We start from the raw sequence: 106,605 nt of genomic DNA, 5'->3' as shown, positions 1-106,605 counted from the left end.
AGAACTTTTTCCTTCACAAGGCATTACATCTCGTATACCCCACATCTGTAGGTTCAGCACCTTGTGCTCAGAGCCCATCCATACCTCCATAAATCCATGCCCTCCCATACATGGGACACTTTGCTGTCTGCACAGCCCTGCACCCAGCAGCAACTCTAACAGCCCTCGAGTCCAGCCACGGGCACCCCTCCTCACCCCAGAGCAGAGCCCAGGCTGCAGCACATGGCCTGTGCCAGCCATGCAGGGTCACTCACAGCTGCAGACAGCACCCAGCTCTGTGCTGCAACCCAGCAGTTTGTATGTGGCTGCCAAAGAGATTGAGGGGCTTCTTTGTCCCAGGCAGTGCCCTCTGGCTCTGCTTTCCCGTGGGGCCGTCACCAGGTTTGACAGCAGCACACACAGGGCTTACCCAGACAGTGGGCAGCACTTCTGAAGAGTTATTGAAGAGGTTTAGAGGTGTCCCAAAAAAGGATGCTAGTGGGAATCAGCATTAATTGTGGCTGCAAGAACCACAGAATCCCGGAATGGTTTGGGTTGGAAGGGACCTTAAAGCTCCTCTAGCTCCAACCCCCTGCCATGGGCAAGAGACACCTTTCACTATCCCAGGTTGCTCCAAGCCCCATCCAACCTGGCCTTGAACACTTCCAGGGATGGGGCAGCCACAGCTTCTCTGGGCAACAGGGAATAGAATAAATGACCTGTAGTCATCAGACAAGAAGCTGTTCCTTTGGGAGCAACTTGACCCTTCATCACAAGCGATAAATGTGGCACATTTTCCATTTGCATCTGGTTCAGCTCAGAGATCTGAACAAGGCAGATGCAGGCAAGACCATTACAAACCTGGACAACAACCAAAGCTGGTGGTAGCAGCAGAATTTGTCCAGGCTGTGGTCCATCAGCACCTGCAGCATCCAAGCCATCTAGAACCAAGAATTGCTCCTCTCTTCCCACCCAGCCCTGATCCAAGAGAGCTACTCTTATGGAAACCTTCTTCACAAGAAGGATGTGATAGCAGGCTCTTCTTCACGTCAAGGGGCTTTTTGGTTTCAGTTCAGTCAGGTCCAGGATGCTTTGCTCCAATAGCTGTTCTCATGCCTATGAGGGAGTCATTACTGCAAGGTGTCCAGGTGGCTTTGTCCCACTCATGACTATTTGTTACAGATGCCTGCAATCTGCCCATCACCTTGTACACACGGTCCACTGCCAGCTCTTGTGTCCCACCAGCGCTACATTCATCTATTATTCACTCAGTTTCATGGGGCAATTTATTAATAAAACATTAGGCGGTTTCCAGCAGAGATTCTACTTAAATCGTACATGTTTACTCTGCTCTTTCTAATTTAAGCAGTTTTGAACAGAGAAGAGCCCAAGAGGCAGAATCTGAAAGCTAACCAAGATTCACCAGAAACTTACAGAGTTGTGTATCCAGCTGAGGTCTGATTCTGCTCAACAACAGCATTTTTGAACCTGGATCACTCATCTCTTGCATCTTGGGATTTTGATCATAGGTTCCTTCATACTTTCTTCCAAAGCATAGATGACAGGAGGGCTTGGAGTAAGGGATCAGTCCCAGCCTGATGGTTTGCTGGCAGTGAACCCGCATAGGACTAAGTTAAAAAAAGACTGTAACAGGGCACAGAAGGGGCTGTGCTTTACCCCTGGCCGTGGCTGCCAGAGCAGCTGAAGTGTACAGGGCAGGACTTATCCCCCAACCACCTTAATCACAGTCATAAAAATTTCTACAGCTCAGAGACAACAGCGATTTGTTGTAGGGACAGACAAGGCAGCAGTGCCATCGCTCAGATTCCCTGGAGCATCAGGGGTTGGAGCGGGCTTTCGGAGCTGTTTTTCAGGCAGGCTGGTCACGGTGGGAGAGGGAGTCTGGGGAGGGGCAGGGGAACGCCGCTCCCGAGCAGAGGCAGCCCGAGGGCACAGGCTCGGGATTTCCCGAAGACTGTGATCCCCCCAAAACGGGGCCGGGCCCTCGAGGCCGCGAGATGGCGATATAGCCCAGCGATCCAGGGGTGGGAAAGGTGAGGGAGGGGAAGGGAAAGGTGGGAAAGGTAATGGAAGGGAAGGAAAGGTCATAATGGAAGGGGAGGAAAGGCAAGGGAGGGGAGGGAAAGGCAAGGGAGAGAAGGAAAGGAAGGGAGGGAGGGAGGGGAAGGGAAAGGTAGGAAGGCAAGGGAAAGGCAGGAAAGGCAAAAAAGGCAAGGGAGGGAAGGAAAGGCAAGGGAGGGAAGGAAAGGCAAGAGAGGGTAGGAAAGGCAAGGGAGGACAAGGCAAGGCAAGGTAAGGAAGGGGTAGGAAAGACAAGCCAAGAGAGTGGTAGGCAAGGGAAGACAAGACAAGGGAGGGGCAGGCAAGGCAAAACAAGGGGAGTGTAGGGAAGGCAAAGCAAGGCATGGCAAGGGAGGGATAGGCAAGGCAATGTAAGCGAGGCAGGATATGGCCCTTGGGGGCACTGGGACTTAAAGTAATTTTAAAAAAGGCAATAAAGCTGTTTGTTTGTTTTATTATTTTTATTTTATTCTACTTTTGTTTTATACTATTGCTTTATTTATTGTATTATTCTTATGTTATTCTAGTGTTGTTCTCACTTCGTTGTATTAATATATTTTTATACTATCGCATTATCTTCTTTTTGTTCTATTTTTTATTCTATTTATTTGATATATGATGTTTATTAAATAAAGGTTGTAGGGCGGAGGCTGAAACACCAGCTGTGGGGCAGGAGTCAACATAAAGCCCCTGGAACTGGAGCCAGATGCAAATCCTGGTGGAGCTGCAATAAATCCCATGGGGAAGGGGATAGAGCTGCAGCTTGGGGACTGCAGGAGCTGCTTGAGGAGGTTTCAGCTCACCCAATGGTACCAAGCACAAGGTGGGATTGGAGGTCTCAGGGCTGTTCCTGGGGCTCAGGACCAGCCCAAGGGCACCTTTTGGGATGGGGAGCCAGGGGCTGAGTGGCCATTCCCAGCCCCTGATGCCAACTGGGAGGGGGGACGATGTGGGAAAGTGGGGAAGTGAGACCCAGGAGGGGAGGGGGTGTGTGTTGGAGTCAGGTCCTGTTATCCCCCAAGGTGGGGACCCCATTTGGAAGGGTGTGACAGCTCCTAGAGATATTCAAGTGATGACAGTGATCGTTTCATGGCTTCATCAACAGCCCCAGGGGTGCAGTGAGAACCAGGAGCAGCTTTTAGCCAGAAGCAGTAGGAAGCTGGGAAACTGGAGTTGAGGCAACAGAGCTGGTAGAGACATAAAGATGGTAGGGGTGGGGGTGAAACCCCTGTGAGGCTTGGATAGTGACTTTAGGGTTGGAGCTGGAATTACTGTGGGGCTGGAGCTGAAACCTCTTAGAGCTGGAGCCACAACCAAGCTCCTGCTGTGAGAACCAGGAACAGCTTCACCCAGTGGTGTCAGGAAGATGCAGAGCTGGAGCTGAAACAGCAGAGCTGGCAGTGAAATCCAGCTTGTGGGGCTGGAGCTGGAATCAGTGCAGGGCTGGGATATTGACTGTGGGGCTGGGGTAGGTAGGCAGAGCCAGGCAAGGCAAGAGAGGTGTAGGACAGGCCTGGCAAGGCCCTGGGCACAGCCTGATGCCATCTGTGCTGGTGAGCACCCGGCATCCTTGGGGCACTGCCAGGCTCTGGCACTGAGCCCGAGGATTCGCCTCTCCCTAATGGGGGTTCCTTGGGCACTCTCATTGCCTGCCTTGTGAGTGGCTGGGGGAACCCCCACTGTGGGGCCCTTGAGTTCCTTCAGCCTGGGACTGGGCATGTTGTTCACACAGTGTTTGGAGGGGAGGAGGGCGCAGTGCTGGGGAAAGGGTCGAGGAAGGAGCTGGCTCCTCTCCCTTGCCCACCTATGGGCTTCCCTGGCTTCCCATCCTGCTTCCCTGGCTTCCCATGGCTGAGGCCAGTTGTTCCTCAGCTTCTATCTGCTTCTCTGGCAGCAAGGGCCCTGTGTAGTGGCAGCAGGATGGGTGTTTTTGGGGCACACGGGACACCGTCTGTGTGGGCAGATGTCAATCATGCTGAAAAACACACATAAAAAAAAATCTCCCCAAGGAGCCCACAGAGACAGGAGTTCCCTTCTCTTTGAATTTCCATTTGTATTCCAAGTGTTGTGTAAACATTAATATTTAAAACATTGCCTGTAGCGCTCTTGTTTCTCTGTGGGATTTGGATAAAGCCATTCCTGTCTCAGGGTCATGAGAAAAGCACTTGGGCTTAACAGTTCTGCCTTCTCCATCTGAGCAGCCAAGGCCTCCAGGAGTGCTGCCCCCCTTACACAGCCTTAAATCAAAGCCTTGTTTAATGTTAGGAGGAGTTGAACGGGGCTTGGGTCACATTTGCCCTGTCATTCATGGTCTGTGGGATGCTGCTGTTGCAGGAACATTGTCCAAGCCTCTCCCAAGCATAGGAGCAGCACTGCACTCCCCACTGCACCAAGCTTTAGTTTTCCCAGTTAGGATGTGTGCCCTAGCAATGCTCACTGCAGTCCATGTCTGCTTTGGAGCCCAGGAGGTTTCACCTTGGACACTTGATCATATAACGACATTTTTTCATTTAATGAAGATCTGTCTTCTTGCAGTTTCAGGTCCCAGCCCTGCTCTCACACTGCTGGTGATTTCTCACGCATGTAACTCTTAGCAGCTGTTCCAGTTTCCCAGGTGAAACTCTTTACATGGAGTCTGAAGTAGTGATTATTCATCCTGCTGCCACCTGGAATCCAAAGAAATTCTAAGCCCACTTTGGGCACTTGCCCAAAGATAAAACCTGTGTTTTGTCTGTGGCCTGAGGTGACTCCCCAGGTGACACAGAAACCTGTGGCTGCATCAAGAGTTGAAAGTCTCCTGAGTTGTACCCTACTGCTCTAAATACTCTTTTCCTAGTGCTGGTGGCTGACATTTAAAATGTCACAGCTGATCTACTTTTCTGACCACCAGCAGAGTATTTTGAGTCATTTAGATTTAAAGATTTAAGGATATGAAGGGCAGGCTTATTTTTATGTACCTAAATCTGTGTCAAGGGGACAGAAAGGTGTTTTTTAGTTTCTGTTTTAATGGGATAAGCCACGAGGGGAAGCTGCACTGGCCCGTGTGTGCCTGGGAGCCTGTTCTTCGGGACTTTTTCATGAGACACTAGGATAAGGAAATTGTCCTTTAGGGGGAGCTGTGAGCAGGGCACGGGAGGACACATTTGCCCTTGTCCTCAAGTTCTCCAGCACGTAACTGCGTTTCCCTCCCCCCCTTTCCGGTCCCCTCCCCACCCAAAGCACAACCTATTCATTCGCAGCCTACAAAAGCTTGTCCTCATCCCTCTGTGCTTGGCTCATCTCCCCACTGCGTGTGCACAGCAGTGCATGGGTGGGCGACCTCATTTGAGAGCTGATTTCATTATAGATCAACTGTGTTCCTCCCCTCATGTATCTCATAGTTATCTTCCTCCCTGATGAGGACTTCTTAATTAAAGCATGGACAATTTGTGACAGAACAGCATCATCCTGAGGTTTTCTTTCCTGGTTGCACAAATGCATCATTCTCCAGAGGCCAGGCTGGTCATCTGTTGATTTAAAATGAAGGGTTTATTGCTGCATCCTGCTGTAGGTGCTGGTCACCTTTCTAGGCTGTACAGGAAGAATTGTCACTGATGCTAAATCAAGCTGATGGCAGATTTGGCTGTGTGTGCATCTTCAGTGGGAACTCTTCTGGTTATTACAGCCAGGATGCTGCATTGTGCTAACTCAAGCTTAGGTTGGCTTTGCTGCCTTATTTTTCAGCAAAAGTGGGGCCATACATGTCAGAGGATGGCATCTTGGTCCACTCCTGTCCCTTAAAAGAGCAATTGAGTTCCGCAGTTCTGCCGACCATTGAAGACCTGAGCAGATCACAGCACCTGTAGGAGGAAGCTCTTTCTGGTTGCTCTACTGATCACTTCCAAGAGCTGTGGCAGTCTCACAGTGTTCCTGTCCTGTGTCCCAAAGGCACAGTAGACCTACTTGAGAGGCCACATCAGTGAGCGAGGGAGCTGTGCTGCTTTCAGGACCCCCGCTAGTGCTGTTGTGCTGCACAGCTCAGATCCCTGTGCTGGGTCACACTGTGTGATGTTTGCAGGTGGCCTGGCTTAACCCCAGCTGGCAACTCAGCCCCACTCACTCACTGCCTTCCCACTGGCATGGGGAGAGAGTCAGGAGGGAGAAAGGGAGAAAACTCATGGGTTGAGATAATGGGGCTGAAATGGAAGAAAATAATTATTATGATAATAATTATGATAGTAATATTTTCTAAAAGTACTACAGCGTACAAAACAAGTGCAATTGTGCCCAGCCAGTGCCCAAGACACAGTCCCTGCACAGCTTTTCCCCAGTTTATATGCTAAGCATGACTCCATATGGTCTGGAATATCCCTTCAGTCACTTGGGGTCATCTGCCCAGTGTCCCCTCCCTGCTCCTTGTGCTGGCAGGGTATGAGAAGCTGAAAAGACTGAGTAAAAATACTACTTAGCAATGACTGAAAACATTAGTGTATTACCAACATTATTCTCATACTGAATCCAAACCACAGCACCAGTAGCTGGTGCTACCAGGAAGAAAATTAACTCTGTCCCAGCGGAAACCAGGACAGTGGGCTCTTAGTTACATCTCCTAGAATATTAAAAGCTTATGAATAAGCTTTTAAGACAGGTAAAGATGCAGTTCAGCCTAATGGGACTGATAAGGCACTGATACAATTTAAGTGGTGCCACTGGGGTGTTTCTCCCATTAACACGTTTTTGTAGCTCGCCAGAGAAACTCCCCATGGTTGTGAATTCTTGCATCATTTGGATATCTCTCCTTTAGAAGGTGGACAAACACTGCCTGGGGTGTTGTCTAGAGAGCAGCACACAGCCAGCCTGTGGTGACAAGCTCTGAGAGAAGCTTTTTAAATCACAAGGTTTAATGGCAGACAGTGAAAGGGAGCAGCTGAGAGAGTGGCCAAGCTCCTGATTTGTTGCCTTGGGCTCAAGGAGCCCAAGATCTGAACACAGAAGGCTGAACATCATTTCCAGTGGTCTAAAACCCTCCTGTGTGTTGGCTCCACATCCCAGTTAAAGCAGTAAAGCTGCTGTGAAACCTCAGTGTGGTAAGTGGCAGCCTAGGCCACTGAACTGATGTGTTGCCAGGGACCTTCAGAAATCACCTTTCTCTCCTCAGCTCCAGTTGCTGTCCCGGCTGTCACTCCCTGACTGTCACTCTCTCACAGTGACTAGCAGAACAGAGGTTTAACCAGCTCAATGGCACTTCCTGTGCCTGTACATGGGTGCTGAAAGCACACTCTGAACACTTAAATTAGATGATGACACATGCACACATCATGGCAGGAGCACACTTACCAGAAGGAACAACTCAAATCCAGCACTTGTTTGGGTGCACCAACTGTGGGAAGACCTGCACCTAAAATAAATGAGTTCCCAGCACAAGGAAGCAGTGGATTTGTCTTATTTATCATCCTTTCCTGATCTCACATTTACTGTTACCTTGCACCACACTAATGACCTGGCTGGTGGACTCTGACCTAGGTGAAGCAGGAGAGAGAGAAGGTGCTTGTCTGTCCTTGGGAGAAGGGGTTTCTTCACTGCAGTGACACCCAGCTGGAGCTGGTGGCCCAGACACTGGAGTTTGGACAGGAGAAGGGAGGGGATGCCACTGCCAGGCCAGCACTGTGTCTCCACAAAGATGTGCTTCCCTGAAGGTTTTGCAGGCTCCTATTGTCCCGCTGGTTTCAGGCTCGCCTCACGGTGACTGTGTTCCTGTTCACTGCTTATACAATCCAAAGATAAACATATTTTTCAAGATCTTTCCTGCTCTTCACTCCCAGATACATCAGTGGAGTTTGGGGCACTCAGTGCCTCATTACCCTCCGGGTAACCCCAGAGAAGTAACATAAATGGAAACAAAATCTTTGCATCCTTTAATACATGGAGGTCAGGGAGCGGCAGACTCACAGTCGTCGGGAACTGGAATGTTTCTGGGATCTCAGGGTCAACTGATTTATGTCAAACAATAATGGGAACTTTTAAATTCAGTAGACCTACTTGAGAGTAAAGAATGCAGATTGTAATTTTCAGTAGCAAAGGTGTGTTTACGGTAATTGAAGTCATAATCCATAAAACATTACTCCTGCTCCCTCACACACAAACAGTTGATAATCTTATAAAGACTTAACACAAGGAGTCCAGTTGTTTGATGCATCATACAGAGCCCAAGTCAGCATAACTCATAATAACCAGATTGCAAATACAGGGCTGAGTACCTACAATTGCAAGTCATTGTTCTCACATACTCTGTGGGCTGTAAAATTAAACCCTTCTGATTTGATTCTTTAAAAAACCCAAACCAGTAGCTCTACTGTGGATCTTTTCCAGTGAACATCCGGAGAGTCACATCTGTTTGCAGGTGTGTAAGGCCTGCCTTATGGTAAAGGTGATACTTGCATGGAGAACTGTACCTCTGAAGCAATGGTGTGTTTGAGAGAGGTTGAGGTGAGGGAGCAGGTGGAGAACAAGGTGCGGAGCTCAGACTGCAGAAGAAACCTCGTAAATTATCTGATTTGTTGACTTTTAAAGTTGTTCTATTTACAGAAAATACCAGATTAAGCATAATTGCGTAAACCTTGAGTTGAAGCTACAACCCTGTTCGGTGTTTCATGGAGCTGAGCTGAGAGAGCCCAGTCAATGTCTTGTTCCATGTGGGTCTGGCTACCATATTTTGAGCTGCAATTCCAGCCAGCAGCCACAAAACACTTGGATCATTTGCAGCCGACAAGCCCGACAGGCACAAAGCGTATTTTCTTTGCCTGGAACCCCGTTGGACAGCGAGCAATGGCTGAGCACAAGAAATGGCCCTTAGGTCAAGGGACCAGCCAAGGGGTTTCCAACCAGGCCAGAACTTCCATTTCAGCCCGAGCAACTGGCACCACACGGGGCCGACACACTGGAACTGGGAGGAAACACTGTTTTGCTGCTCTGATGAAACGACGTATCCCAGGACACTGTGTGTACATTTCTGTCCAGATCCAGGCTGATGCAGCAGGAAGGCTGGGCTGTGGGAACGGAATTTTTGCTGTCATTGACATGACAGCAAATCGAGTGATTTCGTATGTGTCAGTGTGATTCCTGCTAAGACAGCAGCATCATTTCCACTGCTTTGCAGTGCTGGTTGCAGTTGCCACACTACCACCATCTAGGTTTCCTCTGAACCCTCTCTGGAGTCCCTGGAATTGCTACAATAGCTGCACACAGCAGGCTGAGGGATTTAAATCTGACACTTTCAGAACATTTTGCACGGGCAGGAGCACTGCCTCCTAAGTTTTTTATTGACCTCATCTAACACATAGCCCCTAGAAAAGACACCAGTTGCTTTGTTGGCTCTTGGGGTGCATAAAGGCACAAGCAGAGTGTTTTCCAAAGCGCTCATTCTGCTTTTCTGATAACATTTGCTTCAGTTTCAGTCCGTGCACATTTGGATAAAGGCTGTTCTGAGACTGTTTTCTTTCTACTGGTTTTATTCTGGGAACTGGAATTTTTTTCAGTGTGGTCTTTCACTGCAAACAGAACTCTACTGTCTATGCTGCTCTGGCCTGGCCAAGCATGGCGTGACCATCTCAAGTGGGTGCCAGCACTTGGCCGAGTGGGCCGATGTGTTGGTAGCCCTGATGCTGCTTGCCAGTTGGCACAACATCTCCTCTGGACCAGGGGGCAAAGAGGACAGTGCTCTCTGGGCTGACATGTGATGGCCACAGGGGAAAAAGGAGAAAGGAATCCATCCAAGCGTGAAAAAAACATCAGGAAGGATCCGAGCTCTTTCACAGCAGCCCAGTGTACAGCAGGGATGGCCAGAGCTGACTCACCACACTCACTTCTAATTCTGCAGATGTGAGGCAGAAACAAACAGCAAAGTGGCTTGTACTGTATAATTAAATGAGGAGATCTAAGCCTTATTATCGTTTTTCAGGGATTTCGGGCTTTTGTCTTCATTATGGTTCTGACAGGGTAGCTGCGAAAGGAGAACTGGGACCCTTTTCAGGCCAGTGTGGGGAAGGCAGGACAAACACAGTGCAGCTCTCAAGACTAACCAAACTTCCCAAAGCCCATGTGAGACTGCACAGGCCTTGCCCAGGCCCTGGATGCCAGGACAGAGTTCAGACTGGGGCCAGATTTGCTGCTTTGAATACACCATTTTAACTGCAGTGCTCATTTAGGGAAAGAGCTGCCCCTACTTGCCCCCTATATCTCAGAGTGGGACCGACAGGGAGCTCATCCCTTTGGGCAAAAGGATGGGTCTAATACAGGTTGGGTTGTTTCAGTTAGGCAGATGTGGGTCTTAATTAATTCAGGGCCATCGATTTTCCTCTGCAGTCACTTTCTTTTCTGCATTTATACAAGTGGGAATGATTTGGGAACGCTGATGGATCAAAATGAACAAGTACTGCTATCATTCATAAATCATAGCCAACATACACTTGCCAAAGAAAAGCATCAGAAAGGTTTTTATCGGCCTAAATATTGAAACCAAATTTTATTTTTTGAAAATGACATTACACACATCTTGCAAATGTACATTTAGATGAGAAAACAATGAGTAACAAATACTGAGAGCAAAGCTATAAAGTGGACAGGTTCTCTGCTGCATGGCATTGCATTACAAGAATACTCAGACCTGGGATGGTTATTACAAGTAGTAAAAACAGTTCACAACACCTCACAAAAATGGAATTTTTTCCTAGAAAGTCAAATCTTCTAACAAAAGGAAATTCTGTTAAGGGAGAAGAGGCATGGGGGAATAGAGGCATGTGTGGATCTAGGTACACTTGGTGGTTTTGTGGCAGGGCTTTGTGGGGGTTTTTTAAGTCCATTTCTTACAAAATCCGTCTTTGTGAGTGACCCCATCTTTTCCAAGAATTTGACAGTTTTCTGTCCTCCGTTGCCAACAGAACCACAGCTAATAAACAAGAAGCCCTGTGTACTCAACTCAGAGCTTGGGAGCATGGAGAAGGAGTTGTCTACAGAGCCCCTAACAATATAACCCCTGTATTCCACCCCCCATCCCCTCGCGCTGCGTGTCCAGGAAAATCAAAAAGTGTTTGTGCAAACTCCGCAAATCAGGGGCCGTGGGACGAGTCCCAGGCACAGCCACAACCAGGTGAGGAGGCCACGGCCGATGCACCACGTGCCTCTTGCCTCAGCTGCAAAGGATCAGCCAGACCTCGTCAGAGCCACAAACTTCCAAAGGTTTAACTTGTTCCCCAGTTCAAGCAGAGGCAACGGATGGCTGATCTCCTCCTGCTTTACCTTGAAAGTTAAGAGTTTAATCAACGTGCCAAGGCAAGGCGCTGTGAGAAATACGTTCCCCGAGAGAACCTGTTGAGAACTGCTTTTCAAACCTCGTCGTGTATCGTTTTATTTCTGCCCAAATCTGTACTTTACAACCACGAGAGAGACAAAGACAGAGTAAGAGAGAGGGAGAATCTCTCCAGGAGGAAAGGAAGAGCTAATTAAGAAAAGAGAGGTACAGGACCATGCATTTACTCTCAAGAGCTTGTTCACGAGCAAGCTAACATTTCTAACACTACAACCACTCATCTACATCTGTTTGCTAAGTAACTGAGTTCTACCTACAACTAGGGAGCAGAAGGGGTCTTTTTATTTTCTTCCCCCTCCCTTTAAAACGTCAATAAAAATGTTTTCTGTACAAGTTGAATGGCACAAAAGGTGGTTAAAATGCTGAATAACTCACCACAAATGGAGAATGCAAAATTAGTTCAAAACATGCATGGACTGTGTACAGGTAAGCAAGGAATCATTGGCATAAAGCTGCAATATATTACAAGATGATACAGTTGAGATCTTTTGGAATAACCTCTGCTTGTTCTGTCCCTTTGAGAGACCTTCACATAAAAATTCAGCATAAAGGGAATTCAAGGTATATATCCAAGCAGAAAGTTAACTATGGGCAACATTATCTGTCTGAAGAGAAAAGCATTTCCCCTCCCCTTCCACGCACTCTCCCAAGGTACAAAAGTCAACATGATCAGCTTTGCTGCAGGCTTGCCAAAAAGAAAGGTTAATAGATCTGGTTTAGGAGAACAAAAACACCATTTAAATTAATAGCTCTTTGTACAATGTCATTAATTAAATACCTTATTATTTAAACAAAAACATACTGAAGTTTACCAGTCCCAACCAAAATAACAACCAAATCCTCACCACCCCCGTGCCCTCCAAGGTTGTGTACACAGAGTTTAAAGTATACCAGCTAAACTTTAAACCCAGCTGCCCCTCCAACCCCCACCCACTGAACGACAATAGAAAATACACCGGGGCCTCTCAGTTATATTATATTGCAGCTTTGTTGTTAATGATGAAATCACACAGACTCGATGAATGACCTAAGACACTAATCTATGATCGGGTTCTGGTTCAGCTGCATTTCTCCCTCCCTCAACCCAACCTGTTGGCAGGTGTGCAGCCCCAAGAGCTGCAGGGCCATGAGCGAAGGCAGTTCCTGCTTCTCAGAGAAGAGTAGCATGAGTAACTCAGGCTGATGTGATGGGAGCTGCTCACCCTAGTTTGGGACAGGATTTGTGTTTGAGAAAATAGGCAAAGGCTAGGAACAGCAAAGTCAGCAGGCTGATAGTTCTTTCCTGTGTTTCCAGGCTAGGCAGTGTCACAAAATCCAGACTATCATGGGGGGGAATGTGTCATCATGTCAGAGAATACAAGAGATTTGGCTAGACAGGTTTCCTCTTTCCAAAAGACCCTGGGTGTCTTCTAACTGATAATCGCAGCTGTACACAGTGATAAAGCTGCTTGGATCACCCATCATTTAAATAAGAAGCAAACTAACAACAATTTCACATGTCAGAATTCAGCATGTAATTATAACTCACAGGCTTTCTTGTTCTTACATTCAACACTTGCTTCACAATATCTATAAACACCAGTTAGCAGTGCAATTAATTTCCTAGACATTCTTCTTTTTAAGCAGATGCATCATTAGACATCACACTAAATCTGGAAAAAGCTCTTCTGTCGTAAAGAGGGGGAGAAAAAGGAAAAAAAGATCTGTGTACTGCAGCCCCTCAATGACTGTATGGTGAGTGTGAGAGGAAGACAGAATATCACTAGATTTCAACTGCCTCCTGCTAAGGGAAATGAATTATGAGCCCATCCATCCCTGCTCTGCAATGGTTGGAAACAGATGGAGAAAAGCAGCTATGCTGGAATTTAAAAAAGAACAAAGGACTCCCCAAACATAACCCCAAAACCCAAAGAACAACAAAAATAAACCCCACTAAATGTTCCACAGGGATTCTCTGAAGGTAAAATTCATCGTTTCAAGAACTGGGCCCGGACCCCAGCTCAGGGTCTATTGGTCCATTGCAGATATTTCCCAAGTTTGACCCTGTGCATGGGTTTTCCAGAACTTGGGGTTTCAGAACCAGGGTTTGGTTCAGGTCCACCCTAAACCAAGTGCCACCAACGTGTTCCATTCTGCATGTGCCAGATGAATCGCTGTGCTCTGCAACAACCCCACTATTCAAATGTGACTCAAATTTATCTTGATTTCCTATATATAACTGTTGCAAATAGAGATGGAAGAACCAGCTTGGATAAAAATCAAAAGCAGCCTTGAGTTTAAACGAGTCACTTAAAATGACCTGAACCTTCCTTTTCATTTCAACACATTTGCTAATACTTTTCTCTAAAAACCAGGTCAACCATCCATCTCTATTTTGCTTGGTGCTAGCTGGGATTAGAGTAAAATAGAAAAATACTGGTAGAAATAGAAATGCTGTTTCTAGTTCCATAACCCTGCTGGGCTCAGGGCATTTCTATTGGTAGACTGAAGTGAGACTGAGATAAAGCCAACACTCTTTAGAACCAGAAAATATGGAGGAGACCCTGATTTGCTGAGGTTCCTTGTTTAATTTTCAATTCTAAAACTTTTAAGATATTGTAAGATACTCTTTCAGCTTTATCATTAACTATAATACTATACAAAATATCTCCCATCTATAACTTGCTATTCGAGATTCATACAAGAGATCACTTTATAGCTGGGGTCAGTGAGGTTTTCTCTGCAAAGGCTGCAGCTGTCACCCAGGAAACAATCTGCACTCAAGTAATCAATCACACAAGAATTATTGACAGTAATCAATCTCTGGAAAAGGAGACCAACCTTGGACCAAATGGATTCAGCTCCCTTAATTAAAGAGGAGGTTCTGTCTGCTTAAAGAAGCAGAGAATTAGGTGTGTTGGGTTTCACTTGTGTTATAGTGAGCATCGGAGAATCTACAGAAACAAAGAGATGCAATCTTTATGCAATGAAAAAAAATCTGAGAACATACAGAAAAAAAAAGTGTTCAGATATATCAGTTATTTTGTGGTTTAGGATTAAATTAACTGAACTCAAATGAATATAGAAAAAAAGATCTTATGAGGAAACCAGTGTTAAACACAGACCCTCTTGTCCAGCACAGACTTCCCATTGCTGAATTGCCTGCTGCAGCTTTCACACACAGCTGGTCATTTCCTGGACAAGATGATCATCAGCCCCTCTGCCCACACAGCAAATCAAGAAAACCTCCTCCAGTAGCTTTTGGCTTTTCACCCTGGTGCAAGTGGGTTACTACTTTTCCCAGAGTTTGTTGAGCTCCATGGGAAGGGATAGGAGGCCCAGAGGTGCCCTCATTATTCTCTTGCACACGCCCTGCAATTCCCTGGTGTGCCAGGCCTGATCTCTCCAAGCCAGGGCATGTTGATCATGCAATGATCTGATACAGAAGAACATAAATAAAACCAAATCGCAGGTTGGTGCTGTTGTTCACCAGAGGGCTGGATCTTCCTTCTCCATTTTAGGGATGACACGTCCTGGCAGGAGAGTTAAACAGGAGCAGGGGAAGAACTTCAAGCCAAGCTCTCCTGCCTGCAGCCAAGAGTGACCTTATTTCTGCCTTTGGGAGTGGGACACACTGCTGTGGCAGATTATCCTGAACCCTGGCTTAGGTACCTGCAGGGGCAAGGCCTTTCTCCACAAGTAGCCAGGAGCTCCTTCTGTCCAAACCAAGCTGTAGATCCTCAGTCAGCCTCAGCCCCCTCCCCCCCCTTTTGTTTGTCCTTAGAATTTCTTGGCTTTTTTCTTTCATATTCCCACACATCAATGGCACTGATTTGCCAGTGCTCCATCTCATGCTTTCCCTGCCATTTGATTTTCCTTTCAGTTCAAGCTCCTTCCATCACTCAGTAACTACCTCCTAAAAAATGTCCCCCACCATTCCCCTAAGAAACAAGCCCTTTCCCTTTGTTTCCCCTGACAATGGCCATCACAGCATCTTTCCCTAATGATGGCAACTTTCTTTTTTCAGCTGACAGACTAATTACTGCAAAGATTTGTTAATTCCCTTTCAGCATACTCCTCCTTCTTCGGTTGTTTGAGTGATAAACTGTCTGACCAAGGGAAAATCTGAACTGGCTCTAGAGTCCTGAGTTACAGTTCATTGAGATAAAGAGCAAGAGCCAGAACAGGTGAGTTCAAGTAAGTGCACTAAACAAGGCAACTGAAAGGCAGCTCTCCCGTGTAGCCATCTAGCCATGAATACTTTCTAAACTAGAAGGGTTTCAACAACGGTCCCACTGTTTTCTTGATAGAAAGCCACTGAAATAATTAGACTTATTCACTGTTTACAAGCACAAAGCCCATACTTTGAACAGTAATGTGAATTGCTCCAGAGACTTACATGTACATGTAATATAAAGAGGGGTAGCAGGGTCTGTATGCAGGCCAGAGGTGGCAACTCCAGATGAGAGAAAGGGTCTGCTGGATGTGGATATGGCCTTGCTGCCAGGGATGTTGCTGGCTCGTCCATGGGTTTTTGGGGGGAACTAAAAATGAGGTGTTTGTCTTTCACCATTACTAAAATAATGAAGCATTTTTACAGCAGTTTTCAGAGAAACAGAGTTCCTAAAGAGGTTTTCCAAAGGCAATGGACCATAGTTTGCTCCTATAAGGTGCTCAGACTTCTCTAAGTAATGAATAAATATTAAAAGCAAGCTCTTTTTATCACCTTATCTCAAAGCACCTTACAAATAGCAGTGTTATAATCAGCCCTTCATGCACTGGTACACCATGGCACAAGGAAAAGTGATTTGTCCAGAGTTATGCCAAAGACTAACAGCTCTGACATCCCAGTGGCTCTGAAATCCCACTGCTGAATCCACTAGGTTTGATTTTTCTTTGCTCAGGAGCTCATCTATTGGCCAAAAGTAAGTGTCAGTGTTTTTAACCTTCTCTAAACGGTGTCCTGAGGGATCTATAGGGTCTGTGACCCCAAAGCTCCACAGTCCCTGCTCTACAGCTGGGATTCTGTCAGAGTGCTGTGCAATGGCATTGCTGGAAAAAGCCTTTCTACCCACCTACTTATATTCTCTGTGCACCTCCCCTCTCCCTATTAAAACACGGTTTTTAGTCAGCTTGGTCTCAGATCCGCAGACTGAAATGACTGAAGATCTGTTCCAGAGGAAACAAAACAAAATGAGGGGTCCACACACTTTACTGGCCCCAGCCTTTCACTGGGAGGCACCCAGAATGAGACACCAACTCTCAAGCCAGGAGGAAAGAAGGAGGGTAAAGAATATCTGAATGGCAGAATCAATAACCAGTGTAGCAGAACCCAGCCCAGTTCACTCCACAGTGAGGAGCAGCTGCTCTGTGAGACACCAGACTCAGCTTTAACATTTCCTGAGATACTGTGGAGAGGCCTGCTCAGATTCATACAGATGGGACAGAGGCATCAGGCAGAAGAAATCTGTAATTCTGCACACAACAATTTCCCAGAGCTGGTTGAATAAATGCAAGATGGGCTAAATACCTCAAGAATCAAAGTCTGCCCTGTCCCCTTTTGTCAAGGCCATTGTGACCAAGGCCTTGCTGGGCACATGTACAGTTCTGCTTCTGAAGCCCAAAGCATGTTAGAAGGCACTTCTTAACCTTCTTGGTCTCGTTACACCAAGGTGGTGTTTCAGCTGCATCTCTTCTAGGAATCTTGTGTAAAGCACTTCTCCTGTTGCATGGACTGACATGACTCTTTAGATACACAGAAAAAGAGCTTCATCTTGTGCCCTCCATTTGCTTCTACGAAGAACTTCACCAGTCCCAAATGCTGTCCCAGCCTGCTTCCATCAGCAACCAGAAAAATAACTTGGAGCCTAAGTCACCACGTGAAAAAAGGTGTTTTGTTGTGGTCGTGATCAGCACCTTGTGTGGGGCAAACACACCTTTATATAGCTTTTCTCTGGTTGTGGATTGTCTTAGCTTGAGGAGACACTTTCTAGACTAATTTTATATCTGATTTACTTGGCTATATTTTATTCCTCTTTCTAAAAATCATTCTGCCTCTACTACAGTAAGAGAACTCTCTGATACCTTGGCATGGCTGTGGGGTACCACTGAGGTCAATGACAAAATCACTCATGGGCTCTCAGTGCTCTAGGGAGGGCTGACACTGCAAAGTCCACACTGTGCCCCTGCAGAGAGGATGCCACTTCCAGGGATGGCTGACTCTGGAACAGTGTCTGTGTAGGGATTCAGTGTGGCATTCCACAGCACCTCCACAAGGTGTTCCGGGGAGCCACAAGAAGAGCAATGCCGGCCTCAAAGGCGTGAAAAAGCAAAGACAAGGCATCCTAGAAAATGCCAGCAGTATCCATATGGATAAGGAGAAACTAACACTTTAATGCCATTATTTCCCATTGGAAATGCCTGGGTGTAACATTGTTTTGCTGTTGGCTACAATTTTTGGTCCTGCCTCCTCTTTTTTTTCCCTTTGAAAGTACTGAAGAAGCAAATGAGAGGAAAAATAGCAGCTGGACTGAGCGTGTGATTTTTTTTGCATGCGTATGTGTGTGTTAGCTTAGGATGAAAGAGATGTGGAAGTTGTTTTCTAAGCAGAATTCTTTTTCTATTGCCTATGAAAGTAACACAATTAGTGTTTCTAGCTCCTGAGAAGATTGTAAATAATGTGCAGATATAGGAAACACAGACAATGGTAGGCAAAAGCTACTTCCAGCTCCCACCACAGGGCAAACCAAGGTAAAATCCCATTACCAAACTCTTGTAAAATTACTTCAAGGTATAGGGTCTTGGCTGACTGTTTAGCTGGTGGAACTGAACTAGCTCCAAATCTTATAACAGATGAGGCTTTAACTCAGAAGCTTCAGGATTATAAATGCTTTACAAGTGATAAAAATCCCAAGGCTGAAGATTTTGTTGCCTTGCCCTGATCTTCTACAGTCAAGATCATCACCTGAATGTATGAATTCTGAACACATCAGTCAAGGCTTGGAGGATTGCTCCAATTCCTTCCTAATGACTGTGTATCTGAAACAGGTATCTTTAGTGTGTATGCAAATTTGCTAAAATATACTGAATAAAGGCAGATTTCAAAGAAATGAAGCCCTACTACTTTAAGAGCCTCTCCAATTTGTTTTTAAATACCGTATTGTTTTAAAACAATATAGTTTTAGTGATTCAATTAGTCTCTGAAAACACTAAAGGCAGCCTCACGAGGCAAATTAGACAGGGTTTTTATAGCAGAATTAATATGGAAAATCCTCATATCCTGTGGAGTTTTATGTGCTTGTAAAAGTAGAAAAAATTACAAAAGGTAAACTCTGGAGTATATAGTGGAATTACTATAATCTGCTCCAGAATCTCACAGGGTCTGGAATTGCTATAGTATATTGAAAGTACTTACTAATTCACTGCAGTTCAGGAAAGCTTTCTGACCAAACCCAAGCTTAATCTCATGAAAAATCGACAAGAGTAAAGCACGTGCTAAAATTTCAGCACATCTTTAAGTTCTTTCCTGAATCAGGGCTGTCCTTATATTTAAATAACTAAGGTCTGATGCCTGTGCACTGTTTCTCTTTGTATTCAAATCTATGTTAGGGATCCTACAAAGCCAAAGATAACTAGTTTTGAATGTATGTAACATTCCACATGCATTTCTGTACAAGAACTCATGCAATATTGGCATTAATACAGACTTAACTCTATGCTACAGCTGAAATGCTCACTGACTTCTACTGCCCAGGCATTTCTACCTAGAAAATTGCTTATTAAAACTTGGGAGTTTGACCTCATACCCTGTTTTCTTTGTGGTTTCTGCTGGTTTGAATGGCTATTTTTCCCACTGAACAATTATATTTTTTATTCTTTTAGGCCTTTTCAAGGTCCCCCTAATTCCCTGAAGGAATTTTTAGACTCAGCCCCATCACAGGATGATCCTCATGCACAAAAAAACCTCCACTCCCAAGGGAGAACTTGCAGGATCAGGCTTTAGAGGTATCACTAGGTGCAGCTCAGGAAGAAGGCCTCAGTGATTCCTTAGCATGCTCCACCAGGAAAAACATCCTCAAATAACCAAACACTACTCGTGGCAGGAAGGAAAGGAACCACTTCTCAACAGCTGCTTCAACAACCATCCATCCATCCAGAAGATCATTCATGCCTCAGGATCCTGCTTTATCTTACACAAACTGCCCTCATGGATACTGGATGAAAGCACATCTCAGACTCCCTTCCTACTCCTCACCACCAGCTCCAGCAGTTCAGGCTGCTAAAAGCAGTTCAGGATAGCAAAGATTTAGGTTTCCTGGTGGATCTACAGTGAGTGTCCTGTACTGAACATCAAGAGGACCTAGATGTGATTTTTTTTCATGGCTGGTCTCTTGGTTTAGCTGAGGAAAGGTGGCAGGACATGCTCAGGAATGGTCTGTGTCACTGTGTGTGAACAGCACCTTTGACTGGAGTCCAATCCATGGCTACTAATCAGAGTCCCTGGAAAGGCAGACTCAGGGAGGGACTCTGAGATTTCCACCAACAGAACAGAGGAGAGGGCAAAACCATATCAAATTATCTGTCCCCCTAAAGCTTTTCCTAACACAAAAGCTCTGATGAATAATACTGTTAGTGTAACCACGGCCTTTGACATCCTAATGCTTAATAAGTCCTATTTGCTCATGTCCAGTGTCTACAGTAGCACTCACAGGATTAAACAGCCAAAAATTAGCACCCATAACCAAATCTGCACCCAGAATACTTCAGCACCTTCTATTAGAGGATCTAAAAGCATTGTACAAATGTTAACCAACATTTGGCCTCACAACCCCCAGTGAGGTAGAACAGTGCTATCCCTGCAGGGACAGACAGACAGATTGAGGCACAGGGTTACCAAGAGACCTGCTCCCATTCAGACACTAAATTTAGCAATGCCAAGAGCTGAAAGGTGTCCTGACTACTGCACCTATGCTTTGTCCAGACTACCATCCTTCTACACGAGCCCTTAGCCTTTGAACTAACCCCAGGATTCTATTTACAATAGGTAAAATGATCATTTAGCAGTTGTGCAGTCAGAGAGTTATTAAATTAAATGAAGTTATTAGTAAGAACAAACGATTTCTGGTGCAAAACTCTAGGTGTAAATGATCATGCACTAAGACTACTGGGTGCAAATTTGGTGCATGATAACTCTGACCCCTTGATAATTCCCAGTCCTGACCTCTCTCTGATAAATCTCTTTTTTAAGTTGCATTCTATGTAAGATCACATGAACCTCTAAAGATGCAGCCTGCACAGATTGTTTCATACCTGCAATGCAAGCAAACAAAATGTGGAGTGGCTTTGGGAACAACCCAGCATCCATGTAGCATCAAACATCACAACAGTATAATTCATTCCAATCACAAGGGGTTGCAAGGCAATAGGAACAGGTGTCTATGTGGGAAAAAAAAAAGGCAAATAGAGCAACAAAGAAAGATTTGATTGCACAGATTTCATTTAGGTAAATTTCTGTAATAATCAGTTCCATCAAAGCTTATTCCATGAGGAAGGGAGGCAATGCCAGCTGGCCTATGACAAAGCTTCAGTGTAGTAAAAACCACCAGCCCTGTGTGAAGAGATGAACTTTGCATTCTGTAGGAGTCACTACTGATTAATAAAAGCAAAAGGTTTCTCTAAATACAGCAAGTTTGTTTTTATCAGATAGAAGAGTTTCTTAAAATATGGGGGGTTTTAACACCACAAAATTCAATTTTTTATATAAGTAGAGAATCTGGCCATAGTTAGGAATACTGAAGTGTAAAAAAAACAAATATGTAGTCTTAAACATTACAAAAACTATCAAAACATTCAATATTTTGAATTGACCTTTTGTTTTCCCCTACATGTGTCTGTTTTGGCAGTGATGACAGGATTTCTAAACTGAGTTGCTGTTATTATTGTTCTGCAGTTGTGGTTGGTTTTTTTGTACTTTTTTTTTTTCTGAGCGTGTTTTTTAAACAAATGAAAATTACCAGCTTTTATAAAAAAGAAGGAGCTTGAATCCTTACTCCCAAAACACAGATACAAGGTTTTCCTTTATAAAAAGTGTATTGATTTTTTGCTATAAAAAGTGATCTATAGGGTGTCAAACCTGAAAACAAATTCTCACAGTGTTTTCAGTGTTGGCTGTTCACAAGGCATTACTGTTACAAACAGAGATAGAGAGATACCATAGGGGAGGTATAAATATTTCTTACCAGCTAGCAGTACCCTTGGGTTGTTTGTGGAAGGTGTTCCACTCCAGAGAACTGATTTATGGTTTTTTGCTTAATTTTTTTTTTGAAAAATCCCAATATTTGAATAATTTGAATTATTGTACTAACCTTACTTAGCATCTTACACAACCATTCCTAATCTCAGCCAAGCTTCTGCTGGCATATTAAGCATCAAACTAGTAAGTCATTTCCCTTCCTGCCCTCCAAAAATAAAACCAATACTAGTTAGTATGCAGGTGCTAAATTTGGGCTGTAAATGAGGAACATGTGAGCTGGCAAATGCTGGCAGTTTGGGCAGGTGGAGAACATCATTTGCTCTACTTGAGCTTGCAAACTGGTCAGCAAGGGATCCATTTGCACACTTCCAGGGGAGCTACTTTACTATCACTAGGAAAATTACATAGCTGCAGCAGAAGAAGAAATAATAGAAGAAAGTGGGAAATGCACAGAAATGCCCCAAATTTTTCACAATGTCCATTTTGCATCCCTGTAACTTAGACGAATGGTATCCCTCTATCTCTATAGACTGGCAGGTGTTGATTTGTGGCACAGAGGATAAATCACAGGAAAAAAAAAAAAAAAGACATATAACTGTGTGTCCTTTGATTTGAAAGCACCAGTCACCTATCTGCTTATTTTGGCAGAAGTGCTTTGCTGTATCTCAGACAATGCTTGCAATATGGACATTTAGCTCCGTGTCGCTCTACATGGAGTCTCCAAGGGAATCAGAGTCATCCAAAGACAGAGGCAGATACAAGTCCTGTAGGGAGAAAGAAGAAAATGTTAACTCTCACAATGAGTTTCCACCTTTGGCCATGCATAAGGAAGCAGCTGAGTGGCCCAGCTCTGTGCAGTTCATAGGGACAGGGTGGAAGACTCGTGCACTGGTTACTGGACTGGGCTGACCAGGCTAAAATCAAGACATGATACTCACACAGTGGAACAAGAGCATCTTGGTGCCAGAAGAAAGATGTCTGTTCAGGGATAAGTTTGAGAACTGATTTATTTTTTTGTTTGTTTCTGGATCAGTGTGTCCATTTTAACACATGCATGGAAGAGCAGGACCTTGCCTTAAACAGGTATCTTTGAACCTATGTCCACAAAAAACAGCCTTACCTTAATTTGAAAGTTACCTTCAGGAAAAATCTCTAGGAAAATCACATTCCATGATTTATTCCTTATTTTAAATAATTTCTGATCAATGAGAAAGGTTAAGAAAACAATCCCAAGGTTATTATTTGGATCAGATGCTGAATGTAAAGCTTTTCCAGGGTCCCTTTCTTGGATAACCATCTTATTCTGCTTCCTCAAAGTTCTGCATGGAATTAGGAACACAAACCAGCTCAAGGGCTAACGCTCTCCTGGGACCTGTTTGGACTCTGACCCAAACACAGGTAATAACTGTGAGCAAAATGAAATAAACCCCAAATACTCAGGAAGGAAATTCACAGAAATCTTGATGTAAGAAGAGATGAAATAGGAATTTGTGGTGTACTCAACTTAAGCATTTACCATTTGAGCTTTAAGGGGAAAAAAAATAAGTGATTTCATCATAAGCAGGAAATTGCTCCTGGGAGAAAGACAATGATGCGTGAATATTCTGGTAACCTAAAATGCTGCATTCGTGTTTGTTGATTGGCTTAAACTTAGTGGAGAAAATCATACTGGATTGGCTTTGCCCTCAGCAGTCACCCTCTATCACAAATGTTCTCGGGGCTTCATTGGAAAAGGTCATAAACCAGCCAGCTGAAAGCACACATAATACATTAAAAAGGTGAGTTTTACTGGTCTTTGCCAGGAAGCAAATCCTCATCTCCACAGTTCTAAATGGGATAATGTTTGGAAAGCGTTTTAAGTCCTTGCTGCTGAAGCAGAGGATGCAGTTTACAGCATGGGCCAGATTCTGTTCTCAGTTGTAAATTAATAATGAATCTGGACACATTTTGTGTAAAATTGGTTTATTTCCTCAAACCTGGACTGAGCAGCTGAGATCAGAGTGAAGTCCTGAGGAAAACAGACTTCATTTGAATTCAGCTACCCCTTTGTTAACCAAAATGAGCCCAGCCCGTGCAATTTAGCCCACAGTAGATTCCATGTGGCTGCTGACTGCAAAACCTCAGCACCACCAGAATTTTTAAATTACTCTTCCAGAATTTCAAGTCAATATTTTCAAAATCACTCTCAGGATGAGAGGTGCATTCTGATTACTAAAGAGAAATCTCCTTGACCTCCTCTCACACCTACATTTATGTCCAAGCTCCTATCAAGTGAAGGCTGGTGGAAGCAGCACTATGGCTATTCCAGGAATGCAAAGGTCTATGGAAATGAAAGTCTGAACTCAGCACAGAATGACACTGAACAACAGGAACTGAAAAAGCTGTGACAGTTGCTGTACCTTTTAAATAAATCAATTACATGAATTATCTATGAGCCAGCACAGGTTTACAGATCTTTACTAGGATGCTGTGCTACCTGTTAGACATGCTGTTTGTGACCAGGAAAACCAGCTACTGTTCCAGATCACAATTACCACATCAGCTGTAAAAAAATCATCTGGTTCCTGTAAAACAGAGCATGCTCTTAAATAATTAAAAAAAAATAAATTCTTGAGGAGCATCATTAAAGTGATGTCTTAGAGCTTCAGTAACATTTGCATTGCTTCTGCTGTTTAATCGTCTGGATTTGCCAACAATTTAGGCTTTCCAAGAGAGGAGGATTTATATGAAACCATATCCATCAATAACTTTTTTGAATAGTGATACAAGCTCAGGGTTAAGTTCTCTCTTCTGATCCATCTGGATGCTCTCCAGCACACATTAATAACTCTAGTAGAGGAAACAGGCCAATGATTTGTTGCTCACTATCCTGCAGAGTCTGAAGTGACAACCCTTTCAGGTAAAGGGCCAAACTCCACTGTCTCAACATAAGGAGCTGTGCTTCAGAGAATATGGCCATGGCTTAAGTGTCACAAAAGTCTGAGTGAACTAAGGCAGAAACAGATGTAGTAAGGTATAAGAAACGTAATACCTTGTGCTTACGGAGGCTCCCTGGGCTGGTGGGTGTGGAGATCGGGGACTGCTTGGATTTGGGTGTGGACAGCTGACTGCTTGAGGTCCCGTTTGCTGACAGAAAACAAGACAGAAGCTAGAAATCACACAAGCAAGGGGAAGATCTTTCTCCTTTGGGGAGATGGAAGGTCTCCAAACATTTAACACAGAAACACTATAGTTTATTCATGTTAGGCAGGAGAAAAAACCCAAACAAATACCATGGCTATTAACCTAACTCAAGGCTTTCAGCTACTTGGGGTAATTGACTGCAAAATACAGTGGAATAGAAAATAAATAGAAGGAGCAGTATTTTACACAGCAAACATCCACCAAATTGATCCAAGATACACATCATCACAAAAACAGAAAGACAATGTCTATGTTCTCAAACAGTTTAAGGGCGTGTGGAAACCAGAGGCTGAAGATATCCTGAGTCCTAGACAAGAAATGTTAGATGATTACAAATTGGACAAACAGCAGCTTGAAATGCCTTGGATGTAGTAGCTGTGGGTGGGATTATGTGATCAAAGAGCCCCTCTGAAGCCTTGGTGGAAGCACAGGGTGACATGACACATCTCTGCTCTTCCTCTGCTGCCTGCACCAGAGAAGTGGACATGGTCTATCAGGGGAGGAACAGGAGAATTACATCAAGAAACAATCCTTTGCAAAGATCTTTTCAAAGATCAAAATCTAGTCTTTTGGGTTGATTTGTTTGTTCATGTTGCTTTGAAAAAAAACCATAGTTATTCTCAATTAAAAAAAAAAATGTTATTCATTTAAACCAAATGGCTTTTGGAATGACTGTTCCAGGCTTTCACAGGCCTGGGTTTTACTCAAAAGTGAAGGGCATGGGTCTATGTCAAGGCAAGCTGTTATGCATTTATTGGATTAAAAAGGAATCAAAGTAAATAGCATATTATGCAGAAAAAATGAAGGCAAACCAAATGGAATAAAGATAAATCAATTTTTTTCCTACCACTGATGTTCACTGGGGTAAGCTAATGTCTTTGATAATTGCTAGGTGTCACAATACCTTTTTCCTAAGGACATGCTTACACATAGTGAATTTGGTCATTCACAGGTCAGGTATCAGCTCCAGGGATACAGATTCTCTTGTTACCAGGGGTTTAAACACAAAGCTCCATCAGCACAAGTAGCCTTACTCGAGGGAATTCAGACTCATGCTGGCTGTGTCCAAGGGTATTGTCCTTTCTGGCCTTTTCTTTTTTGCAATCCATGCAGCTGGAGGTCTTATTAGCATCAAACTACATATCCCAATCAAGTCTATAGAAAGTGGCATTTCCAAAACCTACTCCAGATGTTTATGTATTCAGCACAAGCCACAAAACCAAACCTCAGATATTTTGATTGTCATTTCCTTAAATGGCTGTAGTGTTGCCGGCCCTCCAGACAAATACACAAATCCCTGCCCTTAAGGAAGGAATTTTGAGTTGTGTTGATGTTTCACACAGAAAGTGAGCATGTAATACTCCAGGCTGGCTGTCCTGCTCTCAAAGTGCCCAGTATCTCTCTATATCATTTCTCTAACTGTAAAGGCATGCACAGAGGAGGGTGGATGATTTCAGCACACGGCACTTATGTTTTCAATTGTAATAGCTGAATCTGCAAATGGGGTACTTAAAAATAAGCAAGTACAGCAAGTACTTGAGTGTCTGGAGGAGACTGAAGAAGTGTATAAAGTATCATACTGTAAGATTATATATGGGTGTCGTACTTTAAAGAGCAAAACCAGCACAACTCTTGCTTTAATGCCTACGACAGCCTCATTCCTCTTCTCTGTGTTACCCTCTTGTGAGAAAGAGGAGGGGGTAGCTCAGGTTTGTAGTATCACTGACCCAAATGCAGAGGTCATACAAGTGAGTTCAAATAAGTGTAGAGAAACATGTAAGCCTCAGGACAAAGGAGGAGCTACCAGCACAGGAGAGCAGCTCAGACTTGATTCATGGTGATGTGGGTCCTCTGTCTTCATCTCTATGCATTCCCTCCTCTATTGGGAAGTGGAGGCTATTCATCACAGACAGCTTTTTTTCCCGTTGCAAATGCACCTCACTGAGGAAATTTCTTGATTTCTTGAAAGGTGGTAGAAATAATGGTTTATAGATAATTAGGGAAGAGAGTGAGCCTTTACCTCCCCATTCCACTCAGACCATTCTCTATTGGTAGGGGGAAAAAACTAGTTATGGAAACCCAGAGACTGTTACACGCCGGTCCCTGCACTGTGCTGTGACACTTCACTGTGCTCCAGTTCTGCAAAGTGAGCTGCCCTCGAGGCTGCTGAGGAAAAAAAGTAGAGTTCTCTAACTATAAGCCATATAATGAAGGCAATTCAGTAAAAAAGAACTCGGATCTCTTTTATGTTTTATTTCACCAAGTGACTTTGTGTTTCCTATTAAAGAAAACGTGGGATAGAATAGTTACTAATATAATCTGTATTAGCAGGAATCCTTCTCCAATGCCTAAAAAGCTTCTTTATTTATTTTCAATTGTCACTGATCATCCTAAGATGAAAAATGCCACCTAACAACTCTACAAAGAACCAAAATTTCCCTTCCCCAAAGAGGAAGACTGGAAGAACAGCAAACAGTCAGCGTGCAGCAAATGGATGTAATTGCTGCAGAGAAGGATAGAAATTCCCTAATACAATGAGACTTTTAAGTGCTACAGCAGGGATATTAATATTTTATGAGCATCAACAAAAAAACAGATATGACATCCAAATCAGAAATAGAATGAGATGGATGGATATCATTACAAATACAGTACAATTTTGCAGCAGGAGCAACAATTAAGAAGCCCAGTTTAATTTTCTCTATGTCTGCTCATGAAGAATAGTGTTCATAAGCAAACTTGCCTGCATTTCTTTTGAACTGAAATGCAAAAAAATATCAAGAGGCAAAGAGCAGATCCCAGGTGGTGTATAATGCTGCTGCTCCACTAAAATCTGTTGATGACTTAGGATAGCTCAGGATCTCACCTACAGTCAGCTAATGGGAACTATTCTTTATAATGAGTTTTTATTAGAATTCTTTTGGGGTTTTTTCCCACCATGTTTTTTTTGTGTGTCTTATGTCTTATTTATGTCATTGTATTTGCTTTGCAAGCCCAATCTACCTTAAAGGCCCTTTGTGCATATAACACATCCTTTAATTGCATGCACATGTGCACTACATTGTTTTCATAGGCTCCTTATCTCCTCCAGTGCACAAGGCAATTTGTACTTGAGAGAAATCAGGCTTGTCCAACACATGAGAGGGATGAGGGAGAATAATCATGTCATGTTTGAGATGGCTATGAAAGATCCAGATAAGATGAATTCTCTGTCTCCTTCTCCCACAGATGTTTTAGGATCACAGAGTCACAGAATCTCATCCCACCCCCTGCCATGGCAGGGACACCTTCCACTATCCAGGGTTGCTCCAAGCCCCATCCAACCTGGCCTTGGACACTTCTAGGGATGGGGCAGCCACAGCTTCTCTGGGCAACCTGTGCCAGGACCTCACCACCCTAATTTCTTCCTAATATCTAAAACTACCCTCCTTCAGCTCAAAGCCATTTCTCCTTGTCCTATCACTCCATGGTCTTGTCAAAGTCCCTCTTCAGCCTTCTTGTAGGACTCCTTTTAGCCAAAAATCCCATATGCAATTGTTCTGTGACTGTTGCTCAGGCTTGCCTGGATGACTGGGACTCTAGACCTGAACTTCCAGCAATGATGAGCACCAAGACCTGTAAATGAAGTTAGTGAGGTCCATCTTTTGAACTCCCCTTTCTATCAGCATACAGAACTGGAAAAAGCAGGGCCCGGGGATCACAGTGAGTGCTCAAAAGGCATGGAGATATCTATTTCCAGCAATTTGTAAAATAAGGTTAATGCTCCTTGCTTGACTGGGGTTCCCAGGATTCAGCAGATGAGTTCCTAGTTCAAGAAGCACATGTTCATACACCATAAGACTGAGAGAAAGAACCACAAAATACATAGATAGGTTTGTCCCCAGGTCAGGGTTTGAAGTGTCATCAAGAAATTAAAGAGAGGGAACAAGCAGAACAAGGACAGCATAAAGCAAATGTAGAAATAGCAGCTTGTTTAGTGAGCACGAGCCTTCCTGCACTCCAGGACAGAGGAGCCATGGGAAAAATAAAGGCTCCATTGTACTGTTTGTTTAGGAGTGGAAGAATTCAGATTGCACAGGCATCCCTCGCTCAGGCACCTCCAAACTTCCAGCCCCTCAGCTCTGCAGGGCTGGTATCCTCTTCTTACCAGGTTTTGTGAGGGGATCTCTCTCTGGATGTGCAGTGTGGACTGTCAGTGAGCAGAACATACACAGCACAAGCGAGAGAACAAGCTGCTGTCTCTCATGTGCAATCCCAAAGACATCTGCTGCCTTTTTAACACATTCATATATAATGACCCCGGGGAGCCAGCTCTGCAGTCAGGACAGACTGACATTCTGTGTCTGTTTTGCTAATTGCTGCTGCCTAGTGAATATGCTTTTGTCCCTCTATCCAAACCTTCCCATTAGAGGACCGAGAAATTAAGGTCCTGCAGCAGTGCCTCAGAGTCCTGTTCATATTCTCCTTGAGCCAAATCAAGGCAAAACTGGGCAAAGACATTTTCACATTTCAGTTCAGGTACCTGTGGCTCTCTCCTGCAAAGGATTGGTTTTAAAAATCATTAACTCTCCTATCACGACGCATGTTATAAAATTGAAATATAAAATTTGTTATAAAACAAATACCTTGTTTGGTATGTGAGTTATTGTAAGATACGTTTTTATAACAAAGAAGTAATGGCAAATGACATCATTATTTTCTCCCCTGTATTTCTCCCCAGAGCTTCAGCTCTGTCTTTTCCTTGGTTTGACTCCTTATTGGAGCAGTCTGTTAAAGAAATTTTGCCAAACCTCATGCTGATCCTATTCCATTTAAATCTCATGGACCATAGCAGCAGCACAGTGACTTCCCTCCTTATGCACAGTTTTTCTCTGTCATCTTAGGAGAGGGATGGATTTCACTGCTCTAAGCTATGCCTTTTAGCAAAGCTGACTCCATAGAAAGAAAAATCGAGGCTAGAAATACCATAGAAGCTTTGTAACTCCAATTTTGTGCTCTAAATTGGGATCAAATATATTTGGGCCATCCCTGGCAGAGATCTTACTTTTTAACTGCACAAAGTCTGACTGGGACTCACAGGCTCCCTGAGAGACCTAATGCAGTAATTAAGTTACTTATAATTGAAAAGTATTCCTAATATCTGATCTGTATATCTCCTATTAAAGATTAAACCAATGTCCTGTCCTATCCCTCACTGGAACACAGGAAAGTTGATCCTGATCCTCTTTTCAGTACTTCAAATGAATTTGGAGAGTGTTACATTGTCCCTTCTCAATTTTCCTTTTCTCTAACCTGGATTAATCCATTTCCTTCAACTTTTGCTCCCAAAACAGTTTCTAGAGAAAACTTCTTCTGGGTTTTCTCTAGTTTGCCTGTGTCTTTCTTGCATGTTCACACAACAACCCAAGCTCACCTAAGGCCGGACAGAGACACCAATCCCATCCAAATCTCAGTTCACACCTGATATATGAGAAACTAGTTTCAGCTTTCTTAGGCAACATTTGGGAAAAAGAGAAAGGCACTTGGATACATTGTTGAAGGGAGAGAAGTAAAATCCTGATGTATTTTGCTAAGTGCACTTCGCTGGAAGCAACATGATGGGTGGAAGATGTAGATGAAAGGCTATGTCACAGCTCCAGTACCAAAGAGGTTGGAAAGTAGAGGATATATTGGAAGCCCAGTGGAACTGCTGACAAAGCAGCCAGGGCTTTCCAGTTAAACTGAACCAAGAGGTGAAAACAGTCCCCTGACGGAACGATTAACATAGAGTCTGGAGGAATAGCTGGGTCTAACCAGAAAAGGTATATATATATATATATATATGTATATTTGGGGGTTAATGAGAGAAGGAAGAAAGGATTCCCTTTGGGAATATACAAGGGGTCTGTTGGCATCTGCTTAAAGCAAGACATTTCTTCGTTCTTCATTCATTCATTCAATTCTCATTCGTTCGTTCCTTCAAATGACTGTACAGTAAATAAAGGGGAAGAAAACAGCGTTTAACAAGTTCCTGTGGATTAGCTGCCTCACTTTTTGAATATCCTTGGAGCTGAAGAGCTCTGGCTGCCTAGGGGAAACTGAGCTTTTCACAGTGAGGCCATGACACATCGAGGCAGGAGGCAAATTCCCTCTGGCAGAAGGGACTGATTCAGTCAGTGAACTCAGACCACTGCAACTGGGAGCTGGCACTCTCTGTGCTGTTGTACTTCTGTGCACGGCCTTTTGTCCTGATGCTTTTTTACAAAATATTTTGTTTGTGTGTTCTCTGTTACTCTAAAGTAATCCATGTTATTTTGGAATGGGACCTGACCACTTACATAGTTTGCTGCCAGGACTGCTGCAACAAGACAGCCAAAGAATTTATCACAGTTCATATAAACCTGAATTAAGCCTCAGCTGCCTCTGTAGGCAATGCATGCAACCACTGTCCACATGGAACTCCACTGCATTCTCATTTTTGCTGCTGATAAATAATGTACCATTTTCCATATGCTTTAGTGGGGGAATAGAATAATGAGGATGAGAAATGGAAGAAAGTAACATCCTTTTCTTTAACTGCAGTGTGTTTGTAATGAGGAGGGTTCATAATTCTTTCACTGAAGCAGCATGGAGATTTACCTCTGAATCTGCACTGATATCAGTGCCCAGATATGTCACAATGGCCTTAGAGACTTAGAGGGTGCAGAAACCTGCTTAGAGAAGAACTGCAGAGAACAGAAACTAACAACACAAAACCAAGGAAACTAAAGGTTCTAATATGACAATATATCTGATATCACCATAGCAGAGTGAAAGACAGCAAAGATAGAAAGTATGAATGGGTAGGAGAGCAAACACATAGCAAAAAAAAATATATATTTGAAGTAAAACTATTTTTAAACAGTTTCACAAATTAAATGGGTGAGAATTCTGTGGGGAAAAAAAAAGTCAGATAATCTTTTATTAATCAGGCTTCAGTAAGCATTCCTTGCCTTTTTAATGTGATAACTTCAAAATCCACCTAAATGTAAATATTGATTATTAAATGATGTGTAAATCCTCTTAAATTATTACAAATTCAAGACAACAATACAAAACTGTATTCTTTTTTCTCTCTGTCCTGAGTAAACAAATCTTCCATCTTCCAATGCTGAAGGAGTTCAGTCTTTTTCATTGTTATTAAACAGGACGGGCTGCCATTTCTTCCTGTATTGAAATTACAGGAAAGTACAAAAGACCCTTGTCTGGATGGATTAAAGAAACCTGATTTGTCCTTCATTACTGGCCTTAACTCCAGGAACTGGCTATTGTTCAGCATTCCTGGTTATTTTAATCTCCCTCTTAAAAGCTCTGCTGACTGTGTTCATTAAACCTCATCAGATGAGTCACCATTCTGTTCCTGTAAGTCACTCCATCAGTTAAAATCAGGAACACAATAGTTGCCATTTCACATTAGACTATATGCTCATGCAATAAAGTCTTGTTCTGGTGGTAATTAATACCTGGTGCTTATGGAGAAGGTTTAAATGCTGTCACAACTCGTGCATGAGCTGACGGCCAGATCAATGAATGTTACTTTGGGATTTTTTAAATCAACAACATAATTTCCACCATGCCTTCAATGTACCCACACAACTTTACCAGGCATTTGGGATTATAAAAGCTTTTTGGATTATAGCAAGCCTGAGTTTAAGAACAACCTACACTGGCATACTGAAGAAAAACTTTATGAATGTAAAATCCCCTTACAGAGAAATACCTTTTTTTTAAAATTACAGTGTCTTGGCATGTGCCAACCAATTTCACACTGTCCTTTTAAGTAGCTAAAGAACCAACCAAGAGACCCTAAAAAATCAAACTGCTTCCTGGGGAAAATCCTTCTGATTACTGTCAAGAGAATTTTATATCCAATAATCCAGTGTCTACTGATGGTCAGCTGTTGTGTGGTGTTCCCATGGAATATGTTGTATGTTAGCATGAGGGGGAAAATTAATTTCTCTTTTATATCACCTGTGTTAATGCTGTGGGTCACTTGAATTCAAGATATGAAGCTCTCCTGGAATCCTGGCGTCCTTATTTTTGTGCTTTGGCCATTTTAGTGAAAGGCCATATCTGGTTCTCTTTTGGAACAGAACAGGCAAGCAGATGACATACTAGATACTCGTCGTGACTCTAGGAACTTTCCATGACTCTAAAAACTATCAGTCACTATAATTACTACAATGTGCAGCCCAACCTTCAATCACCAGGCTCTGCAGCTCTCCAGGTGAGCCACACCACCAGTCCAGGGGCTACTGAAGGAGGAGGGAGGCTTTTCAAGTGGTGCAAGCTGCGGCAGCAAATTCCCATTTTTCCTTCTCTTTTATTAGTTAGTGACTGTCTCAGGATCACATCAATAAACCCATCACCAGTTCTCCAGTTGCAAGATCACTGGTCTTCTTTTAATAACTATTAGAAGAAGCCACTTCTGACCTGTACAATAATTACCACTAGCTTTGCACAGAAGGTTATTTTAAATCAGTCTGTATCTATAGGGGACATTTGGGAGCACTGTGGGCCTTGATTTCCTGCCTGCCTGGTGGAAACTTCTTCTAAAATATTGTTGGGGAAGGAGGCTGTGAGATTGTGTGTGGTACAACCTCAAGCCACAACTGCACTTAACCAACCAGAGAATTCCTTTCCAACACTTATTAAGTGCCCCCTGTAGCACCAGATTCTTGTTTTCAAAAGAATACCAGGGTTTCCTATGCAAACACACACAGTATGTGCCTTTCCCTCGAGCACAGTCAATATTCAGACACCAAGAAACAATCACTCACCATCTTGATGGTTACCTGAATCGGCTGGAGACTTGCTGCGGCGCATGGGCGCTGGGCTCTTCGCCGAGCTCTTCTGAGGGGTGGGAGAGGACTTACTGCCCGTGGCAGCTGCAGGGCTCCCCTTCATCACCCGGCACTCTGGTGGAACACACAGCAACCGTGGTTATGTCCCTGTGCCCATGGACAGAGGGTATGAAACACCCCTGGGCAGCTCAGTGCTTTGTCTCCGAAAAGCAAATACCGAGGGCAAGGGGAAAAGCTGACATCAGCAGATTTTCTCTAGAGCAGAAAGGAGACCTTTCAAGGGGAGGGAAAAGAGGACAGCTCAGCTCCTCTAGAGGAGGTGCTGAGACAGCGTAGGTGCCAGGCTGGGTCTAGCAGGGCCTGTCTCCAAACCTATGTCCTAGCAAACATTTTCTGCCCTTCCCCTTGCCATGGTTCTCACTGACTAGTGAGCACAATGAGTCAACACTGAGTGATGAATCAGGCCAAAAAATCCAGTTAATTTGTTGCAACCCTTCCGTGAAGATTTAGTAGGAGGAGTGATGACTGCAATTTATGCAGGTGCAGAAAGCCAGGAAACAGCTCATGGCATGGTGTAAAGTCTCCAAGTGGCAGACTGGACATCTGCCCCAGGAGACTTTCACCCAGCCTGAATCAGCCTCTTCTGTCTCAACAAGTTGGAGCTTTTCAGATGCAGAAAGGAAAGAAGACAAAATGGTTCTACAAAATACATCCTCTGTCCTGGCCAGTCATCCCTTTCAGAAAGGTTTGTATAAACAAGCCCAGCAGATTTATGCACTTGAAGACATGAGCAGATGAGAACCCCGACTGTGTTTTCTTGAAAAATAAATACGCCAGGAAGAGGGATAAATGTAAACATGATCTACAGGGTCCTGCAGAAAGGAACTGAAATGCTAACAAACCCCTGTGTGTCCCAGGATTTCAGGCATGCCAGATCTTCAAAAGCAGGGTTTATTTACATTGAAAGCTAACAGAAAAAGAACTTTCCACCCCTCAAGTTATTAACTTAACCCAGTTAAGAAGAAGACAATAAAAAGGGAATTTCCTTTTTGTCAAATGCTAACGGGTCTCACCTCATCTCCTACAACAGCTTGTCCTCACCAAGATGTAAAAAGTGCATTTTTTACAGATGTGAATTACATGTTCCTCATACAGACAGTTTCTAATAGAAAAGTTCAGCTCAGCTCTGCACTGAGGACCCTCTTGACTGGATTCTCCAGTGGGAATCAACTAAGGCAGCACATACCAGATAAATAACTGGTCAACTGAAAACAAGCTGTCTGACCTAAATGTATGTGTTATTTAATTATATATCATTACATCTATGAAATGTAGTTGCCTTAAATTTTTCCCCAGGCTTTCCTCATTCTCAGACACTCGAGAGTCCGTCTCTTCTCCTTCCGGATGGTTTGCAAGAGATTTTGCTCTCGGGTCATGCAGTACAAGAATATGAGGAGAGGATGCCTTGTGCTCCAGGGATACTGCATGGCAATAATTAAACCTACAATGAGTTTATTTTCTCCCCTGATAAATGATTTTGGAAATTGTAAACCGGGGATGGAAAAATTTGTGTGCGTGTGTTGTTTTGTTTTTTTCCCAAAGGTACTTGACTTCTCACATATGATGTCATAGAAAGGCTTGTAGAGGTCCAGCACTAATATAGCCCAAATTTTTTATACATGAAGAGCAGTACTGATGCTGGGGGATGGGGAGATGCATGGAAGGTAGACTATCTCTCCTTGATCCTAAAGAATACAGTGTTTCATGAGACAATCTGAAACAGCCAGCCACTGTGTTAACCAGCTGAGACAAAACAGGAGGAAAAATCCTCTTCAGTCACTGCAGAAGTTATATTTTTCAAGGCTCTTGGATACTGACAAAAAACATTGCACCATTTGCATCTTGGAGCACAACTCACTTGCCTGGCCATAGGCACCAAATCTGTCAAACCTATATCACATGGGTATCCCAGAAACCAAGGGGGACTCAAAAGATGTCAGGTAGCTGTGTTCAGTCACCTGAATTACTCACTAAAAAAATATACATAAAAAGTAAAAATGCTTCATATTACGTCCTTCTGAGAGATTCCATTTTTTTTTTTTTCCCAGGGGAGTAATTCCTTGAAAAGAAAACCAGCTTTGCATTTTCTAGCACAAAAAGGCTGACTCTGAGGAATTCCTCCAGCTCAGCCCTTGGCAAGTGTCAGTACACCAAAAGCAACCACAGAGCATTTGCACATCTGGAAAAAAGGCTCTGAAGGTGGAGACCTGACTGTGCTGAAGTTGCTGTAAACAGGCCTCCAAACATCACCAGGGTGTGACATTTCCATGGGCTGGTCTTGAAACCAGTGGGTACAAATTGGACAGAGCAATGTCATCTGGAGGGTGCTCAGCAGCAGGGATTAGAGGGTGGAATCTGTGGTGGGCAGTCAAGAGGAAAAAGATGACATAATCCTCTCTTATGCTATTTCTCATTTTGTTTCCTGATGTCCTGCCAGAGCGGACATAATAACCAGCGACCCTGGTGCGTGTCATCCAAACAGGCAAGAAAAAGTTCCCCATGACAGAGGAGATTTTAGTAAGTGACAGTCATCTGCAAAACCTCAGGATTTGCAGTTCTCCTTGCAGCATCTGACTCGTAACAAGGAAGGATGATGGATGCATAATGGGAAAAAACTGCTGGCTAACAGTTCCTCATCTGCTTCCTGGGAGGTGCAGGGCACCTCTGCTCCCCTCAGAATTCCTCTGGGAGCTGCAGGTACTTGGTGCCTTCCCAACAGCAGGCCTAGCTTATTTATGTGAGAGAAATCCAAGATGGAAAAGTGAGTAGTAACCAGGAGTGTAGGCAGAGAGCTGGGCTTCCCATCAAGTCATTCTGCTAGGATTGCATCCAAACTGTTTTACAGCGTGGAACTCCCACTGGAGCTGACTCAACTGCTGAGTGTTAAAAAAAATATGAAGCTCAGGTTACAGATTGCTTCCCCAGCCTGACACAGGCTTTATTCTCTGCCTACAAAGTCTCAGCTGAACCTTGGAAAACTTTCTCTTAATTACCCAAGACCATCAAAATGGGTTCATCTGGAGTACACAGGTCAGAAGCACCAGCGTTAAACAAAATCAGGCTTGCAAAGGAATCATAAAAAAGTAATGTTTGAAGATTAGAGGCTGCTTGACTTTCTGGCATACAGCTAAAGTTCTCTTTGGTCCTCAATACCAAGTCAGATTGTAGCAGATTGGACAGCATGGGACTCGTGCTCCTTATACAGGATACCTAGAGCTCTGGGAAACGAACCTAAATGCTTGGAGGACACATTTTAGAGTTTAGATGGCCAAAATAACATTAATTTCCTCTTACTGCACTCACTAGCACCTGCAGGTAGCATGTGCTCTTGGTGGATAGAGTTGCCAGGTGGGGTGGGTGGTAAGTCCTACAGGCAAGCTCTGTATATTCTGTGAAATTAAAGATTTCATGGCTTAATTGATCATAGAGACTCACATTATTACACACCTCTGCTTGCACTCGTAACAGGGACAAATAATGGTGCTGTCACAGTTGTGTCCCCCTCCAAAAGGGAATTACTGCCCTGCTTTTTGAATCGTCAGAAGAAAGCAGTGGAAGTGTGATTATTTTTTTTAACTGTTGCTTTTTTAATTAATTTTTTTAATATTTACTTGTCTACATAAGGAGGTTTAGTTCTCAGGAAAAATATATCTCTCTGACTGTAACTGGAGAAAATCAAAAGGATACACTTGCAGTAAATGTCAAATGGAGCAGGAGTTAATTTATTCTGACTTGGGCTACCTCAGCCAGTATTTGCCTGATTATAATATCTGCTGACTGGATAAGTATCACAAAAGGATGTTAAATTCCATGTACTGGGTCTTAAAAATCAGAATAGAAGCATGCAGCATTATTATCTGATACAAGCAACTGAATGGAAATCAAATAAAACCACAGCGTGCATTTGATGTTACCGCTTTCATCCAGAGAAAAGTCATCCTGTGCATAGCGGAATTTTTCTGGACCACAGGCGATAAACACATCATCATCCCCAAAGAAATCATGGAGACAGGTCACCTACAGAGAGAGCAAAGTCATTCATTTTATTTTTAATTGGCAACATTCTGACGTGGCTCAGTTTTAATTTAAACAGAACGGCGCTGCCTCTCTGCTCTTCCCCCCGCCCCATGCTGATTTGGTCCTACTCTCCATAAGGCTGGTGCCCAGCTGGGCAAGTCAAGTGTAACAGTGTAATTAAAAAAAAAAGAGAGAAAAAAACTCCAACAACTATCTTGCACATTCTATGGGGAGTGGCATTTCCCATCCATTCAGGAGCTGACAGAATACACTGATCACCCTAATGAATGACACAGCTACTTCTAAAATAAGAAGCAAGAGGTTCCCTCCCTGCCACATCCACAGGCAAGGCTATGACACCACTGCCCATGCTGGTATCTTAGTACCAACAGACCCTGAAAACTCAAAGAACCACTAAGAAGGCAAAAAGCTACTGGGCACAGCACAGGTGCACAGATGTGACTCCTCTTAAGCCATCCTGATGATAAATTTTAAAGTCAAAAGGTTTATCTGTGCTATTGATGGAGAGACCCATAGTTTGACTAGACATCTTTCCCACACAACCACAATATAAATGCATGGATTTACTCCAGATGTTGTGCCATCTTCTCCCTGCTTTGGCCACCCAGACATAGGATGCTAAAGCACATCCCTGACTGCAGAGCTGCTCATCCCACAGAAGGCCGAGGTGTAGGGAAGGTGGTTATTGGGTGGGAAAGGCACAAGGAACCAGGGAGGGGAGGCTGCAGCAGCTCCAAGTGTGGGAGCTTTGCCCTTGAACAGCTCAGTGGGAAAAGGAAAAGCAGTAGCTTTCAGCCACCTAAAACTACAACTCCTCTCTGGGGACACCACAGGAGCAGGATGTAGAAAACTCTTTGAGGTAAACAGAAGACACAGTCACACCAGCCAGGGGCTCTGAATGCCTTGCTCTCTTTTTTTGCCATCCTAAATACAAGGAAATTATATCTTGCAGTACCTGAAGCTCCAGACTGTGGCTTGCCTTGCAGCATCAAATAGAAGCAAAGCACGAGATGTGGGAGCTTCAGATCCACTGATTTAATCAGAGAGCTCATATCTGGGAGTTCAGGAATCTGAAAATGCAGGCAGGTTGTGGGAAGCATTCCAGCAGGAGAAAAGTGCAAGATGCCATCATGCTGGGAGCTAATCCCCACATTCAGCTGGCAGAGATCTGCAGTTCTCTCTACTGCTCTACAGGTGATGGACTCGTTTTAGCAATATTTAATGATATCCTGACATCCCAGCCATACACTGACCAAGTATCGTGTCAGGAGGAGCAAAAATGTTCATCTGCAAACACACCAGAGTGGAACATCTCCAGCATCAGCCAGCCTGGTACAACACCCCAGCCACACATCTGAACACCTGGCAGAGCCTAAGGTGTTTTTCTTTAAGTGCCATTTCTTCAGGAAATCATTTCAAAGGACCACAAGATTGGCACTGACATTTATAATGGAGGTATGAGGGTGAGAGCTGATGCTGATGTCCAGTGTTTTGCCATGTCTGGGGGCTCTACGGGGGTGGATGCACTGCAAGGGACTGGAGAGAGCACTGGAGATAACTGGGGAAACTTACTGCAGGCAGAGCTCAATTTCCATATCTACTGATCTCTTCGAGCTGGACTGTGAAAAGTTAATTTCAAGCTCTAATAAATCAACTATAAAGAAAGCTTTTGGCTATCTTAATAAGGCTCAGTATTTCACACTGGTTAATGTAATGTATAATTAAAGCACTGCCTACGAGTGCCAGCACTGGTTACAATGCCAAATATTAGTGAAAAGCTTGCTTTTCACATCGCCATGATTTTCAAAATGGAGCAAGCTGAAATCTGCTATGGCTTTGATCAAAGTCAGAATTTTCTTTGCTAACTTCAGTGAATTCCTATTTCTGTTTGCCTCAAATTAGATTGGAAATAGTTAATAATAAATCTATAGAGAATTCTCCCAAAGAAAAGATGACATTTTAAACCAGCACTTGGTGTTACAGTCCTCCCTCCGAGGATGCACTAATTCATTTGCAAATAATTGGGTTTGGCTCAATACACAAGTTCCCATCAGAATGCTAAGCACTGTAGTTACGCCACAGAAAAGACTCGTGGGTTCCTAAGCTCACCCTTCATCCAGGAACCACTGCTCAGTTAAACAGAGAGCAAAACTGAATCACAACACAAGGATTCAAAAATTTTCCAACCTTTTACATGAAATCAGAAAGTACCCACAGGTACTTTGCTTTTTTTTTGTGTCCAGGTTATAAGTTGAAGTGTGTATTTTGTCTTTGCCTCCCCACAACCACCACAAGCAATAAGAAAGTCCAGGCCATCACAAAAACCTTCAGATCAAGGCTCCAGACATAATGGAAAACTCCCAACATGCACAAGGACAGAAAACTGATTGCATATCAAGCAGGGATACTTGCAATTAATTTTGCTGCTGTTCTTTCAGGTGTGTTTTATAGTCACCAACAGCTGGTTAGATGAGCACTGGAGGCTGGTAATGAGTTAGATAATCTCCTTGTTGAGCTCCTAATACTCAGGAAACAATAACTTCTGTATTTACTTTATTTGTTCCCCTTTTCTTCCCTGCTGTAACTTCCACTATTAAGAACTCACCACAACATAGTAGAAAAGACAGCCAAAACCCAACTCCACTTTCCTTAAATAGTGCAAAACATTGCAAAATTCAGAAATAACTGCACGTATCGTGCTGTGTTGCATATGTTCACCACGTGTGTGGTATTTTCTTTTTACCTTTTGTTTACTAAATCCCAATCCTTGATCATTGTTGTATGCCCCTGAAACACATCCCATGTGGATTGGTGTCCATAGGAAGTTGCTGGAGTAAACTTTCTTTGTGAAAACATGTGACTTAACTGCTGGATCTGACAGCAGCAGAGCCAGACCCTCTAAGGGATGCACAGGAAACGAAAACCACCAGGAGAAGGGCCTAGATGAGTTCAGTCCCTGAAGGTCATAGAGTCAAGAACTGGGACCATGGGCTGCTCTGCTGGGATAACAGGTTTGAGACCTTATTAGCCAGTATGGAATATTTAAGGGTTGTTCCTGTCGAGCAAGGCCAAATCTCTACCTGCATTGATTTTTGTAGAGGTTTTAAGTGACTCCTGAATGACATTATAGGTCTTCTCTCCATTCATCAGAAGTCTTTTTTCTCATGTTTTCTGTTTATTATTCATAAATAAATAAAAATAGTACAAGTCTCCCCCCAGGCAGTGTGGACTTTTTGAAAGTCTATATTCTGCTTTAGCTTACTCTAATCTACTATTCTAATTATATCAAATAATTCACCTGGAACACCATGAAAACCCTGAAAGAAAGTTCACATCAATAACAGATTTACCCCAGATGATGACCTGAAAATCATTGTTTTAAAGTGCTGCATTTTACTTTTAGCTATAAATTTATTAAAGCACAAGACAAAACCTGATAGTAGCCAGCTAGTGCAAGGACCAGTTCTATTACCTGAAAATGATGAATTTTCTGGTGACTGTTATCATGCACCCTTAGCAACAACACCAGAAATCAGCAAAATAGGAAGATTTTTTTCTTTTTCCATTTTCAAGTCCACAGGCTTTTTTTTTTATTTATAACAAAAAATAAACTTGTGTATAACACTACAGTGGACAAAATAAATAGCATTGATTTTCGAGCAGGCCTTTGTTTAAAGGAGGGTAATATTTAATTTGAAACTCAGGATTCAAAGGACAATATTGATTTAGAAAGGATCATCCTACATGAAATGTTTGCACTCCAATTCCTGTAGCTTAAGCAATACCGATGAAGGAAATTATTTCTTCACATTCCAGTTGATGAGGCACAAATTTATTTCTTACTAAGTCATTATTTCTAATAGAGTTGATGATAACATTTTTCTTTGTGTGAAGGTTTGATCTTTTTACTAAACTTTATAATATATATCACAGAATAAATAGAAGTTGGTAGAGATTAACAGAGATTTGAGGGAGTACAAAACTCTTTGCAATTCCTTAGGTTTTCATTAAGCGTGGTTTCTTTCCTTGTTAAATGAAATCCTTCTTTGCTTATATTAAAAAAACCTTCCCTGAGAGGACAATATAGCTCAGATTTCCAAGAGGGGATTTCTGCAGTGACAGTCCATTAGTGTCTGCTGCAACAATTTTAATTGCAGAAAGGAAAGTACAGCCTTGTGAGAGCTGCTGAGCCGCCTTCTTCATTTTAATACAGCACTTGTAGAACTAAGCATTTTTCAGGATTTTGACAAAATGGAGTTCGCCTCACACATGTCTCTGGATGTCAGCTCACAGTGTGCTGAAGTATCTGTGATATTCTGAGTTCACCTGGAAGAGGAGCAGTAACACACAGGATCTACACCAGCACAGCTTTGAGTAACTGGCTGTTTCTACCATCCTCCAGGAGGCAGCAGCCCCATTTAAAAACTGTAATTTGTTAATAAATAAAATGATTTAAAATAATTACAAATAAAAAACCTGAAGACTTAAGCCTCAGTCTAAATCACCCACCAGTGCAGAACCTCCTGTGCTTTGAATGTGTGTTTGGATTACCAGCTCCTTTTGTTCCCTTTCACCACCTGCAGAAGGGCATCCCCAGGAGGGTGAAGAGAACTGCCTTCTTCACCTTTCAGACAAATGTCTTTATCAGTTCAGAAAATATATCCTGCTTTTAGCTCTCTCCCTTAGTCCTAATGACTTTGGGAACTGTTCTCTCTGCAATATCTCCCCTCTTTAAAGAATTTAGACAGCACAACTGGAAGTGATACCGACAGCATTATAGTCCCTAAGTTTCAGCAAATGTAATGGTTATGGTCAAAGAAAACAGATATCCATTTCCATCATACAGATATCCTTTAAATCATCATACTTCTTCAGCTTGTAGGCTTTTAGAGGTCAGAACAGCAGAAAAACTCTCTTCAGAGGTAGCTTTGAAAAAGACCACAGAAGACAGTTTATATGCCATACACATATAAAGCCTGCAGGAACAGGAGTGAATTAAGACATACTCTTATTTTTTTTCTAAGTTGCTTTGATAAATACTTTAAAATTGAACACATCTGTTAGCTAAAGACAATTAATGTATCTTAGATGCCTGCTCCTGTCCTTTCTCTCTCAGCACAAGGTGCCAGATGAAGTTGAGGAAGTCAGGCCAGCAGCTGGATGGATACCAAGGGTTAAAAGAGCTGAGAATGTATCTAAAATCTGTTTAAACTCTGTTTTAACTCAAACCAGAAATCTGATGGACTTATTTATACTCCAACACCTGTACTCCAAGCCACATTGGCAGTGGTATGTTTATTTCAGGTCTGAGGAGCCAAAATCCTAAAGCACAAAGGCAACTGTGCTTTATGATGTATCAGCTGGGTGTTTGCAATCAATAGAGCACTGTACAGAAACAAAACACACACAGACCTGTCCATGGGAAGATTCAGCAAGGTCACACATCAGAGTGAATATGGGAATTAATGAACATGGGGACTAAGCTCTTCACCGCACATCCGGAAAGAAAAATATTTCAGAAGACAGAAGGGTTGAGGGGATATGATGAAAAATAAATATGTTGATATTGGAATGCACAGCACTTAATACATTTTTCTTTTTAACAGTCTGAAGACTGCAAGCCCAAAGCAGAGACTGAATTGATTTACATTATATTAGATTCTGGTTTCCTGGACTTAAAAATAAGAGATGTTTGGATTCAATTATTTCTTTAAAGTATGCACACAACCACTCAATAGATTCCACATTCGCATTCACAGAAAGAGAATTACTTATCCGCCCTCACGAAAAAATACTGCTTAAAGTTGATAAGTAATAGGAAGATGAGCACGAAAAGCCCAGATGTCAACATTCCAAAATGGATCCGGAGCATTCCTGCATGCCCAGCCTGTGCCACACAGGGATGTGCAACTGCACTTTGGGAGCCCTTCTCTGAGCTACCCAGCAATAAGGGTGTTCTGTCACCTGCTCTTCCATCTCTGCTCCTCTGGCTCACCAGACACCCAAGTGGGAAACCTGGCCAGACCATGGTTGTGCTGTCCTCTCACTTCTGTGTCTGCAGGGAACCATAGGGAAAGGTGGGAAAACCATTTGGGTTTCAGGGCCCATAATCTCACCTCTCAGTAAAAATATGCAGAGAGATTTCCATTCCTCACAACATTATTCAGAGACCTCAACTTTTTTTTGTGTTCACAGAGAACGTTAAAGCCTACTATTGAACATTTAAGGGAACATTTAGAGAACATTTAAGCCTACCTACACAGTTTGATTGAAACAATCAACCTCCACTATCCTGTTGAGATTTTTTTCTTCCTTCTTCACCTTCAGAAGAGCAAGTCAGGATGATCAAGAGTTTTCTTAAATGCAAGAGAGTATTTTTACACCTTTTTGTTGATGAAAAATGCAGATCCTCTTAATTAGGCTGAAAACCAAAGCAGGTTGATCATAAGTGTTTTATGCCAATTTGGACTATTTTTGGTTATAATGTTACTCAATCTGAGTAGGGACACCAGCTCCTGAACAATATGCATTATTTCTAGAATAAGCATTTCTGATACTTATTTAAGTGGAACAAGAAATATTTATGTCTGTGTGTTCCCAGCAGCTTGTAAGGCTTCATGCACAAAGAAATGCTGCTCTCAAGGGACAGCAGCACAATGGTGCCTGTTTATTTAAGTATTGGAAACAGGTAAGTTTGAAACAGAAGAGAACAAAAAGCAAGAGGGAGGAAGGTCAATAGCCAAGCTACCCAGTAGGAATGTTAAAGCTGAATTTTAATATATCTGATGAATTAGTGGTGCTTCCAAACTGTGTGAAATGCAATTAGCCTCTGGAAGAAAGGTTAGTTTGTTATCCCCATTCCCTATACATATGGAGGGAGTATGAAACAGATATTCAGGCTGCTGATTCTTTTTGTCCAGAAGAAAGGCTCGCTCTTGCATTCATGAGGGTATTAGGCTGAGGATAAATGTGCTGTGCAGTTTGGAGGCATAAATCGCCCCAGAACAGGTAGCACTTAACTGAATCCTAATCATCCCTCCTCGTCACTCTTGAGAGGAAACAGTAGTTCTGGACTACCAAAGAGCATCAGAGACTTTGGAAGTAGCATGACTACTATATGGCCAAGGTCAAGCAACACTACTTGAAACAGGAGTCGTGAAAGTAAAGACACAGGGAGCCTGTCAACCTACTCAAGGTGAGGCTGAAGAGTCAATGGGCTGGAATTTCCAGTTAATGGGATTTCCAGCAACAAGTTTCTAAGACCTGTAGCTGTTGCTGATCCTGTTGTGCATATCTTCATGAAAGAGAAAGGCTGTTGTTCAGCTTTGTGAGATTCTACTCTTAACAAAGGACTGACAGTACACCCTGATTAAAACATAAACACAACACATTGCACCAGGACTGAGTGGTTTGGTGTGTGCCCGCAAGCAACATTCTCTGTCTTCAGGGAGCACAGAAAGAACATCACCATTACCTGGCCAACAAGTACAGGAGGCTGAAAAGTTACACCAAGCACATGATGCTTGTAAGTGAGCTCTGAGGGGCTGGAGGAGGCCAATAGCCACATCCTGACTTTGTCTCACAGCTGGTCCCTGCTTCCCCCAAAGGAAACCTTATCTCTGCACCCTACACCATGGCATCTACCCAGTGCATCAGTAGGTCAGAGCCAGTGGCCCCTCAGCCACTCCTCTGCCTGCTGACTTTCAGCTGGAAAAGATAGTAGGGAAGGGAGGAAGCAAAACTGTGATAACTGTTCCCATCCCCACACTCAATGTATATTGTCTTCTTGAAACTCTAAGACAACATCTCTGCTTTCCTTACCCGCTAGAACAGTGCCCTGGGAGAGATTTTCCCTTCTCAGCATCTTGTAAGTGTTCCTGGCTCCAGCTCCTTCTTTTATCAGCCAGCATTACATAAAAATACTTCCTCCAGTTAATTATTTCATGGTCCAATGCATCAAGAACTTAATTCTCAGCCCAAGTATTTCAGAGGACACTACACTGGCCAGCTACCAGAGAAGGATCCCTTTGCACTTTCACCCACCTGGATACAGTTATGGACTTCAACCGAGTACAGCGGTGGCCAAAGATGAACCCTCACTCAGGGACAAAACTGAGTTACTCCTGCATTTCCATTTTCCAGGGATAAGTTCACTGTCTTGCAACCCACCTATTCTGCCTTACTCCTGCCCAGCGTGTAGTCCTGGAAGCAGAGGGCAAAATGACTGCACGGTGCTTTCCAGCAGAACAAAGTTCTGGCAAAATGAAGATTACACAGTTGTATGAAACAGCAGGATTTGCTCCTACAGCCTCTGTGATGTGGTGTAAAGAGACACAAGAGAGGAAATTCTGTCTTCGATAGTGACCCAGAATGACAAGGGAAATTACATAAAATATGAACAGGTTTAGTTTCCCTGTGACACGTGGATGTGTTTTACTCACTGAGGCAGCCTCCCTCTAAGAAATGTCCTGGATGTCCTGCTGACATCAGTAACATCCTTCCAAAATAAGTGCTAGGGAAAAATCTGTGTCAGACTTATTATTAGTGCATCAGGAGTGCTTGAGGACACTTCAGTTCAACTCAGACGTCACCACTGGCTTTGAAGGCAGCATGTTTTGAACTGACTTTGTCTCTCCCAGCATGGCAGCACACTGACACATTTCATTGTGGATAACCTTGTCTTCCTTGGTGTTTGTAGTACACAGCATATGTTAATTAGGACTAAGACACAAAACAAATTTAAATCTCACTTCAAAAGCCACAGTGGCCTGCCCTTGTTTGTCCTACATAATCTTCTTTCCAAGAGTGGGAAATGAAAAATCAAAAAAGCAAGAAGCCAAAACACAATAAACCAAGAAAGTAACAGCAAAAATGCTTTCCCTCTCCCTTATTTGATAATTAGCAACTGTGTTTAAACTAAACTCCTCTGTCCCATCCTGGTCTCCCCAGGCCAGGAAAGACACTGGGGTGTGGGCTGCAGACCCTGATCCTTCAGGTGAGGGGCTGGGGCACACGAGGGCAGGTTGAGGGAAATCCCACTGGTCATAAGGGTGGGGAGGCCCTGGCACAGGTTGCCCAGAGAAGCCGTGGCTGCCCCATCCCTGGAAGTGTCCAAGGCCAGGTTGGACAGGGCTTGGAGCAGCCTGGGCTAGTGGAAGGTGTCCCTGCCCATGGCAGGGGATGGAACTGGATGGGCTTTAAGGTCCCTCCAACCCAAACATTTCTGGGATTCTATGGCAATTCATTAGCAGAGTTTTTTTCCTGGGGAAGATACACTCTAACTCTGTTGTAATGAAAAACCTTTTCTGACCAGACAAGACTATTCTGACAACTCAGCTTATGCTTATTTGTATCTCAGCCTGCACTGGTTTTATTCAGTGTCAAGGTCTCCAACTACACAGCCTTTCAAACATCTCTGCTACTTTCATCATGTCTAAGGATACTTCTCGGATGTGTCAGTGAGCTCATATTTCGTACAGGTGCCCCTCTCGTTTGCACAACATCTGCAAAATCCTACACGCTTCCTCACTGAAGGAGATGTTGAAGAGTTGACATTTTTACTTCGTGCTATCAACCTTAATGGAAAAAAGACACAAGCATAAAGTATTCAACCTCCAAGTAATCCTTCCTAATACACATCTCCAAACCTGGAGAGGGACAAACTGTCCTGTCCTCTGACAGTGTAACCTCACACGCAGCCTATGGATCCAAGTCAGCCTCACTCTTGAATTACACGAGAAGGTGCAACCAGTTCTGTATCTAATTAACACTGGATTTGCATTTCATCTTGCTCACAGCATCAGTGCTGTTGCTCAATTCCTTAAATATTCTGTAAAGGCTCCTAGAGGCATTTTGACTCGTTAAATTTCAGTCTTTGCCAGGATCTTTATTACACTGTTCATTCTGGATATTAATGGGAATTAAAAATGGTGGCCTTTAAAAATTAAATTGTAACAGAAGCTACATTAAATCTAAAGGAAAGTAACAATTGCCATCAAGCTGTTCTTTCAGGGACCTAAAATTTCTTCCTTAATTATAATTCTGAACCTGTTCTTTGTGCTTTGTGAGATTTCCTGAATTTACAGCAAATGCACATCCTCTCCCTATCAAAAGAGTTTTGTTTTCACCCTAATTTCTGTTAATCTTTGAATAAACCTATTTTTTTTTCCTAATTAGCAGGTCTTTTCAATTCAGCTGACAGCAAACAGAGTAATGACAAATTCAGCATTATGTCCTGAGTTAAACCACATTAGGGTAGAAATTAACAATGTTAAGCAGGCTGGGAGATAAAAATACTTTGTACAGCACATGCAGAAAGGCTGGTGAAATGGATGTCCCAAAGCCTTCCACGTGAAAATGCCTTTTTTTTTTTTTTCCTTTTTTTTGAAATGTATTTCATCCTTTCCATGTCTACAGGACCAATGACAGGTTCTGGCTTAGTATGCAGTAATGTTAATGGAATAACTGATGCAGGAATAGTAAAACAGATGATGTGTAAAATGGCAGGCAGCATAATTGTCTAGAGTGAGTTCAAGTATTTTTGCAGTGAAAAATTGTCCTGTTTTATAATCCTATCACGTCTCCTTGCTGCTGTGTAGCAAGTAAATTTCATTTAGAGATGATCCCAAGATGCAGTTGATTTACTAGTGGGATTCCGAAAGGCAGGAGGTTAAAACCTTCTTACCCCAACTAAACAGCACCTGGGAGAGGCATTATAGGGTTCACACTGGTTTGGGGAGTAACCATTCAAATTGCATCATTACAATAAACATGGAGCACATCAGGGGGAATCTGTGCCGCTGAGCAGTGGCAGAAGAATACCTGATTAGAGGAAAAAAATATTACTTTTTAATATTTTACCTTTCTTTTTGAAATACAAAATGTCACGTGAAGGAAGAAGGGGGAATGCAAAGAAGCCGAGTTTTAAAAATTAGGATGCAATTAATTTCTGCTTCTGTGAAACATGCAAGAACCGTTACATTTGCATGGCATTTCTCGTCAAATCAGTTGTAGACTACTGAAGCAATTAGAAACTAATTGCTGTGAGATTGCCCCAGGAGATATATGATAGAAACAGGAGGTGGCCAGAGGCTTACAAGTAGAGCTCTATCTGTTTCTTTCCCAATCTCTAAGAAACAGCAAATGCCACTCCCGGAATGGTGGAGATGTGACTGTGTGAGCTCACAGATCAGCCTGCTGCAGATGGTTGCACACACTGACATTCCCTTTGTGCAGTCTCCAGGATAATTGGGTACTGCTTTGCTTATTTGAACCACAGAAATAATGCATCTGGATCTTTTCCTCTTTTCTCTCTTTCTGCATGAATTCATCAACTCTTCACCTATCCCTTACTCTCTATCTCTTTCCCAGCCCTCAGCCCTAGAGACTGACTGTCATTTCCATGATAAATGGATCCTTTCTGCTGGTGTGAAGGACACAAGTCTGGCATCTCCCATGCAGGGCTTCTCTTTGCTGCCACGGACATGGACAGGAACTGGGCTTAGCTGTTCATTCTCAGTGGCACTGTGGTGTGAGGCAATAATAAGCACAGGCAGCACCTTGCAGTGGTCTTCACCTTTCCAGGGGTAGATATTGTAGATTCTTTCCTCCCCTGACCCTTCCTGCTCATCCTCACCTCTGTAGAAAAAGAAGTATTTCTTATTCCTTGCAGATTTTGAGTCAACTTCCGATCTCACTTATGCACAACCCTGGGTCAAAGCATTCTGAGTACTCTTTGTGACTGCGGAGCTCAGTAACTTTGCAACTACAGCTAAAACAAAAGGATGTTAAATAACCCCTGTTTGGTTCAAAAAAGCTGATACCATAATATCCATTAAAAAATGTAGGTGTTTTATTTGGTTGATTTCTTGCTGTGGCTTTTTTTTTGTTTGCTTTGAGGGTTTTTTTTTAATTTTGTTGTGGATGCTCAGACAGAAACAAGGTTTGCTATCTGTTCATGGTGGAAATGCTGCTCATACATATGTAGACATATGTAGACAAACTCATATGTAGACATTGCACAAAGACTGATCATACAGTTACAAAAAGAAATGTAAACAAAAGGGCCAAATCTGTATTGACACACAAGCCTCTTGATGCAAATCTACTGAAGCCAGAATAATTACAAGAAGCATCAATCGGACTTTACTCCTTGATTATACTGACAGCACTTCTAAAATTTTGTATTTTTAGTTTTCCCCCCTCAAATGTTTTATAGCTTCCCTTTGCTGCCTTCCCCTTTCATCTGAGACTCAGATCATTTCTGACAGGTAATCCAGCAGTATCAGCCTCTCTGGTGGCAATCTCTCTGCCCACAGTGGTGTGCTTTCAATTTGCTCCAGCACTCTCATAAACATCCAGCACAGGCTGAACTTTTTTAAGAAGCATTGAATCTCTGCAATTCCACTCAGGTTCAAGTACTGCTGGAACATTGCATTTCTGAAGCACGGGATAGCAGGAATAAGTGGAGAGAGGTAACTGTAACAAAACCAGTATTTTCATTGGTGTCTCTGAAGAAATACTGTTCAGTCCGTAATATCTATTTCCATCAGGAATGTGGTGCTAGAGTTCACTAAAATGTCACTGTACTAAACCAGCTGCCCTTTTTCTTTCTCGTTTTCCCCTCTGCACCGAGGCAGTAAAACATCAGTAACCAAATAAGGCAACACACGAGCATCCTTCAAAAAGAGCTTAGAAATCATGTCCTGTCAATTAGCATGCTGGTGCAGTCCATTCTTGGAACATCAAATCAGCCATGATACTTGCACACTACAGCGATTTAACAAGCATTTTGCTTTGCTGTCTTGAACTCAAACATGCTGAAGTAATTTTAAAAACTTGACACTGCTCTTCCCTTCTAGCCCAGGTTAAATATTTTGTTTCTTTCCTTGAGAAAATACATAATCCACAACTATTGTCTTGTTTCAGTTCCAAGGCAGCCTTCTTGGATAAAAGAAGAAAACTGGCTGCCTAGAAAATGAGCCATAGATAATGAACGGTATATTTTTCTTTGCAACTCCTTTTCACTTTTTTGTAATACCAAGGCAAGTATTAAATTCTCTTATCCAAGCTGACTTATATGTAAAAAGTTTTAGTGAGAACTGTGCTGTCCCTTTTCCCTAGTTATCTGACCTGGTTCTGTAGATCTACCCACTATTCTCTGGTTGTTGCATTAAATCACAATTTCATTAAGCAGAGCTTGGGCACACACAGCGTGTCTGGGACGGGGCTCTTGCCGAGCACAGGATGGTGCTGCTCAGGAGACACAGAATACTGGGAGAGCAGTGGGAAGCTCTCCAGGAAATGCTGTGCAAACCAAACTCTTCTGGTTACTCCTCATTTAGTGAGGTGCTGTTTTGCACCCAGACTTCCTTCACTGGGAGCAAACCGAGACTGTATCAGTACACAATTATTTAAGGACTACCAAGTGGTCAAATAAGTAAGAAATATATCACAATAACACAGACTCATAACAAAAAGTGCACTTCTATGTTGTTCTGGCTACTAGGTGTAAAACTTAGGCCAGTGGTTGGCAGATGAAGTTTCCAGTCTTTTCCTGAACATATTTTCTCTTCTCTTCAGGATGCAAATGGAAATCTGGGAAGTCTTACCTTATGACCTGAGCTGTTGTTTTTGTAATACCTTTTAAGGTGCCAAGCTCACCTATATTGAATTGAAAAGAAAGTACTGATACTGCAAACTTTGCAATTGTGCTCCAGTTCCAATTCTGCCTTGAAGAGACACGTCTAAAGAGGCCCTGGGGTGCTTATTCAGTACTTCCCATCTCCTCTAATACCAATGAGGGATGTTTCATCCACTGTAAGGCCAGAATTCAGTCTCTGAGCTTGCCCTAGTGAGTACAACACCCAGGGAGACACACAGGTAGGTTTGAGCCCTTGAAGTGCAATCAGTGCTTGAGAGGTGCTCTAGTAACTGTATGTGGTACAGAATTTAAACAATGTGACACATGTACTCTTAAGTGAATAAAACAAAGAAATACAAAGAGCAGCAGTTTCACATCTTGTTGTGTCTGGGGTACAGTTGTAAGTTATGTGGAAAAAAAATACCATTCAATATGGAATTTCCCTGTATTAGATTTAATCTTGCATGTCATGTGCTAATGAGAACCTGGTCCTTTTTTTTCTGCAGGTAGCATCATACCAACACACAAGACATCCTATTTAAATTGTGTATATATTCATTCTGTTGTAATTTCCCACTCATGGTTATAGCCACTAATAAGATGACTATTGCTGTCTTGTTTGTGTACACAGCCCAGATTACCATTTGGGGGTTAATGAATGATAGCAAGTGAAAGCATGAAAATAAAATTAGCAATGCCCAGAGCAACCCACTTTATCAAACTCACCAGTTTATAGGATTAGCAATGGATTCTGTGCAAATCTCTGCTATGGATATTGTGAACAAGATTTATGCCAATTAGCAGTAACAGTGCAATTATTTGGGAGGAGCATTGAGTTAGAAGACAGAAGATCCTTCTACTTTTAAACTATGTTGTTAGGACATCCATTTCAGGCATCCATGCCCACTTATAAGAATATTTTACTTATCTCCCAAGCACTATTTGTTTTCTTATGTGCATTGTTTCCTGAAGCAGAAGATGACTAAATCATTCCTTTTCTAAGTCTTGCAGTAGCTACTCTCAACTACTTTGGATTCAGGTCAGGCTGCTCTCAGCAGAATCCAACACGTATTGTATTCTCCACTCCTCTATAGCAGATGTGATTCTGATCCCACAGAGCTCAGTGGGGAAATTCCCTACTGACTTCAACAGGCTTTGGATCCTGCCCTAAATCCCCATGGCAACCAAGGACCTGAAGTAAAGAATTGCAGTAATCTCTTGGTTGGTGTCACTTGACCAGCAGCAGAGTTCAGACTGCCTCCAGCAGAGGAACATTGCTGGTGGCATATAGCTCCAGGCTCCTGCAACCTGCAGTTCTCCTGTGGGCAGAAGGACAGCAAATCCATATATAAATTTCACTGATAATCAGGTTAGAAAAGGACAACTTTGTGGAAGGTACACTTTTCCCATATACTCATATCTACAAGACAGGGACAAGGCTGAAGGCAGTGCTGCTGTACACTAAAACACCCCTTGGAAAATCAAGGTTTTCGGGGGGGGAGGACCAAACCAAGTTCTAACAAATTAATGAACTTCCAGCGCAGTATGCTCTCATCTCTGCCCAACGGCTTATTTGGGGCTCCAGGGGATGTGTGAGCTGGGACCACTCTGCAGAACCTGCAGCAACAAGGGTGGTGACTTTGGTCTAATTACACACACACACGTGCTACAGATACACTAATAGACACCCTTATTTTGCTCTAAAAGAGTTGATAATCTCCCAGTCAGTTTATACTGAAGGAAAGCTGGTTAATACAACTAGGTATTTACAACTGTGACAATTACATTGAAGCAATTCGTGTGCGGTCATAATTATGTTCCTAATGAAGATTAACTTAAATTAAATGCTTTTAATTACAATTTACACAGCCTTTGGCTATTGTGCAGACAGTATTCTGACATCTATGCCTCACCAGACACGAGATTTATACTTTGCTGTGTCAAAGCTGACCATAATTATTCGCTGGATATTTGAAGTCAAATGCTGCTGACACTGCAATAGGGCTCAGTGCTCTAAACCACAGAGTGGAAGGATCAGAGATTGAACCTTTCAAGAGCCATTTGCTCAAACTCTTCTGATAACACTCTATCTACTTTTGTGATTGAAATTCCTTCCACCTCTCTGCTCCAGCTTTCTCCAAAAGCAGAGAGAATGCTGCTTTTTATTTCAGTAGGAGCATGTGGAGACCTGCGTATCTGTATAATTTGCCGAAGTCCCTTCTTCTTGAGAACTATGGGAACCCAGCTTACATATTAGATCCAAATTTGAAAAAATTAATTCCAAAGGGTCCTTAGAGGCAGCATCTTCATTATTCAGAAAATCTTGGCATGTAAACTCCACCTACCAGCATTCAAAAGGAATGAATGATCAAAGCCAGATTACAAATTCATTAGTGATTAATCTGTTATGGAAAACCTTCCCTGGTGCTTTGCAGGAATGTGATAGTAATATGATTAATAGTAATAGTTACAATAGGATTATGGCCAACGCCATAAACAGCTACTAAGAAACAAAACCACAGAAACCTTAGAGTTTAACTCCTAAAGAGACCTTGTTTGCTGGAGATGTATTCAGAGCCCTGTGTCTTCTTAACCACTATGGCCACTGTGCTGGAGACTTTTACAAGCCTTAACATCGTGCTGAGGAGTTGGTAAAAAGAGACTGGAGTTGCATTTCCCTCCCAGAATTGCAGTGTCTTGCCTCCATTATGCCCTCTAATGTCTTCAGTAAAATTGAAGACGACATAAGTCAGGGTAGAACAGAGCTTGGGGCTTCTCCTTTCAGAATTTCCCTCATTCTTTCTCTCAATGTGTTGAAATGGGAATGAGTTAGCAAAATATTTCATCTCTCCTCCCTTCTTTTTGTAGGAGACTGTCATAGAAAAGACCTTTAGCATGAGCACATTCATGAAATACTTCACCTCCAGGCAAGACATCCCTGTAGCTCAGAGGCTTCATCAGCATGTTGTCCTTGCCTGGGAGGCTCTGACAACTCCCTCCCTGCTCTCCTTTTGAAGGGGAGATCAAAAGGTGCTAAATGCCTCTTTAAATCATAATCTCAACACAGAGAAGGAGTATTTTGTGCAGTAAGAAACACAGAAGTTCTCCTCTGGGCTTCTCCATAAGCAAAAGTTACAGCCTGCCTGATTTGTTTCATAGGACAGACTCATAGAATGGCTTGAGTTGGAAAGGACCTTTAAGATCACTGAGTCCAGCCACTGATCCAGCAGTGCTGAAGCCACCACTCAGCTGAGAATCATGCTCTTCCCACTTAGTATTTGTTCCAATACATATTTCATCATGTTGATGCATATTTTATTGCACTTTTTGTACCAATTCCTCCGGCATTTTTCTTTTACAATTGTGCCTAATAACCCATGATTGCAAGTAGCCCTGTGTGCACGTTTGTGACTCGTGCAATTCCCCCCTGTCCCTTGGTGGGAATGATCTTTCCAGACTCCTATTCTTCTTATGTACTGCTTCCAGTTTAGTTCTGCCTTCCTGGGTTTCTCAGCCCACACAGAGGAAATGACAACACAGTTTCACCATCAGATCTTCAAGGACAAGATGTCAAAGCAGTTATTTAAGGCCCTACACTGTCAAATTAGTTACTGCAAGGAAATAATTCACTGTCAGCAGAAACCACCAGTGGCTTCAATGAGCCATGTTATGATTTAAAGCAATTGAATAAAACCTCCTTGAGTGTATCAAAATAATTTAAAACAATATACTTGCAGATTTATGTCTTTTTAATAAAACTCCATTTATCTTTTTATGCTCAAATTTAACACGTGAATTTTAACCTGTTTCTCTAAGAGAAATCTAATATTCATATTTCATATTCAAATATTTATTTCCAGCAGTACAAAATGCATCCTCTTCCCAACACACTGCAGGGTAGATTAACATTAACTAATTAAAAAACTGCACATGTATACATACATATATGTATAAAAGTATATATTATGTTTATAAAGTTACCATCTTTGTGGACACCCAACCATGCCCAGGGAAACACAAGAGTGAATAGCACTATTTTCATTTCTTCAATATGACCCAGGCATGACTGGGCCACTGGGAAGACGGTTTCCAAAACTGAGGGCCTTTAATGTAAGGTTACCCTTGAGCTATTGGATATAGGAAGCCCTCAGGGCACCTGCCTGATCCTCTCTGGTGCCTCAACACTCAAGGCAACAGAAGCCCTCTCAGGAACTGATGCCCCAAACTATCTGCAGTTTTAAAAATCCAAGTCCATACCCCAGATTTGCACTCCCAATCTAGCAGAGGAGAGAGGAAAAAAAAAAAAAAAGGGAAAAAAAGTGTTCTAGCAAGCAACAGCCTTGCATTTTATTATTTTTTTTCTTGATGTTCCCTAGGCAGGACACCAGAGAACAAAGATCAAATTCACAGGTTCCAAAGGACTGGATTAGAGAGTCCTGAGACCCAGCTCACCAGAAGCAGATGGCCACAGAAGTCCCCTGGGACAGCATAGCACAGCCACCAAACCTCGTGTGGAAAGCAAGGAACAAAGCCTGTTCCCTGTGACAAGCACATGGAGAACAGGTTGAGATCCCTTCCATGACCTACTACAGCCAGAATCTTGTCTGGGTGGGCTTCAGCCAGTTTGCTGTTTGGCCAGTAAAGCATAGATACTCAAACGACTGAATATAGCTAAATTAAAGCGTTTCACTCTCTTACTGAAGGTAACATAACCCAGCTCGTTCCCCACTGTCGTGGTTTGGACCTTGTTTTCCCCCAGAGGCTGAGAAAAGTGGTAGACCCCAAGGGGTGGAAACCCCTAGAAGTTTTGAAATTCTACCCAATGGGCGCTCCTGCAGAAATGTCAACATCTCACAAACTCACCGGAAGAGAAGGGTTGTAGTTTGGTTGTTGTAGGAGAGGTGGCCATGTTGTGAGCCACGAGGAAGGGGCTCTAAGCCCCTCGGGCCCTCTGGGGCCTCCCAGCCTCTGGCTGGGGGCTGCAGGGACCTGGAACAGCATAAAGCTGGGCTAGGTGCCTGTAGTTATGCCGGGAGACGTTTTTCTCCATGGGTACAGACAGCAGCCGGGACTGACCAGAGGAACGGTGGCAGAAAGCCAGAGAGATAAGACCTGAACTGAAGAAGCAGCAGAAACAACATGCAGCACTGGAGAGAAGACTCCTGGAAAGGGAGGAGAAGAAGAGAGCAGCAGAGAGACAGAGTTTGGGGTAAGAGACTGTACCAGATCCCCCAAAACTCCCTTGGAGACCCTCTTGGAGAAGAGGGACATGGACTCCTATTTTAGAGGAGCCTTGGAGTATGCAGCACCGGAGAGAGAGAGGAGCTGAGAAGCTCAGAGCGTCCCGGGAGCTGGACTGGGATGGCCAGATGGAATGCGGGGGGAGTTGACCTTGGCTTCCCCCCCTTGCACTGCTGCCGCGGTGGCAGCCTGAGAGACAGAGCACGGAGCTCTGCAAACGGGAACTTGAATCCCCTGAGGAAGGGACTTTCACGAAGATGCCCCGGCATTTCGTGATATGCCTGTGGTGATGCGAGTCTTGTCCCTGCTGGCAGTCCACAGGTGAGGCCTTCGCTTGGACCGAAGGAGAGCCGAGGGGCTTGGAGACCCCCTTGTGTATGTTGAACAGAGATCCAGCTACAACAACCCAGTTACTGCTGCATGGAGGACAGAAGAGGAGCTGCTGCTTAAGGACTGGAAGGGATCTGTCCTTCTTTCCCTCCTGGACTTTTATTTGGAGGGGAGAAGAGATCTGGTCCATTGTAAATACATATGTCATGGTAGAGATAGTTGTGATCATGTGTATAATGTGATATGGTATTTATTTGTACAGTCATTGTAATATATTCCCTTTCCCCCACTTTGAGTCTGGTGTGTTTTGTCTGGAAAAACCCATCTCACATTAGGTTGAGATGTGGGAGGGGGGAATGGAGCTAGGGAATTGGATTTTGGGGCTATCTCAAACCATGACACCCACCATCCCCTGCTTCATTCTAATCTTCACAGGACTAAGGAGGACTGACACAAACCAGGTTCCAGAGGTGTATCACAACAACTCAAGGATGAAGACACCATGCTGAGGTGTCCTCTGATCACCCCTGCGGATGACAGGCAGTGCCTCAGTGAGAACCAACCAGACATCCACCATTCCAGTGGCCAGGACATTTGGCCAGGAGGGTCAGGACATTCCCTGTGCATTCCAGGTGCTCCCAGTAACAGGTAAGGCCATTTATCTAATCAGCAAAATAGCCTGAAAAGCATCTCTTAGCACTCTTCTATAATAAACAGCCAGCTTCAATGTTTGTGAAGGATGCTGACAAAGCACTATTGACTCTATTTTAGCTGATTCCCTTCTCTGACTCTTTCAAATCCTTCTGTACCCTGTGACAGATTAATGATAAAGAGGCTCTCCTACTCAGCCCCTCCTGGGGCAAGAAATGACCCAAAGCTTTAGGTTACCAGCCTCTTTGCTGCCCTCTTTTTTCATCTGGTACTCTCCATGCACATCTCTCACACAAGGATTTCTTTGTTCATTTTAGGGTTGTGAAAAAAATCAAGTTATTTCAGCTGTTCACACCTACAGACTCATTTCAACTTCGAGGTTCTCCAGGGATAAGTGAAGATTAATTGTGCTCTCCCCAAGGTCCTCAATTTGATAAATGAAGTTTGCCTACATGCTTTGTCCAGGAAGAGCAATTTTGAACAGGTATGGAGTGCACACAGTGTAGCAGTTAAGGAAATGCAGTTGGGAGTTTAGTTTAATTGACAAGGAAAAATAGAAATAAACCTTCCAAGTACTGTAGGGAATGAGGCTACATTAGTGGGGGAAGTGAGAAATACGTGGGAAAGGATCACTCAGCTGGGGAAGGAGGAAGGGGAATGCTGAAGTCCTCTCTTAGCTGTCCTACCTGCTGGGTGACCTCAACAAGTCAAGAGGACTAAGGGTGTAAAGCAAAAGGCCACTTTTAGGACCAGTGTGAGCATTTTCTATACATAAAATAAGGACAATAAAACACGGTTCATTTGTAATGTCCCCGAGCTGCACTAGTAATGTGTTTCCTGAGGATGCAGCAACACCAAGATCTCTTTGACACTGTTCTCTTGATTTCCCTGGATTTTGGTCTCATTAACCCTTGAATAACTTAACCAAGCATGAGATGCCTAAAGTAATCTTATGCTTGACTAATCGCTTGTTTTGGAAGGTTCTCTTTTTCCCCCAAATTAAAAGGTACACTCGGCCAAAGTAATCCTATTTTATGAAGGTGTAAATCTGCTTATGAAAGTTATCACTCAGCTTTTGAGGGCTGGAAAACTTAGTGTCCTCTGTTGAACTGGATCACAAGTACTTCTCCATTTCATCAGTATTCCCTGACTTCCCACTCTAAAGTCCTGTGGGAGAGGGTGTCTTTCCCTATCAGTGTCCTTACGTTACAATTTTTAATCTTTCATGCTGCCTGCTGGGACCATCTGAAAAAGGAACCCAGAATAACCACAGTAATCATAACAAATCTAAACTTTGAACTTAAATTCATCCATTTGGCTCCTGTGATTACTGACTTGGAGCCCAGTTTGACACTACCCTTATTTTGATGCAGATTTCCATAACACTTCTTTTGCCATATGCCAGTCCAATTACAAACACTCTGCCTCCACACTGTTGCCTTCCAGATGCACTGAACTTCCCTCCTGCAGACTACAAGAAAATGACTTGGCTCCTTTTCTACTGCTTTCTTTTTGTTCCATTACATCAGGCAAATAAACAAGACTAATTTGCATTAGGTTAGTACATCACTTACAACTCCCCACAGTATTTTTTCCTTCTGAAGAGATACCAAAAAAAAAAAAAAAGGCATCCAAACTCTGTGCACTGGTAACTTGCAAACTTCTATACTGAAATATCCATACTCATTCTAGGGAGAAAGAGAGGGATAAAAAGCAAGAGGAGTTGTTATAACATCTCCCCATGTGGAAAATGTTGGTTCTCTCATATAACTGAACTGTATCACTGGTGTTCAAGGGCCAAATTGTGTCTGAGCTTAATTTTCAGTCAACCAATTTTATATAAATGTGGAATAAGAGGGAGGAGGATCTGATCAAATTCACTAAGCTAGGTGAATAAGGCACTGGATATTTGCCTCCTACGGATTTTTTTTTTTCTAACTTCCAAGACCTGGTATTTCTGTTATAATTCATCCTGTGATGATTCTTAGAGCAGCACAGAACCATAGACACAGATGTCAAACAAATGGTTCTGCTTACTGCCCTTACTCCACAGTCAGCAAACCCCTGGCAGAGCAAGTACTCACTTTTCCCAAGTCCCTTCAGACTTGAGATCTGCTGTAGCAAGCAAATGCATGTGACCTATTTGATATGGCTGAAATAATAATCAAACTGGATACCTCTTATAAGCAAGGAAATGAACTTTTGGCCCTCACTGATGCCCCTCTTCCGCTAAACAAGAAGATGAACATTTCCAGTTTAGCACACATGCACTGCCCATGCTGGATTTAGACCATCTGAGCATTAAGCCTTCAAAGATTTTCTTTCTTTTTGCAAGAAAGAGAGACCATATTCCTCAGGCACCTTTTCATTCACCTGTGCAGACATATGTTTTACCTCTCTGCCCACTGGGGTGTGTAAAAATGTGCCTTTCCTACCTGTCTCCCTCCATAGCCACATGTGGAAGCTGTTGTTGCTGACCTGTCAGCCAACCATACTAATATGAATTGATGCAGCATCTTGGAAATGGCCTGTGTGACCAAGGCTGTCTGCAGAGAAATTCTACCATAGCTAGGCAGAAGACTCTTGTATTTGCTTCAATTCTGATTTGCTGTAGCTCTGGGGACCTCACACCACCACAGCTCTTCTCAGACCACATTGCCTGCAGCCCCAGGCTTTGTTCAGTCATTTACACCAACATAAAGTCAGTGCAGGCTGCAAAGGAAGACAGAAAATCAGGGGTTCTGTGGCCAGCTGACCAATAAACAAGTACCTCCCCTAACAGGATTAAATCTCTTGCTAGATTACAAGTGTGTCAAGTTTGCAATCGAACTGGGGCCATGCCCTCAATTTGCAGCGCCTGATGCTGCAGGTGAGAGTCAGCTCTGGGGCAGGCACATGGAGCCTTTGGTGCATGCATATTCACATTTGGAAGTTCAATGCAGTGCCATCATCCTGTCTAGTCCACCATTTTCCTATTTTGCTTTCAGCACATTAAGTGGATTTCTACCTCACTGTCATGGTTTGAGATAGTCCCAAAATCCAATTCCCTAGCTCCATCCCCCCTCCCACATCTCAACCTAATGTGAGATGGGCTTTTCCAGACAAAACACACCAGACTCAAAGTGGGGGAAAGGGAATATATTACAATGACTGTACAAATAAATACCGTATCACATTATACACATGATCACAACTATCTCTACCATGACATATAGTATTTACAATGGACCAGATCTCTTCTCCCCTCCAAATAAAAGTCCAGGAGGGAAAGAAGGACAGATCCCTTCCAGTCCTTAAGCAGCAGCATCTTCTGAGGCAGCAGGTTCCTTCTGTCTGTCTTCTCCACATGCAGCAGCTGATAGCTGGCTTTCTGCCAGCACTCACGAGAGAGGTATCCAAACTCTCTCTCTCGGCCCCATCGCCTCACAACCGAGGGGTTTTCCGTGGGCTTCGTAACCCCAGACAAGGTCGTATCACCACGTCATATCACGAAGACACAGGGGGGTCTTCGTGACGGTCTGGTATCTCCAGGAGACTCAGCTCCTTGCTTGCAGGACCTCTGTGCCCTGTCTCTCAGGCTGCCACCGTGGCAGCAGTGCAAGGGGGGAGCCAAGGTCAACTCCCCCTGCATTCCATCTGGCCCGGAGCTGGACCGGGACGTCTTTTGAGCTTCTTAGCTCCTCTCTCTCTCTGGTGCTGCATGCTCCAAGGCTCCTCTAAAATAGGAGTCCATGTCCCTCTTCTCCAAGAGGGTCTCCAAGGGAGTTTTGGGGGATCTGGTACAGTCTCTTACCCCAAACTCTGTCTCTCTGCTGCTCTCTTTCCTTGGCTCTCCTTCCAGGAGTCTTCTCTCCAGTGCTGCGTGTTGTTTCTGCTGCTCCTTCAGTTCAGGTTCTTATCTCTGGCCCTCTGCCACCGTTTCTCTGGTCAGTCCCGGCTGCTGCTCTGCGCCCATGGAGAAAACATCTCCCGGCATAACTACAGGCACACAGCCCAGCTTTATGCTGTTCCAGGTCCCTGCAGCCCCCCAGCCGGGGCTGGGAGGCCCCAGAGGGCCCAAGGGGCTTAGAGCCCCTTCCTCGTGGCTCTACAACATGGCCACCTCTCCTCAACAACCAAAAACTACAACTCTTCTCTTCCGGTGAGCTTGTGATATGTTTACATTTTTGCAGGAGTGCCCATTGGGCAGAACTTCAAAACTTCCAGGGGTTTCCACCCCTTGGGGTCTACCACTTTTCTTAGCCTCTGGGGGAAAATCAAAGTCCAAAACACTACACTCACCCACCTCTGACCAGGTTCTGTCACTTGCCACCACAACACGCACTTGCCAATGGCCTCTGCACAGCAGAGAAGCCAAGTGCAACCCGAGGCAGATCCTTCCCCGTGAGTATAGAAAATGTCTGTAAATCATCTCCATAGAAGTGGAGGGAATCTGGAATCAGAAGCCTCTTTTGTCTTCTGCAGCATAAACAGACAGAATCACACACACACACACAGAGAATATTCTGAGTTGGAAGGGACCCACAAGGACAAATGGTTGGATTAATAAAGTCCAGTTCTCCTGACAGATTTTCTGATGAGATTTGATCCCTGATATTTGCCTTACTGGTCCAGTCTGTCTGTTTAGTGCATGGTTGTAAACGCCCTGTAAATTAATGAGCCAAAGTAGGATCTCAAAAGGTGCTTGTCTTACCCCTCTGCCGATGCAGCAAAGGGGCTGTGTCCTGGGAGAGGGAATGCTCTGGACAGAAGGAGCTTGGATAGTTCACAGTCCAGCTCCAACATGTGCCAAAGGCACAAATGGAATGAAAACAAGATAATTAGGAAAGCACCTCTGAGGAAAATTTCCCTCCTAAGGCAGACGGGAGAAGTCATTTCTCGCAGCTCTTTTCTTTCCTGTGAAATGCAGCTCGTCTGCCACAACCCAAGCGGCTCAGCTTTTCCACCGAGCTGAAACAATTCCTTAAACAAAGGATGTGCTGGGAGCTCAGTTACATCATTGCTGCTGGCTCTGGCAGGCTGCTGAGGAGATGTGTGATTCCATCTCCACGGAGGTGCTGCACGGGTCAGTCCCGGGCAGCCTGACTGCACTCACCTCCCCTTCTGCTGAGGGAAGTGTGCTACAAGGATGTAGCTGCTTAGAAATTATTCTGAGCTGCTCAGGTTGGATAAGTTAGGAGAGATTTTTCTTCTGCATATTTTGTTTTACCTCTGCAGCGATGAAGAGAAAAAATACTGAATCTCCTACCTGGAGCTGCCTAGATGTTAGTTAGCAAGAAGAAATAGGAAAGGTTGTTTCACGAGGTAATCATCTGGTGCCTAAGTGGATAAAATGGCAGATTTGCCCTAAGAGGAAATTGGGTAATTTCTGAGACTGGCAGAACAATGCTCCTGATAACAGTATCATGTTCAAAATCCTCTGAACACCCTTTCCAAATACATTTTTAAACTGTTAGCTCTTAAGCAGGGGACAGATGTAACACTGTTAGGAAGGACAAGGGAAAGCAATATGAACTACATTACTTTGGTTTTAAAAGCAGCTTCAGAAACAGATTATCAGCCAGTGTAAGTCAATAAATCTGCACTGTTTTTAATAGAGGGTTCCAGGCTTATATCTGTTCTTCCTCTGCAAACAGCACCTCAGACCTTCCCATTTACAGCATCTCAAAATCTTGCTTTGGGGATATTCTATTGTCAAGAAGGATCTATTTTTCTAACAGGTTTCTTGCAAACATAACCCAAAATGTGACAGCCAGACAACTCCCATACCAGCCCTGCTAATGGATTTCTGCAAGTTCAAGACATGCATGCATTGTGCTTTGGGAATATGTTTGTTTTGAGTGCTATCAGAAATAGCATCCTCTACCACTGTGCCATCAATTACATGGGTGCTACCAACAAGTGATTCTTTTACAGCTCTCCACTGAGAGTTCAGCATCCTCCTCCCAGCTGAAACGAGGAAAGGGAGTAAAAACTCAGAGAATCATGCCCAGTTGTTGCAAGTTCACTTGACTGGAAATTGATGTAGCTGAGAATGCAGCTTCCTGTCTCTCACATGAAGTCTAGCCCTGTTAGCTGTGCAGAGCTAGTCAGCCTGCTCAGGAAGGAGTTCAAATACTGAGGTATGGTGCCCCAATGACACCAGAGTCCCTGTGACCTGACACCAGCATTACTGATGTGCCATGGCCAGAGGAATACAGCATGGAAAGGAGACAGCTGAAGCAGATGAGAGTATGGTGAGGGCAAAGTGAGGACCTGCTCTGTACCATCTGGCAGGCATAAGATGTGCTCTGGGTCCCACTGAATGGTGCAGTAGTGGCTATTTGAATATCTGCTGCTCCAGTGATCCCAGAGGCATGGCCCCTGCCTGGGGCACAACACCCCTAGGAGCTGCTGTCAGCACACACACCACCATCGATCCCCCTGTGAGGACAGTGCTCTAACTGCCTTATACTGAGAGCAAAGCCAGCGGGCATATGTTGAGAATCCAGCTCAATACCCCCCTTTACTTTTACTATTGCAACGTACCCTAATAGAAACAATAAAAACCTTGAGGCTATTTATGTTTACTGTGTTCATTTTCCACATTTCTGTCCAGAGAAGCAATGCAAGGCAATACTGAGCAGCTGCTGCAGTGTGGTCCGTGCTGGTAACACCGCTACACCAACACCCACACTCAGTCAGGTACTACCTGCAACCTCCTTTATAGTGTGATAAATTGAGAAAATAATTCGAGTTGATTAAGAGGAAACAGTGAAGGGTCAATATGACCTGGAGAGAAAAGAAAAACAAGTCGTAAAACTTAATTGGGCCCCTATAAAGAGATAAAACAAGTTACCTCCCTTTTACCTTGTGTAGGATTTATAGTGAGACAATTTTGTTTAGTTAGATAGATAATAGGACCTTTCTTGAAATTTATAACTTTGTAGCAAGCAAACATCTGCAGAGTGTCTGATTTGACAATATATTATGGATGCTAGATAATAGGACCTTTCTTGAAATTTATAACTTTGTAGCAAGAAAACATCTGTTGAATGTCTGACTCAACAATGTGTAATGTTTATGCTTATGTATAATGAATATTCATGAAGTAGCTGGAAATAAATGTAGGACAACTATCTTCTTTGGGTGTGACAGGCGTTGGGAGTTGTTGGACCCCTTCCCTGATCACCCAGTGCTGAAATTGCTTTTATCATATAATAAAATTCTGATTGGAAATTGCCCGATTGGGTTTCTATTTCTCACAATAGTAATCAGCATTTGCGACTGGTTTAACTTTCCATTCGACAGGCAAAGTAGGAAGCTTTGGCCTGACCATAGCAGACTCCAGTATTCAATATGTGAGTTTGTCAAAGCCTGGCTGGTGGCTGAACTAAGACACCTGTGAACAGAGGTAGTTGCTGCACTGGGGCACTGGGGATGTTCCCAGTCTGGGGCCAAGGTCTTCACCTGCAGAGTGACACAGAGCTTAGCCTCTCCCTAAGCTTGGATATTTTCTCTCTTGCAGGCATCAATTAGAATCTGGTACAACGACACGGGAAAAAGGCAGCAGCCACATACATTTCTGCAATCAGCACAATACACTGTTTTTATGGGAGAACAAGTAGAGAGTGCTGAGACAGCACAGAGTAACAGAAAGCACCATTGGTGAAGTGGCAGGTGGGGGATCAGAGCTGGAAAGGCAGGAAAGAGGGAATGCTGCTCTGGTCCCCCTTCATATCCTGGCTGATGAGGCAGGTTGGACACATGAAATGAAGCTCAGTTCAAGACATGACCCAGTGAGGCTGGAAGAAACCTCTGAGGTTTGTCATTTCTGCCTGGAGTGCAATGAGATGCTTTTTCCTTCCCCATAATTTTTATGGTTAATTGTTTCGAATTCTTGGCTTAGGTATGTGGTAAAAATATAAAATGATGAGTGTGAGATAACTGTCTGCTTAGGCACCTTTAGTACTAGAAAATGCTGACAGAGGGCATCAGAACAAGGAAATATCAGAATTGTTTAGTCCAGCTGCAAAAATGACATGCAATTATCAAAACCATTAGAAAAGACTGCATTTGCAAGTAATCCCTACAGAGACTTGACTATTGCTACAGCCTCTAGGTTTGTCAGGGGTTCCTTAATGTCACAAACTGAACCAAGCCAGGTCAGGGACATCAGTACGATGGGACAGCCTTTCTGTGGGGCTGAATGCACACAGGTCACTACCTCCATGCTAGAGATGAGTAAAACAATACAAAATAAAAGTAGCTCTTGGGGATGTTGTGACCTTTGCAGTTACAGAGTGGTTTATTCTAAATGACAGAAGCATTTAAATAACCGGGTAAGTTTCCCCTCCAAAATTGCATTCCTGGCTACACAAACATTTCTGACTCTTAAATTATAGTTTGTCATAACGTAGGTTTTCCAGTTCCTGCTCCACAGGGGCTAGATGGGACGGTGATATCATTCCTAAGGAAAAGCCACAAACGCTTAAGTGAGCTACAGTCAAATTCAATTAAAAACAACACAAGTATTTAGAGTCACAAAGAACAAAACTTTCCACAGCCAGCTGGCCTGGGGAAAAAAAAAAGTAAAATCAAGGCTTAGTTTGTGCAGATTCTCTTGTGTAGCAGCAGATTTGACTCAGTGTGCTGGCATTTTGGATGCAAATGCTCTGAGGGCTGCACTAGCAGAATGGAGTCTCATTGAATAGATATAAAGGCCTGACTGTTGAAGAGCCTCATCGGTTCACCGGTGAGAAGCAAGTCCAAACTGTAGCATCAAGTAACAACGGGGCAAACAAAGAGCAGCCAAGAGGGACTGGAGCTGCAACAAGAGAGCAGGCATGGAGCAACAAGCTTCTGCAGCGAGAAATAAACTAAAACAAAAGGCTGGTTTGGAAAAGCTCTGGCAGTGGAAATAACAGGACACATGTAGATAGTTTTCTTCCAAATGGCCAGCTAACCACTGCTGCTTGTAAAGCTGTGCACACATTGTGTGCTGGGTTAGTGGTTAATCTGCAGCTGACTGAGAGCCACCCTGTCTCTGCTGGCATAAAGAGGCGTCCAAAAAAAGGCAATAGCAGGTCATCCAGGTGCCTGATTTGCACCCACAACTATCTGCACAACCAGGAGAAGAGATACAAATGTAAGCCTTCTGAGGCTGAGAAAAGGAGCCTCTGTGTGTAATGCAATTAGTTCCCTGCTGTGATGTGAAACACCTTGGTGCATCCTTACTTTCAGAGGTAACAATTCAGGAATGGAGCTGGTCTCCTCCTTGTCATAGAAGGCCTTGGATACATAGGTTGTGGCCTGTGGAAGTGTTCTAGAGACTTCAGTGAGCTTTGGATGAGGCTCCATAGCTGGGCAAGAAATAAGTCTCCATGACTGAGAGATTAATACATATCTATATAGAAAAGAATAAGTTCAAGGCACTTCTCAGGTCCTGTGATGGGTACTTCAGCCTTTTTAATACTTCTTTGAGGTTGCATAATAATGTAAATTACAGGTTTATTCAGAATGACACCACGTGCACTGATGGACACGTCTTCCAGCTCGAGCAGTGGAAGCCCAGGGCTCAGTGAGCTGTGCCCAGCTGCAAGGCACAACCTGCATTGCTGCAGGGCTCAGCAGGGAATCCTTTTCTTCCCACTCCTACAGACCCAACTGTACTGCCCGAGGGAGCATTTCCAGCTAAAGCAAAGAGTCAGCCAGGGGCAAAATGAAGGACTTGGTAGGCTAATGGTCTCATTTGGTGTGGCAAATCCTCTGAAATTCACTAACAATTAAGGAACATAATACCCTCACTTTTACATGCTTCAGTCTTACAAATCAGAGACCACGCTTTCCCTACTTCACAAACTTACACCCAGTGATTTTTCTCAAAATAGGACTCGTCAAACTGCGTCTTTGCCCCTGAACACTGGGAGGATTAAGGTGTGAAATTCCTATTAGGGCAAGGGGATTAGGCTGTTGCATTTACATAAGGATTTGACACAGAGGATCAGTTCATGGGTCGGTGTGCGCAGGCTGTGAGGGGCTAATAGCTGATGTTTCAGAAGACAGGGAAGCTCCTCCTTCACAAATGTGCTTACATCTTTCTGCATGATGCTGCTTGGAAAGACCAATTCCTTCTTCATCCCTCCAGTGATCACTCTAAACCTTAAAGCATGAGCTACAGGATTGCCCCGATTATTGTCTCGATACATTTACGTCTGAGGCAGCACATTGGAAAGTAATCAGTGAGGAAAACTGCCAGATTTGGAATCAACAAAATCTATGTAAATACCCATGCACTCAAAAAATATCTGGGGAGCACCAGCTCGGGGATGAAAACTATGCCATAAGTACCTTTATTGGAGTGACAAAAGGTTTTTGGATCAAAAAAAGAGACTATAGCTCAAGCATGTGTTTTTTAACAAAGAAATGCCACCCGGACCTCTGTCTCTTCACTGAAATGGTTCATGTAATACAGCCCTATGCAGACATGTGGACATAAAAAAAGGTCCAAAGCCCCCGAGTGTCCCCTACAACACCTGCTACTACAGCTCACAAGTGTGAGGCACTAAAATTCAGAGTCCTCATTCTCACAATCAGATCAGAAGATCACACCAAGTCCATTGCCTCAGCAGCTCTGCATGCAAGATTTAGCACTTTGTTAGGCAGGTACATTTCCACTTCAATCTTCCTTGATTTTAGCCCTAGAAACATAGCAGCCCAAATTCTCGAAAGGTAGTTTTATTTTTTTGTACTTCAGGACTTTTGGTTAGGTAAGAAAATGCAGAAATCAACAACACTTTCTGGTCCTGAGTTTTAACAGCAGGTCCTTAGAACATTCATACATCAGTTTATCCATATTAGAGTGCATTTCATCAGTGAACTGCAAATATTCAGTGTTATGGTTTACTTGTTTGGTTACCATCTAGCCCCTTGCTTAAGTAAATTACCCAAAAGCAGCTAACACCTGACCAGAAATTATATATTTGAGGAGCAGTGTACTCTTTTCAGGTAGAGGAGAAGTCATTATTAGCTGTTTCATAGATGTGACCTGCACAGCATAGGATTATTACAAAGAATGAACAGGCGGGCAGTCACAGACTGGATTAGGGAACAATGATTCATAAATCCAAATCTCTGTCTCACATGTTGCTTTTATATAGAACCTGGTAAAAGCCTGCTTGAACCAGCAGTGGAAATCATGCCTTTTAATTTTATTCCTGCATTTCTGAAATAACAGGCCACTTCAGGCACTTACTGTCACTTCCCTGATTCTGGAAGAAAAAGGTGGATGTTAAAGGAGCCATAAATAGTATCTGCTAGTGCTCCCTTTTCTATTATGTTGGCTTTGATTCAGGTCCCTGCAATTAACAGGAACAAGAGAAAGACAAATAAAATTATCCCAGCTGTTTGTGGCGGACAGCCCTGGCCTCCCAGCTGAGAGCTCTTTGTGCTGCTGAGAGCGTCACCAAGCAACCAGCCCTTGCAGCTGCCAGGCTGCAAAAAAGAAGTGAAAGCATGACTTATGGAAAGGAAGCACATGTGAAGGTTGGGACTAAATCAATCTCTGCTTTGTCTCCTGCCTAAATATGGCACCAGAGATCACCCTCAACGGATCTTACCCGCTGAGGGGGCAGAACCCGGATGCTTATTTTGTTTTAGAAGCCAGACCCTTGGAGGACTAAACCCAGGTATTCTCTAAGCTGTATCTGGTTGCAATGAAAAGAAGAGGTATTCAGCTGTTATGATGCTATTGAGACTTAGTATTCTTCATCAATCTTAGCTGGTGGTCCAAAAAGCAGCAGAAGGTGGCCCCCAATACAGCTGCCAGAATGACTATATTGTCCCAGTTGTAAGTCAAACCCACATGTAAGTCAAGTGGAGGTGAAAAAAAGATTGTCTGATAATTGAAACAATATGACAAGGAAAGCAAAGCAAACAGGCAAATCCCCATGCACACAGGCAGGGAAGGAAAAAATGGAGAGCTAAATGACCATTCAAACTGTGCTCTATGTATTACTGACTGTACAGCAGTGCTAGCTCTTAGAAAACTGTTAGGAATTGGTACTAGACATTCTTCCTGAAGAATCTAGGAAGGGCTGATAAACCCTGATAACCATCTCTGAACCATATAATCCCTCCAGCTCTCAGCTGTCTTAAAACTGAGTCCTCTTCTGTTTTACAAAAAAACAGCTAAGACATAGACGTGTGAAAACTTTTGCGACTTGGACATCAAAGGCAAATTGACAAACTCATTTCAGCCTCCCTATGAGTTTAAATGTGTCACAGCACCCCTGCCTGAAAACACCAAATTAATTGCCTTACCCTCAGTTAAACACTGCAGCTGAATCTAGGATTCATACCAGGAGCCCCGAGACCCACTCTTGAATCCGTGAAGCACATTGCCTCTCATCTGTGACAGAAGATATTTCCTGTAGCAACTACCTTCTTCTGGTTTTGAGAGAAAGAAGGTCTTTGTGAGCTATGCTTAGAAGAAAAAAAAACAAGTTGGTTTTCACTGGTATTAAATACTGTGCAATCTGTAGATTAGTGCTCAATGCACTTTTGACCCAACTTCATTTTTCCTTATCGCTGTCCATTGTACACTACACTGAACACTTCACACGCGCAACTGGAAGCAACGCAAACAATGAACGTCAGGATCAGATGGCATCTTTTACAGCATCTCTTTTCTGGAAGAAAAAGCCTTTTGCAGAAACAGTGTAAAATGGAGCAGTTCTGCACTCTTTGGCACTAAATCAGTACTTGCTGCCAAGAGCAGTGCAAAAACTTTATGAAGAAGTTCATGATATGGATAAAAATTCAAGGAAAAGCAGACATTTCAAAAGCAGTTCTCCATTTTAAAACTGCAAGAAATGCCAAGATTGTAAAGATCTCTGTTGCTCTGCAGTGCTAAAAATAACATTTGCCAACAACTCTGTCGAGTCTCTTATACAAAATTCAGCCTTATGGCTTTCATTTTGATTGTGAAACGTATACATCATTTTGCAACCCTCTGTGACTAGGGTTGTCTAAAATGAAGGAAATCCCCAGTACCATTTACTCCCAAAATATTAAAATTCAATAGAAGAAAAAAGATACTTCAAATTTCAGCATTAAAAATTTTCAGCATCGGCATTAAGAGATGTAAGTTCTTGTTTCTAATCCATTATGAAGGGCTTTCAAGTAGGCAAGAATAACATTCTTAGTTCCTGATGTTGGCTATCTGACTCGACTCTTTGATACACTTAATTTACATGTAATCCTGCAGCCTGCCAACAGTTGATAAGGTTCCTGATATCTGCACATTTGAGAAAGGGAAGTTTAGTTCATGAGGGGCTCAAGCTGAGCTCCGTGATGGAAGGCTGCTCATATTTAAGGTTTCAAATAGATTTTTGCTTGTCTGCAAATTCTCCTTAGCATTTCTCCCTAAATAACTTATCTGCTAAGTTTAAAATTCATGACAAAGTTGAAATGGCTGCACTGCATTTTTGCTTATTTCCATTATTAAAGTATTTTATGGGCTCCTGTTAATATTAGGCGATGTGAAGAATGGTGAGGGGTGTATTTTTCTCTCCACTCCAATGATACCATTTTGTAGATAAAAAGACCGCAAAAGTTACATATGAAAAAAGTGCTTGAGAGAAGTTACAAATCCTGAGTTAATGGCTCTACAGCACAGGACACCCGACTGAAGAATGGACAAATACATATACATCAAGAGCAAAACTTTTGCAAGCACTGTATTTTGTGTCCCTACTGCAAAGAGTAGGATCACTCCCTGCAGTTTTGACAAACCCATTTCTAATGTTCCACCATAGAATCATAGAATACTTTGGGTGATCTTGAAAGGGCACCTAGTCTAACACCCCTGCAATGAGCAAGGACATCTTCAACTATCCCAGGTTGCTCAAGGCCCTGTCTGACCTGGCCTTGAACCCTTCCAGGGATGGGGCAGCCACAGCTTCTCTGGGCAACCTGTGCCAGAGTTTGACCACCCTCATTGTAAAAAACTTCTTCCTTATATCTAATCTACATCTACCCTCTTTTAGTTTAAAACCATTACCCCTTGTCCCATTGCAACAGATCCTGCTAAAAATTTGTCCCCATTTTTTTTTAAGTCCCCTTAAAGTACTGAAAGGCTGGGCTAAGATATCCCATGCAGTGGGGTAATTTGTCACCTGGCTGTGGAAAGTTAGGGCATTCCCCATCTGCAGAGCTACAGCTACAGCTTCTCCCAACACCTTTTCATAACTAGATGCCCTGGACCTCCAGAGGAAGTTGGCTTGGGTGCCAGGTCATCTCCATATCCCAGCCACAGGGAACTCCCAGGCTCGTGCTTGCAGGCACAAAACTACACCAAGACTTGGCAGCTATGGAGAGCCGTGTGAGTCCAGGTGATTTAGAACTCAACACTCCAGAGCACACGTACTCTGACCACTTGTAACCTGCTTCGTGCTTCACCAAAGTCCCAGTTACACCACACCGACAAGAATCACCAAGAACCTGCCTGAGCTACCCCACCCCTTCCAGCAGCTTCAGAAGACTGGAGCATTGCAGAGGGCTGCAGTGCAGCACAGTCACTGGAGAAGATACTTATTTGCTTCCATATTCTGAGACACATCTGAAAAGGCAAAGAGGTGAACTGAAAAGGTAAATGGAATACAGCAATATTTTAAAAAGCTGCTCCTTCCTGTGTGAATTTTGAATGCATACCATATGCTTTAGCATGCTGTTTTGATTCTGTGCTAAGCTATTATTTACTAGCCTGCCTCAGCAAGACTAATTTTCTTTGCAGAATAGTTATTTTTAATTTAAAAGATAAGTATAAGAATAATTTCCTTCAGTGTGTGCTGCTCTGCATTTACGATCATCCATTACACTGCCTGTTCATCTCAGCAAGTCTCTCACTTGTCTCCCAACTTTCTTTATTACCATAATTCTTTCATTGTCTTCACCAAGTGCTTCTACCACCAGATCACCCAAGAAGATAATAAACCCCGTTTGATACTTAATTTTTGATCAAGTATCTTGATACTTAATTTTTACTCTGATAAAAAGTTATTTCTACCCTGGTTTCTTCTTCTAAGCCTATTCCTCACCTGTGGCAACATTTACTCTTCTTATCACTACCACAGGTCCGTTCACAGGCTCTTGAAGGAGTCTTTCTTTCCTTATGACTTTTTGAAGTCCAAATGAAGTCCACTATCTCTCTCCCATACATGATCTTATTTCTTCTATTACTCTATACTAATAGATTAATAAGGTGAAAGGGTTTTTTTTTCATGGTCTAACCCTGTTATGCCCTGTTGTTTTTTCACAATTTTATCTCTCAGCTGATTTATCTAGTACAGAGGCTGAGCTTCCTGGTGTATTTTCACCACTAGACATACAGAGGAGAACAGTTCCATCAGTCACCATTCCCAGCCTCTCTGTTCCCCTTTCAGCACTATTATGGGCATGAGGGGGTGAGGAAGGGCACAAGGGATTATGTCAAGAGCGCAGGGGCACAGCAGTGAGTTGAGGAAATACTTCTTTCACAGAATCAGGCACACACCACAAGGTGCTTTCCTAAACCAATTATTCTCTCCTGTTTGGAGAACCTGAATGAAACACCCGTGGCCATAAGCTGTTCTCCCAGTAGCACAGTGAGCACGGCCAGGAGTTTCAGGTGGTGGCTTGAACTGCTCTGCCACAGCCAGGGATTGATGTCTGCAGCCAGGCAGTGGCAGAACCAGAACTGTGGGTCCTGCAACCGCAGGGGACCGAGCACCAGCTCAGCAGCACGGAGCAGATGGTGAGGGCAGGGGAGCAGGAGGAAGGAGCTGGAGTCCTGCTCTCCCCTGCTGCCCCGCGGGCTCACTGGCTGCATAATTATTCCTGTGGAGCCAATAAAGCTCATTGTTCTCATTGTCCTCCAGATAAGAGAGCTCAGACCTGGAGGACTGGCAGGACTGACCTCTCATGCCAGTTCTGACTGAAGCAAAATACCCTGGAAAAATCCTCCTAATGAATGGTGCATGTTATCTCATCTTCCCCATGTCTGGTTTTTGTCCATTTTGTTCATAACTAAGTCCCCTATTTGGGGGGAAAAAAAAAAAGAATTAGTAAAGGCAGGATATATTTTACACCTGCTCTAGCTGAAAAATCCTATATCTGGAGTACTTTTCAAGATACAAAATGAGGAAAAAAAGCACCATGATCTAATATATACTGATTTCCTATTTATTTTAGATTACGTGGATAACATTTAAACTGCTAATAACAATGAGGTTTGCCTTTATCTCAAAGAATAATTTAAAAGTAAGCAAACATTTTCAAAGTGCAGTTAAAAACTGCAGTAGTAAAAGCAGTAAGGACTGCCTTTTGTTCTGGTTTATTAGGATGAGGGAAGAAAAAACAATAACATGACTCAAGGATATCTCTGTCAGATCAATATAGTCCCTGGGATCCTTTAACTAAAGGGAGAGTTTAGATTGCTTAGACAGCAAGTTGAGATGCAGAGCTGTGTTCTACAGCACCTAGTTAAATGTATTTATACAGATAGAAATACATGTGTGTACTCATACACACACTGCTTGCTTTTAACCAGGGAACCAGAACTATGTCTGTTAGTACAGACTATTAATATATATCTACTATACATCTACCAACATTCAGCAAGTCCTGGCTGCATGTTCACAGGGGAGAGGGTGTTGTCTGATGGCTTGGAGCAGTGAATGCTCTGGTTATTAGCCCTGCTAATTTTTCCGTATTCAGCCTGAACAAATCTCCAGGAGCAGGCCTGCAATTCCAGCTCTGTATGATAATTGATTTGGCGCAACCTGAGGAGCCCTGAACACTGGAATAGCCCTCAGCTTTTGTGGCTTCTCTCTGCACCTCCCCACATATGCAGGTCTACCTTAGCCAGCTCTGAAAATCTGGGTGGACTGGATCCAGATTTTTTTCTCCTCAACTCCTTCAAACACACAATTCTGTGCCAGGATATTTTGTCATCCTCAGCAGAGCTGAGGGTGGATGGAGGCTGTTCTCCTCTGCACGTGAGCAAAGCTATGACCCCTTCCCTTGCTGTCCCATACAGAGACCTTTGACTGACATTAGCATCACATTTGAAAGACAAAATGAGAAGGCTTTTGACAACCTCTCACACTCAGTCTGGGCCCTTTGCAACATGGATTCCTTTCCTTGATATTTAAGCTCCATCAAGACACAGATACCACATACAAAAATGAATAATCACTGGTTCAGTTCCACGGGCAGTTTCGGGGACAAGAAAGAAGGAAATACTGTTGTGCTGGATGGCAGCTCTTCACACCATTTCTTGCCAGACTCTGTTACCTGGCTGTTTGCCTTTACCTACACTTAGTGCAGGCTCTTCCTAGAAAAAAGTGTGAGCTGTGTCATAACTTACCCGCTACTGAGTGGAAACAGCCTTTTGGTTGAAGACCAGTAAGAGCTGAGAAGGAAAAAGAAGTGGTTTCAGGCAGATGAGAACAACAGGCAGAACTTGCAACAAGATGTGGAATATGGCACCAACCACCATGAGAATCTCGAGGTGTCTCACACAAGGTGAATTCAGGGGGGTATTCACTCACTCTGTGAGCTACTGCAAGGAGGGAGAGGTGAGCAAACATACTATACGTGATGCCACTCACAGCCTAAGACTAAGAGTTACAGACACACCAGAATAAGAAAGACATTCCCCCATTACAAACAGGGAAAATACAAATATTCGGTTATTTTAGGTGATCAAAAGAAATAAGACATTTACTAGAGCCCACACCTTGAGGCAGACACTTGCTCACAATCCTTTCAGTGTAACCTGGTCTCTCTCGGAGCAGGAGGGACTTCCATTCACACTGGTGGGACTACCACTGGAGCATCAAAAAAAGACCAGAAACTTAGTTTCTCAAGATGATACAAACTAGCAATGAAAAAAACCAAACTACAGGGCTTTTGGGCCTGTTCTCAGCTCCAGATATTGTCTTATTTCCCTTGCTCATTTTCAGCCCATTTATTCCTAGATAAACCCTCTGGCACTGCAGTGAATAATCCTCTTCTCTCTTGGGATTCAGGGTGAAAAGGGAACATGTCACTGTATGACAGAAAGAGCTGCTAAAATAAAGATGCCAGTGAGGACTGAATTTTTAGCATACGTCTCTTTCGGGGTGTGAATAGCACCAGGATACAGTAATAAGGGCCACATACTTATAGGTCACCAGGTCGGATCTGACTGCATCTTTCAATAATTTTGACAGCCTGCCATCTGTGACACAAGTAGCAGGTGTTTGTGTGGGGCTTGGTCAGTACGTGGCTGCTAGCAACACTCACATTACCAGAAAACCATTTCCAGCGAGCAGCAGCACAACTCTGGAGCCTGCCTGTGGACTGGGAGCCCTGTTGCCTTCAGAGGACAACAGATTCACCACAGCCAGTATTTGCATAACAGCGAAATGCCAGTGAATGCACAGCACCAAAGCCCTGTGGGTGACAGGCAGGAGCACGATACGTCATCCAGAAGCTGAGGCTGAGGCAAAGCAAGCAAAACAGCCAGCAAAGTCTGCAAGATCATGGTCTCCTCTGCTGTCCCCCTTGCTCCACACATAGAATTATGGAATGGTTTGTGTTGACAGGGATCTTAGAGATTATCTAGTTCCACCCCCCTGCCATGGTCAGGGACACATCTCACTAGACAAGGTTTCTCCAAGCCCCATCCAACCTGGCCTTGAACACTTCCAGGGATAGGGCAGCCACAGCTTTTTTGGGCAACTTGTGCCAGTGTCTCATGGTAAAGAATTTCTTCCCAATATCTAATTTAAACCCTCCCTCTAATAGTTTAAAGCCATTGCCCCTTGTCCTGTCACTCCATGCCTTGGGAAGCTGGTTGGAGACCACACTGATGTCAACCAAGTCAGTCTCAATGCTCACAGGAGAACAGGTTTGATCAAGACTTTAGCTGCTGAGATCAGCCTGCTTCTGCTTTAAGAAGTGCGGGGATTAAGATTCACAGTGTTCCAGATAGGCCCCTTTTCACCCAGATTCTGTGGCCCACAGACCTAAGGAAACAGAAATTAATAAGCATAAGGTTTCTGAATAACATCTCTGAAAGTCTTCTGAATATTTTATCATAAGTACTTAGGCATACATTCATGGAAGCTCGGCTTATTCATTCTAGTGAATGCTAAAATCCTTGAGGGATACCTGCGGACTAATTGGTTTTGTCTGTGTTAGTGTCTAGTCACTGCATGAATCAGTGCTGAACTTCCAGCTTAGACTAAGAGCTCCCTAAAGATAGAGAACTAGGCTGTGTTGTCTGGCGCTGTAAGTGACTTGGGTTCAGGAGTTTTTCAGTTCATACATTATTACTAATCCTTCTTGCATGACACATGGCTGCTAGAGAGGAGTAATCTCACGCAAACACTCCAAGTCAGAGCAGTCCGAAGCAGCACTGAGCAGGAGTGAAGCTGGGAGTTAATCCCCATTCTGAGTGATCTGCCGGGGGGGGGAGGCAGCTGTGGGCAAAGATCCTGCCTGCACCGTTCCCCTGCCAGAGCTTGAGATCCAGATCTGTCCTCTTGGTATCCAAAGGGGAGATTTATGTGAGGCCTGGCAAATCTCAGCAGTTAACAAGAGAGGAAAAGACTGAGAAGGAGATGCAAACCAGATAAAATTTTGTTGTTACAGTTTTGTGCAGCAGGGAGGGAAGGTGGGACTCACTGCTCCCCTGTTTAGCACTGGCTGCTACAGAACCTTTTGCAGAAGGTGGGACACCGAACACACTTGCACCCATCTCCTGCTCTTCCCTACTGTTTGCTTTGGGGCTAGATCCCAGCTTTCCACACATGCATGAAACTGCTTTGTCCTGAAGTTATTCCAATGCAGATTTTCAATATCCCAAAGGTCAACTGTCCAGTCTTAAAAGGATGAGGAGTTCTGACACCCTTTCCCTCAACATGTGTAATAACACAAACCAATTTGCTTGCTTTGTAACCTTGAACCTCATGCCTCAGGGTGTAAGTTAACTATCCCCAGAGTTCTAGCAGGAATAGTTTCCCTCTGATCTTTCAGCAATGCAAATGATATTTAGGTACATCACGGAGGTATTCACCTTCTTGAACACCAATTACAGATTACAGATGTTAGAGGTATTTTTTATATTGTGCTTGTTCTATGTCTCATTGACACAATTTCATTAATACAATCAATACAGCTACACTGTCTCGATGGAGTTTGCTCCACTGCTGGTATCTAGACTTGAATTTTTTAATCATTTGTTTCAAAATACCAGCTTAAATTCAGTGCAGAAGTTCCAAAGTTTGGTTGGTTTCTTCACTGTAACTTGTACGGGTGCCTCTATGGAATATTTTTACTAGTAGCACAGTACTTAGGAGATGTTTTATCAAAAAAAGTCCCAACCTTAAACTTGTTGTGAGCTTAGTCATCCTACTTCTCCCTCTGTGGCTGCTGCCCTTCCTCAAGAAGGCAGAAGGTGCAAAAAATCTAAAATGAAATGGCAACTTCTTCCCTGGCCAGGAGGGGTGGGCTGGCCCCCGAGGCACTGGCATCAGCTTTGCAAACAGAGAATGAACTTCACTCATCACCTGCCATTTGATATCCTTATCAAAGCAAAGGCTGCTAGAGGGGACCATTTTATTAAGGCTAGAAATTCTTTGGGGAGAACAGTCACACGTGCCCTGACATATGGAAATGTATGTAATTTCATCTGATGAGACAGCTAACACTCAGATGGAACAGCAGCACTCTGTCTGGAAAAGGTAACACCCAACGAATAGTGCATGTGTGACTTCTCCCTGTGCTTGATGATTTCAAAGGCCAGAAGAGATCATTGCATGCTATTATGGCTAAAAACACAGTCTGTTCCCTGCTTGTTGACCAGAATATCTATATTCAAGTGGAACTGAACCATACAAGCTCTCCCTGCTCTGAACAACTCCTTATTCTGCTTATTTGGTGATGCTAATTGATGGGTCACAGGATGGGGTATTTAGTTAATTAAGACATGGAAATACATCAGATGGAGAAAAAGCTGGAATTCCATACCACAAAAAAAATTCTAATACTAAAGTACAACTGAGCACGCCTGATGAATTTCTATCACTCCAGACTATCACTGACTCAGCCAATGGCCAAAAAAGGGATTTTTGTCCCTACATCTCTTCACACACTTGCTGAACAACTCACAGATCTTGGAATAAAATACAGTGCAGAAAAAGAGAAGTTCAGTGTGCACAGAAGACATCAGCTTTTACGGGTCACTTCTTAAAAGCAGGAATGAATGCAGACAGACTCCACTTGCAAAGTAAGGTGCAGAAAGCAGATGGGCACTGGGCTGTGGGTGATGAAACAGCCTCCTCTTTTCCAGGAAGCACCAACTTATTGTACACCATGGTGAGAAAGAAGCTCAAGCATAAGCAGGACAGTAAATCTATACGACGTTTGCAAAGTCTACTTCAAACTAATGCATTCAAAATATCCAAATGCAACTTCACCCATAGTCTCAAATTCTGTTTTCTAATTTATTAGAAATGTTGTTCTAATATTAACGACACCAGGCAGAAACTGTCACCATGTGTTTATAAAGTACCCAGTGCTCCCAGGAATCCAGACTCATTTGGGACACTGGATATAACTAAGAGTTTAAAAAGGGAGACAGAATGTACCAAAACAACTATTTTCCAGCATGATCCATAGATCTGACCAAATTAAATCCTGCATATGTGTGTTTTAATTATATATATCACCCATCTCAGCACAACAGCAGTTGTAGTTATGGAACCAACCACTGAATTTGGTCCATTATAGCATTTGTTTAAAGCACTGAATTCTTTGACTTATACTATTTCCCATATGTCCATGGAAGTTCCAAAGATAAATCCCTATTGTGATTCCCTCTCATTTTTGGTCAAATATTTGAAACTCCTTTTGAGCTCAGGGGTGTCCATCAAGAGGTGATGATATGCTCCAAGAAGGGAAGGATCTTGAGTACAGAGAGGCACAAGGCAGTAGAAATATGTGCAAGACCAACTTAAATAAACTACTTAAACACAAGATGCTAATTTAGCAGTTTCAAGAGCCGTATTTTTACAGCCAACCCAAGACATAAAAAGAAACAAAATTTCATTGGAATAACGTAACCTCACTGCTGCTTTGAGTGTTGCATTTATTCAAATACAGCCCATCCAGCCCTCAATTATCTGCTTTCTCACTCCAACTGCAGCATAGATCTACAGTGCATAGAAATGTAATTATTCACACACCACTCTGTCGTTGCCACCACTGCCTGTACTTCTAAAGCGTCTTGATTACTCTGCTGATGAGCATCATGGAAATGCCTATAAATAAAATAATCATCTCCCCTCATTAAGTTCCAGCTCATGGACTGAGGAAGGATGATTTTCCTTTGTACGTTCCTTTTGTAAATTCTATCATTTCACAACAGAGGGAGCAACGTGCCTCTGATGACACTCAAAGAGACAGACTGTCAGGATTCTTGTCAGCATTTCAGCTTTGAGCAGCTTGCGGTTTTGCATGAATATTTTCTCCTGAAAATAAAATGCTGTTTGTCAGAATTATGCATTCAGTAATCCCTTTCTAATGTCAGAATCAGACATGCAAAAACCCCTGATGTCATGTCAGGAGGTCAGATTTTATGGAGCAGTATGTCATGGAAACCCCAACAGCAAGCACTGCACCCACAGCAGAAGTCTCTGGTTCTAACTTCAACACTGAGAACACACATAGGTAGAAAATTTCAAATAAGCTTGGATATAATAAAAAACAAACACTGAAGGAAACTTTCCAATAAAAACAAAGCCTTGGTGAAACAGGTTTGCCCTTCAAGAAGCTTCGACACTAATTGCTGCCGCAAACAAATATCACACATCCCCTTATTGTCAAATCACAAAATCTCTCTCTTTTCAATAACTGCAATACTGGGTGTACATTTACATATAGTGAAACTCCCAGTAGTGCCTCCAACATGCAATGAAATATCACATTTCATAAAATGGTGAATTATAAAGCCAGCGAAACAAGTTAAATGTGATATCTGTGATCAAGACTTTACTGAAATTACATTTCTGCAACAAAAACTGATGAAGTTGTCTGGTTGCCCCAGTCAGACCAGTGCTGAATTAAGGCCCCATTCACTGTACAGCTGTCAGAGTGTGACAGGAGGAAAACCAGGTTGCCTTTTAGTATCTGATTCAAGAAGAGTCATGTGTGGTGTGGTGTGGTGCCTGCTATGGAGAGCAGTTGGCAGTAAGAATTGCCAGGTTACCGAGATCTTTGTGTCCCTTGCTGAGCTGTAGCCCTGTCCAAAGCAGTATCTCCCAAAAGAGATTGCAGCACTAACCCCCTGCTAACCCACAGCAGCACTACTCCAGGCAATCTGTAACTTGAGAGCAAGCAGCATCTCCCAAATCCTCACTTAAGAGTTAACACCATCGCACAGGCTGATCAGCCCACAGGCTCAGGTCAGGCTATGGGCTGATCTTGTCTGGCTCTCTGGCCAGAGGTGAGGGGGAATCACCACTTACTCCTGTAACTGAAAGGGGGGGAAGAGAACAGTTTGATGGAAGCCTATGGGACATCCCTATTTCTGCATACCATTCAAAGTAACATCTCACCTCCCAAATGCCAGTTGTTCTCAAAGAACTGAGGCCATTCACAGGTTCAGATGAAGATCCTCATTCACAGCTACGACAGCAAAGGTACTTGTTGTGTCAGCATGAGCAGGCAGCTGCTCTCAGATCAGATCTGTTTATTAAACCCTTTGTAAATCTGCTGTTATCCAACAGGCATGATCCTGTGCCCATATATTATTTCTGCAGTGGGGACAGGTCATTTGATTCTCTCCTTCCTCACTCCCCAGTCTCTTCCAGGGTTTTTTAAAGACCATCTAGTTCCAACCTCACTGTCATCGGCAGGGACACCAAAACATCAGACAGAGTAGAGGGACATGCTACTTTCAGCTCCCAGGCACTACACCTGGACTGTGCGGGACAGTTTATGAACCTGTATTTGGGGTTGGAAGGATGAACATTTTCATATGTAAAGTCTGAATGTTCATTGGACAGAGCTAGTACTTGAATAATTTTTCCAGAGACAGCAAAGAGTTAATTTAAAGCAATAGCATCAATCCCTAGAATAGCCAGAGTCTAAACCCACACAAGAGCTGTGCTGCCTCACTCCAGAATCTGGAGCAAGGAAAACAGTGACAAAAATAAGATCATTCCTCAATTACAGAAGACAGAACTGTTAAATCAAGCTCAGAATTGTCCTTGAAGAATCTAGCTCTTCCCAGTTCTAAAATCAACCCCACATTCCTTTGAGGGTTTTCATGGATACAGCAATATGAAATCGCTCATTGCTGTGTAGCTGCTAACAAGAGACAGATGTTTCCTTCAGTTCCAGGAACATGTAGACATGAAGCGCATTATGATGACCCACTAAATACTTCTGACTCTTTCTGCATGTTACCTCTTCATGCATTTAGTCAAGAAAATGCAGCACAATTCCGTGCTTTTCCTGCCAACTACAGAGCTGACCAGAAGAGTATGCTTGGAGCAACTGCTTGATCTTAGCAAGCCTTCATCAGAGGGCAAGGAAAGTCAAGCAACACATTTTCACTGAGTGAAGCCAAAGCTTGAGAGTTCCTGCAGTTACTCCAGAGCCAAATGAGCTGGTGGCTGTGAGCCACGTTATTTATTTAGCTGGTCCAGAAGACACGCACCACACGCTGGTGTGCAGGACGAGCATCTGTTCCACTCAGACCTTTGGCTACATTCTTTGCTTGATATTAATACCAGGGAAAATTTAGTAACTTAACCACTGGCATGAGAAGTCATACTTCTAAGAGAACAGATGGCAGTGATCATCTTGGCTTAATTTTAGGCTTCAAAAATTGTTCTGAGTCAGCAAAGCCTCAAGGGAAGAGAAAGGAAAAGGCGCAACATCTGTAAAACCTCTTACCTGTTTCCCATCCAAGGTATACAGCTTTTTGACCACTCCTGTCTCCAGTTTTATAGCTTCGGTGATGTCAGTGAGAACTTGCTCAAATGAATGGGCAGTCTTCTTGTTCAAGAGCACACGCACTGCCTTCCGGGGCTTCACCCCGCTGCGGATGATGGTCACCAGCTTGGGACGCACGAAATCTTTGTTCTCCTTCGCCTGGGCACTGTTGCTGCTGGCCAGAGACTGAGGTGCTTTCTGGTTGGCAGATGTCTTCACGTTGACAGACCAGTTGGGGTTGACATTCTTGGTGTACTCCACCTTCTTGAAGAAGTTGTCAGATGAGCAGACGTAACTCTCCCCTTTTGAAAGAAATGAAATTCTGCAGTTACTACAAAAAGGCTGATGGAAAACAGACAATATACTTTCCCCGATTAATCATGCAAACCATTGATAATTGTTTTCATCAGCACTTCCACGACAGTTTGTTATTAAAACATTTTGCCTTATTTTAATTTTATATTTATGATTATTTCAAATATGACTAATATTTCCACAAACTAGGCTAGTCAGCCTTAGCTCGCATGAACAAATACATACAAGCACTCAGTCACATGAACCAGGGGTTAAAAAAGGTTGAATTATAAAGGTAGTTAGGTACTGGAAGATGCAACTAAGTTGCCTAAGAGCTCCAAAACGCCAAATTCATTTGACCACCTTCATTAAACTGTAACTTTGCCAGCTTCCTCTCCATCTTTACAGACCTAGCTACTACTTCAGTGTGTCATTCCCTGCCAGAAGGACATCAACATTCATCCCCAAAGTACCTTTGCATCATGCTTGAAAAATAACAAAAATCTTGTACTGAACTGTCTCTACTAAAAGTAGCATTGATAAATCTAGCAGGCATAACAAATATGCTTTTTTAAATCACCAGTGGTTTATTAGAGAACAGACCTAATGGCAGCTGAGATTAAGCACTACACCAAATGCCACTGCTTGCTTTTATATGGCTGGTACCAACCAAAAATATATTAAATCCAAATTTAGACATGGTAGAAAAGGGTTACATGGTCTTGTTAGTAATTCACAAAAAGCCCTTCCCTATCCCACCCAAAATTAGTTTCAAGCTTTGTCTGTAATTTACAGGATCCTATCTATCTAAGGTTTTAAAAGCACCTTAAAGGATTTGTAGGATCTTCTTTTGGGCCTGCAAATCTGATGGATGCTAGAAGAGTTATTACTAGAATGAGACTGTAAACCAGTATCCCTAAGGGAATGTGGCTGTCTAGTCTGAAATGACTCAGGCTGCTGAGCACTTGAAGACACACTGAAAAAAAGTCAGTCAATGCTAGAGGAAAAAGCTTCTGTCTCGCCATTAGATAAAATTTTAATAGGAACTGAGGGCATAACCAGTAGGATTTTAGAGTTCCTTCTGGTGTTTTCTTGGGCTGATCTAATAGAATTAAGTTCTTCACGTATTACAGTAGATTTGAAATCAAAATACAAATTTAACTATACTGAATAAGAAAAAAAAAAAAGAATTCCTTCTTTGCACAGTCAGACTGGCTGCATTTCCTTATCTGTCCATGCAAAATCCAGGACCCGGATATCTTTGAAAAGCCTACCTGACAGCCGAGTCTGGCTTTCCATTCCAGGACCTCTAGGGCGGGATTTGACATCCAATTGGCAGAGGTATAAATATGGATTTCCAAAGAGTCCATTGGTTTCTGCACAGCCCAGGCACGTAACATACCCGGTATAATGTTCATACAGTCGTCCTTCTGCTGACTAAACTGCATTTTTGGTGGAGGAACCTAGAGGGTCCCTCCCTAGAACATATGGTGAGACCACTAACAGGCAATAAACAATAAACAGAAGACTTTACAGGCTTATAACAATGGTCTATGTAGTATTTATGCTCCTATTACTGCTAAGGATTTGATGTCACAAGCAGCCATAGAAAAGATGCAGGATGCTCACTTATTTTAACCCTTTGTACCCAGTTTGCCACAAAATAATGCACACTTGTGGTGCTTACATCTCTAACTGCAGCTCTTCTCCATCAGTTGCATAAAAATGACCAAAATCTTTTATCAACAGGAAGCAGATATTGTTTTCCCTTCTAATGATGGAATAAAAATAGAGAAGGGAGAAGAGAGCTGACAAGGTTCATGATGAACACTGTCAGTTGGGCACTTTGTCAACTAGTTTACCCAAACTAATGCAATAATCCCACCTGTAGGTTCTGTTGGCTTGACCAAACAGTAAAAATTTGTATTTGCTGTCAGAAAAAACCCTCATTAAACTGACCATGTAGTAGTACCCATGGCTGAAGCTCCTTAATTCCTCATATTTTGTGAATCTGACTCAATAGAAACTTAAATATACTCCACAGAGTACCACACATTATAAAGAATTCCCACTGGACATATCATTTTCCAGAAGCACTGAGTACTTCAGATCTTCCTGATTAATAAGTGATAAGCTGTGGTTTATTCATCTGCTTCAGCCAAGTAACACCTGGTGTGGAGCAGGCCAAGGCTTCTCTCCAGTTTCACAGCGGAGTGTAAAGGGGCGGAGGGGGGAGTTTGGAATGCTCACAGGGAATTATCCCTGTCCTAAGAGCCTGAGCCCTCCCAAGCTCATAATCCCTGGGTGGCAGAGCCTTTATAAGTGTGTTCAGAACAGAACTGTGCATTATCCTTTGAGAAAATGGATTTCTCTCTTTGAATGCAACACCAAGAGTAAGTGATTTGAACGCTGCTGTCACCCCTGCCCCAGGCTTCCCTGTGGAAGCTCCTGACCTCACCTGCACCTCTGCTTCCCTACCTGAAGAACAGAAGTAGCAATACCAGCCACTGAAGTGTGGCAAGGCTTGACTTTCACCCATATTTGTCTAATACTTTAGGATAGAAGACGCCACAATGAAAGAAAGTATATCTTTGCACTGTGTTCTACAAACACATGAGGTGGTGCAGCGTATTTTCCATTAATAAGTTCCATGTTTTAAAGCAAGCGGAAGAGATTCTTGGTCTGTTTAGTACAGTAGTATTGCTCTTATTTCCAGCTGAATCCTTTTAAATTCCTTACTGCACACCACAGCTGTGTATTTACACCAGTGTACACCAAAGGCAACAGTGGCATGAAGGCAATACTCTTGTAGGCTTTTCTCCCTCAAATGTGCTCTTAGGTGGTTGTACAGATCTACACGCTGGCCCTTCAAGTTGTACTCACAGTCACAAGCAGAAAATAGAATCTGCCCTTTCTCACTTTGTTTCATTTAGCCCAAACCCTAGCAAATATTTTATTGGGTTCTAAAACTGGAAAGGAATTTGTTTGGAGTGATAATTCAGGATAGCAGTTCAGAGTAGCAGCTCTTCTCAGTGTCATTTTTGCAGTTATGGCTGTATAGCTCCAGGGAAAAGCACCTTTCCTTTCCTTCTTCCCTGACCCAAAGATGTAACCTGAAGCTTTAACTTAATTTAGAAATCACTTCAACTGATGTCTTCCCAACTTCAGTTTATGACCCTCAAATAGTAGCAAAATTATCATTCAGGTTCCTCAGTGAGGCACATCCATTTGCCAGCCCGGAACACGTGCTATCCCACTTCCCACAGTGGAGTTTTACCCAAACCTTACCGTGGCGGTAGTAGGATTGAGCAAGTGTGAGCTGTGAACTTTCCAGATTTGAACAAGCATTCATAAAAAAAAAGAGATATCCTATGGGGAATACTGCTACCTTAGAGGAAGGAGTGGTTTCCTGGTTTCTCTGTTACATCTGTCTGTGCTAAGCCTATAATGAGAAGTCAAGGTGTACCACTGTGCCAGTCAGAGTTTGTAAGTGATTGACACAGCGTGGTTGCAGAAGACGTGCACAGCATAACAGCAGGATGGGAAGTGAACACGAGATTTTGTGAAATGCAAAAGAAACAACTCCGAGAAGAATATATAAGCACAAAAATCTGTGTACAAATATTTGAAGGAACACGTCCTGAGCCAGCAAGCAGCTGTGCACACGTGCAGCAATCCAGCTGTAAACCATGAGAAGGTGTGATGAACAGCCACGTCAGTACTTCCAAACAAAACCCCAAATGGGAGCCCCAAAGAGACACACTCATGCAGTGAGGGTGGGAAACATCATCCTGACAAGATCCAATCTGCTGCTGAACACCAGCTATGGTACCAAGGACAGCATTTGTTTAGTGCAGGGCCAGGTCAGTGCACGATGCCCCTTCTGCACTGGGGAGTCAAAGCCCTGCAGGATGATGTTGTAGGATGACACACTTGTCATCATGCCAGTGTGTTCCCGAGGTGTCACAATTCCTATCATGCCACCAAACCAGCCAAGGCATTTATTTACTCCTGTCCTGCCTTGAGCAATAGATGGACTGACTGCAGACCTTTGACCTTAAGTCATTATCATCATATTTGCCATTTGAAGCCACGGCTTGTATCACACCAAATTACTCTGGCTACAAGTGCATGACACATTCCTGTGCTACCAATTTGACAGAAGCACAAGGCGATTTATTCGGCTCCTAAAGAAGGGATGATCTCAGCAAAGATAAGGTTTGCCTTAGAGAAGGTTCCTCAGAAAAACCCTAAGCTCCAGAGTAGTGCTAATCCTTCAACCCTCTTACAAGCAGCTCCTTGTGACAATACCAGGAATGACAGGCTGTGCTTTCAGAAAAAGTTATCCTTCCTCAGCACACACCATCAAGTTTCCAAGGATAATGAAATGCAGTCAGAAGTCTTATGAGAAAAACCAGGAAAGCTGAAGTGAGGCCATTTTGAAAGTGTAACTGTTAACACTTATTCCAAAACCAGTCCCTCTGGGCTGCAGTCAATTATTTTGGCTGTTAGCTCTGCCGTTGCAAAGTTGAGATTCTGCTACTGTGCTCAGCTTTAATGTTTCATGGAATTTACTACCACTGCAATAGGAATTAAGTGGACTTAACACCTTGCAGAGTTCATTCCACATGGTGTTGAAGTAGACCTTTGGTTTCAAATGCGTGAGCTTTTTGCTGCTTTATGCATTAAGAAGACCTGATCCACTATGGCAAAATGAACTCTGGAAGAGCTTCCTTCCTTTGGCTCTTCCACAGGGATCTCTCCCATGAAGAGAAGCACCTCTTGTTCTGTTGAAGAGCTGAAAGAAATGTGTGATTAGAAATTACCTTCAAAAGCCTGTAAAGAATTTTGGGGCCACGCTGGTCCTAATGTGACAGACAGGATGAGCAAGCAAATAAAACAGAACTTCAAGGATAAATTTTGTTGTGTAGGATGCTACTAGCTGAGCTATCAGGACAACAGCCACAGAAAACAATTCCACAGGTTACCAAGGTTTCAGTATTGGACTACATGAATTTCACTTTTCCAGGCAAACTGGAACACACACACACACTGGGTGGAGATTCCAATATACTTCCTATAAATCCCTCAGTCCCAGCACACAGCAGACTCTGTACAGCTCCAGGGTGGAGTCCCTCCTGTGATTACTTTAAACACTTCTGGATAAGATTTTGGAAAATATTCCCAAGGGTATGACAGGATACAAAAAGCTTGGAAACACTTTCTGGAATATCTCACGCAGCCCAAGAATATTTGCACACTGAGCAAAACAAAACCCTATTCAGCTTTTTTTAGTGCTTTATCTGAAGCAAGAGCAAATTTCAACCATGTAGCGCAGGACAGCGCATAAATCCACCTTTGGATGGACCCTCTGATCACAATGCAAGGGGGGTTGTGCCCTTCCCAGCCTGAGCATCCCAGGAGCTCAGGAGGGAAAAGCGCTACAGCTTGAACTAAACGCTGAGTCTCAAATTTTAGTTTTAATCTATGTCTGCATTTCTGCCTTTGTTGGCCATGTCTAATACATGCTATATTTGTATTTAATGGGCTTATTTGCACATGTGTTTCTGACCCTGGCCATGCACGGCAAAGGGCACTTAATTCACAGGAAATGAGCCACTGACTAAAAGCAGGTCACAATTCCACTTATAACAAAAAACCTGTAAGATGTAAGTACTTGCAAACCACTGACCAAACCCTGGAAAAGGCTCAGGAGGGGAATGAAAGCACTTGAACAAGGAAGCTTAGAGCTCTGACTTCCATCTTGGTGTCATTGATGGGCTTTGGACAAACAGGTAGAATTGTTTTTCTGCATTTCAGTTCCTCATCAGTGATAACACCTTCTTCCACCCCCACATGTTCACATCAGAACCTCCCTGGGCAGGAGTTATCTGTCATCACACTCTGAACCAGTGCCTTGAACAGTAGGATGCTCCATTCGGTCGGTGCCTCTAAATACATGGCCATGGATGTCCAAGCTTTACAAGTGAGTAATTTGGCTTTTGAGGAAGTGTCAGTCCCTCCTCACAGGGGAAACAAACCAGTACTGAGGTTAACTGGGAGTTGCAGTGGCTTCAGCAGCCACGAGTCTGACTTGTGCCTTTCTCTCACTCTCAGGCTGTGCCTCGCTGTCCCTTTCATTATGTCAAGAAGCTGCTATTGGGCCACATGGGAAAGCAGCAAAATTATGGAGAGGGATAAAAAAATCTATTGTCCCACAAAGAGTTCATTTGTGGGACAATGGGGCCTAGAACATGTGGCCAAGAGCAGCATTTCTTAAGCCATCTTTGCTGCTGAAGTCCATGTACAACATCAGCTTCCACCTTTACCCAGCCCTCCATTCCAAGACAAAGAGCAATCAGAGCTGAGGTGGGAGAATTTCCATCTCATCACATTGAGTCTACAGGAACATAGAGGCTCTGAAGGAACCAAGGAACAAACCACCCTGCGCAGATGTCAAAGGAACTAAATTTTAGCAGAAACTTGGATGACAATGTGAGCTGCTCTACAATCAGCTTGAGAACAGCTGGAAAGGATGGCACATGATTTTTTTAGCATCTTTCATATGCAGGTTTTATCACAGCACAGGGCACAGAATGATCTGTTACAACAGTGACTCACCAATAAATGCAGCTTCCTATACTGACCTCCTGAAGCCTTGGTCACTGGAACCAATTATAATATGAATGGGAATAAAGATCACCTGGTGCTCTTTTCCAAAAGATTCACTTACTGCCTAAACCAGTCACGATGAACAGCAGGACTTGGGCCCAACATCCACTCCTGACTCAGCCAAGATAGCACACAAGTGGGAGATGCTGTCAGCAGGTTACCTGCCACCAGGATCAGCTGTAACAGTGCAGTAACAGGAGGCTGTATTGCACTTAACCACCATATCGGTTAAGGAGGAATACAGTCCTAATCAATGGCAGCATGTGCATTATTTACAAATACATTAAAACTGAATGCTGAAAATAGGGAGTCAGGTTTAAGGCAATGACTACCATGATGGAAGATGGCCACTAGGAGTGAAAGGAGGGAGAAAAAACTATCAGGCAAGTGGATTTTGAGAGAAGGTCATTGGGAGACCAGACAGCTCGCTGGTACAGCATGGAAAAAGCAGCCTGTGACAGCTGAGGAAGAACTCAGCAGGCAGCAAAAAGCACCTATGTGAGAGAGTCCTGTGGGCTTCCAAAATGGACTTCTTAACCAGCATTAGGGTTCAGTATAGGAAAAGACCAAGAGGCACATCCCAACTGGCAACTATGCGAGCAGACTTCCCTTATTACATCTTGGATGAGCTGAGACATAAAACATCCATCCAGAACCTTAGGAGAACAACCCTGAATGCCAGGGAAGAAGATTACCAGCTCTGGGTCTGGAGAACAAAAGGGTTATTGCCAAGCCCCAGTTAATTAGCAGCACACCATGTGGGTTTTGTTCACCTGAGATGTCTGTCTCTAGGATATTGATACTGTGCAATATCATTCTCTACCCTCCAGGATTATATTCAGACTACATTATACAAGCATGTTTTTAAACCATGCAGAAGTAATCAAGTACTTAGAACATGATGTGAAATATTATCAGTAATTCACCAGCTTTTGCAGTAAAACCACTGAGATTAGCCTCTTTGATGATTTTTCCTATGCTCTACTTGTTTATTGGAAATTACTATAATAAATTGGTCACATTATAGCAACTAGAACTAGTTTAGTTACCCATAGTCTCCAAGCAGAAAGTTAATTTATATGGCAGACATACACTGCGTGTGCACTGTTCTTGTATGTCACACCCAAGTGTAACTCCCAAGTTCTGTCTTTCCATGCACATATCTAGTACACAGTTATACAAACACCCAAACTAACAGCAGAATTTACCACAGGTTTTTTACAACCACAATATTGTAAATTTCTTTTCTGCAATAGATGCATAGGTCATCCCTAGAAATACGGAATATTGTTATTGTTAAACTGTCAATAACAGCATACAGACCAACTTTGGCATTTTCAAACACTGGGTTCCTTTGTTTTCACTCTGCTCATGTTATATTTTCCTAGCTGTTGCTCTGCTGAGGACACAGCGACACAGACAATTCTGGTGTGGTTTTAATGCCTCTTTCAGTGCTGTTTCCAGATACCATTTTGGCAGAACAAAGCCAGAACCCGAATGCCAGCATCTCCCATCTGTACCTTAACCAGCAAAAAATGTTTTCATGAACTAAGTACCTTCTTAGCTACAGCAAAACCCAGTGTAAAGCAGGTATAACAAAGGTTTTTTAACTTCACTGACAGAAGAGGAAGAGTATAAAAAGAGAATAAAGAACTGCATTTTCTCATGGAGTTATATCTGAAGATTTACATTAAATCGAGGATAGGCAGGGCTGAGAGCTGCCATTAGAGAAAGGCTGTGGCCATATTAAGAGACCAGAATGAAACATGGCAGAATCTCTAAAATTAAGGGAGGCCACACCTCCATTTGGCAGCTGTAACTGTGCTGAGAATAACTCCACTAGGATACATCATCACTCTGAAAGGCAGTGATTTCTTCCCAGGAAAACTCCTCTGTGGAAAACAATATCTCTTCTGTGTGCTTGTCCCCCACGAAGTATTTTGGGGAAATGAGTATCCCACTTGACAGACAAGGAATTCTAGGGAGAGATGCTTTAGTCAAGGTCACACAATGACTCACTGCTGAGGCTGCCCCTGCAGTTCATGCCTCACACACTCACATCCATTGTCTTTTACTAAAGGCAAAAAGCCTTCTGGATTTTCAATAGTTACCAAATCAACCAGGTCATCTGCTTGGAGGAAAACATCAAGGAACAGCGAAAAGCAATTCCCCTCTTGCAAAGAATACTCAGGATATTCCAGGTCCAAACAAAGAATGGAATGTCTGAATTGCTTGAGGAAGAGAAAAGCAGGGTGGCTGTGGGTGCCCTCTGTGCACCCCACTTTGGCTCTGCTGCCAGCAGAGCTTGCCCACAATCATGTCTTGGGCAAGGAAGAAGGATTGGCCTTGAAGCCATTGCATTCCTGAGAGTCCATGGGAAAGACAGCACCCACTGCTGCAGAGGGAGCACCCCAGGCACAGACACAGCTGGCAGCTGAGCTCCACAGGAGCAACCCTGCCCCCAGGTCATGCCTTCTGAGCAGAAGGTTTGATTTTTGACTTATTCTTCATCCCACAGTCCAAGTGACATGCAGAGGAACTGGCACACTGACACCCCCTCTACATACAGGGGCACACTCAAACCTGCCATGCAGGGGATGCCTTCCCACACTGCCCCCCAGACCTACCACAGCAACCACCCACCACGCTGTCCCTGCAGAAACACTCCTCAAATACACCCCCTTACACACACACATTTGAACATCTCCAGGCACCTCCCTTCCACACAGACCCTGCATGGACGATATTCAGACGCAGCACATGAGCTCCCAACGCCCTCTCCACACACATTGCTCTGCAAGACCTCCCCAGCACTCACCTTCCACACACACAGCCCAACACACCTCTATACACTCCCTGAGCACAAACCCCAGAGCACACCCTGTGCATGAACACCCTGAAGAAATTCCAGCACCTCCTCTGCAATCAACCCGTCACAGACAAACGTATAAACCCCCAAATTTCACCAAGTGCAACCTGCTCAAAACACCCTTCTCCATACAAAAGCCTTGTTCATTAACTCCCCTTCCTAAACATGCTCTGTGAACTTCCAACACCCCCCTCCACACACTCCAAGCACTAAAAACTCCCAGCATCCCGCCTTCCACACATCCATCATCCACAGAGTGCCTGCACCCCAAACACCCCTCTCCACACACACCCAAGTCCCTGCACAGCCCTGACCACACCCCCGTGGGTTGTGCACACACACCTTGTGTGCATAATACCCCCAAAAACACCCCTATGCCCAGAGTGCATAAATCCTTCCCACGCCCATTTGCACACCCACTACACGAATGCCTCAGCACCCCTTGCTTTTCCATTCAACCCCATCCACCCCGGCGGGAAACCCACATCCCTTCCCAGCCTCCCCCTGCACCCGTCGGGGACCACCCCTCGGCCCCCCAGCCCGGACAGACGTGGGGACACCCTCAGACAGCCCCCGAGCCGTGGACACAGCCATGTCTAGCCGAGAGCAGACACACCCCTCTGACTGCACATCCGCAGCCGAGCGAGCTCGCTGGGGACATCGCGGGGGTGTCACCGCCGGCCCCTCCCGCACCGCTCGGGAGGGGAAGGCGAGCGGGCAGGTTCAGCACAGCGGGGCAGAAGCATCCCTGCTTCTCGCCCGAGGAAATGTGACCTTATCGGCAGACCCGAGTGGTGCAGCCCCCTTCCCACCCCGCCTCCTCACTGCACCAGGCAGCGATGCTAATTACCTTCCTCCAGCTCATCCATGCTCCCGATCTTCCGCGACCCATCGATGGTGTAAATGTAACGGACTCCCTGAGGCAGATTAATGTTGTCGGACAGGGACCGGGTCAGGTCAGCCAGGAGGGCATCAAAACTTCGGAAGCGGTCAGAGGACACGGCATATACAATCCCCTTGAAGTAACGGTCCCCGTTGCGATAGAAACGCACCTTCTTGGCTTTCTTCTCGTTACTCAGTGCCTGTAAGGTCCTGGTTCTGTAGAAGCTACAGTGAGCACTGTGAGTGGGGCTGGGCAACCCGTTCATCCGTGAGCCTCGCATGTTTCTGGACGCCTTGTCTCTTTCGTCAAAGTGTCCAAAATCAAGTTCCATAGTTTGGTGAACCCTAAAGATCTGAAGCTGAGCAGGAAGGAGATGGGGAGAGAAAGAGTGCAAAGAGAGGGGTTAGAACCAAGCAGAGCCACAAATTTCAGGGAAAACTGACACTAATGCACAGGCTGTGTGTGGAGCAGGACAGATGTATTTGGGAAGAGCCCCCTCCCCTGACCCAGATTTGTATCGATTCCGGGGACTGAGAGTAGGAGGGGTCCTCGCATTTTGAAAGGGATCCAGCTACTGGGGGCAGGGAGCACGTTTCTAGAGAGCTGTCTGCTCCTGCACCTGGGAGTTTTCGAAGTGCAGTAAATTCGGACTTGGGGCCAAAGAGATACATGGCAATCACAACTTTGCCCCAAAAACTCATCTGAACACCAGTTGGCAATGAATTAAACCTCTGAGCCCTGGGAGGTTTCCTTTGGCAACAGAAAACAAGGAGATCCCAGTAAGTCAGCCCTTCAGTCTGTCGAAGCACGGAAGGACCCAGAGCATCTGAATGTTTAACATTAGAATAAACTGGCATTTATGAAAGAATGGTCACAGGGGAATAAGCAGTTTCTTTGTGACAGCCTGTTCAATAAGGGTTAGCAATGAGATCCAGTCCACCCTTCCCCCTATCCGCAGCCCCCTCCTAGCCCATCAATCAATTCCCAGGACCAGCCTACATCTCTGAGAAAAAAATGACTGCAAAGAAAAATCTGTCATTGAAACGCAGCTTCGGTAAGCTCTTTTCAGCCTTATTCTCCTCTGAATTGCATTTTTGCTCCCGTTTAATGAGAAGGAGAAAATAAAGGGGCTATTTCCACCTCCCCCTTCCAGCCCTAAGTGATTTAATTGCTGGAAGTGCCCGTGCCCCAGGGACACGCCGCCCCGGCTCCTCACCTTTCATTGTTCTGAGTACGGGGGCTCCCAGCACAGAAAAGCTTAGACTGGAGCTGACACCCAGCAAGAAGGAATTTTGCACAGTCTCTAGTTTATGCTCAAGAACAACCTTCCTCCCAAACCCCAACACAAAAGGAGAAGGAACCCTCCAACCCTGCAATAGAGACCTTTCCACTCCCTCAGCTCAGTCAGGAACGTGCAACTCACGTATGTTGCTTGCATGTTAACACGGGGCTGAAAGGGGATTTACACCAGTACTTGGCAGCCAGGTATAAATCTAGGAAAAGCTGTTGCTATCTCTTCCCCACCCCTTACATTTGCCAGAACGAAGCTCCTTCCCTGTGTTTTACAATGCCAACGCGACCTGTGCAGGAAAAAAATCATTGTGCCCAGTCTGCAGTGAAGCAGATGACAATACAGCCCATCTGCAGAGAAACCCCAAGCTGGGAACATTTGCCCCACGATGCCAGTTAGGGTAGATTCAGTCTGATGTCATGCACTGAACAATGAAACATCCAAGCAACTTCGGGAATGAATCAGAGGATGCAGGGGGTTTGATTTTCAAAATGAACTGCAGATGCTGTAAGGCACTAAGAAAAGATTCCTCCTTTCTGTTACTTTTCTCCATGCAAGTCACTCAAAAAAGCTCTACTCACCGGTTTTCAGCGCTCAGGGTGGAGATGCTGAGAGAAAGAAAACCAGGCTCACTCTGCCTTTGTTGTCTGAGCTCCAAGCAAGAAATTCCTGCCAGGGTGGATGAGACGCCTCCTAGGTCCTAGTGCCTTGCTCCATCCCTTCGCGGTAACTTTGCCTCAGTGATTTTTACTCTCACCATCAGTAGCCTGCCTGTAGTCTGTGTTTGAGGGTAAAACGGTGTGTTCATTCCAGCTCTGGATAGGTTAACAGATGGGTAAATAAAATGTTTAAAGGGGCAAGTTTGGGGGTGATGTTTGGAAAGATGAGAATTTCCCCTTGGATCCAACTGCACCAAGAAAGCATCTGGCCCCACAAAAAAAAAAAAAAAAAAAAGAGGAAAAAGAAAAAGATAATGGGACTGATGCCCCAATACTATAAGGTCATGGCTACAATCTTGCAGTGTGGTACAGTGCTGGCACAAGATTCCAGTGCGTTTGGAAGGCAACTAAGAAAAGCATAGACCGGTGGAACTGGGCACAGTCCTGCTCCTGTACTGGTTTTACACAGCATTCCTGGTTTACACTGGCAAGCAGAAAGGGAGGGTTCACTTGCTGGTTCTGCATGAGGTGCCCCTGAATTCTTTTTCTCTGTTAATATTGGACACAAGCCAAAGCCAGAGCGCTGAATCCCAGTTCATTCAAATCCCTGGGAGATTCAGGATGGAGTCATTCGACACAAGCTTAACCAAACAGATCCAATGTGGTTCATATCTCAAATTATGAGAAGTTTATTTTTCAATTTCCACCGCAGGAGGACCCAGCTGTTACAAAACTGTGCTGGGTTCTTCCTCTGACAGCAAAATCTTTCACCTGCTTTCTGGGTGGAGATTTCTATCCTGCAGTTAGAAGAGCAGCACAACTAACCCTGCTCCTAACCCCATGGGTGCTGGGCCCCACCTTTATTTTAGAAAAGAATGGGATTTGGAAGTGGGAATCTTCCCATCTGTAGAAGGAAATCTTTCCTAACAACGCTGTGTCTGTTTCTAGTGAAAACATCAGATGTTGTCATTTTGGCACATCACAGCAGTATCACATTTACACAGAAGAAGTTGGTATTTATTCCAGCTTTGTCTGCCCTGTACATGATAGTCCAGGCAACACTGACACAAACCCACTGAGAGCTTGTCTTTGCCAGCAGCTTTCACACATGACATTTGGAAAAAGTTTCTTATTCCATGAAACCACCCTTTTATTCAAAGGCTCCCATGCATCCTCTGCTAAAGCTCTTGGCTGCTCCCTTATGTGCGTGGTGGGATCACTGCAGAGGAGAACACGGGGAAGAACAGGGTCTGTGCTCTCCAGGGCATATTTCTGTAGGTCTCTGGATCCAGTTGCAAGAGGTATGTGGGACTTCAAGCCTTCTCTATTCCAAATTAGATAATTCCTGGCCATTCATCACCATGAGCTTAATCTGTCCAGGATTAACAATTCTTTCCTTTACCACAACACTGCTGTAAATATAAATTTATCCATGCTTTAAAAATTTGCCGAAGATATAAATCATTATGCATGTGCCAAGTACAGTAATGGGAAAAATAGAGAAAAGCAGACCAAATTCAGTCTTCAGTGGCACACAGAGCTTCGACAGAGAAGCAGCACACTGTTTGAGATGATGTCTAAGGATCTGGATACTACCCCAGGGTGATGGATACTACCTGGCAGGGTGATTGTACCACAATATATTAATCTCCCAAGTTTGACAAGTTCTGAGGACAGCAATGAGTGTCAAACAGCATTAACAGATGGCTCTTGACTTCTTTCTACACCCGAGACCATACCTGCTGGTGAGATGCAGCATGTCTGTATGGACATAACTGCTCAGGACATTCTCAGAAGCTTTTTGAAGCACAGGCACTTCCTTTTAAAAGCAGAATTACTCCAGCAAGAGAACTTCTATTTGTCCCTAGCTGAAGGATAAGGTTTTTATAGCAAAGAATGGTTATGCTCTTGGGCAAAACCTCGAGTTACTCCTAAATGGTGCCCAAATCACCTTCAGTACAATTGTCCTTCTTTAATCCTCCCACAAGACCAGAGGGATCTCAGCAGCCAGAGCATCATCAGAGGTGAAGAGCCCCAGAGCCAAACTGATTTCACATGTTCTCAGTGAAATCACACCACACTTGCTTCTCTTGAAGTGAGAACAGGATCATCTCATGCTACAGACACTGGCACAGAAATAAGCAGCTCTTTCTTGACAAATGCAAGGGCCTGCTCCTGACTACATTTCTGTTGGTCAGGCACAAGAGCTCCTTCACTGGCCTTAAGGAGTTAATGCTAGTCAAAACCTATTTACATCAGAAGAGACTCACCCTCAGAGACACCCTAATCTAAACAATTTTAGGCAGCATGAGTGATGGAGAATTGGAAAGAAAATTCTTCTCCCCATCAATAATTTCATGAAGCTGTAAAGGAAAGAATAAATTTAGCTCTTCGGATTAAATAATCAGCTTTAAATCAAGTGAATCATCTTTCCTCCAGAACTGTTAACATTTAGACTTTTGCCTGTGTAACTAAATCCGTATAAAGACATGTTTGTTGACATTGCTGAGCAACTGTGACACTTTGGAAAGGGACAGACTACAGGTAAAAAAGGGTATGCTTTGTGCTAATTTCTTCACATGCATCTAGAAAATCTAGTTGTTGCAGTCTCAAGTACTCCATGCCAATGCTCAGTTACTTTGCTATGCAGCTTCCTGACTTCTATAAAAAATTGTATCTGATAGCCCAGCACATTTTCTGAACAGGATATAAGTTAGGGTGATAGGTAGCCAAGGCCTGGCAGTATCACAGATGAGAACTATGGAAAAATCAAGTGGTCAGTGCTTTTGGAGGAAGTCTTGGATCAACATTTTCTAGTCAGTCTATTTAAAAGCACATGTTTAGCTACATTTCCTATTTTAACCTCTGTTCTTCTGGACTGCTTTGAAATTGTCATCTCTGATCACCGCTTTCAAAGCTTTGCTTGATGTGAACCTACACACTGAAACCCTCTGAAATGATAAATTACTCTTTCAAGGCTCTGCCAAATGTGTCAAGGCACTGATGACTGAGAGCTCATAAAGCCAGTGGCTCAGTCTTGACCCTGTAGAGCAACAGCCTTTAAATCTGAATCTTCAAAAGAGCCGAGAGTTCATCGAAGAATTATCCTATATCAGACTATAGAGTTAAGTTTCTCCTACATAATACTGTGAGCTAATAAGCAATGGGGACTTGGCAAACTTTCACCACATAACATTTGTTTCCTTTGGAGATTTATTTTTATAGGGACCACACACATCTGCAAGTCTTTTATATAGCAATGCTTGAGAGCCAATGTCAGCCCAGCTGCTGGGGAGAGAAGGGTGGAGGAACACTCCCAGAGCACAGGTTTCCCACTCCAAGCCTTGTAGCCATCTGCAGAGGCTGTTCAGACATTGAACTCAGAGGACTGGACCCTTTTCAAAGCCTGAATCACTGGAAACCCCGGGGAGAAGAAGGGACAAAGTTTTCAGTCTGGGGAAGGAGGAGAGGGTGGAAGAGAAGCTGGGCTCCAAGGCCACCTCCAGCAGCTGCCAATGCAGGACTCTGTGTCCCACAGCACCAGTGACTCCTGGGTGAGACCTGTCACTCCTCCCTGAGTCAGAGCATTTGTGCTGCAGCCCCACACCCTTGGCAGATGCCCTCAATCTGAGCAGATGACCTTAGATAAGCTCCTGCTGAAACTGGGGAGATGGAGTCCTTTACATCCCCTGAGGGATCATGGGGAAGCAAGCTGTAAGGGAAAAGGCCATTTCCTGTGCTAAGTATCTGTAATCAATGCAGCTCAATGAACTTACCCAAGATATTCCCAACACATCCAGATAGCAGAAAGCATTAAGACCCACAACAGTCATTCAAAAGAAAAATACCTTTTGCTCTAGATCTCTTCTGGCTCCATCTCCTCTCTACTACAAGCAAACCACCACAATCAATAAATCTTTCCCAGCTGAAAACAAAGTCCCTGATGGCAGAAAACAAAGCATCTCCACCCCATGGTATTTTGGGTAAACCCTGCCAGACCCAGTGAGTTCCATGAGTCAGATTTTGGTGGCAGAACAATGGCACATCAATTTGCAAAGCTTGTAGAAAGCCATGGCAATGCTGCCACTTGCATTGCCTGTACCCTGGGGGACATGCAGAACCTCATTGAGGTTGTCAGTACATTTTTGCTGACCAAGTCATGGATGATATATGGACTGTGAGTCCCAGCCAAGGTCATGACAAATAGAGCAACAAAAAATCCAGTTTTTTCCTCTTTCTAAGGTTGTCCATGGGCTGCATCATAGTAGTTAGGAGATTCGTGACCAAGAATTTAACTTCTTGATAATTTCATTTTATACAGTAATTCTAACTGAATACCTGATTGCCAGCCTCTCTCAAAATGCCTGCTGAATGTAACATTGGCTTGAAGGACTTTCCTGATGGAATATTAAGTGATAGAAAGGAAAATCCCATCAAAGCCATCACAGGGGATCATGTCACATTCAAGATGGAAATGCAAGATATTTCCTTTCAAACATAGATCCTTTCTGTCACTCCGAAGGCAGTGACAGTGGAGTCAGGTGACACTGGGGGAACATTTGTAGAGGATAACCAAAGAGCTCATCTTATAAGCTTAGAAATCACAACAAACCATTTCAGAAGTTGTTTTCCATGAGAGACTTCCCCTCAGTACACTTGGTGAATGTCATCCCAGACCAAACCCAACAGAGGCTGTGGGTTTAGCCACGTCAGTGTCACAGGAAAACACCTTCTCATTACCAAATAGTGAAGGCATTCCCAACAGAAGCCAAAAGATGCCTTTGGTGGCCTTAGGAGACATAAGAGCTTTTGAGCTCTGATATTCAGCATGAAATCAGGCAAAGACTAGAGGCCAAAGGAGGGCAAATTACATCAACCTGGAGTTCTCACAGCCTATCTCGGGCTCATTTTGAACTTTGAAATTACAAGCATTTCTCAGATCCACACAACCCAACACACTGCCCGCAGTAGTAGTAGTCTTGTTTCAATCAGAGCACACACACCTTCCTGGGAGAAGGCTCACACTCCGGCACAGCCTGTGTTTATGCCAGCACATCTGGCTTCTGGCAGCAGAGCACGGGTGCTGGAAAACTCCCAGGGTAGCTGCAAGGCCCTAAGGAAACCTGTCTCTTGGCAGGAGATGAGTAATCCGTGTTTAGAGTGGGGATTCTGGCTGAGCTCAGCTGTTGTGTAGAAGCTTTGAGCTGTCAGCTACATGGTAGGAGTAATTGTCATTCAGCTTGCTCACCTCCTTCCCCCAGCAGTAACAGCTGAGAGAGAGAGGCAGCTCAAAGGTTTCTGCACTCTCCAGAAGAGGGGAGAGTAGGTAAAGAATGTTTTTGTGCCTGTGTTTTACTGTTTTCAGAGGATGGTTCCAATCTGTTTTATCCTAAAAATTCACAGAGAACACTAATAGATGGTGATTTTTCCATGGCAGCGGATATTCCTTAGCTATTTTGCTATTGTTCTTCAGGCATACATATCACCTACCTACAATAAACTATTGATAATCATTGCTTTGCATCTGTCTTGGGCGTTTAAAACATTGAAAACAATTAATTTAGCTACATTAAAAGAAAAACTTATCAGCTCAAGGTCTCATGCAAATCAGGAGCACACTGAAAGACCATTGTTTAAACATCAATGAACTGGGGTCTCTTGTCTGCATAGCTGCAGTCTGACTCCAGGGAGACACAGACTCATGGGACAGAACAATAAAACACTGCCATGTACAAGGTCAGCACTGACACCTTCAGTCCCCTTTCTCCAGCAAGGAGCCCACACTGCTCATTTAGTCTCAAACTAAACCAAAACTGATACTTCTCCCGCGATTACTGCCAGGCTTTGTAAAGCTGGGTTTTGCACACAGCAGCCAGCAACACCCTGCTTGTTTCTAGTACAAGGCACCTTGAGCACGGTGAGCACGGGAAGGATACTGGTTCCCAACATGTGCTGACATGCAAAGCCCTGTCCCTAGCAGCTATTGAGGTATTCAGGGATTTTAGATACTTCTTGGGAACGTACAAAGAGCTCTGAGTATATGTTTTATCTTTAAAGCAAAGTGTATGGAAACACAGTATTGAAACACTTTGACTTCTAAATAGCTGTATTTCAAGTACTGAAACTCTGATCTGAACTTCTGCAGCTCTTCCCTTGCTCATTCCGTGCATACCAGAGTTGTGCTGACAAGTGAGACATGGCTTCAGGCAGTTCTTTTCCTTGTCTCCTCATTGTGACCATCAAGAAATTAAGCAGAGGGCATCGTTAATGTCCCTGAACAGACTCACTCAAGAGAAGCATCATCCAGCAGGGAGACAATGACTATAAGTGCTTTGATATTCACCTTTTAAGGAAAAATAATATTACCATTTTATCTTTTGAACATATGCAGCTTGCTGAAAACTAGTCCTTGTTTAACACTGCAGGGGAGTACTAGATCATAGTTTAGAGGCTGTTGGACAAGAAGCTGACATCAGAAACTGATTCTGATGTTATTTTATCCTCAGATTATGCAGGTTCTGCTCATTAAAAAGCCTTCCCAAGATAAAAAGGTATTACACACTGCTCAAGATTTTCTGTTCTTCCTCTTCAGATGCAATTCCCAGCGTGGAAAACTTTGTGAACCACACTACAATTGAACAGGAGAATGAGAACCATATCAGAACATCAGGACTAGTACCCCAAAGTTTGGATCGAGGAGAAACTCCTTGTCTGAAGGTGTAATCAACTAAATTTCTGATTCCATGAGCTCTCAAAAGGTTTACCCTACATCAGCTATGTAAACACTCATATTGAGCAAGGATACAGATGTTCAGGCACCAGGTAAAGCAGGTTTCAATTTCAGACTCAGTTCTGAGCTGTCATCGGTCACCTCTGAACTGGAGCCAAAAGGCAGCTACTGCAGCTGCTTGGAAGCCACAAAGAACTGTGGCTGTCTCCTGTGACTTCAAACTCCAGAGAAACAAGCCCTAGAACCACTCAATGTGTAGTGTGTAAACGGGACCTGCTCTCCCTTCTGTGTGGATTTGAGGACAGTCCTTACATGGGATGCACAGGGCTAGTGGCTCAAGTCAGAAAACCAACTGATGAAATGCTGTGGTAGCGAAAAAAACCCCCAGAGATCGGTTTCAATCCTGGCTAGGATTGAAGAAAGGATATCAAGTGGCAAACTGACTTGACCAAGGGCCCTGTGGGCTGTAACCACAGTCCTCTCTTCCATTAGCATCAGCTAAACTACAAAGGTGAGGGCCCTTCTGCAGCAACAGACCTCAGCCCCCAGCCCCCAGTGTTGTGTGTACATGAAGTCCCAGCAGAATGTCCCCATCCCAGCTTTATACCACGGGATAATGGTATATTATTATACAATTGCTACAGCCACTACTTTCTCCCAGAGAAAAGTGGAGCAGCTGACTGCAGCCCCACTACAGGAACAGGGTACAGCCACAAACACTGTTCTTTGTATCCATTAAATGCTTTGCTGCTCCAAGTTAAAGTTTTATTCTGTTTCCAATTAGAAATCCAAACTCTTTGTTGGATTAGATGACTTTCACTGTCTAGGCAACCAAACAAATATTTTCAGTTTGATCCTTGTGTTTATTAACCCTGAAAGCACATGGAGCACTCTGCTCAAACACCCCATTCTCGAGTTTAACTGAAGGCACACACAACATGAAGAGCCTGCACGTCCCCCCCGGGCATGGTCATGACTCGTTTCACTGTGGTCACCCTGCAGCCATCCAGGCCTCAGCTCTGCTGACTGGCCCAAATAGCCAGTTTGTGGGCTAAGGCATTACCCTGACAGGGAGTTATGAAAGGCAGTGCTTGTCTCGCTTCTAGCCCACACCAGTCATCAACAGGCTGGTTCATGCCAGAGATCTTTTCATTCTCTTTTCTCATGGCACTCTTCCCTCTCTTCACTGTAGGATACCCATGTTAGGCTTCCTTCCTTGTCCCTTCCACAGAGAGGAGACACGGAGAGGTGTTTGGTTGTGCTCCCTGCAGTGCAAATCGCGTCACACACACTCCCACGGATGCAGTGGCATCACTGCACGCTGTTGGCTCCCTCTGAGTCTGGCAGATGTGGCAGAAAATATTCGTGAGGCACCAACGCCGTGCGAGTTCAGTGCCCAGAGGGTTCCTCCCCCGTGCCCCGCAAAGCAGCACAGACGTGCGGGTGCCCATGTGTGCCCGGGTGCTGGCCCGCTGATGCCGGGAGCCACCTCCCTGTGCCGCGGGTGTCTGCGAGGTGGCAGCGATGCCACCTCGTGGTGACACTGAGCAGCAGGATCGGGAACAGCGGTCCCGGCTCGGGCGCTGAGCGGCTCGGAGCTGCTGACGGCAGCGCTGCCGGGTGCCGGGACACGGGAGGAAGGACAAGTGGGGACGAGAAGCAAACACCGCGCTGTACTAGCAGCACTGCTGCAGCTGTGAGCCATGAAATCCCCCAGGAAGGACTTGCGGGAACAACAGTTAGTCCATCTGTGTATAAATTTCTATGGCAAGAAAGAAATTAGTCCCCTCTTCTTTCATCCCCTTGGCATGGCAGCAAGAAGCCAGGAAAGATCCTGTCTTTTTGGGCTGGTGGTATGTAAGGTCAGTGCAAGCTCTGAAGGATGTTCGCTGCCCCCCAACCCTGTGAGCTGTAGAATCATGGAATCGGAATCATTATAAAATCATAGAATATCCTGAGCTGGAAGGGACCCATCAGTCCATGGAGGTCCATGGTGGAGCAGAGATCCACCTGCAGCCCGTGGAGGACCCCACACTAGAGCAGGGGGATGTGCCCAAAGGAGGCACAGAGAAGCTCATGGAGAACTGTGTCTCATGGGGTGGACCCCACACTGGAGCAGGGAAAGAGTTGGAAGAGGAAGGAGCAACAGAGACAATGTGTGATGAGCTGACCACAGGCCCCATTCTTTATCCCCCTGCACCATTCAGGGGGAGGAGGTGGAAAAAATCACAAGTGAAGCTGAGCCTAGGAAGAAGGGAGGGGTGGGGGAAAGGTATTTCGTTATTTGCTTTTATTTCTCACTACCCTACTCTGATTCGATTGGTAATAAATTAATTTCCCCAAGACAAATCTGTTTTGCCCATGACAGTAGTTGCTGAGTGATCTCCCAGTTCTTATCTCAACACATGAGCCTTTCATCTTATCTTTCTCCCCCTGCTCAGCTTCTCTCAAATAATTTTGAATGGTTAGTCAGGCCTGGACTGCTGCTTCCCAGCAATGATGCAGATAGATCTATACACACCTTTCTGTTTGTATACTGGGTTTTACTATCCCTAAAGGGGGAAAGGAACACAGACATATTCTTGTTTTTCCCTCACAGGATCAGAAACAGAACACCCCTTGCTTGAACTATACTAACTTATCATTTGAACTATTTCAGGGAAAACAAGCTCCAGAGACGGAATTTTAGCTTAGTCAATATTGCATTGGAACATTAGCAGCTTATGTGAGTCAAGTCAGACCAACTGAAGGCTTTGCAAAGCTAATTATAATTTGATTCATGTGGCCCATTGGGTGATAGCAAGACACCATTTCAAATCAGAACAGATACGAGGAACAGACTCCCTAAACGACAACACAGCTTTCTTCCCTTTAATGCAGGGTCTGCAGACAACTGGATGAAGGTCTTACAAAACACTTGAAGAAAACAGGTTATCTGGTACTTTACCTTTTGATCCCCTTTCGTAGGTGTTCCTTTCGCTACCCCAGTCGGCAGCAGTTAAATGCGGTACCAGCAGATGGCAACCCCAGAAGCGTTTCCGTTTCCAGCAACTGTCCGACCCACCCGCGCTGTCCGAGCCACGCGGCTGCCAAAGCCACGCAGGGCAGCAGCGTGGGCAGCCCCAGGCATCTGCTTTCCTGCCTCAGCAAGGCAGAAAGAGGATCCGAGGAGCTCTGCGTCATCGCAATTAAATGAGGAGCTCTGGAGGAGCTCCGAGGCGAGAGGGAACACCTGGGTGTTTTAGTCTCTGCAGTAGAGACACCTGGGTGGTATTCCCCCAAATACCCATTTCAGCAGCTTTTAACTCATTCCATAAAATTCTAACTAGCTTCTCAGTGCTAACACGGGGGATGCTCACACCAGATGCACGTGGTCACTGACTGCTGTGCCTTAGCAGTGCCAGAGCCTCCCTGCTCACTTCCACACCCTTGCTGAAGGCTGATGCAAGTGGTTTCCTTTGAGCAGTGCTGTTCAAAGCGCAGCACAAACCCCCGTGCACGCAGCCCATTTTCTCAAGTCCCCATGCCCAGGGTTTCCTTTGAGCTGGCTCCAAAAGAGCTCCTACTTCACGCAGTGAATTGCAGTGAGCTGCTGTTCAGGCGTCTTTCCCTCTTCCTCCAACAACTCGTGATTAGGGTTTACATGCAGAAAACATTTTCAATATTGCATTAAGCATTCAGAGCCTTCCCGGATTTTCAAAGGCTGCTACAGAGCCGGTCTGATGGTCCCTGCAGAGCTGGTGTGCTCCCTCTTTTGGAGGAGCAAGGCTTGCCCAGAGCCACAGGACCAGGGTACCTAGGGACATACCAGAACCCCAAGGACTGAAGCTAGAGCACAAATTCAGACAAGCCACAACCCCCACGTTTTTCCTCCATGTTTCTGTCATTGGCTCAGCTCTGTACTGAGAAAGAGCCCAGCACAATATGCCTGCTGACTGTGCCTTACCAGCCCGGCCTACACAGAGCACACAAGAAATACCTGCTCGGATTAAAGTCCAGACTGTTCTTGAGCCTGTGCTTCTACATTTACAAAGGGGAGAATTTGGATCTGAAACTGAGGAGACTGTTCAGTCTCCCCAGCACTCAAAACAGACCTCAAACACAGGCACATGCTTCACCAACATGAGTTTTCTTGAGAAGGGATGAAAAATTGAATGATATCCCTCCAGAGGGTACTAACAGACCAGGGCAAACACATATGGAAGGACTACTTCAAGTGACCATTTTGTAGTCATTAAAGGGGATATGAGTGACCTGTCTAGTGAGGGATGAGATTACAGCAACATCCAGCTAATTAGTAGGGTAGAAGGCAGGAGGTCCCATTCACTGAACTACTGATTGAGCTGGTGCTTTTAATTAGGCACTGAGTTGATGTGCTGGAGGGCTGCTTTCCACTCCCTCACCCAGGACAGAGATTAGCAGTAGTTTTATGTTAATTTATGTTGGCTGAAAAGCTGGTGATTTTAGGAGACATTTGGATTTCAGGGAGGAACTGCTTATTAATATTCATCTCAGCTCCTATAAATATATTTCTAATCCACTACAGGATTTAGTGGGACGTGGATGTCAGATATGTCACCGCACACGTTGGATTTGT

At 43.8% G+C, this 106,605-nt stretch overlaps 1 protein-coding gene across 5 annotated transcripts; it reads right to left on the bottom strand.

Moving 5' to 3' along the window:
• Window positions 1-10,530: 10,530 nt before the first annotated feature.
• On the bottom strand, window positions 10,531-105,058 carry DCX (doublecortin). Of its 5 annotated transcripts, none has more exons than XM_064670401.1 (7): window positions 104,956-105,058; window positions 93,296-93,686; window positions 82,572-82,912; window positions 37,615-37,717; window positions 33,617-33,754; window positions 24,667-24,761; window positions 10,531-22,399 (listed from the first exon to the last, which is right to left on the bottom strand). In XM_064670401.1, the coding sequence occupies exons 2-7, from the start codon at window positions 93,657-93,659 to the stop codon at window positions 22,343-22,345; spliced, it is 1,098 nt and encodes a 365-aa protein (XP_064526471.1). In that variant the 5' UTR covers window positions 93,660-93,686; window positions 104,956-105,058; the 3' UTR covers window positions 10,531-22,342. The 5 variants fall into 5 exon arrangements, with proteins under 5 accessions (XP_064526471.1, XP_064526470.1, XP_064526472.1 ...); XM_064670400.1 differs by lacking the exon at window positions 104,956-105,058 and adding an exon at window positions 95,201-95,418; XM_064670402.1 differs by lacking the exon at window positions 104,956-105,058 and adding an exon at window positions 95,201-95,415 and having other exon boundaries at window positions 33,632-33,754.
• Between the last annotated feature and the right edge of the window lie 1,547 nt (window positions 105,059-106,605).

This window comes from Pseudopipra pipra, chromosome 13 (genome assembly GCF_036250125.1).
Source record: "Pseudopipra pipra isolate bDixPip1 chromosome 13, bDixPip1.hap1, whole genome shotgun sequence".
In the NCBI taxonomy this organism is placed as follows: domain Eukaryota; kingdom Metazoa; phylum Chordata; class Aves; order Passeriformes; family Pipridae; genus Pseudopipra; species Pseudopipra pipra.
This window is presented reverse-complemented; position numbering and strand designations above follow the sequence as displayed.

What these genes read in the sequence shown, in the direction of transcription:
- DCX (XM_064670401.1), bottom strand. Translation starts at nt 93,659, where the DNA reads ATGGAACTTGATTTTGGACACTTTGACGAAAGAGACAAGGCGTCCAGA. An exon ending in CATGGATGAGCTGGAGGAAG is followed by an intron (nt 82,913 to 93,295) that starts GTAATTAGCATC and finishes TTCTTTCAAAAG; the next exon opens with GGGAGAGTTACGTCTGCTCA. An exon ending in ATACCTTGGATGGGAAACAG is followed by an intron (nt 37,718 to 82,571) that starts GTAAGAGGTTTT and finishes CTCTCTCTGTAG; the next exon opens with GTGACCTGTCTCCATGATTT.